Source organism: Trachurus trachurus, assembly GCF_905171665.1.
Source record: "Trachurus trachurus genome assembly, chromosome: 23".
NCBI classification, from domain to species: domain Eukaryota; kingdom Metazoa; phylum Chordata; class Actinopteri; order Carangiformes; family Carangidae; genus Trachurus; species Trachurus trachurus.
The window spans coordinates 7,574,884-7,711,157 of record NC_139912.1 but is presented as its reverse complement, the minus strand read 5'-3'; the positions used below and the strand labels follow the sequence as shown (position 1 = coordinate 7,711,157).

The following is a 136,274-nucleotide window of genomic DNA, read 5'->3' as shown; positions in this document are numbered from 1 at the left end:
AATTCCACCTCATTCAACCTCTTTTCCACAAACTTAGATCCACTGAACTTTTAACTCCGGCGTCGCAGCCAGAATCAACGGGTTGGGATCTTTCTCCCAGACGAAATCTATGTATATTTGATGTTTAACGAGCTCGGGGATGGTTTGCTTGTGGGCATTCCTCTTTAAAAATACAAGCACAGGCGATAAAATTCCTCCAGCGTTGTCGTTTGCCCACCCACAAAAGCCATCCAAACTTTACCCAGGAAATCCTCGTCTGGTTGATGTGCCAGCGCTGCCCAGACTCACAGAGCAGGTTTTCAAGATTCAAGCTCAGTCCAAACACTTGAAATACAAGCGCACGCCTCTCATCTGTGTTTCATTGGCCAAGAATGTTTTACATATAATCAAACAAAGAGACAACAAAACCAGCACTGCTTATATTAGCCGACAGCATAATCAACATAAATTTGATGGTTGGCTTTCTAGCATCGACTTAGAAGAGCTTGAACTTCATTTACATTCTTTTTCAATACTGCGCATGGCTGGCTGCGTTAGGCCGAGAGCAATGTTTGGAGATGGATGGAAAAATGTTCAATCAATACTTATCTGCCAATAAATACCTACTATGGTATGTGGATTAATTGTGCAGTTTAACAGTGCAGATGAACAGTTGGTAACACAGGAAAGCAAAAAGCCTGAGGACAGTTTCTGCTGTGCAATTTGTCTGCTTTAATGAGCTCCTCAGCTGTAGGAAAACAGACCTATCTATCTACCTTCTGCTCGCTGACGTGAGCTAATGCCATAGGATGTGTCATTGTGTCCTGAATGTGGAGATACGGCAAAGTGACCGTAAGTAAAGGACGGACCCACTTGTGGCGGACAGATGTCCAACTCAATCTAAGTGCTGAGACAAAGATGTCCGCCCCACACGGCCCCTGAAGAACACAGGTTCACGCTGACCTAATCAATCAGGGCCATGAATGGGAATTACCTGAGAGTATTCCCGATCCCTCACTCAAGCTAATTAGGACTATTCATCTACTTGGAGATGGAGACGGTCCCATGGTGCTCACAGGGTGGAACTAATTAAACATCTCTGCTCTATACGGCCCCTCACCGTTGCTGCTGCCCTCCTCCTCTTTTACTTAAAGCTTGGGACACTCTCTGGGGGTTGGGCAGCAGAGCAGTTCTTCTGGTCTGCCAGACGTGTACTGGGTTTGATTATTGATCTGGAACTGAAGTCATCCCCCCACACCCCTATTTGAATGTTTAGATGTCTGTAGGGGGGTCACGGTGCAGAGGTAATCAGGAAAATGGGGAGGGACAGGTCACAGACCCCGGTGTAATTGAATTGTTGTGAGGCAGATGAAACGACAAACAAGTTAAAGTGATATAGGGAGGGGGAGGAGGAGGATGGAGGGGCTGTTGTTTCCATACTTCAATTATTTGTCTTTCATCATCATGCAACAGTTGATGCTGAGATTGAAAATTGAGGGGTTGATGGGTGTTTTTTTTTTTAATAAGTGGACATTCTTGTGCCTGGGTGTGTTTGTTTCTCCCAAACTTTTGAAAATCCTCCAAGCACCAAATGATCTGAACCTTTAATTTTGCCCCTTGTTCACATGTGTTTATAATCCTCGTGATGGCCTGATTGTTTGCCGTAATGAACCTCTTCCTTATGACGAAGCGAGGCTGACCTTCGATACAGCAGCAGCAGCAGTCCCCCCCCCCATCCCCCTCCAGATGAGAATGAAGTCATTGCTATATCCTCCTTCTACAATATAATCGTCCTATGCAGTTCCAGCTTGAAGTTCATACGGTATTACAGGTATTACTCTCAGCAAAGTGGGGGATTCGAATCAGGACTAATAAGAAAAGTGGAAAATTTGATTTCCAACAGTTACGCTCAGCAGCTAAAAATGGTGCATTACCTTCACGCTGCAGTACTACCACTCCGGCAGAGGAAACAAGTCAATGTCTGGCTGTAATGGAAAAAATAGTTACCACTCACAGTGATACAGTAGATCCCGCTGCTGGAGTTATCATTTTCCAGGAATATAGCGTGTGACTTTTTGAAAGCACTATAAATTGCCTTTAGGAAAACCTGAGGTTATTCTTTCTTATCTAAACTGATAGTATGTGACTGAACAAGAGATCGGACTTGGCAGCGGTTCAGTTTGCGAGGAGGTTATTTGAAAGCACTGCCTATACTGAAGTTCCAGCAAGCAAAGCAGTGACAATAATTGAAGGCAGCAGTTACTCAGATGACTTGTCACTGTCTTACTGCTAATCCTGAGCATATTGATTAAACTGCCTGAGCCTCAGTCACTGTGTCACTCAGGGTTTGATTGGCCGGGTCTTTAGAGGCCTCCGGACTGAAACGAAGGCTCAAATAAATAACGGGCGCTGAAGCAAAGAGCCACGTTAATAAAGCATGTCAGCCACCTGCATGACTTCATTCGCCTTAGACAGGCACCTCCACTAGTTTATGTTGCCTTCCCGAAATCACTCCTGTTCCCTTAGAAACGAGAAAGGTAAGAAAGGCAGACGAGACAGAAACAAGGTGCATTGATTGTTTCTTTGGTTTTTTCTTAACAAGCTGAAAACAGAATTTCTGCTTCATTAACTCTGCCTACAGCAATGCTGCACTTTCTTGAGGTTGACATATACATGCTAACAATGACAATGGTTCACCATCTCAGTTTAGGCTGTTAGCATGATAATCTTAGCTAATTAGCCCCAGTAGAGTAGAATAAATTAAGATGTTACTGAAAATATCATCTGGTAATGGCGCTGGATGAAAAGTTCTAGCCAATGTTTTACCAAACACCTGCCTACATTCAGTATACACTTTGCACTGTGTAAACCAAAAACCAGATGTCCAAAAGGTCAACCCCAGAAGACGCTAAATGAACAGCAGTGCATTTTCAATTTGTGATCTAACTCTGAGCAAATGCTACGTTTCAGCACTTTCAGCTAATGCGGCGTATGCTGAGTGTGTAAGCAACTGCTCACTGTTAAAAACATCATCCATCAAAATGAGTAACAACAGGGCCAATCGTGGCTCTTTAAAATGAATTAAAGCTGATTGAGTTCTATGCCGTCGATGACAGAACGCTTTCAGACGCTGATTTATCTTATGATTAGTCATGCTCGTCTGTTGACCCCCGACCTCAGGAAGCATATAAAACAGCAAGGAAGTTTACACAAGCCCCAATTTATAAGTGAGGGGTGACATGGGACCAACACACCCTCCCTGTTTCTGCCATCCGGGCACTTTAATCTGATAAATGGGTCTTTGTTTCACATTAATTTATACTTTATGTGGATGTAGCTCTATGTAATACATAGACATGAATTGTATTTATTGATGCTCTCCATAAGAGAAAGTATATGACATTATTAATCCTTAAAGTGGGCTGTATTTATTTTTTCAAGCTGGTAAACTTTACGTCCTTGTCATTCAGAAAAGGAATTTGTTGTTGAAAACATTGCTGACATTAATAAAGAGGAAAAGCAAAAACCCAAATATTATAATACAGTGGAAAACAAGTCCCCGTTTGTGTATCTGGCAACATTTTGTATTTAGATTGAGGCCTTGTTCTGCTTCCAGTGTAAAAGCAGCTGGATGGGATCAGCTTTTATCCAGTAATGACATAGATAACTCGTTGTTAAATTCAACATCTGCTGAATACGAAGCAGTCTTTCAACCATCCTTAAAGCTACAAGGCGAGACTCTGTTAGTTCCCGGATTTGTAGCTGAAAGACGGCATCTTTTGATGTTTCTGTGGAGTTTTTAGTGGAAGAGCGAGAGTGCAGTAGTGTCTTTTTTGGGGGGGAGTGTATTCACAAAGTGGCGGGCCTGTTTAGTGTTCAATAAATAATAAAAACGGAGCTGCTGTGCACCAGGAGTTACAAGGCCAGGCTGTACTGAAACCATGACCTACAAGCAGAGGCATAATTTGAACCCCTTCATGTACTATAAGCTTTCTTTCCACAGGTGAGTGGCTTTGGTTGGCGTCTGTGGGCCAGTTGGAGAAGGTTGAACACCGGGTGAAGGTGAATGGAAAGAAAGCGAGGAGCTCCTCTGGGGCCGAATAATTCGAGGTGGGTATCTGGGAACTGGAGGTTCATGGTTCATGGTGAGTGGTTGCCGGGATTGCAGCTCCATAGAGACGAGTCTTAGGTGTCTCAAAGGGTTTGCAGTCACCTTTCAGTTCCAACACATGGGAACTGACATCATGCATCTGTGTCTAATGCCAGGGTCGGGTAAGGGATACAGCTTGACCCTTGACCCTTGGTGAAATTCAGCCATTCGTCATGCACCGCTGGCTCAGGGGCTCCGGCTCCTGGCACATCTGTTCATAATGCAGGTACTGTGTGGGGGCCGCGGCTTCCGTGAATCCCGACAATCTGCTGATGTATATAATTTGATGGCAGCTGAGCCGCATGTGCTGGCTCTCAGCCTAATGAGGCTCAGTATCTGTGGAGCTCCAGCCACTCGGAGACAGGCGGCGCTCACCTCTGAACTTTGTACAATCCAAAAGGATCTTTGACTAGATGTTTGTAGAGATAGCTGAAAATGCCGATACAGGAAGGAGGGTTACTTTTTACCCCTTCGAGCTCCAGGCGTCCATCTATCCTCACACTTCAAACAATGCCATGATTGTTGCAAAGCGTCCCATTTAGCTGTCCGCTGGTGTTTAAAATGATTGCGAGAAGGAGCCTTTAGGGAAGTTCAGGTGTTTACATTGTCTAAGACGAATGACGTTCGCTCCCTTTACCTCAAACACTCTGCACACGTTACTTTTTGTTTGGATTTCTGTAAAGCCGGACTTCCATCCTCTCAAAGCGCTGCTGAAAGAACAGGAACATATTCCCCAGGCTGTGTTTAGTAGATCGAGAAAATGATTTGTATTGAAAACCTTTATTTCATTGGTCACTAATGAATATTGGCCATTTCTCCATCAGATATTTGGAAGCATGATGAAGACCTTTTGAGGTCGACCCCAATCAGTATTTAACCAATATGTCTCCCTAAATAAAGACTTCTAATCAATTTTACTATACTGATTGGCATGTTAAGGGGGATTACCATTATGCTATTGGCAATATCAATTCAATCAAAGATTAAAATTAGGAAGAAATCTGGGGGTGTAAAGTTAGAAAGAGGGAGCCCACCCAACCTCTGTAGACCACCCCTCATCACTTGAGGCTAACAGTTCAAGGCTATAAACCACACCAACATCTGCAGCAATGTAACTGCATTGTGGGTAATGTATGCAACAGATTTGACAAAGAAGAACACAGCAAGTTTAATTTAGAGGTGCTTTATTACCATGAAAGTGTTAGAAAACAGACATAAAATGCAACCAGCAGGACCAATATGCGTATAGGCTATATTAATCATATATTTGGGGTTTATTGTTTCTGTGTGTGTGTGTATGTGTGTGTGTTCGGCTGCTGTCTTGTTGTGACTCCACAACATCCACATCATTAACAATCGCTGTGTTTTGACTCGACCAGGGAGTTGCAGCAACAGCTTCAATTTTGCATCTTCTCCATTTCTGGGCTCGGTCAGAGAGGTCAACCTGTGATTGACACCAGGTCTGTGATGGACAGGTGACCTCTGACCTGTAATGACGGCTCAATCGGACAACCATGACCATTCGGAATTGACACTGACGTGATCTCCTTTAAGCTGGGAACGCCCACAGAATATATATTAACTATAAACCGCATTGAGCACAGTGGCAAGTATTGAGCGACCTTGTTGCTTTGAGCCGATGCAGAAAAAAAAAAAAAGCCTGACGGACAGCCCCTGTTTACCTGATTGAAATTCTTGTGAGGGAGCTGCAGGGAGATCTGAAGTCACAGCACTGATCCACAATGACAGACAAATTACAGGAATTCAGATGAAGATAAAATCAAATATCAGTCCCACCCCCCTCGAGCAGACTTTTATCTCTGTCTCCATCCTAGACTATCTGCTTAAGTCATGTAAATTATGATGAATGGCGCTGGGCTGGAATGTGCTTGTTACAGAAGGCTTTTTTCTTTCTTTCCCTTTTCATGACTTTCTCCAATTGGTATGTTTAATCTCATCAGTATCAATCACTGATTAGATCTTGCAGCATCAAACTAATCACCGTCGATCTTATCACACGTTTTGATTCACCGACCAAATCAGGCGCACTGCTGATCTGAGAGTTGAACTGGAGGTTAAACCAACATGTTTCTGACATGACGGGGCACAAAATCAACCAAAGGAACTCTTCCTATCAGCTGATTCTGTTCAAAGCATTTTTTATGTGTTAGGTATGTAGTGGCTTATGATAAGATTGACCCATTATTAAGTTTCCAGACACTCTTTGTTGTTGGGTTTTTTTCTACATTTCAAGATGCAGCCATGTTTTAGATCCCAAATTATTAACAGTCATAGGATACTTTGTTACTGCATGTGAAAAAGGAAAAAAAGAGGGACACGGTGACAATTCAGGCAAATGAGGGATGAAATTCAATAAAATGCGGCAGACGGCACTGTAACGAGATGGGAACTGGCATGGCAACTTAATGAGCTGTAGCTGACAGGCCAAAATGGATTTGCCTCCATGATGATGATGATGTTGAACGGGAATGCGAAGCTGGGGTGGGTAGGTGGGTGCATGTGTCTTGGGTGAAGCATAATGTACCATCTTTTCTGCTCGGTCTTGAAGCCTGCCTTTGTCTCGCTGACATGCTCGTCACTGAAATAACTTATTTAGCTGATAGCATCTGCTGAGTGGCCCTGTGTTTATGCTGTGAATGGCACTCTTTCACTATTAGGAGCACGGAGGGATGTCGACACACGTGAAAAATGTGCGTTAAATCATTCTAAAAGATGTGTGAGTTAACATTCGGGGGTAAACAGAAGAATGAGCTTCCTAATTTGAATATAAATTATATTTATTCTCTTCAGTGGAAGTCAGGAGCTGCAGTAGCAATAATAACCCGCTGGAGAGGGTGTGACCAGTCGGCTAACTATTGATAATTGCCAACAATTATCAATTTTTCTACAATTTCATTGCCTTTACCCTTCTTTTTCCTACAGTACTCACTTCTAGTCATGTACCATCATTTCCCCAATCACGTTTTCAGTGTGCAGTAATGCAAGCAAATGTAGGAAGCCACCATAAGAGGGGTTATAATCCAATTGTCTCGCTCGAGTTTGCAGAAAATTGCAAGTCAAAAGTCAGTGATGTTGAAGTGTGCACTCAGGTATGCATGAGGTAAGGTCTATTTGTGAGCAGAAAGACATGTACTTTCTAGCCGTTGTGAAATCAGAAGGAGTGCAGTTTCACTTGTAAGTGCACAGATAGTGGACAAAACTCCTACTAACAGTCTGCTTCATTAGTTTTGTATTGAGCCAACCTTGGCAGAGACATTTCAGAGCTGGAATCCACAAACAGTAGCCAGACTCATCACTGACCTGAAGACATTTCATTTTCCTGATTCTAAAGTTTTTCACAGATTTTGACTTCCTACCATCTGTGCAGAAAATCGTAGAAGGCCTCACTATCTATCGTGACATAAGGTCGTCTCCTCCGATCTGGATTAATCTACATCATCAGCCTGGTCGGACCAGATGTTTTCAAGACCTCCCTTACAACAAAAAGCTGCAGAGTCTTTTCTCATGACGACTTTCACCCTCACGTCCAGCTGCACGACTGCCACAGTAGCTCTCAAACATCAGATACTCATCAACCTGGAATGGTTTCCAACACTTTACGCCTTCCAAATCTCGCATTTTCTCTGGCCGCTACCTCTGTCACCACTGTCTAGTAAAGATACCCCCCCTCCTACATTTCAGTGGCCAACAGCTTTCCCCAGCCTATCATTCTTACAACCTCTCCACCCTCCAGCGAGTCCATTATTCCAGGATCTGCTTCCAGGACTCTCCTCCCAGCAGCTGTCATTCGCCCGAGTCCAACCACTCGTTCCAGCCCTGGAGTCTCTTGAGCCGCTTGTTTCATCATGTTCAGTGCCAAAGTGATCTGCCTATCTACTCCATGAGCCAAACATCCACATACCCAACGCATGGTCTCCCAGCTCTGACTCTGTTTCAGTTTTTAAAAGAATTCCTGATACCCAGACGTGTTTGTTCTCTTAATCATCTGGATATCCATTTAATTATTGCTGCCTAATGAAACATGGGCTTAAACTAACATTATCTTCTTTAATTTGCTTTGAACAGTGATTATTCTCAAAGTCCTGGTACATTACTCACATAAATTTGGATATCACAGCAATGCTTTATGACAGATTGTGAAAGATTCATGTGAGATTATAGTTTTTACCTAATAAAAAAGGTCTGGTCCAGTTTAAAAACGGCACTCAAGATCAAAAAGTTTCCAAAACACACTAAATGTGTCAGCAAACTGCACATGCAGTGATGTTCAGGACACCAAGTTGTGCTTAATGTGATCTGATGACAGACCAACATTAAAAAATGGCATGATATCGCGCCATAATTGCAGGACATAACCGCAATCAATGTGCAATGTGGTTTTTGTGTGTGCAGAAAACATTTCATTTTTCTCTACTTGGAAGCCACTCACGGGGAATCCTAAACCTCGACGCAAGAGGTTGTGTGTAATCTTTTGGAAGTAATCTGCGTGATCTCTGTAGACAGAAAGGAGTGATTTAAAGCATTAAAATATCTGTATCAGGAAATCAGAGGCACGCATGAAGAAATGATCACCACAGAGCATTGCTGTGTCTCCATACAGAACGTCTGATATCTGGAAAATTACTTAGAGAGAAGTAAACAACGCATAAATCCAAATGGAGGCTTGTAAAGCTGCCTCTGAAAAACCTTAACTACTGTGACAGTGGTTGTTCTTTACACTAAGTTTATTCATCAGACTAATAAACCTGTGGACATGGATGACGTACTCACTCTTAAATCTATAGAACTTCAGTGTTACACCATCCTACTGTGGAGCTCAGTGCAGCAGCTACACTAGAAGCAGGAAGTGGGATAAATCATAACCAGATTCCATTAGTTCCCATGTGAAAGTTAATGCCTCAAGGAGAGAACTTTTAATTTGATTTATTATTTCCCCCCCACACCCACACCCACCCAGTAAGATGGAAGTGTGGAGGACAGGAAATGATGTGCAGTGATGGGAGAGGAGACACACATGAGGAAAATGCCAGAGGTGTGGACTTGGACTCGGGACTTGAGACTTGACTTGGACTCGAGTCCCGATTTTGATGACTTAAGACTTGCTTGATCAAATCAAAAAAAGACTTGGACTCGCTTGGGACTTGATGCCAAAGACTTGAGACTCTACTTGGACTTGAGAGCAAAGACTTGAGACTCTACTTGGACTTAACCCTCTTGACTTGAATTCAAGTCAAGTCACATAAAGCAAGCACAAATATTAAAATAATCACATCAATGTCATACTGTAGCAGCCAGTCAGAGACGTTCTATATGGAACCCACTCCTGTTATCAGTCTTGGCTGTATAATTAATGCCAACACACTAAAGCCTACCACACACATAAAGATAATCTGGCTGATTTTGCCCCGATTTTCCCCCTTCAGACCAAAGACAAAAGTCGCCCAATTATCTTAGGCTTTTAAGATTAATTTATGAGATTCTGGTTCTGGATTGTGGTGTTTTAAGATTTAAATTCTCCCGACAATCGGCTCGTAAAACGGTCGGCGCCGACAATCGTAAATATTAAACATGTTCAATATTTACAATTGTCGGCTCCGATAATCGTGACCGTTTGGATCAAAAGTCGGCTTGTGTGTGGGGGAACTCGACAATCCTGAGTCACCGGCTCCGCGGAATGTGATGTGAAATTGAATGTAACCAATAAATAAGCGATCTGACTGCAGAACACGTAGCATAACAAACCAGTGTGGCTAAAGCTCCATGGCTACCAAAGACGGTTTAATAGAGTATCTTTGATGGCTAGCATCAACAGAGAAGCTACGTTAGATCACATTCGATCACGCAAGATTTCTGGCGTGTTACTGTAGGCCTACTTCAATTTTAAATAGCATAATAACAACTTAACAATTGAGGCGTGGTCATGATCTTTATGTATCATTAATTATAATCGATTTGTTTGGGACTCGAAACAAAAATCTTTGGACTTGGTTGGGACTCGAAACAAAATCTTAGGACTTGGTTGGGACTCGAAAAAAAATTTTAGGACTTGGTTGGGACTCGAAACTAAAATCTTAGGACTTGGTTGGGACTCGAAACAAAAATCTTAGGACTTGGACTTGACTTGGGACTTGAGAGCAAAGACTTGAGACTCTACTCGAGACTTGAGAGCAAAGACTTGAGACTCTACTTGGACTTGCAACATAGGGACTTTCTCCCACCTCTGGAAAATGCCAGGATAGTATCAGGTAAAACAGGGACAGATGGAGCGCGCTCCACTCTGGACAGTTTCTAACCGTGGCGCTTGCTTGATTTCCTGGTCAAAAATAGCACAGCTATCGTCTCTTCGTTTCTGTGAGACACTGAGGCATTGTTCAACCAATCAGCTGAGAAGCCCTTCCCTATAAGCTCGACACTCATCTTTAGACGGTGTACCATCTGTTTATCTCTCCCTTTCGCTCCCTATCCTCACAGTGCAGTATGGTGCACCAGTATCTATATTTTATTTGAATGTTTGAATCCTTGGGTGTGATTTTTTTGCACTTGACTGTTAAATATTTTTGTTTGCTTTCTTGTTTTGCTTTGATTTAAATGGGGGCCTTTGTGAACATGTGCTTCACCAGGTGCCGTCAATGTTTGCAGATTGTCCAGATTAGCAGGTGTTTGGACTGTACCAATTGGGGCTGAAGGGAGGGGGATTCCTCTCTTTGTATAGCTTTTCCATGCAGTTCTGGTAAAAGTTTATCTTGGCATGTGGATTTAAAGGAGATATGGCTAACATGCTAGCGTTCCAATGCTAGCCACATGCTAACCTCAGTAGGAAAAGCAGGTGGTTTCATTACAGTCCTTGGAAAATAAAGGGAGGTAGCAATTGTTTGACTGCGCAGGGCTTTTGGTGAGGTCTATTGTAACTCGGGAATCAGATTTTCAGAGTTCCTAGTCAGCTAGGTCGTGATTAACGCCCCCTAAAGTCATAATGCCCAAGCTCACAATCCAAGATGGCTGCAGCATGCATCAACCGTGAGTAAAACCTGAACATTACACTGTTTATTAGCCAAAGTCATGAGTTCTGTGTGGTTGTAGGCCTACTGACAATAATGTGCAACTTAAGACGTGTTGTTATGTTGCTTTCATGCACAAACTATCACGCTGTATTGACTGGTGTAAGCTAACAATGCTAACAACAATAAAAGCTAACAAAAGGGTAGATTTTATGGCTTGTTAATAACTCGTAACTGCAACAATGTGGATGTAAAGTCACTTCCATCTCCAACTCTGACCGAGGTAAATGGAGCATATACCATTTTCATGTGGTGACATGGGAGTGTCCTCTTTGTTGGGTTTTCCCTGGTTATGCATATGTTACTGGAAAATTGAACAAAAATACAAGATGAATCTCTGTTGTTGAAGTTTTTGTTTGTTGGTGCTCCAAGCCTCTGAGAAACTAAGTTCAGATGCTTAGCAACAACATGTGGGTCTAGTTGTGTTTTTAGCTTTGGAAAATCAGTTTGAGAATTAGTCAGTGGATAAATGAGTCACTTTAATAGTTTTCTTTTAACTCACCAGTCCTGGACCTTCTGTTTTGTGAGACTGTGTGCACTGCTTATGTCCTTTTCTTATGGAAATGACCCTCACACACAGAGAGTCACACTCCATCTCACTTTTCAGCACCAGTCAGTCCAGATTACAGAGCAGAGTCGACCTCAGAGTCGCGGACCCCATCACCGTAGTTTCACTAATGTATGGATTCCAGCTGATGCCTTGACACTGTGAAAGAGGTGCAAGGAGATTTCGCTCAAGCTGTTTTGACGCAGAGCGTGACTTTGGCAGAATTCCTCACCTTTTTTTCGCTGGGGTGGCTAAACATCTCGATTAATCTCTCAGAGTGGACCGTTGAAAGTGAAGGGCGCTGCCTATTCCTGTTTAGCATTTATCAGATCTGCCCTTTGGTGCCTGGCAGCTAATTAGCGATCACATTATTCATGTCTGTGCTGTTTTCTTCTTTGTTTTTCCTCACTTATATAAGTGTCGGCCACAAGTACACACTGGCTGCACAGATGGAATGAACATGTGTAAAAGCAGAGCAGCTGCCCTTATGGGAAAATATAATCTGGTTGTATTTCTAGGAGAAATACGTGCTGCACATTGCACCGTTGATTCTGCGGTGCAATCACGCGTCAGACTGGAAAACTACACCGGTTAATTCAGATATCTTGCTGTGTTTCACTTCATTACTGTACACTTGGTCTTTTAGACAGTCCATTAAATTCTATTAGAATAGATCAGCCAACACTGAGGATGGTGAAATTGGAGAAAACGTCTATCCAGCGGTTTTGAAAGAATAAAAAAAGTTGTTTTAAGTTGATTTACTTACTTTTAGATCATAAAACATGTCTTCTTGTAAATAATCAATCAAGAAAATATACAGCTTTCACTTTTTCAATATAATTATTCTCCGCTTTTCTCCTCGGCTCATGCACTGGTATTTAATGGTTCCAGCCAATTTCTGGTATTATTTGTAATGATTCAGTGGTAAAGCAGAATAAATAGCAAACAGATTAACCGGTGATGAAAATAATCATTAGCTGTGTGCGACCAAAGCTTAAAATGACTGTGATCATTTCCTTCGCCAATTTTGGGCAGTCGCACAGAAGAAAATTTTTCCATCCAAAAGCGAAGAAACGTGAAAAAACAGAGGAAAACTTTGGTTATGGTCAACTTTTTCTTGGCAAACGAACGTCCTGAGCTTTCGTGGTCGTTGAGTTTCATGGGAAATAAATGGGCTTACTTTGGATTCTCACAGTCTCCAGGGGGGAAAAGAGCAAAGCCATAAAATACATGTGAGCGGTGACCGAAAAGTAAAATATCACAGCAGTGGTGACAGTATATTAGTATGTTACAGTCCAGTGACTAGACAGTGTCTTGCCAGGTGCGTTTATTTGCATGAGGTATGGCGAGCACCAAGAGAGGAGCCTCCACTGACCTTAACGTGACTGTGACAAATGCATAACATCTGCAGCGCTAACAGGGGGACAGGTTGTGACACTGCTGCTCAAATGTTGTGTGTCCAGACGTGAGATTAATATACATTTTTGGTTTTAACTTGAAAAACACTTGACATCTTCTTCCAGTACCTCACCGTCCAACATCGTCCCCTCTAATCACAGCTCCTTTCAGTCGTTCGTTGTACACCTGTCTGCTGTTTGGTCGGCTCGCCACACTCATTAAGTTAATTTACAGCTAAAGCTTCTGTCATGAGGATAGTAAAGGATACGCCTCGTCTCTATTTTGCGCTCACCCAGCTCTTTCCATTCTTCTTCCTCTCCTACCAATGACAGGGATGCCATCGGGCCCAATGAAAAACCTGCGTCGCTCTAGTGGGCCATCCTGACACTTTAATTGGAGAGGCGTAAATCAGCCTCTATTGTCAGAGAGAGTGGTAATTATTTCCTCCTGTCTGAGCCACCAGTCATCCCCCCTCTTTCCTTCTGTATTTTAGTTTCTCTCTCTGTCAGGCGTTTCACACACTCTCTACTACCCCCCATCCTTTTCTCTCCTGAGGTGTGATTTAACAAGAAGCTTGACTTTTTCCTTTTTCTTTTTTTTGTTTTACCTCAAAGCCAAAGTGCTAAAGTGTAAAATCCTTCACATCCTGGCTCATACCTGCAGTGAACTGACATGTGACACCCAAGCCCAGGAGTAACACAAATGCATCCATTCATGAAAATGCGCACGGAGCATAATTTCTCTCTCTGGAGCTCAGCGCGGAAATAGGAGGTAAATCAAAGGCAACAGGGTAATACGTACTGTAGCATTCATTTATCCAGCCGAGCCAAGTCGACCTAGACTCCTGACTCCTCTGGTTTGGGCTCGTGTTTGAAGCTGCGTACACTGGAAGGAGGGTTTTGCGTTGATGCAGGTTTGGCATGGTTTCTACTGTACGCTCAGCACGGCTTCTTGTGCTGAGCAAGCTTTACCCGACGTGCCCACTGAAAGCAATTGTTTCTCAGAAGGAACGAACATGATATCAGGTTCTTCGGTCAGGTTTGCAAGGAGAGCAGCTTCTCTCACCAAAGCCACAGCTACATCTCTTTGTGGTTGACCAAATCGGATGAAGAATGTCCTGAGTGTTATTACTTTTCTTTACCATCATCCATCCTGATGATGAAATTCATCATTGTGGTGCCAAGACCACTCAGAGAGGAAATCTGACAGTCCTGAATGATGAGGGCCGTTTGCAGAGGAATGCATGCAATGTAAAAGGATAGAGGAACAATGCTCTAAGGATGGCAGTGTTGGTCTGTCGGCCCGTCCAACACAATGATACAGGCTGAAATATCTCAACAGCTTTAGGATTGGATTGTACAGACATTTGTTACATTCATTGTACCCAGAGGATGAACCCCACTCACCTTTTTAAAAATACAGTATGAGGTTAGCATGTCTCAAATGTCTCAATAACATTTGGATGGATTGTCGCAATATTTTGTACAGACATTCATACCCATTTAGGATGAACTGTTAACTGAACTGAAAATGTTAGAGACTTAAGTTTTGTAGTTATTTAGTCGTGGACAAGTTGTGACCTGCACATTCACCACGCTATAAGATAATAACAGAACCTTACAAGACAGAGTTGTTTTAGAGGCAAATGCAGAGACTGCTTGCCGAAACACTGCCCCCAACGGGAATACGCATCAACAGTTTTGCATGAATTTACCTTGAAAACAACTCTGTCTCGTAACGTTCCGTTATTATCTCATAGCGTGGTGAATGTGCAGGTCACAACTTGTTGGATGGAGTTGTTGGATTGTGTATTTGATGAGTTTGATGAGGGAAACCAAGAAATCCCATTAGCCTCCGTAGCGTAGCTCTGAGCAGCTCGCGGCTCAAATAGCTTGCATCGACAATTCAAGGTAAAGAACCTACTGCTATGACTGTAGGGATTATGGCAATGGGTCAATTTGCCAAAATGTTGAACTATCCCTTTAACAGCTCACCACCAAACTTAGTTTTTCATATGCAGTAGACATATGAGCATTTAGCGTAGCATTAAGCTTAGCTTGCTCCAACCATGCTGTTATACGGCAACTAGCATTAGTCTTATTTTTACCGCTTTCCAGCTTTAGACTCAACATGTGATGCTTTAATTACATTAATGCAGCGCCGCTACAGCTAATACAATTACTCACAAGCTAATTCATTGGACTTAATTAGCAGATGAAAGGAGGAAAACAAATGGAAAATATTCGGATTTTATTCACATTATGCATAGAAAGCCATCTATTTTTCCGATCACCCTCTGCTCCCTGAATGTGTTTGACCTTTTCAGGCTTCACCCTCTCTCCCTCTCTCCCTCTCTCCCTGTCTCTCTCTCCCTGTGAGGTACGAGTCCTCCACCTCTCCCGCTTTGAGCCGTACATGTTAAAGTGATCTGTTTGCTGTCTAGTTAACAGAGGGAGGGAGGGAGGACGATCGTGTAAGGGAGGGGTGGAGGAGAAGGGAGACTTGAGTGGAGAGTGTGTAATAGGACACCAGCCCTCTCTGTCTTTTAGCTCTCCTCCCTCTCTCCTCTCCTCTCTCCCTCCCTCCCTCTCTCTCTCTCAGTCAAGCCTTCTCTCTGAGCACTTAGATGGAATAGCTGCGTTTTTTCCTCTTTGGTGTCACTGGAGGAGACTGGAAACAAGGTGTTGGGATTTTTTTTCTCCAGGAGGGAATAAAGAAGACCCAGGTCTGGTTTGGTATACCGGCTTCTCCAAGTGGGACCAGCACTGACGCAAGAGAGGTAAGTCCTGGACCAGGAGCTGATCTGAGTCTATGAGAAGCAGCTAGGGTTTACCTGCTGTGCTGTGCCGGACTGAACTGAGGCAGGATGCAGAGAGGAGGTGGTGGGCTCTGGGACTAACAGGTGCAGAGTCCCACCACTGAGAATTGGCGAGAATAGATGAAGTAAACTGTTCACTTTCTGCTCCCTAGAAATCTTGTGAAATATTACATGAAACTCCTGCGTCCTGCTTTATCTGCCCCGTGTGCTTTGTGCGTAGTTTCTATTTAAATACACTGAATCTGAGTCATGATTTTGTTTCTGCTGAAGCAGATAAAAACTTTAACATCTGTTGTTTTTTCATGGCTTTTGTTCTTGTTAACATTTTTACGTAACTTCTTTTGCTTTAAGCTTGAACCAACCTTTGGCTCTTACTACAGTATAAAACTGCACTTACTTAATAGTGTTAAGAGGATTTGTCCAGCATCACAGGGTTTGAATGGTGCAATCACAAGATTCGCATGATGTTTAATGGCTCTGTCTAAAGTTACTTGAAATACACACTTACTTAGGCATGTGTGTGTGTGTATGAGTGTGTGTGTGTGTAAAGGAACGTGTGGCTGTAACGGAGCCACTGACAACTGAATGACAGGGTGTGGTGTGAACACACACACCGTCCTGTTAGAGCCGGGAGCACAGAACAAGTTGTTTACCGTTTCGGTTTTAATTCTCCTCCTTCTCCAGTCGAGTGAAGGATTAGACCCAGATACTAAATAATTCAATCAATCATAAGTAAATACAAAATTTAAAGACTTTCTCTCTCAATTTCCTGCAGCATGAATGATTGTTTTCATGTGTTTAAAGCATTAACAGGAGCCAAACAATCACAGAAAATGAGAGAGAAAAATGAGGATTTGCTTGAGTTTTCTTTTCTTCTTTTGTCAATATTAGTTTTTAAGCAGGAAAAAGTGAGATGGAAAATTCATTAGGCTGTCAGCCAAGGAATTCGACAATAAACACAATTATCATTACACCCCACTGGAAATATAACTCTCCACTCGCTCGGGCTGACCTCCTTTTGTGGAGAGGCATTTAATTGCTGTCGCAGAGATTCCTGGCAGACTCAGGGCTGGAATTTCTGGACTTTTGAAAAGCTTGACAAAATTAATTGGAATATTTATTATTATTTTGTTCGTGGCTACAAACTGGAAAGCACCTTCTTTTTAATGGGGAGACCGATTAATCCAGACAAAACAGTGTGGTGGTGCCCCATGAGAGAGAGAGAAAGGGAGAAGGAGGGAGTGGTGGTGGTGAGCACAAGCACATTCGTATCTTCAGTGCGGTGATGATCAAACAAATGGAGGTGGAAGTGTGTGAACCTGATCTGATGGGATGTCAGAAGGTGCTCAGAAGGTGACCAACTCCCCCCCCCCCCCCCCCCCCCCACCCTGTCGATGAGTTGAGCAGCTGTGAGAGCAACGTGTCCATGCCAGAGAGCCTCTCCCTGGGAGATCACTCTGAGCACGCAGGGAGGGGACGTTCAACAGTTTAAAAGGGTTGAGTCACTTAAATAATTGAAATAGTTGAATTATTTTATCACACATGGTGGTGTCTCAGCCCCGATGCTGGACAGGAATATCAATATCTTCTTAATCTCATTAAAATCCCCTCTATCTGCTGCTCATGACAGCTAAATTGGAGGAGGATTGTGGTTTAAAGCCAAATGTGATGGTCGATCAATTTCCCTAAAGCTCCACTGTCTTACTTGTTGCCTTTAGAATAAAAAACGCACTGGAACTGAAGAGCATGGAACTAATTTTAATTTTTTTTCTGCTCTCGTTATTGTTGATCGTCCACAGACCTCAGTGTTTTGTACTGGAACCAATTTACCAAAGAAAATATGGACTTGAGGCTTGAGTTTGACTTTACAGCTGTGAGAGTTGACTTAGTAAAACAAAGAAGTCAAGAGACAGTAAAAAAATAAAAATAAAATGACAATAAAGCAACAGGGGGAAGTCTTGCACGGCCCTTGAAGAGGTCAAGAGTTGACCTTCAGGACAGGGCTAACGCCTGCAGACACCCAAGATGAAGGAAGTTCTGGGGGGGCGGATGTGTGTGTGGATGATGCAGCGGGACGAGGGCTGCAGCGATCGTCTGTTCGAACCCCCATGCTGTTTTATGTCTCCTGAGCGTAGCCACAGATCCCTCCATATGTTCTCCTCCTACACCTGAACCAGAAGGGTTTCACCTCCGCTGTATAGGTCCGTCCTCCTTCTCTCCAACCACATCTCAACCTATTTGTACACTACACCCCAAACTGAAATTTTCATAGCAATCACGCAGCTTTCTTATCTGTGGGCCATCAATTTTTCATCGCACATCTATAAGCCATGAGAGCGGGGGATCCATCCTCTTGTAAGAGCAGTGGTTTTTCTTTTTGCATGTAAAGGGGGTCAGTTTTTATATATAATACAGCTAGTGCAAGTGATTTTTGTACTACTCAGGTAAGAGTAACAGTCGGTTTTGGTGGTTAAAACAGCCAAGTCTCTCTCCAGCAGTGGAGTTTTGCATTGCAGGAGTTCCCACTGGCAGTACCGTACCTGCCTCTATCAATAATTGAGCTTCTCTTGTCCTGTTACGGAAAAAGGAACAAGAGGAGGCAAGAGGGGAGCGTTTCTCCGGCAGCTCTTTTGTGCAGATTTAACTCATCCATATTTAAGAGGAGTACATCTGCAAAGATATAGCAAGTGATGGGATTTAACTGACATGTTGTGCTCTCATCTGTATCTTCATTCAGGGCAATTTGGGCTACGCTTTACTTTATAACTCGGTGTCTCTCAACCTGTCAGACTGATGATTTAACTGCAAAGATCAATCAAGTGTGACTCTGTTTCATCAAGTTAAGTTACTATGACTATTGCAATGTGTTTCATCCCGAGGCTGTCAAAGTTAATGCAGTAATAAGATTGATGCAAAATCTTTGTATCGTTTTTTTATTTTTTTGATGTGCAGACTGTGATACTGGTCTGTCTTTTCCGACTCATAGTTTGAATCAGTTGTTAACAGCTCCCACTCAGATGGTGCCTCAATCGATGATAAAAAAAAAGAAAAGAAATGAAACGCTTGAAAAATATCTCTTTACTGAAGATTTTGAACAAATAAAAACTTTGCAATAAATTTGCCATATATCATGATTAACTATGGACACTCGATTAATCACATTTAAAAATTTTCATTTAGTGACAGACCTACAGTAGTTTATACCACTTGTACCATCCAAACCTCTGGAGGTGATGTACTTTTTAGCATCTTTAAGCTATTTGTTTTGACTTTATAACCATTGTCACCATCAGTAGATCATTTTCATTTGTCAATTTCTTCAGTTTTGCAGGTATAAAAACCAACTTCATTCCCATTTGCCCCAGCTGCACTTTCAGTTCAGCCAACTCCTCCTCCAGTTTAACATTTAGCTCGGATAAACTCATACCTTCCCAGCACCAAACGGTAAACAGGCAAAGCTGGCATGCAGCCAGTGAACACAGTGGAGCGTGTAGCTGCTAAAGACTCACATATTTCCTCCAGAAGATGATGGGGAGTAAATGAGAGTTAATCGAAAGGGAGTATTTGTCTTGTATTCACCAGGCGTCAAGAACCATGACTCCAAATGAATGCTAATGTTGCTCTGTATCTGTCAAATATATAAATAAGTAACTGTTAAGTTGTGTCAGCTTTTATAAGGTGGTGATAAGTCATTGGCAGTGTGTTTACTGCCGGTTCCTCTGCCAAAGAGTCAATAAATATTGCTATAAATGGTTATGAAAAGACATTTCATTATGTAGAGGGGCCATGTCATCCAGCCAAAAACTGCTACAGCCAAATTTTGCCCAATTTTTAAGCCAGGCTGTTTTGGAAGTATGGTTTCTTTCAATAAGCCTCTTTGTATTTCACATTAGCCTTAATGGCAGTTTGTTGGCTTTTGAGTTTTACCAATAGAAAAAGGGAAAAAATTAGGGTTTCTCTCACTCACTGATCTTTCTCTCCTACAGACAGTGGTGACTGGTCGTAGTTCCTGAGCGGTGCAGTCATGGGCAGGCCGGAGGGGTTGGCCAGGCCACCTCTGGTGTCAGCTGTGACACTCTTCCTCCTGGCTCTCTGCGTCTTCTCCACCGAGGCCTCCAACCTCATACAGCCGCTGCCAAGAGTCTTCCTCTCCTTCGAAGGTAAGAAGAAATAACAAACACGCTCCCCCTGAAGTGAATGTAAACCATCGACTTGGCCTCCCTCCACATTGTTGTGTTTCACTGCAGATGTAACGATGTTGCTCTGATGCCATGTGTTTAGCGCACTAATGCTAAACAAATGGTTGATAATCAAGGTTACCCGGGGGCTACATCATTATGGAGATGTATACGGCTTACCTCGACTTTACTATGTAATTATGCTGTTTTTTTTGGGGGGGGGGTGTGATTAGTCTTTGACAGTTTGATACCTCAGGACTTTAAGCTCTGTTCTTGGACCATCCTTGCCCGTCCATTGTCCTGCTGTGTGTGTGTGCAAAAAGTCAAAGCTCTGCAGGAGGTGGCACTGCTTGTCGGTACTACCCTGAATCTGTTCCTAGTTAAACTTTAATCACACAACTCTCTTGTGTAGACCTGTGGGTATTGTTGCTGCCTCTGGTTTTGATTCTCTTGTTTTATTTAATTACTTTGACATAGATTATTTTATGAATTTTTGATGTTCCCCTGAAACGTGTGTATTTTAAGGAGGGAGAGCGGGTTGAACATTTGCGTGTGTGTGTGTGTGGCACAAGTATTACTCATATTATGGGGACCTAAATAACAGAGCCGCAATACGAGGACATATTTTTCTTATGGGGACAAAAAGCAAGTTCCTCCTAAATAAGTAAATTTAAAGTTGAAGACCAGTTTTACAGTTTGGTTTAGGTTAAAGTTTGGGTTAGGAAAGAAGAAGTCATGGTTGAGAGTGTGTGTAATGTGGATGAGCTGTCCGATCACTCACGCTACCCTGTGCAGTAACCTTTCTGCAGTGGCTGGATGGTGTGCAAGGGCTGACGGAGACGTTTGATCACCTTTCACTACCTCTCACTGTGGATTAGGCAGCTCCAGAGCAGCTGAGGCTGTCCGTCAGAGGTTTCATTCAGACACTTAGAAAAGTCTTACAGTATGGCTGAAGCAGCTGCACTTTGTTTTATTTTTTTTCTCTTTTATTCTCAGGCTGTGAGAACAGTAAATTTACTTGTGCCACGTATGGTCTCATTCTTTCCTTCTTAGCTTCAATGTCATTTGTCTTCTTTCATTCTTCCTCCTTCTTTGATTATTGTTTCATTTCCAAATATCTTCACCAGCCTCCGGCCGTGGGCCAGTCTGTTTATGCTCTGCTCACTGTGTGAGTTGTTAAATTTGACAGCTCAAGGGAAAAAAATGGCCAAAACTTTACGACTGGACACAAGGAAAAACCCAACACCATCACTATCTTTGGTTTTGACCGCTCCAGTCACATTATTCACTCGCGTCTCTCTCCTCAGTGTTTCCAAATAGCCATCTTAAAAGGTCAAAGGTGGCTGTGCTGAAAATGAGCCAATCCCCTATAATCCTGGAACGCTCCATTCCCTTTCTGAGTGTGGATTAGATTTGATTTGTGTTACTTTCTGTAAGCGTGTACGGCCTCAGGGAGGACCATAAAAGGAGAGTTTGAATGCAAGCCACTAATTCTTTAATAGACTCTGGCCTTTACTCCTAATGAGTGTTTATCTGTATGATGAAGTAAAATGTGCCTGCTCTACAGTGCTGTAATTACCTTACGTGGTATTTAAGTGCATTTATGAGAAAAACATGATGGGTTTAGAAGTAGAAGGATGTTTACTCGAAGCTAAAGAGCCGACTTCAGGTGTGAATTTACATTCCAGCTATGATTTAGCAGTGGATCTTAAAACACCGGGGAGGTTTGAGTAGATGCAACTTTTATTTTTTTGAGTTGGAAATCATTTTTCAACCGAGGAGGATGAGGATCATAACTCCCCCCCCCCTTGGCTGCAGGAGAGAGTTCGGCATGGGTAAGCACCAGATGTAGGGAGACTCTTAGGGCCTAAGGCGGAGGCTCGTTTCTCCTATAAACACTGTTGTTCACCGGGGGAAGAATTCAGGGAGTTTGGGCTGCATCCAAAGCAGCCAGAAAGACGAATGAAGAGTCATAGAAGAAAGCTGGAAGAGTGGCGTCCCAGTGGGGAGGAAAGCGCAGGTGTTTTGGCACCTGCTGGGTGGCCAAAAGGTTAGTCCTTGAGTCTGGATTCCTCTGTTTCCAGATGTGAAAACCTGTTAATTACCACGAGCTGGAACTAACTTATCCAAGAAAATAAACTTGCGAGCGAGACTGTTGTGTTACACATAGATTGGGACGATTCAATATCCTCCACCTTTTCCTCCTTGTGTCACAGCTGAAATCCAATCTGGGGGTAAGGCAGGTTCATGGGACTCCCGGCGTAGCCCCCTGTCCCACGGAGAAGTTGCTGTCTCTGACATTCCTCTCTCGTTTGCTCTGCTTACTCTCGTGTACTCGGGGGCGAACGCAGCCAGGCCACAATTAAAACCGCATAATAAACACTGAAAAATGCAACTAACCCAAATAATAAACTCTCCAGCAGTGCCTTTCTCTTCCGTGCCTCGGATAATAAACACAGGGCCCCGTCTTCACAGCAAAAGTATTTAGGGATACCCAGTGTGATAAAAGATAATGATTCCTCTACATTTATTTTGGCTAGATTCATGGCATGTTTGATGTATTTGCTGCTAAGAACGAGGCTGAAATGTAAAGAGCGTAGAGATTTTAAATGCAATTGTGAAGACAAATGTTTAATTTTTCAGAAATGCACTGTCAGATCAATTTCAAAGGTTTTCTTCTCAGAATTTCTGTATAGTTTAGTTTATTGACCACACAGCTGTGGAAAATGTCTTGAAAGTCTAGAGACTGATGTAGTTGGTATAAAAGATGTGGTTTCATCGTAATTCAATTAAAAGTCAGAAAATTTCATTACAATGAAATCACAGCCCCTCCAAGGCTTGTTTTCAAAATTTAGAAGCACTTTAACCTTTGGCTGCAACTTGACATTTTAGATAATAAATCAAGTTTGAATTAATACTAAGAGTCGGTTTGAGTGCAGGTAACAAAACTCACCGTTGTATGAGTGTCTCATTCAGATGTGCCTCACTTAAGTGACGATCTAACATTATCCAGAAGTGTAAAGTATATTTTTTACTTTACCTAATATGTCAAATGCACAATTCATCCACACATTACTTAATGATTTAGTTTTGTGGTTGCTAGTTTCACAGTTTACGAGCTTCCATGTAGCTGGCATGTTAGCAAAGAGTGCAACAATAGCCAGAGCACATGCAATCACTTCAGCCCTTTGTTTGTTTCTTTTCAACATTTGGACATAAAAGTTTGATTAAAAGTGACTGAACAAGTCCAAATGCATCATTACTATCCCTTCACATCGAGGTATTGGCAAGACCTTTGGCCAAGGTCTTGTGGAGCTGCCTCGTATATTATTAACATTTTAAATCTTTCACTTCTGTTGTTAAATTAAAAACCTGTTTTGTATGAAAATAGAGAGTTTTGGAAAATGAATGAGCTGGTTCTGAGAGACTGATTTGGATCTGCAGCTTAGAAGCATCAATTAAATAGCACTAATAATGAGTTAAGGCTGTGTGTGATGCATTGAGATGACAGACAGGATTAACATAGCGCAGCTGATCATTTTAGACATTGTCAAACAGCTTCCAGATTTTTCAATACTTGTAAACGTGCTCAGACAGCATACTGCATTAACAGAGACAGCCTGAGTAGCTGTTGAGTTAACACTACCGCACCACCTCCTGTGCACACAGTAGCAACCACGCTGCTTTTGTGTGCTGTAAACCGTGTTTTTTCAGAAGATGCAAAGCATATTGAATTAGCTGCACATCGGTTCTGCTACTGTATCTGAGGTTTGGCCCCACTGTTGCCAAAATGCCATTCCCACGATGGTGGGATCAGTGATTCGGCCTCATTTATCCCTCCAGTTAGCAGTTGGGGCAGTGGCTTGTGTTCATGATCAGGATCATTTAACCTCATCAGTGGTCTCACCCTGCACTGGCATACTTCCAGTATCCAATACAGCATTGAGTTGGAAATATATACAGTATGTATGTCAAACCCTGAAAGATGTTTATTTGAAAGTCCTTCACATACTTTCCTGTGGATAATATTGGTTTTTTCATACATGTGTTTGGCTGAGAGACTGAGTGGGACATAGGAGAGATTGATTAAGATGATGTGTGGAGTTTAATGAGCGCTCCCTCACACTGGTACGAGCCACATGGGCTTAGTTGGCAGGAGTTAGGATCAGCTACCAGGCTTCAGAGAGCGGATACACCGAATCCCTCCTCGCTTTTATCATGCCTCATTACTACCTCACTCACCCCCACCATTATTCATATGGGTGCGATACTGTTTATACGCTGTAGGTGGATGTCGGTCTTTTAAGGATGTTTATTCGGCAATGAGTGTGTGTGTATATGTCAGTGAGTCTGAGCAGGAGTGTGTGTGTTTGCTCCTGGTAAGTGCCTCAAGGTGCATTCCTTGAATTGATTGCATTTCAGTTACAAAACTTTCTGCTGAATCATTGCTAAAAACTATGTGCTTTTCCAGCTTTGTGAGCTGCATACAGTTATAAAACGACCTCTATAAGCTGTTTTGCTAAGTAGATACCTCAAACACTTTAATCTCAAGGCAGGCGTGACTAATTTAAGGTTTTGATTAATCTGAAAAACGCACTGCCGAGTTCCCTGAAGAGATCTGCCAAGCTAAGGTAGTCTTAGCCGATATTACATCCACCTCTACTAAGGTAATGTCATTAAATTCAATGAGTGGAAGAAAGAATAAATTGACGCACAAGGTCTTCTTTTCCTTGAGGCTGAACTGCTTTTAATGACTCTCATCACTTCTCTTCTCCTTGAGATGTGTGTTAATGTACGCAGCAATGCAGACAACAGATGTGGATGGGTCGTGGTATGCAGTTGTCTTTTAAGGTCAACACAAGGGCAAAGGGTGAAAGATCAATGTGTCAAGTGGCCAGAAGCAAATGAGGAGGTCTGTGTCTGTGCTTTGAGGTTTAACTCTTGTCTAACTTGAGACGTCTTCCCGCCTCAGTCTCAGATTAGACCTGCGCATTAGCATCTCCACTTGCCGACGGTAAACATAATAAAGCCTGTGAAGTTAAAAAATCAGTGACGCTCTGTGATTATGGGGAATTCTTGGCGAGGCAAAGCATAGGCCTGTCAAAGCTGTCGGCAAAGGCGTGCAGACACGCTACAAATAGATATAGGTTAGCCGTGTGTGCATGCAAGTGTGTCAGTGTGTGTGTTCTTGAGCCTGAATACTGGTGTATACATGGCTGGAAGAGAGGTATTTGTCAGTGTGTGGATGCACTCTCCCCACACTCATGTCCTAAGTTGTCCATCTAATTACCTGAGTTGCAACATGGGCATTTTCTGCAGGAGGGTAAGCAAAAGCGATTGGGCTTCCAGCTTGCACCGCCTTGGGGCTGACAAGAGTGTGAGATGTTTGACAGCTCCTCTGTCAGCCCACCTTTCTCCGTCTGTCTCTGTGTTTAGCCATTCCTGTGTCTGACCTTGCTACCCCTGATGAATGTTTTATTATTCTTCCACAGCAACATGTTGAAAGATAATCAATGGCCATCAATATGGACAAAGAGAGAATCTCTTCAAGGGTAGTCAAGGTCAAATGGAAAATCCTTGAGTCGGAGGTTGGTGTTATCAAAAATCAATAGCTTATTTTTATGAAGCTATTTGTGTGGGTTTGTTTGGACTTGTTCCAAACTGTGCAGCATATCTTGTCATATTAGGATATTGAATTGTGGAAAAATAGAGTCTCAGCTGAGCAGGGCTCAACAATGCGGAGGTAAAACAGGCATTTGTTATCAATAAAACAGACTCATTTTCCATTACTGGAAACATTTCATGACATGAAAGGATTTTCTTCAAGCACTGGGATCAGTAAACAACTTTTTTCCCCGGAGTCTGAAGCCAGCTCCGAAAGTTTCAACAGGTGCATCTCTCATTGTTGCCCTCGCAGTGAATCTTTACCTTCAATCATCGCAGAAGAAACAACCCCACGACCCCAGTGACATCTTGTCACAATATAAATATGCCACAGTTTCAGCCTTGTTAAGCCTTTTTTTCCTCTTTCCTTTGGCCGTCCTCCATGACTAGTAAACACATCAACTCTGAGAAGCCTCTGACCCATATCTCCTGTGAAGCCCCCCCCACTCCCACCCCCGCCCACTCTGAGAGTCGCCACAAGAGCCTCAGTGACAGTAAAATCACAGATTTACTATCTAAGTAGAGCCTCCTGGTGTGAGCAGGTGAGAGGTCGACTTAAAGGCAGCGGGGCTGACGAGTTGGCTCGGTGCGAAAGATCGACTGCCGGTGACATGTGAAGGGGAGGCCAGGTGCTAATTGGGGCATTGGGAACGCAAACTAGCCGGCTGGTGGGGGCGGGCGGGCGGCATGATTGACAGGTTGACATCTCAAGTTTCAGCTCCAGCAGGGAATATTAGACAACACCTTAGCCAGTCAGCCATGCACTGAAACCGGCAGTTGACATTGGTGCTGGATAACATCACTCTGCACAAACACATGCGCATAGCCGAGGGAGCAAATACACTCCAGACACGCATGTCATATTTAGATACGTTGTCTGCTCCTGTAAACCGGCGTGAGAGGAGTCATACATAAGCGCTCCGGCATTCTGTGCCGTCATATGATTCCCATTACTAAAGTCTGGATAAAGATAATTGGCGACAGACAACAATTGAGAAATTAATGAGTCGTGGTTTATATAAAGCCTCCCTTCTCTCCGAGCCAGCCCTGGCATCGGTCCATGACAAGTAGTTGCAGTACAGTAACTTTGCGCATGCTGTTTGCATTTTGAGCGCAGCCCCTCCTGGGAATGTGGAGTATGTTTGTTGGACAGACAATCGGACGACTCTGTCAGCCAGCGTAAGGACATCCTGGGTGGTCTGCTACCCAATGAAACGACACCTTAACTTCCCTAATGCCATATTTTTACGCCACCAGTCATTGCTGTGCACCATTGGGCAGAGACCCCCAGGAGAATGGATGACCGTCCCTTTTCGGTCCAACAGTCATTTTTTATCTGGAGAGGGGCCTGTCAGTTGCCAGGATAAAGTATTTTACTGGCGCAGTATGTATGAGCAGGCCAACGCTGTATTAGGTAAGTGCAGCCATCTAGAACTGAACCAAGAGCTCTAAGCATTGTCCGGACAAAGAGGAATGGTATTTGGCACTGGGTTTGAAGTCAAGCCTTCGCGATGAAACCTACTCCATCTTGTGAGGAGAGATGAATTGCAAGGGGGCGGTATAAGCTCCAGCTTCAATATTTATCAAGACGGGTGATTGGGGTCCTCCCACCAGCTGCCCCTGACAACCGCAGAACAGGTTCTCCTCGAGATGAATAGGAAGCAAGACTCATTAGCATGGAGTTAATTTATTCATGCTGGCCTTTCAGGTAGGAAGCCAGTCGATGAGGGCTGATTTGCATGGGAGACACTAAAGGTTGGTTAGTAATTGGCACTGCCGTCTGACCCTCAAGTGTTAATTAGGTGCTGGAACCGTTTGGCTTGTGTTCAGACAGTGGTGTTACTCAAAAAACCCAACACTCCAGACCCCCAGTCAATTTCGTGAAAGCCGTTCATCCATCCTTCACAAAGGCCAAACTAATGCTCTGACAAAGTAATCCCATATTCTCGCTCCATGCTGATTTTTATCACCTCTTCACGTTTATTGAAAAATCTCTATAGATGAGGATTTTCATGAGCCGACTCCCTCATTTGGCAAACAGTAGGGGGAACTTACAACCTGCAGCTGTGTTTTTCAGTGTTCACCACTTTTTTTTGCCACCACATTCTCCTTCAGACCAAAACCATCATGCAGCATTGTTTCCCTTCATGTTCTGCCACATCTTGCTATCTGTAGATGCCACGGCCGTCAGAGTAATACCAGTTCAGTCAGTTGGCACCGACTCTGAAAACCTCAGATCCAGGCGGTCCAAAACTACAGTCGCTTCTCTCATAAAGATCCTGCATACTTTCCAGCCACTGTGAATCTCTAATTTTTTACAATGCTGCAATGCAACAAACAGCTCCTTGTATGGACATCCAAAACCAGAACCATGGTGGCATTGTTTACGGCTGGAAGAATTGCTGTGAAACTTGGTTATCTGATCATGAAAACAATTTTGGAGGCCAAGTCTGTCAGGAAGTCTGAAAACCTGAGGGAAGCGTCCTTGTGGTTGTTGCCTCTCCTCTACCGCTGCAATCTCCCCTGCGCTTTAATTGCTGCCATACAAACAGGGCCACAATGACAGGTCCCGTCCTGTTAGCTGCATTTCTTTCTATTTCTACTTGGCTTCTCACCACAGTCACACAAGACATGGAGGATGTTCTTTTTTAACTCTGTGGGACTTGGTGGCTTGTTGCCTCACTGGGTTATTACCCCAGCATGCGTGCCTATGAACAATCGATCCCCATCCGGTTTACAGAGTGCTGAATTACCTGCCACAACGATCACAGCTTGTGGTTTCTTCAGTTATCATTTTCCTCAAGGCTTCAAAAACAAAAACAAAAAAAGCAATCTGTTATCTTGAAACCAAGGCTGTGTTTAATTTCTAAACTCCCAAAACGATATTAATCAGATATCCTGACTTTGTGTACAAGTTTTAATGATGAATGTGCATTCATCAGGCCAACAGTTACAGCATCGGACCACCTCTGCAGATAAGATTTAGGGTTGCAGCTGCTGCTTATTTTTATTATTGATTAATCGTTTTATATTGAAGTCCATAAAAGTAGTGGAAAAATAAGAATGCATTTGTTTATGTGCAACCACTAGTTGAATACAAAGCATTCATCTTTAAGCCAACATGACGAATGGAAACGGCCATGTGATATGACTGAAAGCTCCGGAAAGCCACTACTGTGACTTCATGGGGACATTGTTTCTGTCACCAAGTGGTAATTAATTTGCTGGATGTTTAACAAAGACAGGCAGCAAATCATGACATTAAAGAACTCGTAAACAGAGTACAGTATTTTCTTTTTTTACTTGACTTACAGTAAAGGGGCATTTTTTTAATTTTAAAACGGTGCACTGGAGCAAAAGTTGCCCTGTAAAATCTTTAAAAAAAACCTAAGACTTCAAATATTAAATAGAAATGGGTGGCAGGGGTGGGGTCTAACGATATACTCTACTGAGTTGGATGAAGGATCCAGTGTTTTTTGAGTTTATAAAGGTCTAAAAGGGATATTTAGGCCTATGCATCAACCTTTTTGAGGTTTTCCTTCTGTTAAGTCATCTGCCAGAGTCTCCCTTGAAGCAACCAATTATTGAAATGGTTGTAAATTTATTCTATTTGGATCATTAAATCAACTAATCTTTTGAACAAAACTTTGATCTACTTGCTCTTTCCCATTAATTTGCTTTACAGCCCATCTGGCAACATTTGAGGAGAGGTTTTCTGCCAATACGACCCGTCTGCAGCAAAGAAAGCAACCTGCTGTTTAATATTGAATGACTCCTGTCATTTCTTGGCCCAACAAAAGGCTTTTGTGCTGCTTCCGCTTGACCACTTCACACAAATAACCTACATCAAAGAGAAAGACGGAGAGAGAGAAAAGTCTCAGCCCTCCAGTCGCCGTCTTGCCCTTTTGGCCAACCACACTGGCCCATCACATGGATCAGGGTTGATTGTATCACCAATGGTCTGCCATCCAACCAACAGGGCACCATGGGTCAAAGCTCAAAGTCAAAGGCAGGGCACTGGGGACTGCTGTGAGGTCTGCAGGGTGGTGTAAGGCCCACCTGCGCACATACATAATAGAAAACCCACCAACTGTCAGTGCCTCAACCCTTCTTCCACTCTCTCTTTGTGCCTTTCTGCAGTTTCTTTCTGCCTCTCCACCTGCAGTGACGATGGGCAAAACAGATCCTCTGTCCTTACAGGACTGGTTTATTACTCCATTGTCTTCGTTCTACCCATCAGCAGAAACAAAATACATAAATCTCAAACCCACATCCTCAACAAGATGCTCAACAATGCTCGAGTAACGATGTCGGCGCACACTTTTGACACAATGTCGGGAGTGGGGCGATCTCAACAATGAGGAATTCACATAAACTTCTGACTAACGAACCACATGAGGTCCAGAGGGTTTCTTCATCACAGACATGAAAACAAAAAGCAGTTGTGCCTCAGCTTTTGTTTTGTGTTTTTTGTTAACTGTTGTTCGAGTGACATCCAATTTGGAAGATTTACAAGGCTGTGCTGCCAAAAAACTTGACAATATGCCACCGGGGGGATTAATTTGGACTCAACACTGGTAGCGGCCTCACACGACAGAGACCTCATACGAAGGTTATGAGTTGGCGGTGATTCTGTCAAGTTCTGGTCCTGGTGTTTGTATTGAATGACTGAAAAACCTTGACAATTGTTCAGAACAGACCTCACCCCCCCCTTTCTTCCCTCCTTGACAGATCAGGTGCACCATCTGGCAACTTTAACGTCAGTCCACAATGCTGCAGCAGTGCAGTGCATGAGTCATATGTTTGTATGAGATTGAAAGCAGAACACTGAGACAGATACTGGATCCAAAGGTATGTGGTCTCCAGAGGGTTTCGGTTTGTCTCTTGGTGCGTGAGCCATGGTCCATGTGACACACCCCTGCTGTGTCCAGTCTCTGCACCAGGCTTAACCGGCCTTCCACCCTCACGAGGGAACATGAAAGTCTCCTGTTTCCCCCCACTGAGAAAACAATACAAAGTTTACCATAATATTAAACAGTTATTTCACCCGACACCACACCCCTCTGAACAATTTGTTCCCCTTGTGGAATGTTCTGGATGGATGCTAACGGTGGGCTGGTCTACTCATTTATCTATGAGCAAACGAAAAAGTAATTAAATGTCGAATTTAATCCAGGAAACAAAGCCGTTATGATGTGGAGCTGATATCTGAAGAGAAACTGTTTGTTTTGTTTTTTTTATCAAAAAAGATTTTAATCCTTTCCACTAGGCTTATTTTTTATTTTGTCTATAATGTGAAGATTAATTATAGGCTACTATCTTGTAAATAGTATGTCTGATAATATAATCAACACTTTGGCTTGAATTTGCTGAAGTTTGAAACACCAACACTTAGCTCCCTTAATTAACTGAAGTAATAGGCAACTACGTCTAGCTAATAGGCCTATACACTAATCAAGGGAAATGTTCAGTAATGGGATGGTGTTGAAAAAAGTCATAAGTGAAGCTTAAGTTCAGCTTTAACTAAAACGTATGATGATAAATGTAGATTAGCGAACACATTTTTCGAACCATGCTGTATAGCTAAACCCCTTTTTGAATGAAAAGCAACAGCAGTCATGACACTGTGGTTGACAGCTTGTGACCTGTCAGTTAATTAAGTAGTTTATTCCTACTTATTTGTTACGAATTCATGCAAGTTCGTGCCAGATTCCTCCTTTCATACAGTTTGGATTAGCTGATCCCATTCCGACGCGCCTGAAAAAACATTTGTGCAACGATGTTCCTCACACTCTGTTACAAAATGCTTGATTTTCTCCTGTGCTAATGATGACTTGGCTAAGCTTCCTGCAGCTATAAACCCTGTGTGTTTTTCTTTTTTCCCAAGTGGTTAAGTAAATGACGTTAAAATGAGTTGATGGTTGAAAGACAGCACAGCTGAGTCAGCAGTGACTCAGCTAAGCTAAGTGCAGCTAGTAAACCCCGTGTGGCTGCTTTGCATTTTGTAGTTGCCGTTTTCATAGACTAGGCTACATAGCTGAAAAATCTGTGGCTCTTTTGCTGCCCACTGAGGTTTCACTCGACCGCTGAGATTATTTCTGCCTGTTTGAGCTGGTATAATGTTTGACTGTAAAACATAAACTCTTGCTTCGACCATCCACTGTCAACAGCTGTATGTTAAATGAGAGCTGCTGCAAAAGTATCAGCTAGAGGAATGTTTAAATTAGGCTACCCCCCCAAAGTGCAAAGTTGAGGTTCAATTGTGGTCTGAAAGGTTTTCCTGAATCTTCTCCAAGGCCTTATTTTGGGAAGATGTAGCCTATAAAATAGATGTTTTTTAAGCCTTGAATGTTTTTAATTAACTATAAGTGAGTATTTCACCCTTAGTGGCTCTGTGAGTCTGGCAGAGCAAGGCGTGTAACATCTTTAGCCTTCCTCAGCGTTAGGATAATATTGCCTCTGCACTGCTCTCTGTGATATCTGTGATAGCATCTTCTCAGCTTTGAAGCAAGAGTCTGATGCGATCTCTTGCCTTCACTTTTAATTTTGTCTCCGGCCACTCAGGTAAAAACAGAGTCGTGTTTGTGTGCGTGTTCTTCATTAGGTGCCAGATGATGCGCTCACCTCCAAAAGACCCCGTTCTCGCTTCAAGACGTTCGCCAAATAAGGCGATTTACCTAAACATGGCGAACATAGTGGAGAGAGGAGTCGTGGGAAACTCGCCTTCATGCAACTGAAGTGGTTAACTTGTCTTTTATTTAAAGTTAAACACTCCAGGCTTCTTCTTTTTTTTTGAATGTGCCAAACAACAGCTCGTGATCAGAGTGGTGAGGGGTGCCACAGAAAAAAAAAGCCACTTCCCTTCAAGATAAAAGGCCCCGGCCTCAAAAGCGTATGTCACACAATAATGAAAATGTGACTTTAGCCCACGGCATTGAAGCACAGCTCAGGCAACCTGTTTGTTGATTAGGGGAGGGAATACAAAGAAAGCCCAGAGAGGATCAGCGAAGGGGAGGAAATGGAGGGTGTAGATCTACATTGCCCTCCCACACCCCCTGCTCTCAGTGCAGATTGAAAAAGTGATAAATATGCATGAGTTTGGCTTCAACAGTGAGGGCCTTTGATGGTATGGCTGAGAGTTCTCTATCTCTGGAGCAAATAGGCCGAAAATAACTGTCTGAGCATGTTTATTTTGTAGTGTGTGCTGTGTGCACAATGTGTGCTGTTAATGAGTGGAGGAGCCTCTGCGGGGCACAGTATATACAGTATCTCCCAAAGTCTTCTCCGCACTCCCAACTTCTTTCTAATTGACTGGATGAAAGTTGATTGAAAACGGGGAGAGACCTTACCCATCGATCATTGTGAGATCGATTCCAGGAGATGTTCATTTTCTCTGTTCAGACCAGGCTGCTATTTTATCTTCCTAGAAATAACAATGATGATTTTGCCTCAAACCAGTTCCCTGCTCCAGTCCAGTCTAGTTTCATCTCAGACTTGTCTCGGTCTAGCGGTTGTATTGACTCCGACTTAATTCTGTCTCAGCCACAGATTAAGCAAGTTTTTTTCCCCTCAGGTTTACAATTTTGAATTACGTTTATTCAATTTGCAGACACTTTTGTCCAAAGCGACTTACAAATGAGTTAAAGATGAGCAAACAACACAACTCTTAGTCAAATTTATGTCATATTTTTAGAGAAATGGAAACTTCTACCTTAAATCAAAAAGGTTTATCTCCTTAATAATCAAGTTAACAATATGAAAAATGGTGCACAGATACTTTTAGTTTGTGACTCAGACTTGACCCTTGGAGACAGTCTTGGCATGAACTCAAAAACAGGTTTGGCTTGTTCTTGTCTTGGATTTAAGTGGTCCTGACTGCAGAAATACCCTGTGCATGTGTTTCCAATGCACTAGAGAAGGATTAAGGGTATTATTTCAACTTAACTACCCCTCAAAAAATATAGTGCTTCTGCGTATCATACTAAATATGACAATAACTATCTCTGTTCTACCTGTAAGCAGCTGCTGCTTTACAGCCTTGATATATATTTGCAGCATAGGCTCAGTTCCCCCATTACACGAACTGAGGCATGTTTAGAAATCATCCTGGCAAATCCTAAAAGTCGTATCACAGCTGTAGAGAGTTTTCTTTTCAGATCTCTTAGGCTCTAGCCAGGACATAATTTGAAGATCTCTTATTCTGATTCTGAGTGAGATTAATGTTTCCTTGAGAGGAGCTGTTTCTCTTGGGTTTAATTTAGTAGAAACAGGAGGATAACGCCTCATCTCGCCTCTCAGTGTGGACACAAGCTTATTTTTGACTCTGTGTGTGTCTCAGACCTGCAGGCCTCCCTGTCCTTTGAACACTACAGCATATCAGACAAGGCCATGGACTACAGGATCCTGCAGATGGACGAGGACCAGGACAGGATGTATGTGGGCTGCAAAGACCACGTCCTCTCCATGGACATCAACAACATCACCCATGGCACGCTTAAGGTCAGCTCATGTTTGTTTTTTTACTCTACTGCAGCACTGACGCCTTGCATCTGTGGCCACTAACCACAGAATAAAATGTTTGTTGAATTGATTGAATAGTATGTGAGACACATGATAAAACCACTACATTAGACATTATTCTAATCTGTGCTATGATATGCAAATTACCACACATTTGCCATGATCAGAACAATTTTCGGGGTTATTCAAGAGAGCCTTTAAAATGCTCGAGCTGTGTGATGGCTGAATCTGCATGCAGTGGAGGACTTATCTCCGGTGTAATTGACAGGCATGAAATGCATAAACAGATGGAAAAGCATTTAGTTTCCCCTGGGGAGAGCCCACACCACATCCATTTTGTCCAAGTAAATTGCTTGATATATTCATCGAGCTGGACCTTTAAGCACCTCTCTCTTCCCGGTTTGAAAACACACTCATTTTCCACAGCGCCCGTAATCACCGACACTCAAACAGAAACTTTCAGAGCATTGTTGTTCAGTTTCCAAAAAATGTTTCACTGTGATGTCTGTCTGCGTGAGCAGGATATGATCAATCCTCAGCTCATTTTTAAGTTATGTTTACTTCAGTCTCTGTCTGGCTTCCAGGGTTTATTCCGTCACTTTCCAGTTTGAATGCTTTAAATTTTTGTTGTGGTTGTTTCCTTTTCCTCTTTTTTTTTCCACCAGGTATTTTGGCCGGCGTCCACGAGCAAGATAGAGGAATGCCAGATGGCAGGGAAGGACCCTACGGTAAGAAAGCCATTCATGTTGAATCTCTTGGGGCCTTTTCCTTTACAAACCAAACAATAACTAATGATAATTAATTACAAATGGTAATAACCATAACCATGGACTTCATATATAAAGATGAATGTGAACTGAAGGGCATCATGTTTTAAAATATGGGCAAAGAGGAGGGGCATGTATCGAGTGTGCAAAGTGAATGCCGTTTGCTGACTCACCTGTCACTCAAAGTGGCCACACCCCCAATTATGCGCAATGTTAAGTTTCAGTTCAACTTAAACGGATGAGTTTTATGAAAATTTACCCTCACACAGTCGTCGTTAAGGAGGAAAATAACCACAGAGACCAAAACCATTTTTTCGTGCAAGGCTGTAACCATGTTAAAATTAACATTTTAATGGAGGCAAATGGGGATTGACTCATTGTTGGAGTCGACTTCAAGTGGCCATTCAAGGAACTGCAATTTTTGGCACAAGTTGTTTGTTGTCCTCAATGTTTCTGCTTGGTGGTAACCAACCAAACCATAAAATTAGAACATTTTTACAATTACTCATGTTCCATCATGAAGGCTCAATTTTTATTGTAATAATTACAAACTAGCCTCAACTTTGTTTTGTCTTTGTGTACAAGATCCTGTTTTGTTCATGCACCCTTCAAAGCAAAATGATGTAATGTTGTTAAGAAATAACACGTTATGTTATTCCCATTACAAACGAAGAGCTGAATTCATGACAATCCAGCTTCTTACAGCAGTTGCCCTCATTTTTTCCTGGCCATTGTGGTCCAGATCTAGACTAAAGGTTTTTTTGCCGCGGCTGTTCCCAGATTTGTTCCTCCAAGTTGGGTCCACAGGGGAATCATGCACTAAGCACCTCCTGGGATTTCCAGCTCCCATCTGCAGGCCTGTGTCGGGTCCAACCACATGTGCAGCAGGCAGCAGATGTCTGCAGGGTCGGAGTCCTCCTGGCATCCTGGTGCAGTTTGTCAGGGCGAGAGTGAAGCGTGGGCGGCTCGAGGGCCACGGAGCCTCGTAGAAAAAACAAACCCAGAATCAAAGCTTGCAAATGGGACACAGCTCATTGACGCAGAGATTTCATAACCCGGCCTGATTCTGTGCAGCACTTGTTAGCCGCAACAAGATTTAATGAAGACATACAGCTACGCTCAGAAGACTGATTTCTCCTCCGCCTCTGTTCCTCTCTAATTGGCTTGTTCTGAAACTAGCACATGCACAGTTGCCTATAGACGCTGCAGCGCAGAGGGCAGGGGAATAGAAGGAGAGAGGAAATGAGGGCTTTGTTTTTACATACATTGAATGCCTCATTTCTAAAGTTATAGCACAAGTTTAAGTTTAAAAAACGCCGCTCGTTTGTCTTACACCATCTCTCCATTTCTGACAGCAGCTGTGGTAGTCGAGCCAGGGTTTGTACAACACAGAAATAGAGAAGAAGCTGTTTGCTTTCAATGAGTGATTTGTGCTGCTCTGACTGCTGCAGACAGGCTCCCACAAATATTTGGGTGAGCCATCTCAGTGTGGAGCCACTCTCTGTGTCCCCCCCACCCCCCCCACCTTTTCCCTTCTGTCATCCCCCCCTTCTGCCAGATTTGCTTCTAAAACTTTCGGTTTCCGTTTCTGTTATTTCTGTTTTGTTATGTTTTGTTTTAACTCGCTCATTTTTTCCAACTCTTGAGTCGAGTCCTCTCGGTTTCTTTTTCACCCCGTCTAGTTTTTCGTGAGGTTCTTCATTTGAATGAGAGTACCCCCTCGCCCCCCACCCCCCCTGGTGCTTCTGTTATGGTTACCCTCCCCATCTGTATATATTAAGTTCCTCTTCTCCGATAGAATCTGTGGTCAAGCCGAGCTCCAGAGAGTCGCCACACATTGTTTGCGCCAGAGGGTGGCAGCTCAGTTGAAATAGAGACCAGGTTGATTAAGTCTCATTTGCCGCTCGCTCAGAAAGCCACCACTTTAAACTCAGCATGGCCACCGCTTGAACTCGAGGGCACGAGGCCGGGCGCTGTTTATTTGCCACAGTCACGAATGTTGCATGTGTATTTGGGGAAAATAAACCCAGATCCGACTATGTGTATATATGCGCATATATACAGTATGTATATGTAGCCTACATGTGGCTCCGTGGGTCTGACATCAGATACGGGTGCAGACCACGGGCCCTGTGGGTGTGTGAGGGTTGAAGGAAAGGGTGATGAGATGAATCGGTGATAAAAGCGAGGAGACAGCGAGACGAGAGAAGATAAATAACAGAGTTGGGTGTGTGACGGTGAAAATTCAGTTGTTTTTCGTCGATAGCTCTCCGCGGAGCCGCCGCAGCTGCCATTCCTGCAGCCGTGGCCAAGTTCCTGACGGCTCCCTGGATACGTCTTCCTCTCTCCTCCCCACTGCTTTCTCCCCCCGCTTGTCTCCCTATCCTCCTCTCTCTCCGTTAGTTTTCTGCAAGCTCAGGTTTAATTAGCCACCAAGTCTTACACTCCTGCTGCTGCTACTGAGCTGCTGCCGGGTTTGGGGAAGTGGAAGCAGAGATATATAGAGATCAGTGATCCGTCTTACCTCGATATATCACATATACCACTGACCGCCTTTTTCCACTGCTCCTAATACCAGACCAGTGAGCTGTGGGATCATTTGATTGTGACTCTATGCGTCATAACAAGTGAGATAAGTTCGAATTACTCCCTCATATGGAATAAGTTCAGACGGATAAACAGGTCACGGAGTTGGTGTTCTCCTTGGCTCCGCACCAGGAAGTAAGACTGTATCCCTTGTTGTGTCCTTTTTCAGTGCATTGTGTCATCGCTGAAATCAAAGCAACATAAAAACTGTAATTATTTTTTACAGCGCAATAATGTGTCTGCATCAGAGTGGATCACAGCATCTGCTTTTCATATTGTTTTTACTATCATTATTTAAAAGAAAAGGTTAAATGACAGTCAAGTGACATAATGTAACGTCTGCTAAACAGTGGCCACAACTGAAGACTATGAGATAATGTTGGCTAAAATGCTCAAAGTAACACGAGCACATGTCACAATAGAAAACTACACTTGCACTCAGCAAACGTTTATTTATTCAGCTTAGGAACTTCAATATTTCTATTACATATATAAGTGAAATTCTTAAAATGTGTTACTTATTATACAAATATATTTTTAAAGGATATATTTGCGCTACATAGCCAACGTTGGCAGCCATTTACGTATGCTCTTGTGAAGTTAGCATGCTAACGTCTTGTCGTTTTCCGATACCGAGTCACTGTAGCATCCAGCTAGCTCTGAAAAACTACTGCTCCGTCCTCACAGGGTGCGGTATGACTTCTCACACACAATGACGGTTGAAGCTCTGGCCAAGACTCATAAATAAACAACTGTTAGCAATTTAGCAAAATTTACAAACAGCTCCTTCAAAGTCTGGTGCAAAGAAAAGGTCATTGTACAACAATCAACCGCAGGTTTAACATTTTCCATGGAATTCAAGTGACGTTTTTTATTGTTGTGTCTCACCTACTGAACTTTTAAACTTGTCTCCTCTTTGTTTTTCCATGTCTTTTTTCCAGCACGGCTGTGGGAACTTCATCCGGGTGGTGCAGCCGTACAACAGGACCCATCTGTTCATGTGCGGTAGCGGCGCGTACAGTCCCGTCTGTGTTTACGTCAACAGAGGCCGAAGACCAGAGGTGGGCGCATGCATGACGACAGATTCACTCCACTAAAGAAACAAACTTTTGAGGGAATGAGCCTCAGTTTGGGGACGTTGGTTTTTGAAATAGTTTGAATGTTACCACAACGTTGATATGATCTCTAAAAGTGAAAAATAAGAATATTTAGCAGCTCTATTGCTAAATTGTAAGATAAACTATTAAAATAAAGTGTAGGGAATGTGATGATAGATGTCCTAAAGCTAGAAATAATGACGTATCCACAAAAATGTCGGAGGGATTGTTGGTGAAAAATGAAATGTGGTGAAAAAACATGCAGTAAATATAATTTCAATACGCGAGGGGTTCCTAACCTTTCCATGCCAAGGCCCCCTTGAAAACCATTAGCTTCTGGATGAGGGCCCACTTTGCAAAAAAAAAACCTCTTGATAATACTGCAGCAAAAAGCTGCAAAAAAGACAAACACGAAAAAATAAAACTTATTATTTTCATTGAAGCAGAGCAGCTTGATAGCCAGTGCTTTATATCAAGGCCGGTGCTAGTTTAAGATGTGATGAGTGATGCTTGGACTGCAGGCAATGGAAAGATGAAGAAGACAAGTATGAAATACATTCTATATAGCCTATATATTTAGAATAATGCACATACAATTAAAAATCATTGCTGTGTACCATTTTCTACTGGAAGGAGTGCAACATTACTATCAGTAGTGCCACAAATGTGTCCACTAGATGACATGAGTGCATATGAAATTGCTGCAGTGTCAGCAGCACGTCTCATGTTGAATCCATGTACAACATCAGATAGTGATTGTTTCAAGCAATGACATATTCTTTTACTTGTCTGCTAGGATTTTACAACTGTCACCATGATTTTATACGAGCAAAATTTTCATGTAATCGGTTTGACGCCACATGAGAGGAGATACTGAGGATAAGAGGGAGTAAATGGAGCTCTCTCTGTCTCTCTCTGTCTCTCTCTGTGGAGGCATGGAGGGCAGATTTCTGGGCGCTGCGCTCTCATCTCCGGCCACACAGCTCTGGAAGCGAGCGCGGGGAAGCCCTCCAGGAGAAAAGTGCTCACAGAGCGAACAACACTGAGCCACAGACTGCAGACTGCTGCCAAACACTAATAGGCGGAGAGAGAGAGCGCTCCTGACCAGGCTCTCTCTGTTTCTCTCTCTCTGCACACTGCAGAACCTTTTGTCATTTTGTGTATTTTATTGGGGTTTTTTAGTTGTTGTTTGTAAGTCAGAAACTGCTCTGTTTGCAGTTTCGGAGTCCAAACATGCCGCCGTCTGAGGAGAAAGGATCTGTTAAGTACAACAAGCTGCTGTAGTGAGAAGCCGACGTCGACCTTTGCCCTGAGAACGCGCCCCAGACTATTACGGTGTTTTGAAACACGATAGGACGGCTGCAGCAGACAGCAGACAGCTTATTTGCATGTGTCAGTGTTTTTTTTTTAATGTTGTGAGGTCGCGTCTTACTTGTCTAAAGTGCTCCTCGGTCAGATGCACAGCGAAACGTATAATACGTATACCACGATAAAACATCCATCTCATTCAACTCCGATGGTTTTTATTCCATCATTAAACTTTTACAGGCTGTAATTATCCCACTTGTTCTCAGAGAGGCCTCGGTGTTACAAACAGCTGTCACTCGTTGAAAGAGAGATTATTTTAAAGGACCCATGTTTTATGATATATGATCTGAATCATTCTCTGATGTGGAAAAAGCTCCATTAAGGATTTAAAAGCACATTTACGCAGAATCAGGATTGCAAATGCTTCAACAATCCCAATTTGCTCCATTCAAAATGATCAAACATACCCCGTTACAGTGAATTATATAGATTTAATAAGGATTTGATAATAACATGCATTGCCAACATCAAGTCTTTTGTTAAAAATGGACAGTTTCTTTGTATTGTGTGGCAAACGTCGGATGACAGAAGCGACCAGATGGAGTCAATCCACCTCCAGAGCTCTTTTTTTGGCAAACAGCAACATTTTCCTGTGAAAATGCTACGGGGGTTGACATCACTCACACCTCCGGTCCAGCAAGTAGCAACAGCACCACTGGCCAGATGTAAATACGGACGGTAAAGCTGAAAAAGCTTTTAAAAATCTAGACAGGTCGGAGCGTCCAGTCTCTGCTACCAGGAGGTGGGGAGCGGAGGTGAGACTTGGCAGCCTCTCCACCTGAGATGGAGGAATGACGATCCAACACATTAATGGGGAAATTCCTCCTTTCCTTCCACATGGAATGTTTTTTTATAGTCCCAGATGGGCCAGGTTTCTGTGGACCGGGCCAGGACGGGCTTTTTTTTCAGCTTCCTTAAAACCAGTAGGGATAGAAACGTGAGCAGGGCTACCTTAACGGTGCGTTTGGTGCATTTGGTAGTCTCACACATGCCGTTTTATTTTAGCTGAGGTCACCGGAGGGAATAACTTATCTTATAAAACTGTCTTCAAAACCTCTGACTTCCTCTTTTTTTTCTTTCTTTTTTTGTTCTGTGACAGGAACAAGTGTTTCACATCGACTCGAGGTCCGAATCTGGAAAAGGGAGGTGCTCCTTCAACCCTCAAGTGAATACGGTCTCCGTCATGCTCAGTAGGTGCCTCCTCCTGCATGACCTCTGACCCCTGAGAACATACCCATACACAAATATAATATATTATATGTATCGGTCAATATGAAATTAATATTATGAAACCTGAGAGAAATAACTACTGGTCTCATATATTGACGTACAGTTGGTATATCTACCCAATACAATTATGTACATGTGCCTATATTAAAGACATATGTTTAATTTCATTTCATATTTATTCCATTCATGGATTATATGCATACATTACATGATTACATTATGTTAACTTTTCTCTTTTTTTTCTTTATCTACATAACACCATAAATGGAAAGGAGCAGGAAGAAGAAAAACTTATATATAGTTGTAATTACATTAGCTTAGATACAGTACCAAGCATTAACACCAATGCCACACACTATTTCAGAGAATTAAAGACGAAGAAGCATATAATAATAATAACCACAAAAAAAACAGCAATGAACAATTTACGTAAATATACTGTATATCCACCCCAAAGCCTGTCAATATATGGATTTTACAGTAGTTTCCAAAAGTATGAAACCACATTCCCACAATATGAAGATGAGCAAATGTTGTGTATTGTTTAATCAATAAGAAAAACATACGCAATGGAATATTATATCATATTATGTCATATATTATTTAACATATATACTGTTTTACTATACGTGCATTTATAAATCAAATATCAATGACATATATGGTCACATCATCTTCTTAGAAATAAAAAGTGATCATATTAATAGGCATTCTTCCATAGGTATTTTACATATGGTATACATTTTTGTTTTCATATATCCAAAGGATGTATAAATGTGATGTAATATAACTGCCATTTATGCCACATATATCATTTCTGTAAAGGGAAATTTGACTTTTATTGATTCCTTTTGCAGAGACATCACCCAATCTGATTTATTGATTTTGACTGATTCATTCTTTTTGACCAATTTTTGTTACCAGCTGCGAACATTCACATCAGCAGCCGTCTCAGTGTGGTTGTGTGACTTAGGCTACGTAAGACTTATCTGTTGGGTTTTATGACACTAAAACTTCTGGCTGTTGTGTGACGGGAGGTTTTCAGGGTCGTTCACATTATTCAGAGCCAAGTCGAGTCCGATGCATCAAAACTTTTTTCCGGTCGTGATTCCAACTTGGATGTTGACGCGACCGCTGTTCTCAAGACGGGAGCTGCTGAAGGAAACCGAGATGATCCTGCAATAAATATTTAGTCTGATGTGTATTTAATGAAGCACATTACTCAGGAATGGTCCATTTAATCATAAGTGTTCATAGAGTGGAGGAGAAGAGAAGCGACAGATCGACTTGACCTGCAGAGGAAGTACAGTAAATCTTTTATCTCTCAAGGTTAAGCAGTAATACAGCGAGTCTGATATCATACCAGCATGCAGGTGCTGTTTTTGTTATCGCTGTAGCGGTGACTCGACAGTATTTTGCAGTTTGACCCATCAGAGACTCCTGTGCAAGAGTGACTCTGCAATATTTTCTATTTACACTCATCAGATAATCCCATATACTGTAGCTTGTGAGGAGGAGCGATGAGGTGAGAGGTTGTTAGGAAGATTTATTTGTTTTGGTTGATTTTTGATAAAAACCTGTTAAAGAATTAAACAAAACTGAAGAAGAGCAGCAACAGAACCTGTTAATAATGTTAATTATGACAACCGAGGAAGTTATCTCACACTAAAAAGTGAGTTCAACTTTAACACACAGGCTGATATATATCCACCCGTCCTCCTCCCTCCCCCTCCTCCCTCCTCCTCACTTCTCTCTCCTTTGATCTCTGATTGGTCGAGGCGTGCTGGGTGGCTGTTGACACGTCTAAAGACGACGCTGCTGCACCCGCGGCTCTGCTTTCTGACACCTGAGCATTGCCATGTCAGCAGCAGCAGCAGCGGCAGTGGCAGCTTCGCCAGAGGGAGGGAGGGGGGGGGGATAAACCTGAGGGAGGGAGGGAGGGAGGGAGGAGAGTGCTCTGCCAAATGAAGTCGAGGTCAAAGTTTGCAGTGTTTGAGCTGTGATGCAGCACTCCTCGCCTCCGAGGACGGTCGGAGACGGGCTCGGTAAAACCAGAGCTTCAGCTCCATCTGTACGTCTGATCCTCTGCAGAACAACAGACTGAGAACCTGCCGTTAGACCTGCAGCAACTTTTATACTGTTATTTAAACATTATTTATCAGTGATGTGATTAAAAAGACGGTGCAGGACAGGTACACGTCAAATCTACACTGATGCAGCTTAAAAAATGTATCAAAATGCACCGTCTGTAACACTTAATAATAAGTACACACTATTAAGCATTAGTTAAGCATTAATAAATACTGAATTCTTCATTTATAACGCATGCATACTCATTAATATGCAGTTTATAAATACAGTTAGTGCTTATCAATGATGAGTAAAACTTTTTAACTGTGTTTATACTAATGAGGATTCATGTGTTATAAATGATGAACTCAGTATTTAATGCTAAATCGTGTGTACTTATTATAAAGTGTTACCGCTGGTGCATTTTGATACATTTTTAAGCTGCATCAGTGTACATTTGATAGTTTTTTGAAGCTCTGAGACTATTGTTGAGTTTTCTGATCGTGTGTGTGTGTCTGTGTGTGTGTGTGTGTGTGTGTGTGTGTGTGTGTGTGTGTGTGTGTGTGTGTGTGTGTGTGTGTGTGTGTGTGTGTGTGTGTGTGTGTGTGTGTGTGTGTTCCCACAGACCAGGAGCTGTTCTCAGGCATGTACATTGACTTCATGGGGACAGATGCTGCCATCTTCAGGAGCCTGACCAAGAGGAACGCAGTGCGCACGGACCAGCACAACTCTAAATGGCTCAGTGGTGAGTTCACACACACACTCACACACACATGCACACACTTTTGTACATGTATGTGTATCTATTGACTGATTATTCATATATTTACACAAATAACAAGCCTTGGGAGTTTTTCCTCAGTGGATGTGAGGGTCTAAAGGCGGAGGATGTTGTTACGATGCTGTGTAAAACCCTTTGAGTCAAACTGTTTGTTAAAAAGGGACTATACACATAAAATTGCCCTTTAAAAAGTCTCAATATCCTGTCCTCTTCCGTTCAGAGCCGATCTTCATTGACGCCCACCTGATCCCAGACGGCACCGACCCCAACGACTCCAAGCTGTACTTCTTCTTCCGTGAGAGACTGACAGACAATAATGGAAATACTAAAAATATCCACACCATGGTGGCCAGAGTGTGTCCAGTAAGTGCCTCCGTCTGCGGCTAAATAAATCACCACTTGTGTGTCTTTTGTGGGAGTTTTCTCTTTTTTTTTCTTCTGTGAATTCCTACGAGCGGCTCCTTTTCTCCTGCAGAGCGACATCGGCGGGCAGCGGAGCCTGGTCAACAAATGGACCACGTTCCTCAAAGCCCGGATGGTGTGTTCAGTCCTGGAGGAGGACGGCACCGAGACACACTTTGATGAACTGGGTGAGTGAAACATGTATGTTTTATGTGACTGGCCAAGCTCCATTTTAGTTTCACGGTGCGTGAAACGAGTTTAAAACAAACCGTAGAGAGCTTTTCCTTTCTGGAAATCATACTATTTATGTTTCCCCGGTTTCCTGTGATTGCTTCCTCCACAAACAGTCCTTGAAGCTGCCGCTGTTTGGTCTGGATTAGGACCGGGGCTCCCTCGTCAATTCTCATAATTGCCCTATGGTTTCCTCATACAGTATTTGTTCATGAGCATTTTATTCCAGCTCTGAAAAACTGCAAACTTCAGCTCTCGGAGTCAGAGTCGCAGGGCCTTCATGCTTTTTCCATTCAGGGTCACCACATTCAACATCTGTCAGCACGTGTAGTTATTAATCCCTGCATGCATCCCTGCTTTGGCGCTCCTACCTGCAGAGCCGAGGCAATAAAGGAAGAGGAGAGGGGGAATTTAATAAAAGTATTGCACACCTTTCTCTCCACATAATGTGCATTTATCCACGTGTGTTTTTCCCCCTTTTCAGAAAATGTGTTTTTGCTGGAAACCGATCAGCCCAAGGGCCTGTTGGTGTTTGGAGTCTTCACATCCACAAGGTAAGAGCTGGATGGCAACACAGCCAACTGTAACATTCCTGCAGGCCTCTGTGGTGCATGTTAATCACTCACTGTGGGTATCAGCGGGGACGGGTGGGGTGTGTGGGGGGCGATGCACGTCTAAGAGGCCGGTTACATAGAGACGTCATGTGTCATGTTGCAGAGCGGCTTATTCAGATGATGAACTATCACTAACAGCGTCCTGGTGGCTTCTCCATATGGTCCTGGTTTTGATCTTCGTTCCTTATGATCACATGCAGCACTTTAGAGGAGAAACTTTTTTTTTTCCAGAGTATATTGATAAGGAATATGGATCACTCTGCATGTGAGTGAGTAATGTTAGACAGAGGAATATTTGAGAGCAGAGAGTTTTATTATTGCATTTCTCAGATAAATGAAGCCCAACTCTCGTTACTCAGCGTTCAGAGGAAAAGAAAGAGGGAGTGTCCTGGTTCTGTTTCCAGTTTATGCTGAAACACACACACAGATAAGCACTCAGATAAACACACATATGAAGGGGAGCTCATGTTTTGACCATTTAAATGATAGAGATGTTAAATGGAAAGCAAAAAAAACAACATTTCGAGGAAAAGTCAAAGTTTTTATCTTCAACTTCGAAGAAAAACAACAATATAACTACCAGTGTATATAACACACATCAGCTCAGATATAATGATGATTAATATCTGTATTTCCTCTTAATAAATCATCTATTTTCCTTTTTTTTTCATTTCATATACGCATACTACAAACAATGTTGATGCTTATGTTGCTGTGTGTGATCCTGCTGACCCAGTCTGGGGGAAATTAGTTCCTGAGAAAGAGAGAAAAAAACTAAACAAGAAAGAAACAGTTAAAGAAAGTACTGTAGAAAGTTCAAAGGTTCAAGCGAAGCTCTAACAAATATGCAAAAGCCCTGATAAGATTAGCATATGATAGACTGCAGCAACACTTAGAGCTCAGTTTGTTGGAGGGAACACAGACACCTGGAAAAGGTTTGTTATGTTATGTATGTAAATTGTACTTTATGAGACTGTTTTATCTCTCCTACTTAAATTTGAGCTCCTCTCGCTGTCAAAGTCAAAATTAACAAGATATTTCAAAATTATTATTCACTTTTTTTTTTGTTTTACAATATATCATATTGATAATTGGTTGCAACACAATTGCAGCAGTTTAAAGGTCGTCTCTGGGCTAACAGAGACATTAACCTGGACTAACTGTCTATACTCTCATTAACACTGTGCTCTATGTGTTTTGGCCTCCCCCTCCTGCCACCAGGCGTCCTCAGACTTTACAGCCGACTCCCTCATCCACCTGCTCAGTGTCTCCTGCCCCCACTCACCTGAGTTTCCCTCCATCCACTGTTTATTTGTTTTCCCAACCACTTCCACCAGCTCCAGTCAGAGCAGCTGCAGCACCACTGCCTTCAGCTGTGACACTTATTACTATATAATAATAATACAGTACTTCATTTATTTAGTTTTTTTTTTTATACAAAGTGTTTTGCAAGAAAAGTAAAAACCAGATAAAAAGAATGATCCAAAGTGAGCATCATAAAAAGTGTGAACAGCCTCGTAAAAGTGTCTCAGAGCACAAAGATGTGACGGCACTAAAATACATAAAAAAAACATTACACAATACAATATAATTAAAACATGTATCATGATCTAGGAATAAAACAAGACTGGACTTTGGGGTGACCATCAGATCTCCATTCATAGACCTGAACTGTTGGCAGTTGGCAACAAACCTTGTCAATAAATCTGAGATGTAACCGGGGACAGAGACGTTCAAAGGCTGTAAACGTTGGCAATAAAGCTTTAAAAATCAATCTGAAGTCGATCAGGTGAGCCAATGAGGGGGGAAGAAGGCGTGGCTGACGATGATAATGAATGATGTGTGATATAATAATTGAGCCAAGAGTAATAAATAAGTAAATAAAAGCATGTGTAACATTTTTGCACGTGAGTGATTTATAATATAATGATCCTGAGCTGGTAAAAAAAAACAAGCTTGAACCACATGTTCGACGTCGGCCTCTGGATTTTTCCAAGCAGCTAGCTCAGTATAATCTGAGATGTTGTTGTATTGAGGGAGCTGATTGGGGGGGTTTGGGATCAGCTGAAATCCTTCTGGTTAACTCTGGATGACACCACCACTGCAGGCCTTTGAACCGCTCGTTACCTCAGGATCACAGAGCGGCCACAGTCGCGTTTCCCTCCTCAAAGAGACCACAGCCAAACCAAACACTGAGCTCCTTCACTGCTCCGAGCTCACTGTTGTTTCTTCCTCCATCTCCACTTCACACAATATGCTTGTGTCCCCCCTTCTACCACCCTTTTCAACAAAGCCTCTTTTATGTGTTAAGCAGTTGTAGTTTTAAGTGACTGGGCCAAACCACATCAGATAATAGACAGGGGGGAAATAAGAAGCGTCCCCTCCGGAGTGTGGCAGAGTGACGACCATGAGGGTAGAATATTTCAGCTGGGTGAGAGTCGACGTCATGACATGAGAGCAGCAGGTTCTCATTGAAATTATCCGTCTTATTTCCTCAGCTCCGTGTTTAAAGGCTCGGCGGTGTGCGTGTACAACATGGCCGACATCCTCACCGTCTTCAACGGGCCCTTCGCTCACAGAGAGGGGCCCAACTTCCAGTGGGTGGCCTTCCAGGGGCGCATCCCGTACCCACGGCCTGGAACTGTGAGTTCGCTTTTAGGTCATCCGTTCATTCATGTTTTTATTCATTATTATTTCAGTGCATGTCTCTAAAATAGAAAAAACACATAAATATAATATAAGTCTTTGTCTGGGCCCTGTTTTCTTTTTCTTTTTTTACATATTTCAAGTCAAAAAGTATCAAAGTCAACAAATAACATCAAAGCTTGAATAGACCTTCTGCTATAAAAAGACACATGCACACAAAGCAACAAAAGATGTTCATATGCATAAAAATAGAAATATTACCCATTACATTCATATCACTGGTCATATATTTTCTGAAGGGAAAACGTATCTTAGGATGTTTCACAGTGAAGTTATTTTTAAGAAAACAATCTATAAAATCTTTAAGTTTTGTTCTTCATACTGACTGGATAGAGAGGAACAGATTCACAGTTTTAATCCAGTTTATATTTGGTAATATTGGTATATTTGGAAAATTACCAAACATATATTGTTTATTGTTAAACCATTAAACTTTTATTGTATCTAGATAATCTTCTTTATAAGTTAAATAGAAATAATTACATAAAATCTGTACATTTCTGATGGAACTGATAAATGTTATAACAAATAAAACAAAATAAATACATTTTTCCCATCTGCAAAACTTGATAAACTCCAATACATACTTGTGATAGTGATTGGTTTTAATGTTATGACTGATTCAGGTATTTTTTTCACTCAGTCAAGTCATGAAGCAGCAGAAAATAATTTAAATTATTTATCAAGTTTTTAAACAAACAATTTATGATTCAGAATAAACTCCTTAAACAGGATATGCACCAAAAACTGTCACCCATTGTAATGTGGTGTGTGTGTGTACATGTGCTGTATTTCTCTCAGTGATAAGACTTAATGGTGTCTCTCCAGTGCCCCGGTGGTGCGTTCACACCCGACATTAAGACCACGAAGGAGTTCCCGGACGACGTCGTGACCTTCGTACGAAACCATCCCGTCATGTTCAACCCCATCTACCCGGTGGGCAGGAGACCCCTTGTGGTTCGCACCAACGCCGACTACAAATACACATCAGTGGCCGTGGACCAGGTCATGGCTGCCGACGGCAACTACCAGGTCCTCTTCCTGGGCACAGGTATAACGAGTTGACGAAATGTAAATGTTAAAATGTCCTTTTTTTAAACAGATTTGTTTCCTGAAACTTCTAAAATAAGTGAAATGACCTCACTGCATCGATTGTTGGAGAAAGCAACAGATCAATACCAGATCCAATTCTAGGTGATAATAAATATGCATCACAGCAAACTGAAATAGTAAAAGTCCTCTCTTAAGGTAGAGAGGCGCCACCGCACTCTCTGCAATCCTGTAACAAGGCAGCTTAGATATCAGCAAATAAATGTTCAAACAGCAGAAACACAATCCCCCCCCCTCCTCCTCCTCTTCTCTCTCTCTGTCTCTCTGTCTCCTGAGTCTTCTGAGTCGAGGTGTTTCATGAGTAAATGATTGTCATGTGGTGACTCGGTGCCACAGCTGGTTGTCAGATAAACAGATAACAGAGGGAATAGTGCAACAGTGTGGGGTGTGGCAGCTAAATTGAAAACAGAAATGTGACAGCATGACACAGCATGCGGCACAAAGGGGGTGACAAGACCAGGACCTTTTTTTTTTTTTTTTTTTTTTTTTTAAAATAGGACTTTGAACCTTTTTTTTTAAATAAATCAGCATCTTTCACAGTTTATTTTAATAAAAACTCAAACTCCATTTGCAAAAATCGTTTTCTCACGTCAAAGACAAAATGCTTTTAAAGATTGATTGTGGTGCCCCAGAGACATTTCCTGCAGCACAACAGAAATATGTCTGGATTTACCTGTCCGTGCTCATAACGCTGTGGTAAAACAGAGTAATATGTGTGTGCATGGGCATAATTATGCATGCATTTGTGCTTGTGTGTATGTGTGTGTGTGTGTGTGTGTCCACATGTGCATATGTTTGCATTCAGAAAGAAAGCCACTCAGGGACTCTCTCACACAGCTGCTTGTGTTTATCGGGCAGCCTCTCCCGCCTGGATTCTTGAAGAGAAGCCAGTGCTGTCAAACCATATCTGGGCCCCTGAAAACAGCGCTTTTGTCTCCAGGATGCAGGAGACGCCGTTATCGGCCGTTTCCAGGAGCTTTTACTGTCCTCCAGTCTGCTGCTAAGACTCCCCTGGGACAAAACGGCCTTATTGCATGAAGCCCCCTTTTCCGTGGCCCTTGTCGTCCCCTGGTCAAGCTACTGAGCTTTCACTCCCCTAAGAGCTCTTCTGCTGCTGCCACAGTTGATTTTGCTATTGAAACTGGTCACGGCTATCACGGTTAATTTAAAAGCAAACACAGGCGAAGGAAAACAGGCCCTGAGTTTGTTATTTCTTTTCAGCAGCAGTTGTACTCCAGGTCCGCACCTCTTTTGTTAAGTGTGTGTGTGTGTGTGTGTGTGTGTGTATATCTCTTTCACACAGTTGTTAAATGCACGTGTGTGTGGTTACAGCTCGTGACATGTCTGCTTTTCTGCCCCCAGACAAAGGTACAATACAGAAGGTGATAGTCCTGCCAAGCAATCATTCCCTACACGAAGATCTGATCCTGGAGGAGCTGGAAGTGTTTAAGGTCTGCTGTCCGTCTTTCACCCCTTCTTTTTTTCCCTTTCTTTTCACTTTCATCCCTTTTTGTTCCCAAAATCAAAGGCAGGGGGGAGGAGGAGGGCGCGCTTGGCCACAACACAAAAGCCAGGGGCAGGCAGACAAGGGGCAGGGTGGCATTCAGGAGATGGATGTTCTGCAGTGTAGTGCACCGCAGAGTGATGGGAAACACGCTAATATACTGCAAGAGTCTGGTAGTTGGCCCGGGTGAACCTTAGCACATGGTTTTTAATCTAAGCCGAAATTGCTAAAGTTGCGATCGGCCTGTGATCAGATGTAAAGGCCGTGACTCCTTTGAACCTCCACTGCACCTGGAGGAGGAGGAGGACGGCTTGAATCAGGAAAGATTTACACTCAAAATACCAAATACGGTTCTTTAAGGAGCGTAAAAGACATCTGGCGGGAAACAGATCCAAGATGGCTGTCATCCACTGTCATGCCTGGGCTGTTTCTTATTCAAGGAATGTCTGATAAGCTGCGATATGCAAAACATATTCATATATTGTGACTCATTCCTGCCAGTTGTAAGAAGGGAACAATATTTCTTTTTATAGCTAGCAGCTAGCCTAGCTTACTGCAAGCTAAAAGCCACAATGATCCCCTTTTTACACTTGTACAAATCAAAGAAATGAGAAATAACATGTTCATTAGTTAGTTGGCAGATGTCTATCAGCTTGGTCTGAGTTCTTCATATCTACATAAGGAACATGCATTCCTCATCATGTTGGGCCGTCATGTTCAAGATTTCAAGATACCTTTATTATCATCGTACTGGTAAAACAATACAAAATTTTGTTAGGCAACAATCCATAGCAGCCTATCTAAATGAGTGATGGCTTGTTGCGAAGTGCATTAAAAATTACCTCATAATTAATAATTGCTACGGAAGCCTAGAAGGAACACATCAAATTCTTGCTGTCAATGTGTTAAGCTAACCATCTGCTAGTTACCTTCATATGTTTTCATCTAATTTATGTTAAGATGGCTAATACAAGTGTTGTGGCTTGTGGGATGGAGGTCTATTGGTAGAAATGTATAGCCTATTGATGATGTATCTTTATTGTATAATTACTGAATAAGAATCGGGTTTTGGTTATCTTAGAACAAGCTACCATGTTGGACCGCCATGTTTCTACGGAAGCCTATACAGTACAAACCAAACCGTTTTCTAGATGTCTTTATGTTAAGCTAACCATCTGCTAGACACTGGTCCTTTAAAAAAAAAACTGAAGCCTAAAGAAATACTGTAATAGTCAACAATGTCTAAAAGCTCTGATCGTGTGTCTGTGTCTGTTTTATTTTTCAGAACCAAGCCCCTGTTACAAACTTGAGAATATCCTCTAAAAAAGTAAGAATTCCTCTTTGATGACCTGACACATTAACTACACTTTTATTGTTTTAATGTGTTATTCAATGTCTGCGGCTTCTATGTGATGCCAGAAACAGAAACCACCCTTGTGCATGATAACCCTCCCAAAGGCAAGGAAATAATAAGCCATAATTGTTTCGGCGCTCTGCCTCATTTTCCTGTCAGCCGACCACTTATTAAGACAAACAGGGCGGCTGACATTTGAACTGTTTACTTTGCAGCAACAGCTGTACGTCAGCTCCGAGTTCGGGGTCTCGCAGGTCTCGCTGCACCGTTGTCACGCGTACGGCTCGGCCTGCGCCGACTGCTGCCTCGCCAGAGATCCTTACTGCGCCTGGGACGGACTCAGCTGCTCCCGCTTCTATCCCACCGGCAAAAGGTACACAAAGGTTCACAGTTTTAGGGTTCACAAGTGGAGTTTTGTGGCTGCATTGAGTACCTTTAAATTTAATCCACTAAGGACTAATCCCTTTGGCAGTGTAGAAAAAACACAACGCAAGAGCTTTAAAGCCCCAAAGCAAATTTGTCAGTGTTTATAAGTGCTGACAAGTGTAGATTAAGGAGCACATGCGTGGAGGCAGCAATGTGAAACTTTAGTGTGTTAAATAAACATAAGCACAGTGCAGATTTTGCAGTATTGGACCGAATTCTGCCTGTTTTCCCTCATGAATCTAAGGAGCCAAACACAAATTAGTGCTCATCAGTTATACAACAACTATGAAATCACACAATGTACCACACCCAGTCACATATCAAATGTGGGCAGCAGCTGATGCACTGTACAACAACATAACATGTTCAACAAGACTAAAAAAAGAGCAGCTCACCACTTGTGAGGCCAAACCTGACTGAAATCCTTCAGTGGCCACTTCAGCGCTTAAAACCGTCGTCCCTAATTCTGCTCTTATTGTCGGCCTCCCTCCTTCAGTCTAGACATAACACAGACAGGGATGTAAGAGCGACACCTTGGCTCTGAACCGATACCTCTCTGGTGTCCTCGAGGACCCAGCTGTCTGTCTCCTGCCATTTTTTTTTTTTTTAGCCGGACGCAGGTCAAGTTTAGTTTGGTTGCGGAACAAAAGCACAAGCCGCTGTTTTTCCTGTGGAAAACTGTGTCTGAAATGTGTCAGCTGTTTACACGCTCCTTTCCTCCAAGCTGTTATACATGGCTGTGCGGCACACAGTGGAATAACAGTCAGATTTTCCTCATATTGTTTTGACAGCAACTACTGCTCCCCCCCACAGTTTTAATATGAGAGCAGGAAGGCTGTTATGATTTAGTGTTTTTCTGTATTTATATTGCACTTAACACTTGTTTTTGTGTTTTCTCTTTTGTAGGAGAAGCAGAAGGCAGGATATAATGCATGGGAATCCACTCACTCAATGCAGAGGATTCAATCTGAAGGGTAATTAAACCTGCACAGTTAAATTACTGTATATATTGTGAAAGATGCTGCATTTAGAGAATTTTCTTGCACCTTTTTGCAAATCCTTCTATTTCACATGGCTTTTTAGCCTGCTAGAGATATTATTGTTTTATTATGTTATGGCCTTTGCATGCAAACATGCTGTTGACAACCTCACAGAAATTATTTTAGGGCTCTGTCAGCTGACTGGAACTGGACAGGATATCAAAGTTGGCAACAAGCAGGGGACAAAAATCAGTCAGTGTCTATAAAACCAGATATTTCTGGTGGTTACTCAAACAGAACTAAAAATGAGTGCATGAAAAAAAGGAAAAATCCAAATGTGACTGTTGTTACATGACTGAATGTAAAAAAAAACATTGGCATTAGCATTGAAAATATTATAAGATATTTTTGCTTTATTTTGAGTCCTTCTGCCCCTAATTGACAAAAAATTAATACACTTTTCAGTAATTACCCAAGGGATGCATTTGTAAAGTATATTGTTACACATATTTATACATAACACAACTGAATAACAGTGAGATACTTTAAGATATTCTATTTTTATAAGACATTTGATGTAGACATTTGATGACAGTGGTTTAGGCTCTGACAGCTGTTTGTGTCTTGCTGTGTGTGAGTCCAGGAAGCGCACAGCACCCTTCGAGAACTCAGTCAATGCACCGGCAGGGTGCAGTCTAATGAGTGCAGAGGTTCTACTCCCCAGAGTGTTCAATTTCCACGAGCAGTTTACATCTCTAAATTAACTCGAGCTTGGGGAACCAAACATATGGCCATTACCACTAATTAGTCACAACCCTGTCATACGTCCAGCTGAGTGATGGACCATTTAGCTGCAACCGAAAAAAAAAAAAAGACACGGTAAATGAGACGAGACTGAGTTGGTTCGATGCATCTGAAAGGTTGTTTTGTTCGGAGGAGAACTGGGTGGAGTTTGGTTTTTGCGCTGCAGATGTCCCGACTAAGCTCTGTGTCAACATTTCACTCTCGCTGCTGGGACTTGAGACAGATTTGCGTCCATCTGTGGGCTTTGTGTCTGTCAGCAAGTGACGTCTGATGTGCCTCCCACGACTCTGAGTCTGTGTGTGTCTCTGTGTGTGTGTGTGTGTGTGTGTGTGTTGCAGCCTACAGGAACGCTGTGGAGATGACGCAGTACGGTGTGAAAAACAACACCACCTTCCTGGAGTGTCTTCCCAAGTCTCCACAGGCGTCCATTCGCTGGCTCATCCAGAGGGACAATGACAGGAGGAAGGAGGTCAGTTTTGACATTTAGAGAGAGGTCAAAGGACAGCACCAATCACAGCTAAAGACACAATAATTAAATCCTATGAGGATTTCTCTTTTTTTTTCTTTTTTGGATCTACAGGGAGCGTCTCACATCGTTAAATATTTCATCAAACATTAAACATGTCGTAGTAATCAGATGAGCTCACACGCTTGATCGGGATTTGTATCGCCTGAGGAGCGACACGGTGAACATTTATTGGCAGCGCGGCGTCGTAATGAGCGGTGATACAGATCAAACATGATATGTACCTTGACTAATGACTGGATTCTCAGTGGGGAAACATTTTCCAAATATTTGACACCCCCTTAAACGGTGAGAGCACTTTAAAAGGCTGCAAACGATTACATAAGCCCCCCCCTATGATAAAGAAACATCTTTTATAGATTTAGCTCTGGGCTCGGCGGAGCAGGCTGAGAGTAATGGCCGTTTTATAGCCAATTCCTCACGAGAGTAGAAGCCGGCCCTTTTTTAAATAAATCACTGTAGTTTAACGGTGTGTAATCATTTGTCTTTTCTAAACTAAGGCGCAGGCTGATTTAAATGTACTGGTGTAAACAGTGTCACAGTGTTTCTTGAATGAAAGCATCAGATCAGTATGATAAGTTATTTTAATGTATGCAATGAAAATCCGTCTCTTTCTCTGAATGACTGATGACGCAAACAGACACAACTCCAATCCAGAACACAGAGCATGATTCATATCACTTATATAATCACATTTTTCAGATTTTTATTATTTATTTTTATTCAGGAAATCAATGTAAACGAGCACAAGCTCAGTTTGACTGACACTTCAACTCCCTTTGAACTGAGTTGTCAAGTTCTTTTTCAGATTTCAAATGTTGCAGCTGCACATTTTCAGCAGATCGTATCTTATCTTATCTTATCCTATCCAACATATTTTTGGCACATTTGCAGAACGGTATCAGAAATTCTGTTGTTCTATTGCTTCATTCAGTAATCTCTCATTTTTATAATTGTTTTATGTAGATTTTATATTAATTATCTAAATGATTTGTTATTACTTTTATGCTATCACCTTTACAACAGTCGTCCTTGCTCTCAAGGGTCCAACCGGTCAAAAAAAGGTTAAAAGATAAATAAAAGGACTTAAAGGGCATATCAATATTTACCTCATACCATCCATACTCCCAACGTTTATATTCATTTTTGTTCAAGAATCAGAACACAACAGAGACTCTCATAGAGGGACTCTGAGGCGTTTGTTCTCTGACCCGGAAAGGAACAATACGGAAGCCACAGAAATTTTGATTTAATTTAATTGTAAAGCGAATTTTAAAATTTAAATGATGGTCAGAAGGACGTTACTTGTGACCACAGAACAATTTTAAAATTAGTCCGGAGCGATAGATTTTTGAACAAAAACTAATGTAAACGTCCACACGCTGCAGTTGGGAGTATGGATGGTATGAAATGAACTGATCATAGGTGACCTGATATCTGAGGTAAACATAGATTATGACTGGAAATGCCCTTTAACTGGGAAGATGGAAAACTATTCTTCTGAACAGTATTCCTTTGGTTTGTCACAGGTCTGTTTACACCTCATTTTGACATTGAAACTGTAAAAGTAGTAGAACCTCTGGTCCAGGTCTCTACTATGAACCATGTGGATAAGGTTTTGACACGTCTTCACTGTGCCAACCACAGGTGAAGCTGAGCGACCGCGTCCTGTCGACGGAGCACGGCCTCCTGATCCGCTCGGTGCAGCTGTCCGACCAGGGCCTGTACTACTGCCTGACCACCGAGAACGGCTTCAAGCGCACCGTGGCCAAGATCCGCCTGCGCGTGCTGAGCGAGGCCATGGTGAGCATGCTGACGGACAAACAGAAGTCGCCCTGGGCGTGGGCCAGCTCCCTGCACCCGAAGGTCCTTTTGGCGGCCTTCAGCCCCGCCGAAAGCCTGGCCGTACAACAGTACTGCAAAGAGAGGAGGGAGCTCCAGAGCCTGCAGCAGAGGCAGCAGCAGCAGCCGCCGCAGCCTCCCGGGCCGCTCAGGGGCGACCTGGCCAAACTGAAGCCCCTGCTGGATCGCAGGAAGAGCCGCAACCGGCGCAATCACCTCCCGGAGGTGTGACTCAGGGAGCCGGCAGCTACAGACACTGACACACACCCACATACACACACACACACATACACCTTCCTCTAATCCTGAGTCCTACAGAGCAGTTTTTAAAAAAATCCTCTCATCTCAAACTGCAGAGCTGCACTGAGGATGTACAGTAAGAGGAGGAGGTGGGTGTGAGGAGTTCTTGTTTGGCAATATCTCTCTTTTTTCTTCTACTTCTACTTGTTCTTCGTCTTCTTGCATGAGGTACTGTGACCAGGTGGCTGTGACATCCACTAATCCACACGCACAGGCAACCACAAGCCATTCGTCTGTCGTCGCAGTCACAGCTCAAACCCAAGTCCGCTCTGGGCGCCGCTAACAAACTGTGGCCACCGATTGGCTGATATTACCATGTGTCTCATGTTTTAAACGTTGCAGCAGCCTGATGTTGGAGGATTTGTTCTTTGTTTAGCATCAAAGTGATAAATAGAGGGGATTGAAAAGGGACAAAAGGGAGACAGATGCATGTTTGGCAGTGGGTGCTCTCTCCCTTTAAGCTAAGTGTTATAGTAGCATTTTACTCTCCTCACATTAGGATTTTTACTTTTTAACTAACGAAATTATTCTCTCTATTCAGTGAAAACTACAGAGGTCAGTGGGCACATGTTGCGCGTAATAAAACACCACTTTTTGAGGAAAGTCTCAGATACTGTCTATAAGTTATATTACATCATAGTGCTGTAAGGTTTATTAAAAAAGAAAAAAAAACAAGTTCTTTGTTCAAAGACCAAACCTGATCCAGAGCAGACGTTGTTATTCAAACAGATGCACACACCTTACATGATGTGTCCTATATTTATTCCTATTACTCAGACATACATGTACGAGAATGTGCCTCACTGTAATTTTAGCTGCGTTTTGTGTCTGTGTCATAATTTTATTTTTACCCAGCACAAAAGCATGTGTTAAGAGATTTATCAGTAACGAGAGATGTGGTTCGAAGGAAGCGCTCAACCTCTTTTTTTTGGAAAATGAGTTTATTTGCTAAAGAAGATTGACGCCGCTTTTAGCCACTGAACATAACACTTGTTAGCTTAGCTTAGCACAAAGACTGAAAATGGGGGGACAGCTAGCTGGGCTCTATGTGAGGCTTTTAAAAAATCCATCCGACGGCACCTCTGAAGCTCGTAAAACTGAAAACTACAGTAAATCTTGATTTTGAAAACCTGCCAGGCCAGCGCTTTGCCCCATTTTCAATCTTCATGCTAAACCGGTCGCATCCTAATTATACGGTACAGACACACAAGTGGTGTCAATCTTTTCTTCAAGAAAGCAAATGAGCGTATTTCTACTAAAACATCCAATTATTGCTTTAATCCTTTGCCTGGGTTAGATTTGAGAAAACAAACTAGCAGATATATGCACATTGTTTTTAGTTTTTTCCTCCTTCAGGTACAGTAAATAATGGACGGCAGTTTCCCTCTTTTGATCTACGTTTTCTACAGTGGACATACTGTTAATTCAGACGTAGTAACTGTCAGTGATAGTCTGTGATAGACCATTTGACATATGTGAATAGACTTTTTTTTTGGAAGCATAGCTAATGTAGATAGATTGTTTGTTGCTTGTGTACAGAGTATTTTCTCGTGTGTTTGTTTGTTTGTCCTGTTTTTTTTTGTTTTGTTTTTTTAATTTAACGTGCCAAGTTTTTGTGAAAATGTGTTTCCACTGTGTACATAAATCCGACATATTTCACCCACTAACTCCGACTGTATCTGCAAATTGCGGAGACATACAATAGTGTTATTTTCATTCTCAGAAAAGACTTCCTAGTCGTACCTTCCCTCGCGCAGATCTCTGCCCCGCGAATAATAAAACTGTGTGACCAGCATCGTGTCAGCTGCAGCTCAGTGTAATTTCAGTGTTATGAAACATATGTATTTCTATTTATTAATGTCATGATAGCCTGAATAAATCTGTTCAGATGCATCTCTGTTTAAAAACCATATATTCTATTGTCAGACCATGTTTTTAGTAGTGTAATTAATCAATATGTGAACTTCCTGTTTCTGTTATCGGCCACTACATTTTCCCTCTGTCTGCATTATAGATATATGATCATATTCTGACTGTTGAACTTTGCTAAGGAATAGTTTGACAGTTTGGGAAATGCAACTGTTTGGTTTTATCGCCATGAATTAGATGAAAACGGAAACCAGTCTGTTTCTGTCATAGCCCACCTATTGTTTCCCCTGCATTTACAGTCTTTTAGCTACGGTAAGCTAGCAGGCGGCTTGTGGTAGCTCTACATTTATCATACAGGCAAGCGGATGCTATCAACCTCACAGAGCAAGTGAGTTTACTTCGGAAATTGTCAGACTACTCTTATTACAGGCAGGATAATGTATGCGTTTAATATGTGGGAGCTTAGTAGGGGTTGAGGTTTTCAAGCTGAAACTCGCTTCCTAAATTTCAAAGTTCAGTGCACAGTGCCTCCCGACACCCCAAAGTTGCAAATTGCAAAGCCACAGATGGATTTGGTGAGTAAGACTTGTCTGTTTTCATTTCAATGAAACACTCCCTGATATGTGTGAAATATATGATCGGGGGCCATACAGTAAAATCAAAGACACCCAGGAGTCTGCTGAGGGTCATTTAAAACCCGTAAAACCGAAGAGAGGCCTCCTGCTGGGCTGAAATACTGCTTTCTCACCAAACAAACCCAAGCGCCATTCATAACCACAGCATAATCATGCCGCTGCCTATTTTTATTACACTCTTTGATTTATGGGCCACTCAAGGTAAAGAGGAAACTGAATAATTTTGCTTCGCTGTGCACAATGCAGAGGTTTGTTTCAGCAGCAGCCGGACAGTCTCAGCTGTATTTTGGGCTTTTTGGGGTGGAGGGGTGGGGGGGCGGATCAGTTTTGATAGCCTGCATGGTGCAAGGAAAGAACAATCCAATACTCGAGGCAGGACGCCCAGTGAAAGCTCACTCTGTCAGCTTTTTATTCATCTTGAAGACATTGGTTCAGCAAAGAATATGAACATTTGTGCAAGAAATAATTAATGTACATTTCTCTCTCTCTTTTTCTTTTAAGGATGTCAAACTAATTAATTTTTCCTCTGTTTTCGGATGATTAACCTGACAGTTAAAGGATTCTCCTCCTGCTCCGCCTATAGAAATACCTGATTGAGTTGATGTTACAGTGTTAGCACTTTAAATAATACACTCTGCAAAATAATTGAGCTCTGGAGCTTTACAAAATCACAGTTTTCACCCCCCTTGCATTGTATCAAAGGAAGTATGACATTAGAAATAACACTAAAATTATAAAAAAAAAAAGTGCAAGTCTATATCAAAAAGGTTTGATGTCCCAAAGCAGCTGAAATGCACGATGCCCGCAGCGTCCATACAGCAGCAGACACCGATGCATTCACACTAGACCGTAATGGAATCACGCCGCCTCACCACACAGTAAGAGATGAAGCACAGGGCGAAGATGGCCACACCTGTGCCCAGCAGCACCTGCTGTATCGTCTCCAACATCTGGATACGGGAGGTGAGCTCCGCCTTAAACATGTCTGCTGTTTCTTCATCCAGCGTCGCCGTCTGGTTACACAGAGGAGACGGAGAGAGAGAGAGAGGACTGATAAACATGCAAATACGAGCAAACAGACAATGCACTTCTTGACTGCAAGGCTCTATTTTTATCTTACCTCATTCATCCAAACAAGAGGGAATATGGTATAATCCTTGACCTTCTTAAGAACCCTGTGGAAAAGAGTTGATTAGTTGGCATCCAGTGCATTTTTCTGTCTTAAAAAAAAAAAAAAAGTGCATTTGTTTTCTTGTTGGAGGTTAGTCAGATGACACGATAGATGGCATGCTAAATATGGAGCTACAGCCAAAGAAAGGGAAGTTTAGCAGTTTTCTTAGCGGTCCAAAAAATAATTTGCAAAACCAGCTCAACCACAAATTGCAATTGTGAAACATATACAGGCTTTTTTTTGAGATTTAAAGAGCCTGCCTGGTGCATGGTCAGATTTTGTTTCTGTTAAACAGAACCAGGCTAACTGATTCCTCCTGTCCTCAGTCTCTTTGCTAAGCTTCCAGTGTCCTCTGACTCCAGTCAAGAAAGTAAATTTAAGTGTATTTCCCAAAAGGTTTTCTATTTAAAAGCTAAAAGAGAACTTACGTAATGACTTTTGATGGTCCGTACATCATATTCACTTGAATTCTCTTTGCAAACCTCAGGGTGAACCCGGTTGTCTGGGAGGAAAAACACCACAAAAATTCATTAGTGTTGGAGTCGCTGCCCCTTCAAGTCAAAGATCACGCAGATGAACGTCTCCAGTCTCTCACAGGTTCTACGTCAAGGAAGGTTTTATGGTGCTTCTCATCAGGATTGAGACCCAGAACAGACTGTCGCAGGGAAGGACTGCCGTGAAGGAAGTGGGGCAGAGAGATGTAGATAGGTCTTCCTGTTCAGACGACAAGAAAACATTGATTAGTCTCAATGTCACTTTACGGAGCAATTGCCGCTGATAAAACTCTGATGCTGTAAACCAAATGCAAACTGACCTCCTTTACAAGAGCTGATGTCCAGTACTCCTGCCATGGTGCAGTTCTTGGTGGTGACTGGATCTCTGCAGAAACATCTGTTGTTTGGATTGACTGTAGGGGAGGCCATGGTGGATGGCTGGAGGGCGAAGCGGTACACCTTAATCCCTTTGAGATCTAAACTCTCCTCGTAGCCGGCCGACACGGACCTGAGGATAAAACAACACAGGTGATTTCACGAATCTTTGAGGACTTGACCTCCTAGCTCAATGGAGCATCTTAAATCTGACTGACTCAAGTAAGAAGACTGTGGTTTATGATATTGGAAGGCTCTGACCTCTAGTGGTTACTGAGAGGAAAGAAGTCAGACAGTTTGATTAAATCAGATGAAATTACTCCCACAGACTTAAATCCTTTTATCACCTGCAGATGTCTGACGAGAAGAAATATAGAGGCTTTTTCTTGTCTACAAAGGGAGGGAAGGAGGAGGCATCTGAAGAAGAAGAGGAGAGGAAACAAGGTCAGTAAGGTGTGTTTTAAAGAAAAAAACATATATGCAGCTTTTAAGAAGACATTTGTAGCACGAGCTTCACCTGTGCCGTTGATCATGTCACAGTATGTGTCATTCCAGAAAGGTAAACTCCTGTTTGGGAGAAATTCGACAAATTTGTAAAATTACATATTAAAGTTTTTTTAATAAAATTAAAATAAATACATGAACAAACAAACTTATCAAGATATGTGCAGATTTCATTCAACAGCTTGAAATATCACAACACAATGAGATCGTCCCTTCACCTCACCTCTCTCCCATCCACCTGTCAATAATTCCCACTTTGGAGATGTCGTCCTTTCCAGTGAAGACATTATAGGAGCCATCATAGGTGCCATTGTACTAAAGAACAAATGTTCAGTTAATTAAATCATCTCGTTTCTGGGGTGTCACAAAAAATAAAGCTAAAATATGTGTTTACTTACAGTATCAAACAGGCCCACGGTTCCTTTCAACATGGGATCTCTGTAACCCCACAGCAGTTCCTTGACTGTGCGGTACTGGAACAAGGAGGATCTGCTGGCCAATATCATAGTCTGGAGCACTGCATGAAATGGTTTTGGAACCAGCGAATAAGCACCCTGACAGGAAAAAAAACAAAAAAACATTTTGGAACAAGATTAGCAAGTTTATTCATAAGTTGGTGTCAGTTTAAAAAGTGCAACAGTATGGGTCCAGACTGATACACATGCACAACACAAAAAACTGCTGTGCACACAACTGCTGCTGTTGCTTCAGGAGATAAGACAGAAAATAATCCACTTTTATGGCCGGTATACTGCATAATTACAAGTAAGCCTCCTCCTGAAACTGCTTACTCTTTATATTAGAAGAACGTACACATGTTCCCAAAACTGCCATTGTAAATTTATGACGTCTAGATTGTTCATAATTTCCGGCTACACATAATTTCCACTTACTTTTGAATCTACCCTAAAAATCCTGCAGTAAAACTACTGAAGAACCATTTTGCTAATTTTATTTACTTACATGTTCAGGACGGCTAAGATTATGCTAATGATTGTGGCTGACTTGGCAACTCTGTAGTAGCCTGGTAGGCTAGTAGCCAACAGTCTAGTAGCCAAGGGATGTAGAAAACACAAGGCTGAACAACATGTAGAAGACTAAGCAATGATAACCTTTATTACATTGTCTTAAATCCTTGTTACTGACCTAAAGTAGTACAAATTAGCACTTTGCATATTGGCTAAACTTCTAGTGAATAAATCAGCTAACCAATGGCTGCAGACATCTTAGCTATACGCTACACTACATCTCGGGCAACTTATTCTGGCATTTTCAGTTTTGCATGCCATTTGAAAATGCAAAATATAGCAATTTTTCTTTAACATTTTTGGTTTCTTTGTTGCATAGCCTAATCAAGTCTGTAGAATACTAGCTATATCTTTAAAACAGTAGACTACATCACAGAAACTGCAGTTCTTCAATCCCGTTACCATTTTTGTAACCCTTCTGGTTGGGGTACCTAGCACACAGGACCGGTTCCCTTAGGAAGGAGCCAAAGCACTGCGAGCTGGTGATTGGTCTAGCGTCATCGCGCAGCGCAACGGATATCTGAAGCACAACAACACAACCGGGCCGCGAGCCAGTTGCTAGTGTCCTAGCCTGCCCTACAGTAAAAATGCATGGCACATAAAATAAAATGAGGAGTAAAGCAATATAGCGGCAATACGTATTTAAAGCAGAAGTAAGCGATCCGGTCGTTTTGGCTAACTTCTTGTCAGCCGATCGAGTTAGCAGTCCCCGCCCTCGTCCCTATTCACGCGCATCCCTTGGCTGCACACACAGAGAGGACCGCCCCTTTATGCCCTTCTCTCTCCTCATTGGATAAAGGTTGTAGGATACAAGGAAAGTTTTCTCCTCGGCTTACAGCAAAGCTGAGTGACTGACAGACCTGTGTTTCGGACCAAACACTCTATATAAGTGATTGCTGTCGGAAGATATAACTATTTAAGACTTATATTAACAAAAACATTCCACTTACTTCTGCTTTAAGCATCAAAGATGGTTAATCAAACCCACATAGTTTGAAACAACGTTCAAAACACACACAGCCAGTGTCACAACTAAGCATAAAGTCCACTAGCTTAATGCTAACGTATAATGTAAAACACCATAAACGGGCTAACAGAAATGAGCTCCGTCTTCATCCCAGGGGAGAAAACGAGCCAAGTAACGTATCCACACGCTTTTAGAGGTTTATCGCTGGCTGGTTAAATTCTTTTTAGCAGATTAATGTTAGTCTCATTGATGAAATTTAACAACTGTGGCAGACAGTTTGAATGAAAAGTGAGCAGGGCTGCCTCTGGGCTACATACTGAAATCACCAAATTTACGTAAATAAATAAATGTTTTACAATGAACCGATCAGTCTAATACATTTTATTTTGTTAAGTCAACATGGTTATTGTACATGGCAAAGATTATTACCACTTTATGACTTAAAATTGGTCTGTATTTCTATGGGAGTCCTATCGCCACTCTGTTATATCAATCGCTCTGGTCGGCAATAGTCGGGGCGGTGAGGGGGGCCTTTAGTCGACGTAGTGATGCTTCGACACGCACTCCACCCACCCCTGAAGGTCCCCTTTATACAATGGAAAAGCTGACCATATCCGACCCGAACCGTACCCGTACCGATCCGTACTGTGCCGTACCGTACTGACAGTGGAAACAAGGCTTATGTGAAACATACAGGCTGCTGTTTTTCTGCAGTATTTCTTGCAAAATTCAGGCTAGTTTTCAGCTCTGTGTGATAAAAAGGAACAACCTTGTGAGAGAAAATGTCTTTTTAAACGTCTCACAGCTCAAAAACACCTTGTCTAAAGCCGAAAAGTTCTGGAAACATCGCTAAAACCAGTGACAGCAGCCCACCACAGGGCAGCGCAGTGTGAATTGTGTAGGTCACGGAACAGTAGATAACAGTAACTCTTGAACAGCTCGACTGAATCAAGTTGGAAATCACCGTGCCATGGGGTGACATTCACTTACAGCCACAACCAGGTTGAGGGTGGTGACATTGTCTTCCTCTGGTCCCACTGACATGGATGGCTCGAAGATGGCGCCTTGAGGCAGCATGAAGGTGACAGTATCATTTGGGTTGAACGTGATGTTCTCTTTGGGAAGATATCTTGTACTGGATGCGGGAAGAGAAGACATTTTTCTTGTACGTTAAATGTCATCAGATGAAGCACGACGGAGTGAGAGTACATCTCAAAAGTCTGAGGCACACTGTGTTAAAGAAAAGCTAAAAGAAGTAAACAACTTGACCTTACCTGTACGTGTAAGGACCTTTTTCCAAAACCACTGGAATGGCGCCATACTGTAAAACCTCTTGAGGGTTTTTCACGTCAAAAAACCAGAACTGCCTGTACACCTTTGCCCCTGTAGCCACCCAGTTCTCGTGAGCTGTCGTTCCAGGCTCAATGACGGCTTCCTAAACCCCACAGACACAGACAGTCTATTTTTAACATGCCTCAAGACTGTCAGCAGGCCAGCTGCCCTGCTGATACATGAACTAGGTGGATGCTCTGTTTTTTTTTTACAGAAAAACAAAAATGTCTCAATCGCTAATTTTCTCTCTTCAGTTTCTAAAAATGAATCACAGCTGATCTTCTTTTGATGGATGAAAGCAGGACTTGGCTTTCAGCACAGATTCCTGTTTACCAGATGAAGCAGCTCTCAAAAAGCGCACGCCGCTTTTGCCTTCCCGTTTCTCCTGATTCACCTTGATCTCTGCGTACACACTCACACACACACACACACATACACTCTGTCACTCCCCATATCCTCCGACCCCGGGTGAAATTGGAGCACCATACCTTCTTCACTGTCCCCTCAATGACGCTGTTCCCCACTGGGATCAGAACACCTCCCAGGATGGCTACCGCCGCCCCAATCACAGCTCCGGCTAACAGCCCACACCTTCTGTTGCAGCAGCCCATGGTTATGTGCGCTCCTATCCGTCCGACTGTGAGTCTGCCTGGCAGCCTGGCAGCCTGTTCTCCTTCTGTCTCTGTGGTTGTGGCGTGTGCGAGTCTGTGCAGCTTCTATGTGCTTGTGCCCTGGCAGCAGCAGCAGCAGCAGCAGCAGTAGTAGCAGCACAGGCAGGCTGAACCATCAGAGGAGCTGACAGTGCAGCAGAGGCCAGGTAAAGGCACAGACACTTCTGTTAGTAGCTGAGGGACCTCCTCTAATTGAGATTATATAATCAAAAGGAAGGTTTAAGGTTCAGCTGAGTGACACGCTCGTTCAGATATCAGTGAGCACTATCTGGCCAGGTGATAACGGCTCAACAAAGCTGAGGCGAAGAGTTGAGAGGGGGGAGAAAGTGCACAAAATAAAGTTGAGTTCAGATAGAAAGAGCCCTGACGTTTTTATTTTTAGCCTCCCATTGATTTTGTCTCATTTTATAATTACTAACAGCAGCAGGATGAAGCCAACTGGACGGTCCTGGATCCTCATTCAAGAGGATTTGTCAGACTCTCTGGTTTCCCAGTGACCTGGATGACAAGAAACCTTTGCAGACATTTTATCTTTTCTTGTCCTGTTCCTTATCTGCCCTCCTATCTATTCATCTCTTGTCCTTTCTATAATTTAATCCTCTGCCTTGGTGCACACAACGTAAGCGTAGAAAGAGAAGAGGAGAAACCCATAAATGATTGAATATTCTTATTGCACAGAGCCAGACTTTATCTGTTTTTGTGCTTGTGCACTTTAATGGGGGAGATTAAAACAAGCTGCTCTTTATCACCCCCAGTGATATGACCTCGGGCTTATCTTGATTGATTATTGTGATGTATGCCATTTCCTTGTCCATGGGGGTTTGAAAGTTAATCAGCAATAATAAAATATTGTAACGCCATGGGCAGGTGTTTTTTCTTTTTACGTAACTCTGTTTTATGAACCTGGTATATCACTTTAATTTGGCTTAACCCTTTACACGTGCCTTTGCGCTTGAAAAGAAGTCAAAGGTGCAGTTCATCTAAATCCTACAATTCCCATAATGGAACAGAAAGCAGAATTTCCTTAGATCTTCTTTTCCTATGTTTCAGAGTAAACATCTCCCATATTGTCTGTCTTAAAGGTCTCAACCCCAGACCATAATAACCCTGATGACATCACTATGACATAGGTATAAAGCTCCTCCAATATATAAACCCCACACCAACTTCCCCTTATTTCTACAGCAGGTGCCTCATTGATGTCCCTTTAAAATGACAGCATTGTGTAAAGCCATAAACTGCTGTACGGTTGAACATAATGTATCTTCAGCCTGTGTGTATTTACCCTGCAGCACTGTGATGTTACATATTATAACCACTGGAGGGCAGTGCCACCTTTCCCTCTCCACGTTCACTACATAGAGCTTATACCAGTGGTTCCCAACCTTTTTTGGCATGTGACCCCATTTTGACATCACAAATTACTGGCGACCCCACAATCACGATGTGCCAGCTCAGATATTTTTATATGCTGTATTTTGTTTGAACTCGATTTATATTCGAAAAAGTGAAAGTATAGAATACAGTTGTTTAAGATTGTGTGTGGTGTTTTTAGTCAAATTTTTTAAAAGAATAATAATTAATTAAATATATATATATATATCTTTATCAGAAAGTTTGTTTGTTTTTTAATCAATTACAACACAATTCAGGCGACCCCATTTGAATTTCAGGCGACCACATGCGGGGTCCCGACCCCAAGGTTGAAAAACACTGGCTTATACAATGTGGAGTCTCTCTGCCAACATTTGTCTGTCTATTAAAACAAACATCCTTGTCATTCTCACCTGAGTGACCTTGTTGTTTATCTTACAAAAACAATTTGAACACCTGAAGAGGATCTTCGTTTGTGTTGGCACGTGCAAGCCACAAAGACTTTCTGTTTCTCTTTCAGCTGCTTAAACCTCTTTATTGGAAGACATGTTATTGATAGTGATTTTTAAGTCGTATTTATCTTTTTTAAAAACCCACTTATTACTTTTTTTAATCCAACAAAAACTTACTACACTTTCAACAAGGGTCTTGTCAGATAAATGCTCACTTGACTTCATTTGTGTAAAATAAATAGATATGAAGATACTGTATGAATCTGGTAATTTACTTCTGCAACTTTTTGAGCAACATTAGATAAAACTCCTGCAGTGTCCTACTCTGGGTGTCTCTGTAAAAAGAAATTACAGATTCTTTGGAGTTACAATCAACTATTTTGTTTTGCCAATGACTAACTTAAAGGTCCCATATTATACTCTTTTTAATCAACTTCACACAGCTGTCAGACGTCCAACTACACTGTATTCGAAATGTATTGCCCCAAACTGATCCGTGGTCCTGAATGGCAGCTGTCTAAAAGTCGCTCAAACGAGCTCTACTGAGAACAAGCTGTTTCTGTGCCTGCACCTTTAAATGTTAATGAGCTCCGTCTGTCACAGCCTTGCCTGCCCCTCTCAGCCAATCAGAGGCCTAGTACGGCGGGTCTTGGCGGGGCCATAGTAGGAAAAATTCTGCCTCAAGGACAGGATGTGGTTAACGGTAGCATGGGCTAATGTTTATGGGTGGATGTATCACTATGGCTAGAGCGATTGATAACAGAGTGGCGACAGCTGTTGACGTTGCCGCCAGTGCGGTCTCGTGGTTCATGTAGCTCCCAATAGTCCCAAACTAGGCTTTAAACAACGTTCAAAACACACACAGCCATCACAACTAAGCATAAAGTCCGCTGGCTTAATGCTAACGTATAATGTAAAATCTCATAGACGGGTTAACAGAAATTAGCATCAGCTGTCCTGTTTTAATTCTGGCTGAAGCACTATTTACACATCACAGTTTTAATATTTTTTCATGCGAGAAAGTCAGTTTAATCCAGAGTCTGGTCAGTTTGCTCCGATGTTTGTTTGGAAGAAGTGCAGAGTCTGTGCGAGCCCCGACCGGGGACCAGGGCAGCGGCTGTCACTACTGACCTGATTGGCTGGGACAGACATCTGTCCTCCTCCCGGAGGAGAAAACGAGCCAAGTAACGTATCCGCATGCTTTTAGAGGTTTACCGCTGGCTGGTTAAATTCTTTTTAGGAGATTAATGTTGGTCTCATTGATGAAATTTAACAACTGGGGAGAAAGGTGATGATAATTAGTCTAGTACGAAGAGGGGGGTATCATGCACCCCCCGGAAATATACTTCTAACCAGTGTTTCTAGATTGGAAAAAATGTGTAGAAAATGATGAGCTATGTTAAAAAGTTGTCAGAATGTCCCATGTATCATTTTTATGCAAATTAGTGCCGCCATTATCGAAAAAACCTAATTTCACTATATCTCAGCCAATACTGCAGATATCTGAACAAATAAGGTGTCTAGACCCATGTTTTGGGGGTCAGAGATCACAATAAAACTATTCATAAAGTGATCACATGTTGGTGGCATGCTAGTAAGCAAACCTAACCCTTTTACCAATTACAAGACGCCAATATTGGAGATACCAAATAAGGTGTCTAGACAGAGGTTGTTGTGTGTTTAACCAAGGTTTATTTGGATCAAACATCATAATAGAACTCTATTTGATGTGACCACTCTTCTCTTTCCCATGCCAGAAGAATCCCCGATTTCACGTATTCAGTCAACTCAGTGACTGCTAGAGTGTCAAGCCTGAGATGCTGAGGCAGTTGGAGCAATTCACCTGTCTGATGTCTGGACAGAGTTGTGAGTCTTCAGTGGATGTTGTCCGTGCCAAGTTGCTACGCAACATGGTGGGGGAGGACAAGAAACTCACTTGCAAGTCTAAGGTTGACCTGGCTGGCCTTCCTCCATGCCACTCTGCTCTGAAGCCACATGCCTGACGTGTGAACTACTGTGTCGCCTTGTACTAGCCAGCTGATGAACCTATTCTGGAAAAACCAAAACCCTATGATGAGGGGCAGGGATGGTTGAAGACTGATGAAGGAGTGTTGAAACCGGTGTGGTCCTGTGGTCCTATCCTACCAACTTCACTGGTTGATCCCCATGACACTGGAGAGCATGAACAGGAAGAGGAGGAGAAAGAGGAAGGAGAGGATGAGTTGTGAGTTGTGAGCACTGAACTCTGATGATTTCAGTGAAAACGATGATGAGTGATGCCTAGTGGAGAACCATTTACTTGACTGTTTATCTGGCATGGGAAAGAGAAGAGTGGTCACATCAACAAGAGTTCTATTGTGATGTTTGATCCAAATAAACCTTGGTTAAACACACAACAACCTCTGTCTAGACACCTTATTTGGTATCTCCAATATTGGCGTCTTGTAATTGGTAAAAGGGTTAGGTTTGCTTACTAGCATGCCACCAACATGTGATCACTTTATGAATAGTTTTATTGTGATCTCTGACCCCCAAAACATGGGTCTAGACACCTTATTTGTTCAGATATCTGCAGTATTGGCTGAGATATAGTGAAATTAGGTTTTTTCGATAATGGCGGCACTAATTTGCATAAAAATGATACATGGGACATTCTGACAACTTTTTAACATAGCTCATCATTTTCTACACATTTTTTCCAATCTAGAAACACTGGTTAGAAGTATATTTCCGGGGGGTGCATGATACCCCCCTCTTCGTACTAGACTAAATTCTAGGGGCCCAGCACCCAGTAGGGCCCACAAAAAACCCAATAAATCTAATCTCTGTACTGATTTATTCTGCATAAGACAACTAATGACTCATAGTAATGCTGCATTAGCATCAAAACACAGTAGGCTAAATAAAAACGTAGTCTTAGAAAAAAAAGTGGAAAAGTCTGGGGTAGGGGCCCACTTTAGTATTCTTTCAGGGGGCCCAGAATTCCTAGCAACGGCCCTGACTGTGGCAGTGGCATTAGTTTGTTTGAATAAAAAGTGAGGAGGAGCTGGGCTATGTAGGCCTACTGAAATCACCACATTTACGTAAATAAATAAATGTTTTACAATGAACCGATCAGTCTACAATAAATTTTATTTTGTTAAGTAACATGGTTACTGTACATGGCAAAAAACATTACCACTTAATGACTAAAAATTGGTCGGTATTTCATCAACTTAGCTCAGGAGTTTCCTGCTGTGCACTGCAGCCATACTAGGAACAGGGCAGATGTGTAACAGACGTGGTGGGAGTGTTCTCGCGCAGAGGGGCCGGCCTAACTCCTGTCCTTACGTCACCACAGGAGCTGAGTCTGAACAGCCTGTTTTAGCACCGTTTTACCAGTGGGTGGGCTGCAGAGTCGATGCAGGAATCGTCTGCTTTCCTCATTGTAGGAGTGGGTAGGCTCAGGGAGGACCAGTTTATATATGAGGAGACCAGAAAAAACGTGTTTTTCATAATATGGGATCTTTAATGTTTAAAAACATGAATCCTGATTGACACATAAGATTGGACACAGTCCAGTTTAAACAAGTTACATTTGGAAAATTATACCCCTGTGCCTCAGAGAAGTGTGTTTTTAACAAAGCAGATTTCATAAATCATCTGATATAATCAGCATCTACATAAAAGACAGTTCAATTTTTCATGGTTTATTTATTCAACTTTGTAAATTAAATTATGCCTATACGAATAACCAATAAGTACATATACACTAACTGTATAATGTAGCCTACACATAAACAGATAGATTGATAGTTGTATATGGTTTGGTTTAAGCACAATTATAACCCTCATAATTTATGAACATAATAAGAGATTTACACACTCATAAATCTTTTGGAAAGATGGCCGCTGTTGCTTTCAGACATGTCTGTGGTATTTTCTGTGTTTAGAAAAAATTGACATAACCTTTTTTGCCTAAGGGATACACTATCCGTCTCTTGTTATCTCCTTAAACATGTCTGCTGTTTCTTCATCCAGCGTCGCTGTCTGGTTACACAGAGGAGACGGAGAGAGAGAGGACTGATTAACATGCAAATACGAGCAAACAGACAATGCACTTCTTGACTGCAAGGCTCTATTTTTATCTTACCTCATTCATCCAAACAAGAGGGAATATGGTATAATCCTTGACCTTCTTAAGAACCCTGTGGAAAAGAGTTGATCAGTTGGCATCCAGTGCATGTTTCTGTCTTAAAAAATAAAATAAAAAGTGCATTTGTTTTCTTGCTGGAGGTTAGTCAGATGACACGATAGATGGCATGCTAAATATGGAGCTACAGCCAAAGAAAGGGAAGTTTAGCAGTTTTCTTAGCGGTCCAAAAAATAATTTGCAAAACCAGCTCAACCACAAATTGCAATTGTGAAACATATACAGGCTTTTTTTTTTTCTCCCCATCATGTTAAAGAGGCTGGTGGTCAGATTTTGTTTCTGTTAAACAGAACCAGGCTAACTGATTCCTCCTGTCCTCAGTCTCTTTGCTAAGCTACCAGTGTCCTCTGACTCCAGTCAAGAAAGCAAATTTAAGTGTATTTCCCAAAAGGTTTTCTATTTAAAAGCTAAAAGAGAACTTACGTAATGACTTTTGATGGTCCGTACATCATATTCACTTGAATTCTCTTTGCAAACCTCAGGGTGGACCCGGTCGTCTGAGAGGAAAAACACCACAAAAATTCATTAGTGTTGGAGTCACTGCCCCTTCAAGTCAAAGATCACGCAGATGAACGTCTCCAGTGTCTTACAGGTTCTACGTCAAGGAAGGTTTTATGGTGCTTCTCATCAGGATTGAGACCCAGAACAGACTGTCGCAGGGAAGGACTGCCGTGAAGGAAGTGGGGCAGAGAGATGTAGATAGGTTTTCCTGTTCAGACGACAAGAAAACATTGATAAGTCTCAATGTCACTTTACAGAGCAATTGCTGCTGATAAAACTCTGATGCTGTAAACCAAATGCAAACTGACCTCCTTGACAAGAGCTGATGTCCAGTACTCCTGCCATGGTGCAGTCCTTGGTGGTGACTGGATCTCTGCAGAAACATCTGTTGTTTGGATTGACTGTAGGGGAGGCCATGGTGGATGGCTGGAGGGCGAAGCGGTACACCTCAATCCCTTTGAGATCTAAACTCTCCTCGTAGCCGGCCGACACGGACCTGAGGATAAAACAACACGGGTGATTTCACGAATCTTTGAGGACTTGACCTCCTAGCTCAATGGAGCATCTTAAATCTGACTGACTCAAGTAAGAAGACTGTGGTTTATGGTATTGGAAGGCTCTGACCTCTAGTGGTTACTGAGAGGAAATAAGTCAGACAGTTTGATTAAATCAGATGAAATTACTCCCACAGACTTAAATCCTTTTATCACCTGCAGATGTCTGACGAGAAGAAATATAGAGGCTTTTTCTTGTCTACAAAGGGAGGGAAGGAGGAGGCATCTGAAGAAGAAGAGGAGAGGAAACAAGGTCAGTAAGGTGTGTTGTAGAACCCGATAATGTAATAAATCTCCAATAATGTAATTAAAAATTTCACTTGAGTGGATTGAAAATGTAATAAAACCTGATAATGTAATAACTTCCCAATAATGTAATACACTCTTAACCAATAATGTAATAAAGTATTACATTAACAGGGGGTTATTACATTATCAGGTTAGTCTTCATTTCAAAGGACCTGATAATGTAACAATACTCCAATAATGTAATAATTTAACAGGAGATCACCCATTACTTGGTTTCAAGTGGTGTGTTCAAGGTTATATTTCTGTGTAAGCAACACAAGCTCCAGAGCATGAATGAATGTTTTTGTTTTTTTGTTTTATGATTTTTTTTTCGTTTAGAAAAAAACTGTTTTCGTGGAGAAAAAAACAGTAACAGTATAAGCAGACATTTAAAGTATAATAAGTATAAAAAAGTAAATACGTTTCAAATCCACACATGTGAAGAGAAAGCAGTTTAAACACAGCGCCCCCCAAGGTCAAAGGTCACACTTTTTTGTGGTATCCCCAGGATGATGTCATGAATCTATGGACCATGTTTTGCAGCCATGCTGTCGTATTTGGTTGGCCGTCACAGCCAAGCTGTTTTTAAATTTTAGAAGAATCTGTTTGACACATTTGTTCAGCTTGGTCTGAAGATCATACGCAAAGTTTCATTAAGATTGGACAGAATATGTGTCCGCCGAGAGGTCAAAGGTCACCAGATGTTTTGGGTGTCCCCAGGATGATGTCATGAGTCTATGTACCAAGTTCGGTTGTTAAATCGTTGCTGAGAAATGGGCTTACTTCCTGTTTGGCGACCTCAATGTCAAGTTTGATTGGCTGTCACGGCTAAGCGCCTTTGAATTTGAAGAAGAATGCTTAAGGCATTTGTGTGTCATGATCTGAATATCACCTGGGCGAAGTTTCAAGAAGATTAGACAAAATTTGTGACAAGAGAGGCCTTTTAAAGGTTTTTGATCAAATCAAAGATGGCGGAAATCCAATATGGCGGAAAAAGGCTCCAGTTATACATCGTTTGTGAAAACGGATGAACGGGTCAACGTTAACCATTCATGCATGTCCAACTTTGACCTGTTGGTGGCACTCTGGAGCTTGTGGCATGCTTACACAGAAATATAACCTTGAACACACCACTTGAAACCAAATAATGGATCACCCATTACTTGGTTGGAAATGAAGACTAACCTGATAATATAATAACCTCCCGTTAATGTAATACTTTATTACATTATTGGTTAAGAGTGTATTAGATTATTGGGAAATGCACTTTATTACATTATTGGGAAGTTGTTACATTATCAGGTTTTATTACATTTTCAATCCACTCAAGTGAAATTTTTTATTACATTATTGGGGTTATTACATTATCCGGGATTTATTACATTATCGGGTTCTACATGTGTTTTAAGTGGCGTTCGAAAAAAAAACATATGCAGCTTTTAAGAAGACATTTGTAGCACGAGCTTCACCTGTGCCGTTGATCATGTTGCAGTATTTGTCATTCCAGAAAGGTAAACTCCTGTTTGGGAGAAATTCGACAAATTTGTAAAATTACATATTAAAGTTTTTTTTAAATAAAATTAAAATAAATACATGAACAAACAAACTTATCAAGATATGTGCAGATTTCATTCAACAGCTTGAAATATCACAACACAATGAGATCGTCCCTTCACCTCACCTCTCTCCCATCCACCTGTCAATAATTCCCACTTTGGAGATGTCGTCCTTTCCGGTGAAGACATTATAGGGGCCATCATAGGTGCCATTGTACTAAAGAACAAATGTTCAGTTAATTAAATCATCTCGTTTCTGGGGTGTTACAAAAAATAAAGCTAAAATATGTGTTTACTTACAGTATCAAACAGGCCCACGGTTCCTTTCAACATGGGATCTCTGTAACCCCACAGCAGTTCCTTGACTGTGCGGTACTGGAACAAGGAGGATTTGCTGTTCCATATCAGTAAATTGAGCAATTTATGATCTAACAGCGAATAACCACCCTGACAGGAAAAAAAACAAAAACATTTTGGAACAAGATCAGCAAGTTATAATTTATTCATGAGTGTTGGTGTCAGTTTAAAAAGTGCAACAGTATGGGTCCAGACTGATACACATGCACAACACAAAAAACACTACTGTGCACACAACTGCTGCTGTTGCTTCAGGAGATAAGACAGAAAATAATCCACTTTTATGGCCAGTATACTGTATAATTACAAGTAAGCCTCCTCCTGAAACTGCTTACTCTTTATATTAGAAGATAAACGTACACATGTTCCCAAAACTGCCATTGTAAATTTATGACGTCTAGATTGTTTATAATTTACGGCTACACATAATTTCCACTTACTTTTGACTCTACCCTAAAAATCTTGCAGTAAAACTACTGAAGAGTATTCTTGTGTATACCTAAACCATATTGCTAATTTTATTTACTTACATGTTCAGGACGGCTAAGATTATGCTAATGGTTGTGGCTGACTTTGCAACTCTGTAGTAGCCTGCAGTAGCCAAATACAGTCTAGTAGCCAAGGGATGTAGAAAACACAAGGCTGAACAACATGTAGAAGACTAAAACTTTTATTACATTGCATTGCCTTAAATCCTTGTTACTGACCTAAAGTAGCACAAATTAACACTTTGCATATTAGCTAACTTCTAGCGAATGAATCAGCTAACCAATGGCTGCTTTTACATTAAGAACTGTTATTTTGTCCATGTAAATACAGAATTTAGCATGGTGTATTTGCTTATTCAGCTATGCTCATTAGCTTTGGTGTAAGATCTAGTTCATTATTTCTGACTACACATAATTTCCACTTACTTTTGAATCTACCCTAAAAATCCTGCAGTAAAACTACTGAAGAACCATTTTGCTAATTTTATTTAGGCTACTTACATGTTCAGGACAGCTAAGATTATGCTAGCCTAATGATTGTGGCTGACTTTGCAACTCTGTAGCAGCCTGGTAGGCTAGTAGCCAAATACAGTCTAGTAGCCAAGGGATGTAGAAAACACAAGGCTGAACAACATGTAGAAGACTAAGCAATGATAACTTTTATTACATTACATTGTCTTAAATACTGACCTAAAGTAGTACAAATTAGCACTTTGCATATTAGCTAACTTCTAGCAAATGAATCAGCTAACCAACGGCTGTCTTTACATTGGAAAACTGTTATTTTGTCAACATAAATACAGAATTTAGCATGGTTTGCTTACACTACATCTCGGGCAACTTTCTGGCATTTTCATTTTTGCATGCCACTGTGTGTAGCCGATGTCATATCTGGCCCTCTGCGTTGTGTTTCTCATGGCCTGCCCTAGGTGGGGTTCGATCCCACGACCTCCCGCACCGGAGACGACGATGCTAACCTCTTTGCCAAGAGGTTGACAACCACTTGGCGGGTTGGTTAGCACGTTTTTTATGGGTGGAGTGAGTGCACATCCGCTACACTCACCCCCGCTGAACTCACTCCACCCAGGGCATCCGGGTCACGGCACCACTGTAGCCGATGTCATATCTGGCCCTCTACGTTGTGTTTCTCACGGCCTGCCCTAGGTGGGGTTCGATCCCACGACCTCCCGCACCGGAGGTGACGATGCTAACCTCTTCGCCAAGAGGTTGACAACCACTTGGCGGGTTGGTTAGCACGTCTTTTATAGGTGGAGTGAGTGCACATCCGCTACATGTGCAAGAATTTGAAAAGGCTAGTTTTCAGCTCTGTGTGATAAAAAGGAACAGCCTTGTGAGAGAAAATGTCTTTTCAAATGTCTCACAGCTCAAAAACACCATGTCAAAAGCCGAAAAGTTCTGGAAATATCGCTAAAACCAGTGGCATCAGACCAAAGCAGCCCCCCACCACAGGGCAGCGCAGTGTGAATTGTGTAGGTCATGGAACAGTAGGTAACAGTAACTCTTTAACAGCTGGACTGAATCAAGTTGGAAATCACCGTGCCATGGGGTGACACTCAACTTACAGCCACAGCCAGGTTGAGGGTGGTGACACTGTCTTCCTCTGGTCCCACTGACATGGACGGCTCGAAGATGGCGCCTTGAGGCAGCATGAAGGTGACAGTATTATTTGGGTTGAACATGATGTCCTCTTTGGGAAGATATCTTGTCCTGGATGTGGGAAGAGAAGACAGCACGACGGAGTGAGAGTACATCTCAAAAGTCTGAGGCACACTGTGTTAAAGCAAAGCTAAAAGAAGTAAACAACTTGACCTTACCTGTACGTGTAAGGACCTTTTTCCGAAACCACTGGAGTGGCGCCATTCTTTACAACCTCTTGAGGGTTTTTCACGTCAAAAAACCAGAACTGCCTGTACACCTTTGCCCCTGTAGCCACCCAGTTCTCGCGAGCTGTCGTTCCAGGCTCAATGACGGCTCCCTAAACCCCACAGACACAGACAGTCTATTTTTAACATGCCTCAAGACTGTCAGCAGGCCAGCTGCCCTGCTGATACATGAACTAGGTGGATGTTATTTTTTCCAGAAAAACAAAAAAAAATGTCTCAATCACAAATTTTCTCTCTTCAGTTTCTAAAAATGAATCACAGCTGATCTTCTTTTGATGGATGAAAGCAGGAATTCCTGTTTGACAGATGAAGCAGCTCTCAAAAAGCGCACGCCGCTTTTGCCTTCCCGTTTCTCCTGATTCACCTTGATCTCTGAATACACACACACTCACACACACACACATACACTATGTCACTCCCCATATCCTCCGACCCCGGGTGAAATTGGAGCACCATACCTTCTTCACTGTCCCCTCAATGACGCCTCCCAGGATGGCTACAGCAATCACAGCTCCGGCTAACAGCCCACACCTTCTGTTGCAGTAGCCCATGGTTATGTGCGCTCCTCTCCGTCCGACTGTGAGTCTGCCTGGCAGCCTGTTCTCCTTCTGTCTCTGTGGTTGTGGCGTGTGCGAGTCTGTGCAGCTTCTATGTGCTTGTGCCCTGGCAGCAGCAGCAGCAGCAGCAGTAGCAGCAGCAGAAGCCAGGTAAAGGTACAGACACTTCTGTCAGTAGCCGAGGGACCTCCTCTAATTGAGATTATATAATCAAAAGGAAGGTTTAAGGTTCAGCTAGTCCTTCAGATATTAGTGAGCACTATCTGGCCAGGTGATAACGGCTCAACAAAGCTGAGGATGAAGCCAACTGGACGGTCCTGAATCCTCATTCAAGAGGATTTGTCAGACTCTCTGGTTTTCCAGTGACCTGGATGACAAGAAACCTTTGCAGACATTTTATCTTTTCTTGCCCTGTTCCTTATCTGCCCTCCTATCTATTCATCTCTTGTCCTTTCTATAATTTACTGTAATCCTCTGCCTTGGTGCACACAACGTAAGCGTAGAAAGAGAAGAGGAGAAACCCATAAATGATTAAATATATTCTTATTGCACAGAGCCAGACTTCATCTGTTTTTGTGCTTGTGCACTTTAATGGGTGATATTAAAACAAGCTGCTCTTTATCACCCCCAGTGATATGACCTTGGGCTTATCTTCATTGATTATTGTGATGTATGCGATTTCCTTGTCCATGAGGGTTTGAAAGTTAATCAGCAATAATAAAATATTGTAACGCCATGGGCAGGTATTTTTTCTTTTACGTAACTCTGTTTTATGAACCTGGTATATCACTTTAATTTGGCTTAACCCTTTACACGTGTCTTTGCACTTGAAAAGAGGTTAAAGGTGCAGTCCATCTAATTCCTACAATTCCCATAATGGAACAGAAAGCAGAATTTCCTTAGATCTTCTTTTCCTATGTTTCAGAGTAAACATCTCCCATATTGTCTGTCTCAAAGGTCTCAACCCCAGTCCATAATAACCCTGATGACATAACATAGGTATAAAGCTCCTCCAATATATAAACCCCACACCAATTTTCCCTTATTTCTACATTAGGTGCACCATTAAATGACAGCATTGTGTAAAGCCATAAACTGCTGTAAGGTTGAACATAGATAGCCGGTAGACCTCGGCTCAATCCAGGGGGCGGGATGAAGGCTGTCTTTCAAACTGCCTCTGCACGCAATAGGGTAGCGCTACGACTAATCAGAGCAAAGAGCAGGATGACGTTAGCCTGACAAGCCAATTAAAATGTATGTCGTCATCGCGTTAAGCCCGCCCAACGACTCTCTAAACAGATAGAGCGCTGTGATTGGTGAACACAAACGGTGTTCGAGACTCAAAAAGTTCCTATGGCTCGTTTCTAGACCCACCTGCGGAGCAAATATATTTGCTGCCGCTAGGGTGCGTCTAGATTTCTAGGCTAACATAAATGTATCTTCAGCCTGTGTGTATTTACCCTGCAGCACTGTGATGTTACATATTATATAACCACTGGAGGGCAGTACCAGCTTTCCCTCTCCACGTTCACTACAGAGAGCTTATACAGTGTGGAGTCTCTCTGCCAACATTTGTCTGTCTATTAAAACAAACATCCTTGTCATTCTCACCTGAGTGACCTTGTTGTTTATCTTATAATAACAACTTGAACACCTGAAGAGGATCTTCGTTTGTGTTGGCACGTGCAAGCCACAAAGACTTTCTGTTTCTCTTTCAGCTGCTTAAACCTCTTTATTGGAAGACATGCTATTGATAGTGATTTTTAAGTCTTATTTATCTTTTTTTTTAAACCTACTTAATCCTTTTTTTTTTAATCCAGCAAAAACTAGGCTACATGAAGATGCTGTATGAATCTGATCATTTACTTCTGCAACTTTTTGAGCAAGATAAAACTCCTGCAGTGTCCTACTCTGGGTGTCTCCGTAAAACATTTTTACAGATTCTTTGGAGATATAATCAACTATTTTGTTTTGCCAATGACTAACTTAATGTTTAAAAAAATGAATCCTTTATGGACATTAAAGTCCGGTTTCAACAAGTTACATTTAGAAAATTATACCCCTTTGCCTCAGTGAAGTGTGTTTTTAACAAAGCAGATTTCGTAAATCATCTGATATAATCAGCATCTACACAAAAGACAGTGCAGTTTTTCATGGTTTATCTATTCATACAACTTTGTAAATTCAATTATGCCTATACGAATAACCAATAAGTACATATACACTGACTAACTGTATAATGTAGCCTACACATGAACAGATAGATTGATAGTTGTATATGGTCTGGTTGAAGCACAATTATAACCCTCATAATTTATGAACATAATAAGAGATTTACACACTCATAAATCTTTTGGAAAGATGGCCGCTGTGCTTTTGGGCATGTCTGTGGTATTTTCTGTGTTTAGAAAAAATTGACATAACCTTTTTTGCCTAAGGGATAAGGGATACACTGTCCGTCTCTTGTTATCTCAAGCCTGGAGAGGGCCTGGATTACAAAAAAAAGGGAAACCTCGAGCCAGCCCAGGACGAGAATGGAAAGGTCAACACCACAAATTTGCATGTGCTCCCATAAAGCCGCATTTGAAATGAAAATTGCATGGAAAGGCATACTGTTTAGTACACCATAGGGATTTGTTTGGAGAGAACACCCACAGCCTTTAGACTGGCTATTGACTTTGAAGACACACACTTGACTTTGGCTGACAGGCTTAATTATTTAAACTACAAACAATGGGCGCATAGGCTACAGCTGAATGAGCTGGTCACACGGCTGACTCAGTACAGGCTGCGCCTCCATGGGAACCACACATGTTAGAAATATAGTTTTATTTTAACTCATGTAATTTAGAAAAATATTAATTCTACTATCAATTTATATGTGTACTAATACTGTGAATTGATTGCCTGCCATGTATTTTTTCTTACACGTTTAATATGTTTATTTAAACCACAGTTATTGCCACTCACAAGGTAGATTAATGTTATATGAATGAACATGTTAACAAGCTATAATGTAAAGATTATGAGCTGCTGCCTGGATGGCAGTGAGTAAAGTTTTGTGTGTGCACGATTGAAAGGTGTTCCGCTGGCAATCAGCTTCCGGTTTTAGTGTCAACCTTCAAAATAAAGGCGTCAGAATTGCAAATTGAACGGTTTAGTCACACACACAAAGCACAGTAACAGTTGAATGTATTGAGGAATATACCCAAGTATTTCTGCACTTCAGCAGTAAAATGACATTTCTGATTAATCATAAACCACCAGGCTTCGACTTCACAGGTGAATTTAAAGGTAAAGCTCACTTTGAGACAGCAAATAAAGCCAGAATTCTGATACTCATATGGTGGCAATAATCTATGCACAAGATTCAAGAACACTTTAGTGTCATTTCAGTAACGTAGGCTATATACACCACGAGATGAGGATCATGATGCCACATAAGAAATGAAAAGCAATCATTAAATAGTGCCAACAGCATCAAAAAGAGAAATATTCAAACAATAAAAAAGTGAGTAAAAAGTGTAGTGATTACCACAGACAATATTGAAGACAGTGGGGGCATTGGTCTTTTTATTTTATTTTATTCTTTTTTTTTTTTTAGTTTCTGCCTGTGGAAGTGACACCTTTATTGTGAAGGGTCGGACCGGAAGTGTGGTTGTCGTGGTGACCGTTAGCAGAACACAGCCTCAGCATTCGACTCGTAACTGCTCGTTCACTACTAGCAGTCGCCGCCGCAACGAATGGAGGCGAACGGGTGGGAGAGACATCACCGAGGACTTGCTTCGTTATCAAAAATAGCTGCCTTTCGGATGTAACGAGGATTTTTTCCCCTTCTGTTTCTTTCAAACCTGACGGTATTTTATCGGGCTGAAGAAACGCCACACTTTGTTTCTGTATTGTAGCGGAAAAAAGTCGAATCGTTTCCCCCTTTTTCCTCCTGACGAGATCGATAGCCTGTCATTTAAAAAAAGGGCGTGTGTGCGGAGGGAAGGGAGTTTTTTTTAACCATTTAATGTAGGTTATATATGATATTGTAGATATTTCTTTTCTTTTTTCTTTCTTTTCTTTTTTTTTTTTTTTTACTACCACCACACCATCTGGAGGAAGGACACAGTCGAAGAAGATGGGATGCACGTTGAGCACAGAGGACAAGGCGGCGGTGGAGCGCAGCAAAATGATCGACAGGAATCTGCGGGACGACGGGGAGAAGGCAGCCCGGGAGGTCAAGCTGCTGCTGCTCGGTAAGAAGAACAAGCAGAAGATGGTGGTGGTGGTTTGTGGTGGTGGCGGTGGCGACTTGTTCGTGCTCGGTGGACGAACGAATGAACGAACGAGCGAGCGACACGGGAGGGGTTCGGTCGAGCTAGGGTGGGGTGGAGTGGAGTAGTGGGGCATAAATAAATAAAAGGGCATATTACACTCACATACATACACACGCACACACACCCCGCATACGCTACGAAACCCCACGTTAATGTTGAATCATTTATTTATTTAATTAGTTTTTAGTTAGTTAGTTAATGGCCAATGTGAGGGTGTCGTCAAATGTGGAGTGTGTGTGCATGTGTATGTGAGTTTCAATTCCGCATCGCTAGCATAAACTCCCCTCCTTGCTACTATAACCGTCAACTGTCAACTCGAAATGCCACAGCGTTAGCCTATTTCACACACACAAAAAAAAAAAAAAAAAATCACTCTACCTCCACGTTTTTTTCTAACCAGCGTTTGTTTTATTTGAATGTCTTAATCCTTTTTTATTCAAGTGTTGTGGTGAGAATTTACATACATGGCAAGTTTTCTGTCTCTTTTCAGCCTGCTGCTGGCTTTAGATCCATTCAGCCATCTCTGTGGAGCATTTGTATTGACTAAATCCTTTCAACAATGGCACATTTCCTCTCGTCTGGTGCTGTGCTGTGCTGTGCTGTGCAATGCAGTGCAAAATAGGCCCATGGCTCATTAGGGGCCCAGACAGGCCTGGCTTCAAAACTTTGTTGAGCTCAGTCGTTTATTTTGGATATTTAAAGGTCTTTGTTGTTTTTGTGTGAAGTTCAAAGTGAAGCCATTTTTTTCTCCTCACCCTCCTGCTGTAGTATTACCTACAGTTTCCTGTGTTTGATAGCCAGTTCGTTGCCTTGTGTTACTCACATCTGAAGTTCAACAATAACACATACACGAGATGTCAGAGGAGGGACACGCTTGTTGCGCAAGAAATGCAGGAAATTACGATAATGAAGTGGTAGAAGTGAAGCCTGATTTAGTTAAAAGCCACTTAGACATGGGCAGAAAATAGCATTAATAGTTTGAACTGACTTGCCAGTTGCCACATAACAGAGCAGTATGCTGATGTGGAGATAGTTGCCTCGTGCACCTCTCATTACTCCCGACATTGGCTAATGTTCAATGACCTTTGTGCACTAACAGTGTTTTCAAATCCTCTTAATTTTTGAGTTTTACCTCCAAATCCATTAAACAAGGGCTTATATTTTGATAAATTGATATAAACCCATGTTAAATCTACCTTAAGGTTGTATTATGAATGGAAAGCACAGTTTTTTAAATTTCATTATTGGGATTTCTTGCACTCATTACCATTCCCATACTTTCCCAGCTTGCTCTGACAACCCTGTATGCACAATTACATGATTTGCTTGCCTTTCGAGGCCAGCCATGTGTAACCGAATGGCATTACTTACATGTGGAGAAACACTGTTATCCTTGTAAATAGAGAACATAGGTGAAAAACTTTTCCATCAAGCCCCGAGGAGGTCGCCTTTGGGAAATGTTGACATGCACACACATGGTATGTGGGTTACCAGGACACAAAGTCTGAAACCTGTATCAATAGCAGGCAAACACCTGACAGAAGGCACAGAATAAGAGCTGTGAGCTGCTTTTGTGGCCACATTTGTAAGCCGGAGCAAGATAAACAAGATTTCTCCACCGTTTATTTGCGCAACTCGGCTGCACACATTTTGCTACCGCTCTCGTTCTTGTGCGTGTCCAACAAAATGACAAGAATCGATACATTTTCCAGGTCACAGAAATAACGTTTTTGCGAGTTAAGTCTGGACAAGAATGTGCATACTTTCTTGTTACAGGTAAACTAGATTCCTCAGGTGCTCTGAGGGCCAGATGGGGCTTGGTGTTTTAAGTAGCGAGCAAGTTGGGTCAAGTTTCTGCTATGCTGCTGCTGCTGCTGTAGGGCGGGATATGAGTTTTCATCAGCTGTGCTCTGAAACAGTTCAGTGTTACTTCAACTCTCCCTGTTTTTGCTTAGAAAAGGACACTTTCTGTCCTGATATTTGTTGCCACCAGGTCGTGTGGCCCCCACGCGTCTCTCCCTGCCATTTGTGTTGGACACATTCACCATGGTAGCCAGGTGACACACACACACATGGCCTCTTCAGGTTACAGCCTGAAGTGACACATGCCAGGAGAAAGGAAGAGAAGGGCCTGTAAGATGAGAGCGCTGCTAATGACTGAAGCATTAAAAATGAAAATGCTCCACTGCAGAGGAGGCAGGAGGCCGGAGCGAGGAGTTTTGGAAGTTGTTTACCCTGCGGATAAACAGCCACTGTAAAGATACTGTTTCAGAGTTGTTGATTCCCGAGCACTTTGGTGAGTGTACTTTTCTCTAAACACACCGTGTCAACAAAGATAAAGAGTCAACAAAGCATGTGGCATCATGGTAGTACAAAGCTGGCAGGGCTGCAGAGATACAGAGAAAACTAATCTCTCGCTGCATCTCGTAGATTTGACGCCACACAAAAATATGTAGATATTTTGAGTGTGATTTGGCGAGAGGAACGTTCATGTGGTGACCACCTGGTTTTTTAGAGCCGTCTTGTCCTAAAATGTTAATTACAGGCTTCCTTGCACTTCCTGAAATAGCTCAGCTGACGTAAATAAAATAAAAAAGAAATGAAAAAAACTAATTTGCATCCGAAATGATTTGAATCTTCATGCGTCCGTGCGCAAGCTGTCAAGTTCAAACCTGGTGGCAGGCTCAGGTGTCCTTTGTAGAAGACAGAGGGAATGTGATCTCAACAATTCCCATTTAGCTCCCATTTTATCTCCTGCCACCCAATTATCCGGACTATTCATATCTACACGCTAAAATAGATTACAATCTCCTCAGCCTAATTACTCTTTCTATAGCTGCTGCTGTGTAACTGTGGAAAGCAGAGGGACTGTGGGAACTGTTCTTTCTTTTAATGTTTCCCATATTTTTTAGAAGAAATTATGTAACCAGCTTGAGTGTGTGTTGCCCATCTTGGAATCTAGGGGACGAGAAGAGAGGAGAGGAGAGGGGGGTCACAATAAACACAATCAATTCAAATGTTCACCAATCTTGAATATTTCAGTCTGTTGCCACGGCGTGTGGGAAACAATCTTTTAGCTATTGATCCGCTTGTTGCCAGATCAATCCCTGTGATTTAACGTGGTCATTCCCCCCCCCAGTGGGTAGCTCCGCTGAGAGGATGTTGGAGTCCTTCATGAGTGACTCAGACTTAAATCCCCCTAGAGGGAGAGAGACAGAGAGAGAGAAAAAAAGAGGAATTGGATAGTAGGTGAGAGGAACGATAAATCATAAAGAAAAACTGAGTGTAGGAGAGCGAATGTAAAGGGAGAAGAGGGATGTATGTGACTGAAAGAGAGTGGAGAAGGAGAGAGATGAGGATGAATTGCATCGGCTTCATGCTGCTAATGTAGCGTCACTAATGTGGTTAGCACATTGTGCCAAACTTCATAAGCCTTAGCCTCAGTCCTTGGACCGCTCACCCAAAAAAAAAGTGGACGTTTAAGGGGGCAGCGGTGGCAAGCAAAACCTCACCGGCTAATTTATCTTCATGCCATCAAAGCTGGAACGAGCTGCGATGAAAATGAGACTTTTTTCCTCAACTTTAATTCTCATTAGTATGCAAGGACATAGGACTAATCCTCCAGGAGAACTTTACAGATCTGGAGCCATTTGTCTCCATCCTGCCTTTGTTGGAGGAGGGAGAGCATTTCTCGTCCTCCTCGCTGACTTCGACTTCGTACTCGGAGGTCGATGATCTATCCAGAGGGAGTTCCGAGAAGAAAGATGTGTTTGCGGTCGTCAGATAGAAAAATCCTCTGTTCTCTGAAAAGAGAGAGAGAAAAAAATCCTGTCCATTTGCGCTGCAACGGTTCGCTCGGATTTTCCTAAAATAGTTTGAACCGCAAGAAACAGAAACCAGCTGCTCCAGTGGTTTGGACTGTGTAGCTGTTTTGGGGTGGGCGTATCAAAGCTGCGGGTGTGTAACATGACTCTGCATGAGGAGCGATAGGTCAGGCCTGTGTAACCCTAAGTCTTTCTGTATGTGTGTGTCTGTGTGTGTGAGAGAGAAAGAGAAAGAGAGAGCAATAGATAGAGAGAGAGAGAGTGTCAAAATTAGGGCACTTCTTTGTTTTGTGTTCTGCAGACATACAGGCTGTGACAGGAGCCACACCTTAGTGATGTCATCGGTGTGAAGAGGCCAGAGCCAAGTCACTTACATAAACACATAGCCCTCATCTCCTTGATTTATATTGAAGAGATGGGTGTTGGATTTATGATATCTGTCCAATTTTAACCAGAGGAATGCTCAGAATTGGCGGGTTGGCTGTTTTCTTTCTCCTCTGTGAACTGGTGCGACTTCAGAGCCGTGAAGAGCGGTGGCAAAAACAGACGCCTCTGACACAATTTGCTTCCACTTTTTCGCAATTAAAGTATGTCAACTGTCATGATTCATTATGTATCTGTGTTTATCCAGGCTTCGTGGTTTCTCAATAGTTCATACAGAACTCTGAATCATCTGATTTTCTTTGGAAATTTGGAAGATTTTGAATATTGGAAAGCAAACAACAGCTTTTTCCTTTTTTTTCCTTCTGATTGGTATAAACAAGGCTGCAATTATCAGCTGATCTACCCACCACAATAAGATAGTTATGGCCGACTGACAGCGAAAAGCCAAAAAGAATCAGTTTACAACCGTTTTACAACAGGAAAATCTGAACATACCTGGCATATCTGTGGCATAAATAACAAGTATTGAAAGAAAAGTTGGCAATTCACTCTCTGTCAATAGTATTTTCCGCTCAGAGGTCCCTATTTAAAAAGCAGATGTAATTTTTTTTTCTTCAAACCCCCACAGAAACCACAGGGAAGTCAGATTGCAAGCAGTTAGCTAAAAGTTTCCTTTATAAGGAGGTTACTCTGAATGCAGGATGAGCTCATCGCCCCGAGCGGATTCTCATGCGTCGCACACACGGAGAGGAACTGCGCCGGTATGTGAAGCGTCTGAGCTGAGGCATCGTCAAAATGGCTGTTGGATCAGACCGAGGGCTGCAACTGTGCCAGCTCAGTAGCCGACCGTGCCCAGTCAAGCAGCGTATCTGCCGTGTGTGTGTGTGTGTATGTGTGTGTCTCCCACAGGGATTCGCACAGCAGAGTGTTTGGCCTCCGAGCACAGGGAGCTGCCACCGTGCCATCACCCCCTCCTCCCCTCTGGGGCGCCATAGCACCCGAGTGGTGACACGTAATTAAAATAATGTGTCCTCAGGTGAATCTCATCCAATTATACTGAAGGTGAAGTGCCAGGGCCGTACTATCAGCATGCAGCCGAAGTTTGTAGGAATGCAGAGAAATAGTTTGCAGTAGGATGCATATGTATTTATTTATTTATTTATTCATTTTGTGTTCAAACTTTTTTAAATAAAGCTCAGGAGGAGCTGGAACTCGCAGGCGTAACAAACGACAAGCTGCATGTGTCAAAAATGCGGTGTTGTCGTATCTTGTCTTTCTTTTTCGCAACGTCAGAGAAAGTGGAACTAGATTAAGCGGATGATTTATTATGCAAGAGCCGACCATCTCGTCTCCGCTGACAGCGTCACGAGGTAACACATAGTGTTGGGTTTCATTATATGATTTCCACTTCCTCTTATTCTGTTTCTAGAGTTAGAAGGGAGGGGGGGGGTGTTTACTCTGGGAATAGTCGCTCTCAAGTGGTTTGGAAAAATCTTCCCTAGTGGCAGAGGAGCGTTACGTCAGCGGCAGCCGGCCAATAACGGAGTCCGGCCCGCTGTAATATGAGGACACTGAGTGCACATTAGTAGATGTGATGTAGTTTATGGTAATGTCCATTAGAGCAGAGATAATGAATGCGGTCGTCACAGATGGCTTTGATTGGAAAGAGAAAAATGTTTAATAAAAGGGCATTTCCAAGTGACTGGTTATGAGGGCATCAAGTACAGTAGAGGGAGAGAGAGAGGAAAAAGCACCAGATGCATAATGCATAACGGTCTCGGTGGAAGCCAACATGTCACACACACACACACATATAACCACAAAGCCTCCTCAGGTGACTGTGGCCTCACTCTAGAGATGTCCTGGATATAACGAGAGCAGTTGCCATGGCGCTGTGACGTTTGAACGATCGGCAAAGCAAAAAGCCGTGCCGACAGTCTGATTCCCATTATGCCCCTTGTGTGATTGAGGTTGAAACAGTCGCCAGCGCCGCGTGTGCCGCCCACCCTCCTCCCTAGGCGACACCATGTTTTTTTTCTTTTTGACACTTCAGCAGCTCCGCCAAATACATAAAGCCAAGAGCACGCGTCGCACGCTGAGACGCCATGCAGTGAAATCTTTGTGATGAAATTTCAAACACACACACGCTCTTGCCTATACAATGTCAAGATTCATTTACAGCAAAGCGGAGCGAGTCATCTGACCTGGGCTCGCTGGCTTTTTCGACTAATCAGTATGTTACGCTGGAATTGCGTGGAACTGAGGCCCAAGCGGAGGTTTTTTAAAGACTCCTTTTAACTTCAGCACACACATAACACACTCTTGTTTCTCAGTTCTCTTTTTTGGTGAGGCGGGTTTTCTGAGGTTTCACTTTCATGGTTCCCCATCATGCCTTTGGACCACATTAGATCATTCATTGTATGAAAACGTTTTTGTTTTTTTTAATTAGAGGGAAAGGGAAGTGGGTTGGTTTGTATAATAGCTGACTTTAACTCCTAGGTATATTTACAATCTAATGAACCTCTTTCCTTTCTGTCTTTTTCAGGTGCTGGAGAATCAGGGAAAAGTACAATCGTCAAGCAGATGAAGTGAGTGTCGCATCTAATCGTTCCACACGATGAACCATAAAAAAAAACTTGTTTTCTTCCTGCAGTGTATCAACAACGACTTCTCTCATCAGATATGCATAATGGCAGCGTGCTTGATATCATTTTCAAAAAGTGTTCATTTTCCACAACACAACACAGTGTCAAACACCAATCATGCTTTTACGGCATCTTTCTCTCTCTGTGATATTACGCTCCGCAACTCACGCTACAAACAGGTACCATCCGTAATGAATCATGAAGACAAGCCAGCAGAATGCATTAGGATCGACTCCGACACACTCATCAATCAGCAGACATAGACACGCCAGAGGGGCGGCATTTTTTACATTTTTAAGCAGCTGCTGTGCTGTGATATTGCTCTTTTTCTCTTTCTATCGGCTCCTCACATGTGAAGGATTTACCGCACACTGCTCCTATAGACGTGTTATTTTCCTCACCACTGTGAAATCTATCTAATGCAAGGCAATTATTTACTTTAGAGTACTGGTCCATACACTTTCTTTGCTTCCTAACACTGAAAAAATACAGATGTTGAAAGAGTCAATATTTTTCTTAAAGGGATAGTTCAACATTTTGGCAAATTGGCCCATTGCCATAATCCCTATAGTTTTAGGAGTAGGTTCGTTACCTTTATTTGTCGGTGCAAGCTATTTTTAGAACGGCGGAGCAGAGCCGCGAGCTGCTCAGAGCAACACTATGGAGGCTAATGGGATTTCTTGGTTTCCCTCATCAAACTCATCAAATACACAATCCAACAACTCCGTCTCGTAAGGTTCCGTTATTATTTCATAGCGTGGTGAATGCGCAGGTCACAACTTGTCCACCAGAGCGTTTTGGAGTTGTTGGATTGTGTATTTGATGAGTTTGATGAGAGAAACCAAGAAATCTCATTAGCCTCCGTAGCGTAGCTCTGAGCAGCTCGCGGCTCTGCTCCACCGTTCTAAAAAAATAGCTTGCACTGACAATTAAAGTAAATGAAACTACTCCTAAAACTATAGGGATTATGGCAATCGGCCAATTTGCCAAATGTTGAACTATCCCTTTAATGTCAACAAATCCAGTGAAAAGACCCCAGCCCTCAATAAACTGACGCTTCTAATGATGGATCGAAATGTCAACAAATTTGCAATATGGTGATGAGTATGATGAGTGCAACATCCACACTGCTGGAGCGACAGTTTTTCCTGATTGATGTGAAATGTTTGGGTGCTGCAGAAATGCCCCCCTGGCCTATGAATCATATTTATATATATATTTTTTAAATTCATCATCATTGAGCCCTGTTCTAATAAAACACAGCTGACATTGACTGATTCATTCACTTAGGTTGAAACTGAAACAAAAACAAGCAATTTCAGAAATGCCACCCTGGGCTTTATGAACTTGTGACAGGCTTTTTATTTTTGCACCACATTAATACAGAAAAATAATAGAGAAGTTTAATGAATAATGAAAACAATTGTTATTTTCAGCTATAAAGCTCTGCCTCCGTAGTTAAAGACGGTATAAAAACACAACCGTGGCCACTTAAATTTTTATTTGGAGTCAGTCCACTGTTATAAATATTCTCAAGCACATCCAATCAGCAGTGGTCCAAACAAATGCACTAATTACTGCTGTTTAAGGAGCAAAATAAAAGCATTTATTCATGAGCCCTAGTACAGGGGGAACAAAGCTTGAAGAGAAGGGAAGTCAGGAAGTACAGAGAAAGGTGGATGAACAGTTTGTTGGCTCTGTGCTTTTTGCAGGATTTTATAAACATAGAACAGTATACGTTTATTTGTCTCTAAGTTTTTCAAGGTCAAATATATGCTGGCACCCAATAATAATTTTTATATTGTGTACATTCAGCTGGTGTTTTTATCCAGAGTAACTGACATGGTGAGAAAATCCTCTCTTCCCCGGGTGGCCATAATTTAAGCAGACAGAACTGAGAAGCATAGAGATCAGGGCCAGCAATATGTCTGCAGACGTAACAATGAGCATGTCAGGTCAGAGTGTTACAAGAAAGATCAAATAAGAGCAGAGGAGAAAAATAAGCTGTAAGAAAGATATTTCTAATAAAGCCGAAGAAGAAGAGGCAGAGAGATGAGAATTTAATGGGAGAAGATGAGTTTTCTGTCTCTGACGTTCGCAGTTGGAACAATACTGTCAGCGTTGCTTTGTCGATGGAACGAGCAGAGTTTTTGCGATGCATGAAAACGGCTCTGCTGCAGTGCTGACCAGCTTTTTGTTCCCCCCCCTTGTCCACAGGATCATCCACGAGGCGGGCTATTCAGAAGAGGAATGTAAGCAGTACAAGGCTGTGGTCTACAGCAACACTATCCAGTCCATCATCGCCATCATCAGAGCCATGGGGCGCCTCAAGATTGACTTTGGCGATGCTGCAAGAGCTGTGAGTTGAGAGGGAGAGCGAGGGGGAGAAATGTCATTTATTTGGTTCTGAGTGGAAACCTGAAGTGAATCTGTGCCGAGTAGCGACACTGAATAATCAGGAAACGTTGAGGTTTGAATGACGTTATAATGTCAGAGGTCAGCTCAGGTCATTCTTGTAATTAGAGGTGTGTTTTCTACCTTTTATCGATCACTTATTGATCCGGTACTTTAATGGAACTCTTATTGGTACTTTTTATTATTCCATTAGAGGAAAAAAAATACAAATTACGAACAGAATTAACATCATATGTGCTTTAATTAACAATGTGTGATAGGTCTTTTATGTTACATTAACAAATAGAAAATCCATATGAACATTAAATAATATCTTCATTGACATAAATAAAGAAATCAATAGCACTGATAGTCGAGGGGAATGAGTTACACAGTGAGGACAAACCATATGCTTCAATACAAAGATGGACAATTATCGGGAGCAGCCATGTAGAAATGTGCATCTGTGTGCCTGCAAACACAACGGAAGCAATAAAAGGGCAATCTGGAGGAAAAGATAGAAAAGACAACATCACATAAAGCAAGTCTATAAAAACATGTTAACTCTCAAGTACCGAGAGCTGAACCAATGATATTGAAGCTTCTTGATATTCTGGGGTTTGAAAATTTGGCCCTGTGGCCGATTTGATATCATGTCTCAGAACCCATCCCTAATTCTAATAGTTTAGCCTTTATTTTGACCATGTTAGGTAGTATAAAAGAAACGACAACAAAAAACACACAGAAAAAACAAATAGTAATAGAAAACTTATAATTAATTAATAAATTATATTCATCAACAGTCTTAACATGCTCGAAGAAGTAAAAAACGTATATGATCCTACCAATGTGACCTGATCTCGTTGCAGTCATATATACAGTACAGATGATGTGACAATATTTATTCTTTCTGTACAGCCAACATCCTCGCCTCACTGTAACTGTTATTTCCACTTGGAAGCAGATTGATGTTAATTATATTAGCGGTGTAATGACTTGATTGATTAATCATTTCGCCACCACCCTGAATCTCTCTCCCAGGACGACGCGCGGCAGCTGTTCGTGCTGGCGGGCTCGGCGGAGGAAGGCTTCATGACAGCAGAGCTGGCCGGTGTCATTAAGCGGCTGTGGAAGGACGGAGGTGTTCAAGCCTGCTTCAGCCGCTCCCGCGAATATCAGCTCAACGACTCAGCGGCATAGTGAGTCACACAAACACACACACACACACACACACTCACATAAACAACCAAGGTAACAGTTGCAGCCTTCGCCAAAACCCTGAGTCACCCGCTGAAAAGACCCATTGGCCCCTTCACACTCTAATTCATGTCAACCACTTTTAAGGACAAAGTTTTTCACCTCAGAGGAGCAGAAAACCCAAATTACTGCCATTCCACCGCAAACACACAGGCACCTGATGCCAGAAATAGCCAAACACATGTTGTCCCAGCCCTTCAGCCATGCTGCAGGGAGCAGAGAGCTACCGTACCGTGCGTCCGTCTGGACTTTTAGACTGTCAATATTTGCCCTCTCCTCGGGCAACCCCCGAAGAGCAGCGGCTGGAAAGACTATTTAATCTTTGACCTTCCACCTCAGCACAGAAGCATTCGCCACATGCTTAAAAAGTAAAAAAAAAAGAAAGAAAATCACACAAACACTCAGAAATTTCTCTCCCAGCAGATAAAACATCCCACTGTTTCCGAATATGGTATATATTGTGCAAGAGCCCTTGGCCCTGGATCAAATGATATCATCACAAGGCAGCTCCGAGTGTTGTCGGGGAGAAAAGCCGCTCGCCTCGTGTGTTTTCGCTGCCGAGGAACAAACATGAGCGGTGACGACACAGGCCGAGGGAACTGCAGTTGTTGGCCATTTTCTAATTGGTTCCTCTAATCCTGCTGTCCAGCTTCTCATGAATAGGAAACGCCATTGTTAAATCCAACATGTTTCACTTGACTTAATGTCTCGGAGGACAAACAAAAGGCCTTGTTTGCATGGAAGGGAGATTACTGTTGCGTGTGTGCGTTTGTGTGTGTGTCTGCTAGAAACAAGAGGTCACTAATCTTTCTCCTTTGAAATTTAGCAGCAGTGACCTTGAGGTAGTGTGTAGGTTTATTTGTGGTGTGATGGGCATAACATATTGATTAAGCAGAGAGATCAATGTTTAGGGTCTTGAAAGTCAGATGGGAGTTCTTTTGTTGATTGACATGTCACAGTAATTTTTAGTTTCTGTTTCATTTGTTGTGAAATGTCCTGTCCTGTTTTTTCAATGGTGGATGAATCTATTGTTTATTTTTGGTTTGTTTGATGTTTGACCAACAGTCGAAAGCCAAAGATAATAAGTCAAGTGTCACTGAAGATGAAGAAAATTAGCAAAAACATGTCACCTGATGAATATTAGACATTTTTGCTTAAAAAAATATATCAGTGATTAAGCAGTCATCAAAACAGTTGCTGATTTCTATCATTGGATTAATTATTCAGCCTAAATTTCTTATTTATGCACCGGTTTGATGCATGAGAATGCGATATTAAGAGCATAGCCAAAATTGAATGATACTTGGATAAAATCCAGTCCAGTCAATTGCAGTTGGTTCCTTTTATCTAGGCCATTAAAACACTGTCTGAGCAGGTCCATCAAGCACTCCTAGTTTCTATTGATAGATGCCAACTAATGTTACAAATAGCTCACAGTAACAAACTTTAACTTTGCTGAAGGTTTCATTAAAGAAGAATAAAATAAAAATGTAACAACAGATCTGTTAGTAAGGGGGGGAAAGAACAAATTCCATGGTGTTCCTATTCAGGACCATGAGAACAGTGGAGCCTCCCTATCCCAGCAGGTATTTGGCAAAATGTGGAACAGCACCCTCGACAGATGGCTTGTCCATTACAGGACTAACACGTTCACACTTGTATGTAGGACGGTTCCAACTCAGCTGCATATCAGACCCAGGGAGGAACCCAGAGGGAATCCACCAAACGGAGAGAGAGAGAGAGAGAAAACAATGCACATTCTCCACTGAAACCACATGGAGCTCACATTTAAAGCCCCCGGATCTTGTTTGCTGTTCGGCAACAACAACAGCTCCAACCCAGAAGCCATGGTGCCGTCATGTCTAAATTTAACACAGACGAGTTTTCTGTCTTATCTCTTAAAGTTGGCGTGTCCAGATTTTCTGAGCTCAATTTTTTACTGCAACTGAAAATAACTCAAATTTCACAACGTGCAGTCATCTGAGCCCAACTCGCCTGTCTCCTAGGAAAATGTGCCGTTTCACCCAGAAAATTTGAATCATGACTTGTTTCCAAGCGGAGTTATCTTTAAGAATGCGTTGGGAGTTGTTTGCTACACACTGGACCTTGATACTTCTTACACAGTTTCTCCCACTCCCTCCTCCTGCCCTCTCTCTCACTCACTCACTCCCTCTGTCTGTCCTCTCTCTGCTCTTTCTTTTTGTTTTCCATCCTTAACATCCTTCTCTTTTGTGCCCTTCCCTCAGCTACTTGAACGACTTGGACAGGATATCCCAGGCCACCTACATCCCAACGCAGCAGGATGTCCTGAGGACCCGAGTCAAGACCACAGGCATTGTGGAGACGCACTTCACATTCAAGGACCTGCACTTCAAGTGAGGATTTCTTCACTGTAACAACCCAACAACTGGCTGCAGCTCAAAGCGTTTTAACATGATGGCTTAATTAGGTTTCCTTCCTGTCTCTGACTCATTCGCTCCCATAGAAATTCCCTTTTGTGCACATACAGCTGTAAGTTGTGACACAGTGTGTGAGGGTGTTGCGCGGCGCATCAATGGTGACTCAGTTATGGCCCTCTGTTGACAAAAAAAAAAAAAAAAGCACAGACAGGAAGTGGGGGCAGTCGGTTTGATGATGTCACAACAGCAGAAGTTCAGTAGCCGATGCACAACACACAAGGAAGAAATCCCCATAGATAGACACACAAAAAAGCCTTTGTTTGTGTTTCTAGTTTCATTCACATTTCATTTCACATTTATGCAGTATATTGATATGAAGTGAGTCAGTCAAGTTAATTAACACAATTTACATTAGTTTACAGGCTTTTAAATTATATATAATATCCCTCCTCCTTTAAATCCACAATATTTCCAGGTGCCACTTGTATACTTTTCTTTCTAAGCAGAGGAACATGAGCTAAATGCAGCTTTTGTTCTCTCTCTTTAACCATACGACAGCCTACCCCACATATTTTTCTGATCATTTCACACGGCGCCTCCCGAGAATCTGATTTGAAAACACTGTTGCTCTTTGAATGAGCTCGTTTTCTGAGAATGGAAGAGATGCATGAAAATCAGAACGGGCTGACATTAAACATCTCAATACAGGCAGTTAAAATAACCCACAGTCAGTCCAGTGGAAATAGGAAATGCAGCGCAAAAGCCAGAAGCCTGTTCCTCTTCAGAATCATCTTTTCCCTCAGCTGTGACACAGTCATTGTGTGAACAGTTCTCTAGAAACATTTGCTGAACAGACGTTTCCCTTTTTATCATTTACTAGTATAAACAGCCACAGCATCTCCTCCACACACTAACAGTGTTGTACTGTATTGTAGATCTGAAAGCGGATGGACACACTAACGGTTTTGTTTCTGCCTTTTCCCTCCCAGAATGTTTGACGTTGGTGGTCAGAGATCTGAGAGGAAGAAGTGGATCCATTGCTTCGAGGGCGTGACCGCCATCATCTTCTGCGTGGCCCTCAGCGACTACGACCTGGTGCTGGCCGAGGACGAGGAGATGGTGAGTGGTGCGGCCACTGAGTCATGGAGCAAACATAATGCTGTAGCAGGCAGTCTGTGTTCACGCACAGCGGGGGAAACAGTGTTTACCGGGGAATCGTGATGGGTCACAGGAGTAGAAATAAAGAATGGAGAATGGTTTCCGTTCAAGCTTTTTTTTCTCATGTTTACGGATCAGCGATCACACAACTCGCTATTTCCAGTGTGTGAAAGCACAATGAACCGACGTCATCTCCCCTTTTTACTCTTACCCCCCCCACAGAACCGAATGCATGAGAGCATGAAGCTGTTCGACAGCATCTGCAACAACAAGTGGTTCACAGACACCTCCATCATCCTCTTCCTCAACAAGAAGGACCTGTTTGAGGAAAAGATCAAGAAGAGTCCTCTCACCATCTGCTACCCAGAATATGCAGGTGAGCATTTTTGGGAAACGATTTGACAGCGACAGCACAAATTCCCCCCAGGATAAACCCAAGACAGGGCTTGGTATGAAGTTTGACGCAATACGAAATGACTAATACAATAATGATATTTGAAATTACAATCTTTGTCATCGTCCTGTGGTTACCAGGAAACAGCAGCGATTCCCAGTAACTCACTAGTCACAGTTTGGTTTGTGAGCTTTATAGATGCTGGTGGGCAGATTTTGGTGACTGTTTTGCGGTATGTATGCTAAGCTAAGCAGCTGCTGTTGATACCATATAAGTATATTTCCTGAAATTGTCTAAACTTCCTTTGACCATTCAGTCTTGATAGGCTATTATTCTCTTTATTCAATTGTAAATAAAGTATTAAAGGGGACATATTATGGAATCACTTTTTGAAGGCTCTTTAACATATATTTGGGTTTTTCTTGCCTTCCGGCCCCAAAAATGTGAGAATTGACAAAAAATCTGTAATTTTCAGGCTCCTTAGGTTGAAATCAACGTGGTTTTACGAGCTGTTCCCTCAGTTGTCTTCCAGTGATGCAACTAGTTTTCAAATTTGCATAATACCACCACTACCTGGTACCAGTAGAAGAGACGGGGTGAGCAGTGGCTCATTTGCATTTAAAGGGACAGGCACTAAAACCAGCCGTTCCGAACAGGGCTGTTTTGAGCGGATAAAAAGAGCTGTGATGTTTGATCTTTGGGGTATTTTGACCTAAGCATGTCACAGACATGTCTATAAGACACCTGGGAACTATTTTAATTTGTGGAAAGGGGGCATGATATGTCTCCTTTAAAAAAAAACTAACAAATCATTCCTAGGACAATGCATGTTCAGTTGGATGTCCAGTTAGCAGGATGGAGCTCAGCCTCTGAATGAGACTCGGCTGCTTGACTTCCTGCTCTGTGTCTGTTCCAGGCTCCAACACGTACGAGGAAGCAGCCGCCTATATCCAGTGTCAGTTCGAGGACCTGAACAAGAGAAAGGACACCAAGGAGATCTACACCCACTTCACCTGCGCCACAGACACCAAGAATGTGCAGTTTGTCTTCGATGCCGTCACCGACGTCATCATCAAGAACAACCTGAAAGACTGTGGCCTCTTCTGAGGATAATGACCACAACGCTTTTTTCTCGGTAAGGAGCCGTTACCTCCATCGACTCCACTCATCCCTCTGCAATCTTCCTCACAGCCAGAGTTCAACCGAGGCTCACTCTCTCCCTTTTGAGTGAATCACCTGCTCATACATGTGTGTATCGGTGTGTGTGTGGCTCTTTGTCACGCATGAAGACACATGTCAGGATTATGAATGAATGTGTATTCACTGTGGCATCAGGATGCAGTGGGAGTTGCTGAGGAAACCATGTGGGAGCCCGGTGTAAATGTCTTTCCCCATGCAATTTAGCTCTTCTCCGAGGAAAGCGTTTAACAAATTAGCTTCAAATGATTTGTTTTCAGAGCTTTATGAAGGAGCGTAGCTGGAGTTGACCACAAAGATGCAGCGTAATGAAATCCATAATTTAATCACTGAAATCACTGAAATGAGTGACTTCCTTTATGAGAGGCTTGGACAGTTTCCTTCATGTTTCTCTTCTCTCTCTCTCATTGTAGGCAGTGGAGCCAGCTTATTGTGCATCTTCGGTGGGGAACATGAGAAGAGTCGGGAGGATCAGTCATGGACCAGTGCTGTACTATATGCCACTTTTAACAGCTTTATTTATGTTTTTGTCTTGGAACATTTTGAACTAGCGTTACGACATTTGTGTAGGATGTTTGTATCATTGTAAAAGCGTCACAGCAAACTTTCGCACATTTTTTTTTTTTAATTTCCTGTTTTTTTTTCTGGTTTTGTTTTTAATTATCGAGGAGAAGGAGGAGGAGATCATGTTTTTTGCTGTTCCTTCTGCCGCTGTCTCTGGAAAAGGAAACTTTGCTATTGGTGGAAATGCTTCTTTTCTTCCTTCCCTACAACCAAAAAAAAAAGGGAAGAAAAGAGGTACAACTCTGAGTCCAGTTTGTTGGTACTTGTGCCTTCGCATGCCTTTTACTGCGGTCGTAGTCCTAATGCTTGTTCTGTTGCCTGCTGAATTGTTCTAAACATAAAGAGGTAAACTGTTTTCATATGTTAGTGTCCCTGCTATCTTCTATGTGCACACCACTGAGCTATCAGGAGGAGGAGGAGGATTTCCCTCTGGTCTAAAGGTACATGGGTCTCCATGGTGACCAACATGTAGCCTCCACAGTCCCCCACCCCCCACCCCCACCCCACCTACCCGCCATGACAATGGAAGGCCACCCTGGCCGATCACACAGTACAATACTGAGATGTATATTGTTACATTTACCCCACAAATCTGGGGTTCGGGTTTTTAAACAGTGTATAAATATCCATTCTTCCCAACCATCCAGAAAATGGTTTGTCAAGGCACTGAGCTTATAATACGCTCACGTGTAAAAAGTACAAAGACCAGAGTAGGCACATTTTACTGTATATTTTAATGTATTTGGTGTTAAGGAGAGAAAAAACTGAACCACAGAAAAGAGATGGTTGTAAAGGTGAGGATGACGTCTGAAAGGTTTTGAGTTTCAGACGCCATTCTTGGATCCTCTCCAGTGATGAGTTGGGAGTAGAGGGTGCTGCTGCTTGAGGATCCATGAAAACTTTCATTCAGGTGACGGATACAAAGAGGGTCAAGGGACGCCTGGTCTGTGATTGGTAGATCAGTACGACTTTGCCAAGAGGAGTTGATGATGATGATGATGATGATGATGATGATAAATGTGATCCTGGATTCTGTTCATATAAAGAAACTGCCACAACTGTCAATGTATGTGTACGTTCTCCGCGGACGGAGAATCTTTGTAGACTCATCTCCCTTATTTTGCTAATAAAAACCATTTACAAAACACACGGCGTTGAAAGCGTTTCCTCTTACATATGCTTAAAGATTAGTCCTTGTATTCTTACAAGATGCTTTTATCCAGAAATAGGCCACACGCGCCTACTTTGATGCTTTTGTATTGGTGTGGTCAGGCTGTGCTCCACTCATCATCGGCCATTCATACCCTCATGAATGGCAAGCTTGCGGCACAGACAGTGTACTGTACATGCTGCACGCTTTTCACATGAACTGAAATACTTAGAGCGAATCCCACAGCGGCAAATAAAGACATTATTGTCAGTTCCTATGTGGCCTTGGCAGCTCTGTCACCTGCAGTATTACTCCATGCAGGGTCTTGTTAGGGTGAAAATTGATCATGACCGAACATTTTCACCTCAGCGAAAAGGTCACCTCGTGTATATGTGATATGGAAACCACTTTTCAATTTGCTCATGATGGCGATTATGTAAGAGTGCTAACAAGGCCGCCTACACACTGTGACCAGTGTGTATCTCTGACTTTGTGCCACCCGAACACAATTTGCATTGTAAATGTGCTGTGACATAACCCCAAAAATACCATCACTGGCAAACAGGCTTGTTTAGACTACGGTTTTTTCCATTTATTTACAGTGCAGCTGTGTAAGGCCAACGGCCAAACAACAGGCCTACTACTACTACACATTTTTCCTTAGTTTTGGTCTCCACCAACCCCATGTGGCTATGCAACCAGAACAATAAAGTTGTAGGCCACAGAAAACCAAAACAATACATGAAAAGACTAGTGAGCTGTGTACAGTCAATTATGTAACTTAGCCTAACTTTTTCTCCACATATGCAATCTTGAAGTAGGTCGTTTGAATTGCTTTGAAAACAAATGTAGACATTAGCTGGGAAATGTGAGGTAGCTAATGTCATCCAACCTCATGTTAAAATGTAGAAATATGATATAAAGAGGATAACTGGAAGGTAACAAAGATCCTCTTTTATTCAGCCAAAAAAAATCTTCATTTCTGTTCAACAATGATCAAAGTACAACAGTAGGTATACAAACAATCAGACTTTTACAGATCTCAAAACACAAATGAGACAAGTTTAATAGGTGAAAATGAATCATAACAACTAATGAAAGGTCATTATAAATAAATAATATAATTAAATACATAAATAAATAGAATAAAGAGAAGCTTTATCAAGTGGCAGACCAAAATTGACGGGCTGATGAGCATTCTTATTATTATCTACACTCAGTAACTAGGACCGACGTTGACGTAATTTAACGTCTTTCCTTCCCGCGGTCACGCGCCATTTTGCAGGAAGTCGTTTCAATCCAGGAGGAGGAGGAGGAGAGGCTAACAAGCTAGCTGCTTTCATTGATCCTCCCGGTGGAATTAAAACGTTATTCACGACAGAAGGACATGAATCGTCAGCTCTGCACAGCGACCAACGGTATTTCCACTTTTCAAGGTAAGAAAACAAACAAACAGACAAAAAGGCAGATGCTAATTAAGATTCTTACCGTTTAGCACGTGGCTAGCAGCCACAACAAGTTATGCTAACTTTTAAGTTCTGAGCAACTGGGTTTTATTTCTCATGAATTAACTTGCCTAACAAACTTTAATTTAAGAAATGAAACATTCTTTTACAATACAATACAATACAATACAATAAATATTTATCATACACTCTGACTCACTGTATAAAAAGTCTAATGTGTAACTTAGGCTATGAAATATATACATCAGGTATAAGAACACAATTAAAACACAGTTAAACAAATAAAATAAATAAATATAGAGTAAAAAATAAAACCCAAAACACAGTTGAGAGCAGGTCAATGTAGTGCGTTACTTAGTTGAGTTGGTGGGTGAAAAGCTCCCTTAGTCAATGGGACTCTAACTTTATAGTAGGGATGTCAAACTCATTTTAGTTCATGGGCCAGTGGGTTGGTGGCTTTTGGGGTTGTCCTACTATTTTGCTTGCCCCTTCTTTTCCTGTCCTGTCATAAGGGAAACCCTTTTTTTTAATTGCCGTTTTAAGGGATTTGGTGGCACAGACACTTTGCATGTGTGGGTTGTTGCTGCATCCACGTGAACGCTGCTGATTTGCATGTGTGCTGGCACTCTCCTCTTGTGCATCAGCGTTAAGTTAACCCTGGCTTCCCCATGTTTGAGCTTGTGTGTGTGTGTGTGTGTGTGTGTGTGTGTGTGTTTATGTGTGTGACAGCTTGACAGTTGAAGGAGGAACAGGTCTGGGGAAGATAAATGAGAGAGAGAAGAGTAGGCTGAGTTTAGCCTGGGTTTATTATATGTGATGCTGCTGCTTGGGCTTTGGCTCCCATGGGTGCTGCCAATTGGAGAAGCTGAAGTGTGTGTGTCTATGTATGTATGTATGTGTGTGTGTGTGTGTGTGTGGGTGGTGCATATGCTGTATTTATAGCACCTTTAAAGATGAGAGAGGCAGAAGAAGACAGAGTGAACAAGGGGGCGGCCATGATATATCAGTGTAAAAGCAACACCGGTGACACTGTTGAGGTTTCTCTCAGCAATAAACAGAGGGTGGGAAATGTTTGAAGTGTGTGTGAGAGACAGAAAGAGGAGGGGGAGGAGGAAGAGGAGGAGGAGGAGGGTGTAAATAGATGGAACAATAGAGGCATTATTGTTCCATCGCCGTGTTTACTGTCTGCTCTCTCTGTCCCCGGTCACTTTCTCCGGGGGCAGTGGTTGGCAACAGAGATAAGACGGGGCTTATCGTCTCTTCTGCTGCCATGTTGGACAGGATGCATCGTACGTAACACCAAACTAGACTCACTTTTAGTCCGCGCCGCACACATTCTTCCACACACAGTGTAGTGTAGTAGACGTCATGTGTCTGCAGACTCTGGCGACGGCCTGGCATGCATGTGGATTATTTATAGTTGACTCTTTTTTATCGCATAACTCTTCTATCTGCCAAGCGACTGCTATTTTCTGCAGATTCAACTCTGAAGTGAAGTGGCCTCTCACCCCTGTCAGTGAGAGGCCGCCATTGTTTACAGTCAGCCTTCCAGAGATATTTAAAGGGTCACTTCACAAAAAATTCTTTCACACACCCTTTTTTTTTTAGATTGTTTTTATTTTATTTCTGCACCATGATAAATTTTCCCCCATCCCACATGGGATCACAAGACATCTATGGAAAGTCGTTAACACATGGGATTGTTTGTTGACAAAGAGCTATGGTTCCTACTATACACTAAATTTTTTTATTAGATACTGAGGGAGACAAAGGCTCCCATTTTTTCTTTTTATTATCCACATGCTGCAGGCTCACTGTAAAATATTTTTAATTTTTACGCCTCCGCACCAGAGGCGTTATTTGTTTTTGGGGTCGTCCCTCTGTCTGCCCATTCTGGTGAACGTGATAGCTCAGTATCACCCTGAGGGGAATTTCTTAGAAGAGCTGTATTAAGAGCTCAGCTAAGCAAGTGTAAGCCTTGATGTTGTTTGCATACAACAGATTAAGTGGCTTTATTTTCCCCTTTGTGTGACAGTCAGGATGCCGGGTGAAGCCTGTCAGCTGAGAGGCTGGAGTGACATGGTTTGCATCCCCTAGATATTTGCAATCAGGCTGTTGGATCTGTACTGTCGAGATCTAGTTAATGCTGTCACACTCGATTACACCGCGTCGCTCATGGTTGAACATCATCAACCGTGGCGGCGATGTGGTAGATTGTATGATCCAGGATCAGCCACCAGTAGATTTTTCTCTTTCGCTGCAATATGATTATTGTTTATTATTTTACTGTAGCCAAGTATCCAGGTTTTTAAAACTCTTTGTATCCTTGTTTTAAACTCATTTTATTCTCGTCATTTTGTGTTTAAAGGGATAGTTCAACATTTTGGCAAATTGGCCCACAGCCATAATCCCTATGGTTTTAGCAGTAGGTTCGTTACCTTTAATTGTCGGTGAGAGCTATTTTTAGAACAGCGGAGCAGAGCCACGAGCTGCTCAGAGCTACACTACAGAGGCTAATGGGAGAGACAGAGTTGTTTTTAGAGGTAAATGCAGAGACTGTTTGCTGAAAAACTGTCCCTGAAGGCAACGTGCATCAGTGGTTTTGCAGGTTTTGCACGAATTTACCTCGAAAACAACTCTGTTTGGTAACGTTCAGTTATTATCTCATAGCGTGGTGAATGTGCAGGTCACAACTTGTCCACGAGAGCGTTTTGGAGTTGTTGGATTGTGTATTTGATGAGGGAAACCAAGAAATCCCATTAGCCTCTGTAGCGTAGCTCTGAGCAGCTCATGGCTCTGCTCCGCCATTCTAAAAATAGCTTTCACCGACAATTAAAGGTAATGAACCTACTGCTATGACTATAGGGATTATGGCAATGGGCCAATTTGCCTGAACTTTACCTTTAAGGAAATCTGTGTGTTTATTGGCAGGACAAATCTACCTACAAATAACGACTAAATTAACCTGAACCTGAACCAGTCCTACACCTTTACTCTGGTTTCTCCGTCCACTTGTAATGCAGTGAAGTGAAGCCACAGAGCAAAAATCCACACATGGGTCTGTCGTGTTGTGGTGTTTAATCAAGATCTCCACTTGATATAAAAAGATCATAATTAAAATTGTAGTTATTTCTTGTTCCTTTATTGAATTGACACATTAAAAACGATCTTAATTTCCTCTTTCATCTTGGGAGTGTGTGTGAACATCACCGCAGCTGCAGCGAGACATTAAAAACATGGTTGTATCCGCTCTGTGTAATTACCAATCAGAAATCTGTTTGAAGTTGTGCATGGATGTTATGTATTTATGTGTGTGTGTGTGTGTTATGTGTGTTATGCGATGACATAACATAACAGAGACGGACGTTTTCGAAAAAGCAACTTCAGCCGTCGTCATTAACCCAATTAGCTTTTTTTTTTTTTTTTTAATTTGTGTGTCTGTGTGTGTGAAAGTGTGACAGATTGTGTGTGCGTGGGTGTTGGGTGGGTGGATGGTTTGATCTGTTTACACCCATGTGCCACATATAGGGGATGTGTGTGTGTGTTATGTGCAGGATGCTGTGTGTGTGTGTGTGTGTGTGTGTGTGTGTGTGTGTGTGTGCCTGCTGTCCGTGCTCCTGCTCGTCACCTCGTCTTCTTGGTCCATGTTCATTCAGTCTGCAGATTCCAGCTCTTCCCCCGTGATGTCATTGATTCCACGCTCCATGGCAACAGTGAGCGAAGGAGGCGAGGGATGGAGGGGGGGGATATAGGAGAAAAAATGGAGAGATATTCCTTCATCGTGAGAGGATGAAGTTGTTATAAATAGCTCCTGATGTTCCTAGGTGTCTGGCTGGGTGGGTGGGTGGGTGGTTGGGTCTCGGGCAGTGACGGCGGCGGCGGACGTGCACGACAGGGTTGAGGTGTTTCGCTCGCCGAGAACATTGTGTCATTGTCAAGTGGCAATTTGAGGGCAGCCGGAGTGACGTCAGTCCTCCGTGGCCTTTAGGAGGAACTTTTTGTCAGAAATAGATAGGCATGTGTGTGTCATTTCAAGGCTTTTCTTTATCAGCGTGGTCGGTCGGTCGGTCGGTGGAGCAGAACGCAGCCGCCGCCAGTTGAGTGAGAGCGGTTATAAAAATGTCTTGACAGCTGCTGTGGAGTGGACACCCTTATTTGCTCCCTTCGTTAAAGGGATAGTTCAACATTTTTGAAAATTGGCCCATCGCCATGATCCCCCTAGTAATAGCAGTAGGTTCGTTACCTTTAATTGTTGGTCCAAGCTGCTTTTAGATCGGGGGAGAAGAATACCGAGCGGCGCAGCTACACTACGGAGGCTAATGGAATTTCTTGGTTTTGCTCATCAAACTCAGCAAATACACAACCAAAAAACTCAAAAACGCTGTGGTGGACAAGTTGTGACCTGCACATTTACCACGCTATGAGATAATAGCGGAAAGTTAAGAGAAGTGAAGCAAATACTCGGAACTACTTTCTTCAGTGAACCACTGGTCGGAGGGACACAGTGTGCGCACCTCAGCCAGTGCCGTAGTATACGGACGTATCTGCAGTAAACAGGCGCTTTTGAAATCACTCCGCCGAGCAGCCGTCTAGAGTGTAAAGTCCGACTTTGCCTCTAAAACAACTCCATCTCGCAACTTTCCGCTATTATCTCATAGCGTGGTGAATGTGCAGGTCACAACTTGTCCACCACAGCGTTTTTGAGTTTTTTGGTTGTGTATTTGCTGAGTTTGATGAGCAAAACCAAGAAATTCCATTAGCCTCCGTAGTGTAGCTGCGCCGCTCGGTATTCTTCTCCCCCGATCTAAAAGCAGCTTGGACCAACAATTAAAGGTAACGAACCTACTGCTATTACTAGGGGGATCATGGCGATGGGCCAATTTTCAAAAATGTTGAACTATCCCTTTAAATAACTTTATTTTCCTTGTCTGTCCTCAATCATTTCCCCCAGTCTGCGTCCATGTGATTAGTTTTAATTCTCCCCAGCTCTCTTGATTTGTTCTGCTTCATCCACGGTTCCTCTGATCCTGCAGCTGCCTTTTCTCGCATTCGGCGCGGAGTCTCTCTCGAATCGCTGCTGTCTGCGCTCCGCTCATTTGACGTGTGAAGTTGAACGACGTGCATTGTATTGTCGAGCAGACCAGAATGGACGAGCTTGTTGCAACTTAACAGGTTGTTGTTATGCGTTTGATACGCATGTAAGCATCTCTGTTTAACCCCCACGCAGAGATAAGAAGGGCGCTGTGGCGACTGATACTGTAGGTCACAGAGGTGTGTTCAGCCACAATCAGGTCATGGTGCATGTCATGTAGTCTGAGTGGCTGATTCAGCCTCTGTGAGGTAGAAAATACACAAACTTAGGCTCAAAATCTGTACAATAGAAAAGTCTCCACACATGCTCCATGCTTTAGTATGATGATCAACATATTACGGTCATTTAGGTTAAGAAAACAACATGGTTTAGTAAATAAAACTACCTGTTGCACCTCTTCATAACTTACATGGTGTAGCTGTAGCATTCCCTGGTGGTGCCCACGCTCCTACCAACCTTGCAAAATGCAGTAGGGTTGCACGGTATACCGGTACTAGATTGGTACCGGGGTACTAACGCATTTAAAACGGTACCATACTGCGCTTAGATGGGACAGGTACTTTCATTCTGCGCCGCCAGCAGCGGTGACGTCGCCGCGTGAAGTCGCCGCATTGTAATTTGAGCCGCGAGGAGCGAGAGAGCGAGTCACAAACGAAGCAAGGTGCTTTTTATCATTACCGTTACAGCGCCACCTGTCCATGTGCCTGTGTTTGTGTGTGTGTCTGTGTGTGTGTGCGCCGCGCGCGCGAGAGAGACGGCCGCCACAGCCTCGTTAATAAGTTTTGTTTTTACCGCGGATCACCACTGGCTGCATGCTCTCTCTGTCTCTCTCTCTCTCTCTCTCTCTCTCTCTCTCTCTCTGTGAGTGAGTGAGCACGGCGAAGCAGCGCTACGCAGAGATGAATTAACGGAACGATATTGCGTTGATGGGGGTGGGGGGAACAGAATCTATTTGGTCTACGTATGGGAAACAATAGGTGTATGTTTGAGTAACATGAACATTTGTGTTTCATTCTATAAACTACTGATGACAATTTCTCCCAAAAATTACAACTGGTCAAAATAACAAAAAAAGATGCAGTGTTTTCAGACCTCAAATAATGCAAAGAAAGCAAGTTGATGTTCATTTTTAAACAGACATTTTTTAATTTAGGAAGAGTTCAGATTAATATAGATGGAATGTTAATCCTGCAGCAGCAGTAACTGTTTACTGATTTCCTGTTTTATGGTCCAAAATTTTTCTATTAAAATAAAGCCAATAATGACATTTTTTGTGTTCTCTTTTTATGTGGAAAAGTACCGAAAAGTATCGAAAAGTATCGAAAAACATGTTGGTACCGATACCGGTACCAAAATGTTGGTATCGTGACAACACTAAAATGCAGAGACATGTTTCCATCCTTAGAAATCAATGAATAAAAACAAAAAAATGTACAATTTTTCTCACAAATTTTCACATATTTTTCCGGCAAATTTGCACGATTTTCTCTCTAAAAAATTCAAGCTCATGCAAGCATTTGTATCTTAAAATCTCAAAGATGTTGTCAAAGAATATGATTTTTTTTCTTTCTTGTGAATTCAGATTTTAAACGCTATTGTTCTCCTGCCTGTTAGTCCAAGTGGAAGAAGAACAACAACGTCACATAGTCTGCACAAATAGTCTGCATTTAGTTTACTATCAGAGAAAATCAATTTTAACGCTTTTGTCCCTTGACATTTATGCAAATGAACCCACAAGCACTTGATTTATGCAACATGGTCAGAGAGGTCGTAGTAAGGCGTTTAGCCAAAACGTTTCAGGAGAACTGACCCATGTGCTGTAGGTTTTCAGTGTTTTTACACCTGAGGCCAGCCCAGACATAATAAATCCATGTTGAGTAACCAGTAAAGTGTGGCTGTGAGCCTCTCTCTCTCTCTCTCTGCCTTCCTCCAGTCTTGAACAATAGTCCAGTGAGAACGGCCCTGCAGCCTTTGATGACGGTGTTTGGGATTTACCAATGTATTTCACCCTCTTAACATTCCTGAGTGCCCGCGGCTCCAGTCACATGAGCTCTTTAACCAAAACTGTGGACAGCGCCCAGCAATGTGTTGAAGAACAGACGCCTCTACAGTACACCAATCCCCATATCATGTTACCCATCCAAAAATAACTCCCATCAGATGCATCACTCAGACTGGATTTGAATAACCTAGAACACTTTCACACATCTGCCGTGACTGGTTTCACTTCTGTCTCTCTCATGAATAGTGATGTGATGGAGAGTGGGTTGACGAAGCTGCGAGGGGAAGAAGTGTTTAAAACTTTGGGTGTTGTGATGAAAAATGAAACGAGCAAAGTGCTGTAAGAAACATTTATTTTAGTCGGAGCTTGACAGTTCATTCAACAGTCGCTACAGACGTTGATAAAACAGTTTACACTCAAGGTCAGTTGTTCTCGCTTGTTCTGTAGCGTTTGACCGTATCAAACAAGACTTCATGATAAAGTTTCCTGAGCTGCAGGTGTTCGACTCCTCCATTATTCTGAGCTCTTTATATTTATAAAGACTTGGGAGTATTGAGAGGACAGTGGAAAGTTTAGACAGATGATTGGTCAGAAGCCAACATCTCAAGGCAGTGAGGAGGATACATCCTGTCAGGCTCAGAGATACTCACTCGTGTCTGGACCACAGTGGTTTGGACCATTCAGCACTGCAGCAGACTGCAGTTTGTTGTTGTGTTATTTCCTCTTTGGTGCTTTGATTTAGATTTATTTTGCACATTTAAAAATACACAAAAAGGAACAATTTGATAATTTACAGTGCTGATGGAGGTGAAAACTCAAAGAGCTTATTAGATGTCTCCACCTATAGTTAAAGCAGAAGTAAGCGATCCGGTCATTTTGGCTAATGCTGCGTTCCAGGTAGGCTTTTGAAACCGTAAATTACAGCTTCAAGTCACAACTTACGACTTTGTAGCGTTTCAGGCAACCCACTCGTGTTTTTCCGACCTGTTTTACCTGTGAAAGTCACTATAACGGCCACTCGTAACTTCCGACCCGTGAACTCGTACCAGATTGAACTGGTATGACTTCACAGGTCGGAAAAACACGAGTTACAAGTTTCCTTGAACGCACCATAACAGTCCTCGTCCCTACGTCACCACATTCACGGCATCCCTTGGCTGCACACACACACAGCCCTGCATGCCGTTCTCTCTCCTCATTGGATAAAAACTGTAGGATACGATAAATGTTTTCTCCTCGGCTCAGAGCAGAGCAGAGTGACTGACAGACCTGTGTTTCAGACCAAACACTCTATATAAGTGATTGCTGTCGGAAGATATAACTATTTAAGACTTATATTAACACAAATATATCACTTACTTCTGCTTTACAATGAAATATAATGTCATACAAAAAAGAAAACAGAACATACAAATGAACAATCCAGAAATACAGTATACAAATGATAATAATAGAGACAAATGATCATAGGGAAATTACACAAAGAGATAAACGATCTGCATAACAATAAAAAGAACAAAATGAATACACAAAAAAAATAGTTTTAAGGAGTCATATGACAGACAGATGGTTCACCAGGTGTGCCAGGTGTTTTTTTTTTTTTTTTTTTTTTTTTTTGAAAGCGACTGCCCTCTTCCAAACAGTTTCCAAGAAGAAATCCTTCCCAATGATTCTGCGTAACAAACCATCTGGTGCGTCTGCTTAGCTTCTCAAGCCCCAGAAAAAGCAGCTGAGTGGACCTTGAGAGGTTCAGAGATGGACCTTGGGGAATGTGCAACAACTAAAAAAACAAAAAAGAAAAATTAAAAGCACGTTGACGGGAAGTGGGAGGCAGAAACAGGAGGAGGATATTGTTGTAAGTTTTGTTTTTGGTCATTGCTCTCGTTCTTCTGGAGGCGACCCCCCCACCCCCCACCCTCCTGCATGCTCAGTGAAACTCAGCCGGTCCGTGGGCTGCAGCCTTCTGCTGCTCTCGCTGTGAATGAATCACTCTCCTTATTCATAAGATCATGGCACCAGATTATTGTTTTGTCCCACTCACCGCCATTATAGCAATTTCACTTCCATTTGTGCTCACATGTCATGTCATTCCAGCGTCGTCTTCTCTGAACATCAGCTGACCTCAGCAGCACCTGCTCCGAGTCGGCGCACAGTGTGTTTTTTTTCTTTTTTCTTTCAGATTGATGCACTCTGAAGCATTAATGTTTCTGCGTATAGTAAATATGCTAATGGCTCTGCTGCTCTCAGCTGAATACACGTTGTCATCAGTATTCATCAGCTGATGAAGTGAAGCATAAAGAGATGTAGTTGTTAATGGAACAAGGGTGGGGGGGTGGGGGCTCGCAGGGTTCAGACCGGCGCTCATCTATATTTAATCCTGTAAATGGTCATTTAGAGGCACTTCCACTGGAATCTGATGCCTAATAACAAAAGGAGGCAAAGCACATAATCAATAGGAGCCGTAATTATCAGCCTCTCTCTCTCTCTGTCTCTCTCTCTCCGTCTGTATCCTTCCTCTGTTCCCACATGTTTGATGCCAGAAAACTGGTGTAAATTATTTATCAGTCTGTGATTGCTCGCCCGCATGTCCACACACCCATCACCCCACACACACACACACACACACAGCACACAACACACACACACAAATGCCCGCCTCATCTTTGTATCCGGAAATTGCTGTCAGGGTGGCTGAGCTGAAGCAGGCTGTGATCTAGCAGTGGGAAAGGGAGGAGGAAGAGGAGTAGGAGGAGGAGGAGCTGACTGTCAACAGTAAACAGTGTAGGAGAGGATACACCACAGCCAGCGTCCACTTAATGGCTTTATGTGGTGTCGCTGCACATTAGCAGGAGGCCGCACTGCAACATTATCCAATTTAACCGGCCGTGTAATCGACATTTCTAATCTCACTTTGGCTAATAGGACAGAAGTTTGCCGGCATTGTGAGGCCGTTTTATGTGTTTGCAATGAAAAAAAAAACCTTTTTAGGTCAAATTTCTGCTTCATTTAATCCAAATCAATTATTTTTTTTCCTTGACACTCATGAGAAAGTGATACAATTTTAATTATCTTGATAAAAAGTGAGACTTTTACAGATGTTAGAGTTTCTTAAAAGGAGGAATATAGAAGAATATGCTGATTAGAGGTGTTAAAATACTTTTATATCAGATATTGTGTCACAAATACAGCACGTACTCTCCCTTCCTGCAGCACAGTCAGCCTGGCTTCCTTCCTAATGGCTCCCTCTAGAGAAATATCTCCATCACTACATGTGTCAGCGAATACGTCTTCACACACAACCGTGGCTCTCAATCAGTGCAAAATTTCCCGAGCTGTAATAACATAACTGTGGCAGCATCGCATGAGGGGGTTCGGCTCTGATTGGATTAAGACCGTTGTCACTTCCTGCGTCTCCAGTTGCTGGAAGATGCAGCTGATGTCACAGCGCCTTAACGCTGACACAGCTCCACCTGATGTGTCCCCACATGAGTCAGCCCCCCACCTCCAGCTCTCTGATAATCTCATCTGTGACTAAGCAGCGTGGAGGAGATGATGCATGGCCATAGGGGGGCTGTATATCTGTGTGTAGGTGTGTATGTGTGCTGAGTTTGTAGCAAATGAATATACATTTTATGTACAGTAGATAGATACTCTGATTCTAATACTAAAAGAAATGTGTTTAGAATGAAACATCTTCTATATAACATTCATTATAGTAATTATAATGTGCTAATAGGCTACATCCTGCCCCGTAACCCGTAATCTCTTGTTTATGACAGATAAGACTACACAAATATACACGTCGTAACATCATATGATATATAACGTTATGTAGTGCTTTATTGATTGGTTTCTCGCTGGCTTCGTTGTAAACAAATGCACATGGCCGGGAGGAGGGTTAGCAAGACAGCGGAAAAGGGACTGGACTTACATAGTTTCCCTTTTCATATATCAAATGACTTATAAATGCTTTTTTTATGTTCTGAAATTGTGATATTTTGCATATTGAGAATACCAGTATCCTCTGTCTGCCACACATATAAAAATATTCTGTACTGTTATAGCATCAGTATTTATATGAATTTTCACAACATGTATAAAAAGGAATTGATCATTCATAGTGAAATGGCTACGCTACGGATTCTGGTTTTAAAAATTATAATTCTCTTCTTATTAAACACACACATTTTCATTAAATGTTCATAAAAGCAGCAATCTAAAAGTTCAGAGCAGTAAAAAGAAATACGTGGAAGTAGATGGCGTCAGCAAAAGTGTGAAGTTGTAAAATCTTTACTGTGCACCCGTGTGATTGGACGGGACCAGTCAGCTGGTAAATGAGTGTGAATGAAGCAGCTGAAGTCGGTGTTAAACTAATGCAGGTCTCTGTGCAGCATTTAAAAAAATATATTTTTGTGTTATTTATTTGCAGGAGAGAGGGATTTTGTGTTTTATTAATTAGTCCGTCTTCATCAGCCAGACAGGATCACAGCGCTCCCTCTCCTGCCTCTGTCACATTTTACTGCCCCGGCTGTAAATTGTCGCTGTCGCCTGCAGCAGCAGCAGCAGCAGCAGCAGCAGCAGCAGCAGCAGCAGCAGCAGCAGCAGCAGCAGCAGCAGCAGCAGCAGCTCCTCACTCACACCGTTTCATATGCAGAGAGGGTTATTGATCACATTTTAAAATGCAGCCGTACCCACAGAGGAGACGCTCGGTAATCAAACACCAGGCAGCAGAAAAACAAGCTAATGATAAACTAACCAATGAAAAGAGAAAGCGGCAAGTGTCACAGGCCCAAATTTACAATAAGTCGTTTGAAGGATGTTTAATAAAAGTGGAAATGGTTCTTCTGGTATAAACAGTCTGAGGTGACGGCTGTTTGGCTGTGAGAAGTCATTAAACCTCGTAGGTAGCTTCACCTGCCGTGAATAACTTTGTTGTTTTTATTGCCTTTGAAAAGAGGCCAAATTATTCAGAACAACCTCCCATTTTTTATTTTTAGTTATCCTAAATATATTTGAGCAGAGGTATAGGCATGAGCACAAATTAATCTGCAAACATCTGCCAGGCACAAAAAGAGAGAGAAGGAAGGATGACGGCTTCAAAGCGGCAGCAGCTCCCCGCGGGCTCTGCAGCCGACAATTAACCTGCTGCTGCCGCGCTTTGTCTCATGTAGGAGGGAGGAAATCCAACAGTTAGGGAGCGTGACTCAATGCATCAAAATCGGGAGTGAAAGTAAAGCGTGTTTAACAGCTTTCCTGGTAAATCTGTACGACCGTCACCGAGTGTGTTCGTCGTACGCGCCGGAGCAGTTTTACAGTGAGTCTGTGAAATTACAGGCAACAGTGAAGTGTTTATGGTGGAGAAGAGATGATTACTGCGCTTTTATCACCTCCACTGAGTTATATAGGCTCCACTTCATCTCCATCTTCTTTTACCGTCATCATCCCTAATGACCAATATACAGAACTGTATATCCACTGAAATATCTCTACCACCATTGGTCGGTGTACCAATGCAATCTTGTACATTTAGTTAGTGAGTTTTCCTTTTTGTTGGCTTAAAGGGATAGTTCAACATTTTGGCAAATTGGCCCATTGCCATAATCCCTATAGTTTTAGGAGTAGGTTTGTTACCTTTAATTGTCGGTGCAAGCTATTTTTAGAACGGCAGAGCAGAGCCGTGAGCTGCTCAGTGCTACGCTACGGAGGCTAATGCGATTTCTTGGTTTCCCTCATCAAACTCATCAAATACACAATCCAACAACTCCAAAACGCTCTGGTGGACAAGTTGTGACCTGCACATTCACCACGCTATGAGACAGAGACAGAGTTGTTTTAGAGGTACCTCGAGGAACCTACTCTTAAAACTAAAGGGATTATGGCAATGGGCCAATCTGCCAAAATATTGAACTATTCCTTTAAAGTGTCAAATGAAGTTGACATTTGCAGTTTTTGTTGTTTTTTTATTGTAAAGCCTCGTCTTAGATAACTTCCGTTCTGCTTCCTGTGAATAATCAGACAGTAACTCCATACATGTGGGAGAGAGGAAAAGAAAGAAAAAACAACTAAATTTGACAAAACATTAATTAAACCATAGGTTAAAAGGTAATTAAAATGTAATATAATGCATATAAGATTAAGAAAACATGTGGAATGTGCAATTTTGTGTGGATAACATGCTTGAAATTTGAGACAATCACCCCACTTGAGCACAATTAACAGGTCCAAAGATTTATTGATCCAACACTTTGGTATACAAAGAATTATCTGCAAAACTGAGGACTGAGTCACATAGACACATGGTCAGATTATCGATCGGCTGTACAGTTTATCCATCAGACAGGTTTCCTATCACAGTGCTGATGTACAACCACAGAAACACCAGTTACCTCCACACAGAAATATGTGTGTTCATGTTTGAACCAGGACGTTCTCGCTGCGAGGCAACATTAGTGAATGTTGTGGGATGTTAACAATGAGCTGACATTTTATTCCCATCTGGCTGCATAAAAGAGGTGATTTCTGTCTAAAACTCACAGCTTCTGTATCAAAGCCTTATACCTACACTACACCTGTGTATATTTCAGTCCTCCTGTCTCGTTGTTCGTTCCATTTCTTGCACCTTTGCACCTGAAACTCTTTGCTTATTTTCACATTTTCCATTCCTGCTCCTCTGCTGCCCCTCAGTCCGTCATGTTATGTTGTTTCACGTCTCTGCGGCGTGAAGCACCTTTTCGGCTTTGTTTTGAAAAGCTTTTCTATAAATAAGGCCCATTATCGTTACTATCACGGCGGCGGCGACACACGGGTAATTTTTAGAGTTCACGAAGGTTGGCCCCTAATCATGTGTTGTTGTGAAGCGCTGATGGCTATTTAAAGAACTCCTGCACCGGCATAACCCAGCTCTCAGTGTGATGACGATAAAGACCCCGTGTTGCTGTGGAAACAGCACATCAACCAAGGACACGCGTGGTTGGCATCCATCAGATGATTCGTCTCTGTGTGTGTCTGTATTTGTGTGTCTCTAGGTTGTGTGTCTGTGTGTGTGTGTGTTCAGGAGCCCACCCCACCTGCTTCAACCCCGAAAAAACAAAAACAACAACCCAGGCCCCAGCCAATCGTGTTTTTCGAGGAAAGAGGTAGAGAGGAGGAACAGATGTCTCCTTTTGTCTTTTGATGTTCCACCGTTCAGCTCCTGTTTGCCAGATCCCTGGAAATATTTTGGATAAACTTCAGCAGAGGATTCCCCCCCTGTCTAAAAATAAAACAGCGAGCAACGGTGCGATGCTCTGTGTGTGAGTGTGTGAGTATGCGAGTATGTTGTCCCACCAAGTCAGGATTCACAAATCAATATGTCATCCGTGGCTTTCATCCTCAGCAGGGAGCTGTGTCTCCCTGCCACACAGAAGAGAGGGAATAGATTTGTAAGAAAGAGACGGAGAGGAAGCAGCTGATTGAATAAGTGATGAGTGTAAAAATGAAAAAAAGAAAATAGTTTGTCTGACTTCCTGCTGTCCATCTCCCTGTCTGTCTGTCTGCTTCGATTTTCACCTTGGGGTGTGTTTGTATCACCTCCACCCCGTCCCTGTGCTCTGATTGTGCCTCCAAACAACATCCCACTGTTTATCCAGAGAGAGAGAGAGGAAGGGGGTTGGTTGGGGGGGTGGGGATGAGCGGGGAAGATCATGTCCGCCGTCACACATCCATCCACACTGCCTCCCTGTCTGAACCCGTCGTCCTTGGGCTCGTGTCAGAAAGGGAAAACTCATTGGAAGTCGCATCACGGGGGCTGCCCACAGGCGATGGCTGTGTGTGGAGCAGGGGGTGAGGGAGGAAGAGGGGGGAGGAGGGAGGAGAGGGGGTAGTCGTTGGTGATCTGGATCTTATATAGTGTGTTATATATGTTTCAGTGAGCTGGGTTGGGCACATGTGAAATGATGCCGCATGCGTTGCGTTGTGTTGCGTTCCCCATTTTTCCGGACACACTCCAGTTATTAGAAAGAAGTGTAAGTGGATTAAACCTGCGCATCGTTGAGTCGTGACACAGCTGTGAATTTTTTTTTTATATATATATACTTTCAGTCCGGCGTCTGATTGGTCGATCATCAGCTCCGCCGCTGTAGCAGGACTTGAGATCAATAAGAGAAACTAACTGAGGCGTGAGGTGAGGAGAAGCCTCTGAATCGATATGACAGGCCCTCCGCTGTGTGTGTGTGTGTAACACATTCAGTATGCACTCTGTGTATGTGTTTGTGTTTGTAAACTTTGTTGATACAGTAGAAGTTGACTCATGACTCGATGCTGTGAGGTTTTTCCCCACAGATCAAACCTGCAGCTCGGCCACGTCACCTTGAACACGAGTGTTGACGTCTCTCTGGTTGTTGACCTGAACTCCTCATTACTGGTTCCTCTGTGCGTTCAAGTTGAGTTCATGAAGGTTTGTGAGTCTGTGAAGTGATGTTTACAAAGTTTGAGGTTGTAAAATACATACATTCAAGTTAAATTCAAGTTTTGGAAAAGAAAGAAAAAGAAAGTCTGCACAAACTCAGTCAAAATCAGTGTTCAGGGACACAGTGAAATAAGTCCAGGGATCCAGACTGAAACTAAACTGAGGCATTTTACCCCTAAAATTTGAGACAGTGCGAGTAAATTTTTCATCTACTTGTGCATGTGCAACCAGTTAATGTTTTTTTTTTCCTTTTTTTTAAACACTGGTGATACGTGGAAGAGGCCACGACTCAAAGAATCTGGACTCTGTCATTACATGTACATGTTGCAGACGAACGTGTGTGAGGATCATGAATGAAAAGGAAATGTGAATATTTGCTTTGCAAGTCCATTTACAGTGTGCATCCCTAAATGTTCTGCTTGCGCTCTTAAAATTTTAAGTTAGGGGCCGTTGTGCAGTGCTCCTAGTAAAAAAAAAAGGTAGTCTGGAGCCCTGTAAGGTGTTATTGTGAAACTCAGCGCTCAAAATTCCCACGCTGTGTGTGACAGTGAAGTTACAACTCCACAAAAGCACTTTTTTCAGTTTCTTTTGTATGATCGCAGCATTTGTATTATTTATTCCAAAGTCAGGCACAGATTTAAGCGCATCCTGCAGGTTTGATCAACAGGTTTATTTACAAATGCACAGTTCAGTTTGGGATTCTTCATAATCTGGTCTCTCCCTTATTTGAGCCTGTAGTCGTCTTTTCCTCCAGCAGATGGCAGCATGGCTTCTCCGTTCTCCTCTCCGGCTGATGGAGATATTTTCCTGCTGTATCACAGAACATGTCACTGCCTCACCTGAAACTTCCTATCAGCTCGTGGATCATTAATCTTTAGGAGCTTCTTCTTCGTCTTCTTCTTTTAGCCGAGCAGCAGAGATTGAATTCAGACGGCCCTGCAGATAACCGATTCACAATGTGGCATTAATTCAATATAATCCTTTATTATGACTTTTCACTGCAGTTGTATAATGATTACTGAGTACGAGTATTATCATTTCACGAAGTGCTGGAGGGAGGACGACACTCATTGTGACTGTACATACATTTGCCACATTATGAGGATTTTTTTTTTATTAATGAGTTTGCAAAGACAAACATCAGGAATAATACATAAAATATAAAAGATTCAGGAGTTAAATTAAAGGGATACTTCACCCAAAATCAGTAATTCACCAATTTTCTACTCACCGTCATGCCAAGGAAGAGTTTGGAGAACTTTCGGAGTTATCAAAACGCTTTTGGCAACAGATTTTCATATAATGGCGGCGGATAGAGCTCACTTTTGAATGGTCCAAAACACACACTATGAAACATCCAGATACCTCCATACTGCTCATCCGTACTGACCCAAGTGTCCTGAAGCCGCCACATGAAAAATTAGTTTGGAAGAAATTAATTTGATCTCTGTTTTTAGCCTCGTTGTAGCAGTAGCTCCTAGTGGCGAGATTTGCTGCGAGTCGTTTGTTTGTTCGTTGTAAACCATTGGATGTATGATGTAAACACAGAAGAACATCTCGCAGCAAATCTCGTGCAGCCACTGGGAGCTACTACTACAACAAGGCTAAAAACACATATCACATTAATTTTTTCTGAACAACTTTTTCATGTTGCAGCTTCAGGTCACTTGGGTCAGTACGGACGAGCAGTATGGAGGTATTTGGATGTTTCATAGTATGTTTTTTGGACGATTCAAAACTGAACTCTATCCGCCGCCATTATATGAAACCCCGTTGCCAGCCGGACCCCCCCTGGAACTCCAAAAGTGTTTTGATGACTCTGACTCTCTCCAAATCTTCTTCCTTGGCATGACGGTGAGTAGAAAATTGGTGAATTATTGATTTTGGGTGAAGTATCCCTTTAACAAGTTTTTACAAAACACAGCTTGAACTAGATACAACGACCATGATCTAAATATTTAATTATTTTTCCAATATGCTTTCGATTAATAGTGAATGATATATTTTATTGGTACACCATGTCTTAGAGTGCATATGGAGGTTTTCTACTTATATGAAAGTCAGGAATAAGCACTTGAGATGCAACAGGCTTTATATAAAGGGCATGTAATACCATGATATTGTGATATTGATTCCCAGCGTATCATCTCATTATAATGTTGTTAATGCAGCGATGTGAATCCTGAGTTCGCTCCGGTCCTCAGAGGTCACAGCTTAGAGAGGAGGAGGTTAAACTCTTGTCTGACCAGCAGTGTGTGTTGACTTGGCTGCCAGCCGGCGCTCGTCCACACTGTTTTTCATGCTTCAGTGGAGCATGAGCAGAACACACACTCTCCTCATTGGAGGAGCTGGCGTACGCACACACACACTCAGACTCTCACCACTGCACAGTGAGACCAGTTTGTTGCTCCTTGCACTCGGTGCACGTTGTTGTTTGGGCAGTGCTTCGTTCCATAATCCACCTCGGGCTGTAATGACTTTGTGATAAGCAGGAGTAGCTTGTGTTAACAATAGGGATTGCTCTGTGGAAGCAATTTAGACACTGCAGCAAGCAAGCAGCTCTCCAGGCCCATCTGTGCCAACTAATGTGTTGGTTGCCAGTTTGAATCCAAAGACTGAGCGATTAGGAATGAGGAATCATTCTCATCCACAGGTGGAAGGGTTTGTAACCTCTAAATTGTTCCCCGGGGTCTCATTAGTGGACCCATAATAGACATCAGTCTGTGAAGTGCAGCTCCGGTTGAAAGGAACAGGTGTATAACAATGTTCTGGAAACAGGAGGGCACTTACAGTAGATATTTGTCATTCGTTTTGACTCATCAACGAGCAGCACCGACAATGTGCGTCAGAATCCATCCTCGTTCTCTGACTCACAACTTAATCAAGATTTAACACTCACAGTTTCCATATTATCAGTGAACAGAGCAGAGTCCAAACCAAAGTGCAAAATTTATAAGTGAAATATGTTTTTTTTTTTTTTACCTATGAAATGATGATTTAGAAACAAATATGATGTGATTATACTGTAAGAAGCAACATGTGGGTGTTGCACATCTGCTGAGTGACAGTGGTTTTATGTAGAAGTAGTGCAGCTGGGATGTATTGAAAGGGATAGTTCAACATTTTGGCAAATTGGCCCATTGCCATAATCCCTATAGTTTTAGGAGTAGGTTCGTTACCTTTAATTGTCGGTGCAAGCAGTTTTTAGAACGGCAGAGCAGAGCCACGAGCTGCTCAGAGCTACGCTATGGAGGCTAATGGGTTTTCTTGGTTTCCCTCATCAAACTCATCAAATACACAATCCAACAACTCCAAAATTCTCTGGTGGACAAATTATGACCTGCACATTCACCACGCTATGAGATAATAACAGAACGTTATGAGACAGAGTTGTTTTAGAGGTAAATGCAGAGACTGCTTGCTGAAAAACTGCCCCCAACAAGAACGTGCATCAGCGGTTTTGCATGAATAGTACAGTACAAAAACTGCACCCAAACAGGATGCACTTTTTTTTATTCAAGAGTCTTACACTTCATACAGATTTCATTATCTTTGATTTCTATTGTAAGTAAGTGTCCAGAAATCTGTTTGAAAAGGACACTTGCCATGTTTTTAAGTTTTCTTTAGTATCACAGTGATCCACTGATGAATATATGGATGGATGGATGAACATATGCAACAGGAACTGATAATAACTAATTTATTATACTTTTAATGAGGCTAAATGTAAACAAATGTTGGCTAAACCCAAAGCCACCAAATTATAGGACGTGTAGATCCAATAGCTACAAATCTGACTCAACTGTGTCAGTGTTGATGTTCGCCTGCTGTAAATATAATTAAAGATGACTGTATTAAAAGCATCACCACTCCGGTGAAAGTAAAATATGTTTGAAAAGCACCTCTAAAAACCCAAGGCTGCTCTGCTCACCTCCTGCTCCCTGCTATGAAAAGACAGCCTCCTGTAATCTTCCAGTGTAAGAATGAGCTCAGCGTGGCAGCGAGACTGACGGGTGATCACGATAAGGATCAGTAATGGGCTTCACACAAGGACAAAGAGTTTTTCAAAAGCGGAGGTGAGCAGGTTGCCAGATAGTGGAAAATGAATATAGCGGCGTCGGAGTGCTAACTTTCACCCCTCGCTGTGTCTCTCTCTCTCTCCTGATGATCATCTTTTTATCTCTCCCTATTGGTCCAGACTGCTCCGGAGTCAGATGGAGTCGCGGCTCTGATACTGATGCCTTATATGACTCGCAGTAATCTCAGTGGATTATAGCATCATGAGTCACTGAGATGAGCTGTCAGCTTCGGCTGCAGAGGCAGCAACAGTGTCAGATACACACGAAAAAAATACAGTTTCAGATGGAGACGGATACAAACACAAGCCTCTGTGTGATTTATGACAATGATGCATTTGTTCTTGTCAAACTGTAAAATGTCTTCACACCTGTTGGATATAGTGCATATGTTGATGAGGGATGCTTTTGTAAAGCTACAGTCTTATGTCTTTTGGACAAACTTACACAAAATCGTATATACAATAACTGATAAACTCAATATTTAGTTGTCTTTTAGCTCTGTTAAATGCAGTTAAATGCTCCATCAGCTAATTAATGGCCAACTTTGGTCCATTATGGATCATGTGCAACTTCACAAACCAAAACGATGAGCTAAATGATGCAGCTACTATCAGGCGCATCAGCGGTTTTGCATGAATTTACCTCAAAAACAACTCTGTCTTGTACCGTTCTGTTATTATCTCATAGCGTGGTGAACGTGCAGGTCACAACTTGTCCACCAGAACTTTTTGGAGTTGTTGGATTGTGTATTTGATGAGTTTGATGAGGGAAACCAAGAAATCCCATTAGCCTCTGTAGCGTAGCTCTGAGCAGCTCACCACACTGCTCCACCGTTCTAAAAATAGCTTGCACCGACAATTAAAGGTAACGAACCTACTGCTATGAACTATCTCTTTAAAACTAACATTGTGATCCTACCTGGGACTGTTGAGGCCAATATTTTGGAGGAAGAACTAACTCTTCCTACGTAGATTATATAGTTATCAGCCTGATGAGCAACTGTTTGTCTCTCAATATATGTCTCTTCTTCACGTACATGGCCTTGGAACATGAACCGTTTCTCATCACAGCAAATTAGTGGCATATAAACATAATTTCTAGGAGACAGCGTTGTTCATTTCTTTGTGACACATGGTTTTATTGTGTTGTTTGTATTGAATAAAGCGGCATCACTCATGCCCTGAGTCATAGCATCGAGTGTTATTTCCAGCTTTTGTCTGATCCATCACAGGAAAATGAAATAAAACTGTGTCAGGAAGACACTAATAAACAGAAAATCTATATAATCACTCAGGTTAGCCGGCTCTTTAATGAATTTTAAATCTCTTTTTATAACTCACTTTTACACAAAGGCATTTTAACATTCTAGACAACAAGAGGTGCATCTATTTTATATTATTTCTTATTTTGACTGGCTTTTATATTGTTTTTTGTTTGTTTTTATATACCATGATGGGCCACAGGATTTTACATTTACTTTTATTTTATTTTCCGTTAGATGGGCCGTTATTTGTTACCGTTTTCCCCTTGTTTTATGCATCTTAAATTAATTTTATCTTGTTAACTTTAAGAAAGGTGCTATAAATAAAGTATATTCTTCATTATTGCTGATATTCTCTATTATCAAACAATTATACCGCCATTAGAAACACAGTCTTTCGGTTACATAAACAAGAACTTTATGAATACATGTATATACTGTATATGTCGGTAAGTATATGTCATGCTCTACTCTATGAGAATAAGAGAGAATAACCCAGATCTTCACACGCTGACAGACGACTACAGCACTGACCCAGCTGGTTTGTTGTTTTTGCCAAATATCTTGATTGGTCGCATCTTAAAATGTGAACATAAAATAAGATCTTATCTAAATTCACCAGCGTTTTCTCTTTCTAAGAATATGTCGTACTTTCAGCGTCCTCCTCTCCTCCTCCTCCGCCACTTGATGAATACTCAATAAGTTTAAAAACAGAACAGAATAAAAGCAGACGTGACAAATGAGTCATTTGCATCTGAGTGCAACGGCAGGAGTTTTTATTTAGGTTAATGAATGAAGAAGAAAATTGCGCCTCGGATTCTTCTGATGACGGAAATAAAAAAGGATTCGTGTCAGCTCGGTCATCAGCGTGTGTAAAATTATGCAGATTTTGCAGAGAGATGATGGCGAGGGTGCGGGGGTTGGGAGGTTGGGAGGTGAGGGGGAGGGGGGGCAAACCCAATCACCATACAACATCAAACAGTATCACAAAGACTGTGGAAGACAAGATTGGCTCAGAGCAATAATTTTCCCGTTTTACAGCCGGTCTGACAACCTGGACGATGATGAGGGAAGATTTAATTTGAAGTGATCTTGAAGCTCCGTCCTTCAACTCAAAGGCCTGAAAACTTAACTTAAAGAGTTAATTTGGATGCTGGAGGGATCTCACTCAGCCCAATAGAGATAATAACACAGTGTGCCAATCGAGGATCATTGCAGACATCAAAACATTGTTATCCTCCACAGATTTAAAGAAGGTCATTGACGCTTTTCATCTCATCTTTGAACCACTCTGACTCTCGCAGCTTTCTAAGATGTTCTCACATCTCCACTTCATTAAAGATTCAGCAGTCAAAGGGTTTTAATTGCTGCCATTTATCCTCAAGTTTTATTATCTTCTACGCAGCAGACCAGACCAGGTGGAGTAAAAGTTTTAGAGCGTATGTATTGAAGGCTCAGGTAGAGTTTCACAGCTTCATGTTGGGCCCTAGTGAGTGTTTGTAAAGCCACGGTTGTTAGATGACGACTCTAAAACTTTTTTCAAGATGTTATGTTTGGGTTTTTCAAAATTAAATCCATATATATATTTTTTTACCTCCCCAAAAAACTCTCCTGGTTCCATGTGTGAAATGATGAAGCTGAAGCTTTGTAGCTGTAGATAAAGCGTATCAGTGCGTTTCCCGTGAAACCCAGCCCGTTGCTACGGAAGCTGCGGCGTAATGCAGCGGCCCCCCGGCGGAGGCTGCCAGTCCTCCCTGTGATGGTCTGGTTTTGTCACATTAATTATAATTTGGAAGCAGAAGAGCGGCTGGGATGGAAACTCACACCAGACGCTGCCAAGGAAGTTTTTTTTTTTTTTTTTTTAACTCTGACTTTCTCTCTCCAATTCTCATATCAGCTTTTTTAGCTTTGATCTTTATCTTCAAGACGATTTAGGGTCGGAGCTTCAAAAGCTTTTTGTGTGTTGTGTTTGTTTTATTTGTCTTAATTGCAGCTTTTCCCCTGTAACGACATGTTCAGATGTACGCCGTTTGTTTTTTCTGCTCAGATCCCCCAGAACATTTAGTTTTCAGTTTTGATTTTAATGTTCGACTTTTCATAACAGAGAGCATATCACATTTCTCTTTGACTCGTTGTAGGTGTAATTAGAGACATTAACAGCATGTCAAGTGACTATATATTGATCAGCCACAGCGTAACATTTCAACGTTTCTATGGCACCTGTCAAGAGGTGGGATATTTTAGGAAGCAGGTGAACAGTCAGGAAGCAGGAAAGTGGGCGGTGGTGTGCTGTTGTACTTACATTTACCACGATGTACTGTATTTACAGGTAAAGGACTTGAAGCGACGGCTACATCGCTGTGCAATAAGGTAGGTTATATGTGTGTGTGTGTTTACAAGACTAGTTTGCCACACGGCACACGCTGTCATATGTTAAAGAGGAGCTATGCAGGAGTTTTACCTACTATGCTACATTTTTATCTTAATTAAACAGCTTCGGAGTAATTGTGATGGTAAAATAAATGACTTGTAACCTGTTACAGGGAGAATGGAGGCTCTCTGCCTTCCACCTAGCGCCTCTTGGCCAAAAAATCAACCTTGCAAGATCAGCGCCTCCGACCCGGTGTCCCAGCTCTCGTCTCGGCGGCATCACAACACAAAGGTGCCCTGAAACCCGTAATCTCTTGTTTATGACAGATAAGACTACACAAATATACACATCATAATGCGTATATGATGTATGACCATATATCCATCGCTCTATGGATTGATTTCTTGCAGGCTTTGTTAAAAACAAATGCACATGGCCAAGAGGAGGGTTAGCAAAACAGTGGACTTGCATAGCTCCCCTTTAAAGAATTAGTATGTAGTATAAAAACCATAGCGCTGTCCGCGGTGCTGAAGCGACCTATTCGTACAGACTCCTTGTTTAATATCAAATGGTCCTGTAAAGTAAATGTCTTATCTTTTGAATATTTAAGCGATGTATTGCAGAAATACATCGATCAAAGAGACCCCTGTTCCCTGAAGCAGTGATGTAGCCGTTGTTGGAGTTAAATGTTGATTGGTGATTTCCTCTTTCCACTCTCTCTCAGCAGGACAGTGCCGACTCCCGACCACACTTCACTTAACTTCCCCAGATATCAATCAAGTCAAGCATCTGCTGAATGTGCTGAATATCAAGTCCTGCGGTGCCATCGTACACGACGCCTTCAGTACAGTAAGTCCAATATTCATTCCTGTTTATCTTCGCTTTAGTAGTTTCTGGAGCTCAAAACAAACCACGATGCCTCCTCAGAGGCTCCAGTGGATTCATCTGAGCGTCTTTACTGGAGAGAGCGGCTCCATCTGACTGAAACAACGAACCTAAAGACACAAAAAAAAAAGCTCCATAACCGTAGAACCGGGTGGCGATTCTCCTCATTTGACCCAGAAAAACCCAGAAGGCCACAGATGTTTAGACCGTTATGAACACTCGCTCACGTTCGACGATAAACGCCTCAGCGGAAGATTAATTAGCGAGCTCCTGTGTTATCAGCCGACACAGAGACCGGAAGTGCTGACAGTCAACGGGAGAGGGATCTGTCATCCTCTCTCCTCCTGTGTGGCTCAGGGAGATGCATAATCATCTGCACACACACACACACACACATGCAGAGGACAGTTCTTTTGAGTTAGCCATATCTCATCTCCACTTCACCTTGTGTGTACTCAGGTTTCCTCTACAGAAAAAAGAAAAAAAAAACGTCTCTCGCCTCTTTTTCTCTCGCAAAACGAATCCTCAGCCGGTCTTTTATGGAGCCCCTGCACAACCTGTCCATCTTTGAAATATGGCGAGATTGAGACGGGAAGTCAGCGGATGTATTTCATTTTGTTTTTGTTCTTTTATCCCTGTGAGATATGGAGGGGAAAAAAGGAGCAAAAGAGAAAGAATGACAAAAGAGCAGATAAAAGAGGCACTGGGTACAGTGTGTTTTTATTCCAGTCCATTGCCACACACACACACACACACACACACACACACACACACACACACACACACACACACACACACACACACACACACACACACACACACACACACACACACACACAGACACACACATACATAGACTCAAAGACATGCACTCATTCATATGCACTTTCACGTTATTTCATGACTCATCTTTTATGCATGATCCCTGTTGCCGCATTTGCCGTCGCTCTGCACTTGAGACGAGAGCAGCGCGGCACTCGGTGAGGACGGATGTTGTTGAAGTTGTTGTTCGTTTTGACACAACAATCAGAGCAGCGGTTGACCTTTTACTGGCTGGTTACGGGCTGGTGAGAGAGAGGGGGGTTGGTGGGGGTTTACAGGAAATATTACAGGTGCTGTTGTTTCTCAGTCAGACGTGATGCAGGAGTGGATCAAAACAGACAGAAAATAAACTGAAGCAGCCACATGTCAGAGCATCCACTTTACACAGTGAACTCTAACATGACAGGTTGAATCAAGTTCACATCATGACATCACGCTCGCCATACCAACAGCCAGATGTAGCTGTGAGGTATAAGCTAACTAAGCTAACTGACAGAACTAAAATGTGCTTGCTCGGTCAGATCATAAGACAAATTGTGAAACTAGGGGTGGCGGAAAAATCGATTCAGCTTCGCATCGCAATATATATTATGTGGTGATATTGATTTTAAATATTGATTTTTGTAAATGTAATTTAATGCAAGATACTAAAATACTTCTTATGATTAGCTTGGTCATTCTGTCTCCTTTACAATCAAATTTTGCAACAAGAAAAATTAATTCAGCTAAATTTGCAGGTTCAAAAAGGGGGTTAAAAAAATCACAGTGTATCATAATATCTCATCGCATTACTCAGAATATCACAAAATGTGTAAAATGGCATTAATATCATTGTATGGTAATACTGTATCATGATTCAACAACCAAATTGTTTAGCCAGATTGTCTAACCAGTTTAAGGTGATACACTATGTTTACTATTTTCTCTCTTACAAATAAGTACAGCTAACCAGGAAGTTTGTTTATACAGTAATGTCTTAAATCATTTAACTGCTTATAGCTGTTCTCCCATCAGGCTTCTTGTTGCTCAGGAAGTAGTAAATATTTTACAGGAATAATGACCAAAACACTGAATTATTATTTAAAAGCACTAATTATTTAGTAGAACAGAGAAAAAAACATACCCAAAAATCCAGAAGGAGACATGTTCAAAAGCACCAACGGATCTAAAGCCTGTTTAAATGATTTCTCCTGACATTGATACACCCCGAGAAAGTTACCACTGTTTACTGTTTCACAGCAGAGGAGGAGCCGGATTGTCCAAAGTACATCAGCTATGTCACGACTACAAACAATCCAGAAACGCTCCTGCTGCTCAAGTCTAATCCTGTATCGCTCACTGTGATACAAAGGAGAGAGGGGTAAAAAAAAAAAAAAAAACAGAAAGAAAGAAATGTAAAGAGGTGAGAGAAAACAAGCACCATGGGAAGGAGGGAGGGAAGGAGGGATGGGGGAGGTGGAGGAGGGGTCAAACGAGGCATGAATAACGGAGGTGGGAGTTAGTTGAAATACTCGGGGAGGCAATGTAGCTCCATCCAAGTGAGAAGCAGGTGAGAAAACCCGACAACGTTTCCTTTATAATAAATTACCGCTCACACACTGTTTCTGCTCTACATCCCTCTGCAACCAGAGTGACTCCCCCCATCACCCTCCCTCCCACCCACCCACCCTCACCCACCCACCCAAACCACCACCACCACCCTGTTAGCCTTGAAACTCCTGGTACCTGATGCTTGACTAGAGCAGCAAAGTGCATTTCTCTGCTTCGGGAGCTACATCAGCGACAAGCAGGACATTTAATGTGTGTGATGAAAAGAGAAAAACAGTTGTGTGTCTGTTCAGTAGAGCATCATCGACCTTGTCAGGGCTCTGCGGTGTCATGACCCTGCCCCCTACAGGGAAATATGACACACTACAATGTACCAGAGGATTGTCAACACTCATGTACGGTTTTTACTTCAATGTGCTCTCACTGTTTGTTTGTTGAATATAAGTTGATAGGGCTTCGGCGATTCGGGCTTGAAAACATTCAGACAAACTTTTCTAGCATCCCAGAGCTTCTCATCTAAACTTATCACTGGATAATAATTTATCAGAGGAAATCCCCAAAGAAACATATGCAATCAAATATGTAAAGAAAAACATAAACGGACTCATATCTGCTCTGAAAGATCCAAATTAAGACTAAAACTGGATTTCAGGGTTTATTTTTTGCAAGGAAATACAGTTTGTCACAGAAAACTTTAAAAAACTTGAATTACTTTTGAGTGAACACTGTAGACCATGACTTTGCTAGAGGGAAAAATAGTCATATATACAATATATATATATATATATATATATATATATATATATATATATATATATATATATATATATATATATATATATATATATATATATATATATATATATATATATATATATATAAATATATGTGCTATGGGCTGACCAGTGTTCTTCCAGAGGAAAGATGAACAGCTGATCTTGCATCAAATTTTTACATTATATGTTCTGTTTACATTGAAACAGAGGCAGCAGCACCTCACTGTGTGGAAACACCTCAAAGCATAAAACTAGAAATACTCTATATTTTTTGTTTTTTTTTGTCTTCAACTCTCCTTTCAGTCCATCTCTCCATACTTTCTGACTCCCACCAGTCTGTGGGTTTTAGCCCCGAGCCCTATTGTCTCTGTGTGAAACTCTGAAACAGTGTGTAGCCGGCTGTTTCTCCAACAGGAGTAAATACTTATGGATTAATACACATTTTGAGCTCTGAGTATTTGCAGCAGCAGCAGGAGAGGAACATTTTAATCACAGAGAAGGGGTTTTTAGATAGTATTTGGATAAAATGAAGGTCTAAGGCAAACAGGAACAAGCTGTATCAGGATGGTACTTGTCTGTAAAGCCGGTTCGTTGTTGGTTTTAGTCTTAAATTGGAAGATATTACCAGTCTCTAGGCCTAAAATGAACAAATTCAACACTGCATATATAAAGCAGGAAATGGGATGCCTTAACTAGAGTAAATTTAATCATGATATTGCTCCAATTCATGCATGCTATCAGATTTTTTATTATTATTATTATTATTATTATTATCTCATAGTAATTCATGGCTCCTTTAGCATCGTGGCGTCACATTTGCACTTTTCATACTTACAAAGAAGCTCTGACTCAGGATGTAAGAGATTGTGAGGCTGTGGTGAGACACTTTTTTTTTATTGAGGAGTTTAAAACATCAAGATCCAGCTGTAACGCGTGTTTACAATAATGACACATTGCCAAGGAGAATTTTTAGACTCGAGTGCAACTTCACAGTACATCGTAATCATCTCTTTGATCTGTGCCTAATATGCCTACTTAACCCCCTACCTACAGGCGGAGTGAGAAATGTAAAGAGGCGTTCCTGCACGGCAAACTTGTCTCCCTCAGCCTCAATACTTAATTTCATCCCCTTATTACCGCACTAAGCAGGGACATCAGAGCCCATCTCGAACGGAGTCTTTGAAAGCTTGTTTTGGCTACGGTCCTAGTTATGAATCTCTCATTGGTATTCCTGCACAACAGTCTGAAGTAAAAAAAAAAAAAAAAAAACGTAAAAGCTATTCCCACAAAAAGCCCGACTCTGTCCCACAGCACTCACAGCAAACAGCAAGGGAGCTCATCTCTATTAGCCACAGCCACAATTCCTTCATTTAGTTTTTATTCAGTTTTAAATCAGTTTGGGCATATGAGGTGTCCCCCAGGGCGCGATTGTTGGACCCCACCAATTTCCTGTCGGTGCAGTGCATTGTCTCCGCCGATTTGTGTTTGTCGAGCTCTTAATGTTGTCACAGTCTGTTTTTAATCACGAGTTGTGTTTGTCCAGACCCGATTCAATTATTCATCATGTTTGCACAACAAGCTGCTCTGCTGCAGTGACACTGTTGATGCGATTTTTAAAAACTCCCAGAAACAAAGAACTAGTATCGCTGCCGTCTATCGAGAGTTTCGGAGGGGTGCGCTGGGAGTTGTAGTATCTCCATTTGTCAATGACAGGAGCAGAACTCGCAAAAATTAGATCAATAGAGCAGATTTTAGAAGCCGGAGTTGACTCCCCGGAGGAAAGAGGGAGGGAGATGCAGACCAAAGGAAAGATAGCGATGATGGGTAGGTTGTGGGGGAGCAGCTGGAACATATACAGTACATGAGCCGGTGTCCTGTATCGCACCCTGAGAGATGAGAAAGTAAAATTTGATCTCGCTGCTTCTATTCCATCTCCCGACTTCACATGAGATGTTATTCGCTTGCTTTTCCATCTCCTGACAGCTTTTTCTCTGCAAGTAGGTCACTTCAAAAAATAAGGCTGTAATGAGAGAAATGCAGTTTTATCGCTGCTTGCCACACGTCTCCTCCTTAAATGACAAAATGACAGCGAGAGTGCCAGGAGGACATATCTGTGCACTCGCACCAGCCTGCATGCATGTGTTTGTGTTGTGTGTATGTGCACGCCGCAGCCAGTGGTGCGTCACAAACCCCCCCTGAAGGGTTTTCAGCCTCCATCTTTCTTCCTCCCGGTGGATCCAAATTGTCATAATTCTAGTTGTTATTTGATAAAAGATGCAATTCTGTGCCGCGCACAGTCAGACAAAGACATTTTCATAATGATATATTCAGCCAAGTAATAATAAGGCCCACCAGGGCGGGGGGAGCGGGGATAAGGGGGGCTACTAATGCTCATAATCCATCCGAAATCCCTCTCATCTGTTTCCTGCATGGGGAGAACATGCACCCTCTACTTACTGTGCACTAAATTACTTTTCTGTACTCTCTGCAGCTACACAATTAGCGCTGCGGTCCCAGTTTTATATAGCGATACAGTTAAGGACAGATTAGTTTCAGGTTCTATTTTATGTAGACGTTTGATTGTATCCACTTAGTTGAAATGACCCCACCGCATCAAAGAACCACCGCCCTTTTCCCCACAATGGTATTACACAGCATGGCCCTTTAGAAGAATAAAGTGCCATCATACTTATTTTCCTTCAAAGGTCAGACGCACTGCTGCCATTTTGGGCGCACTTGAGGTGTTTTTTCAGAAGCATGAATTAACCCAGACACAGGAAGAGGACCAGTTAATGGGCGGATGCCATGAACCTGTATCTGAACTGCTTTTATTTTATTAATAAAAAAAACTTAAAGATATCCCCAATAAGTTTGCTTTTGGTTATAAAAGAGTCTCATATTAATGTGGAAGAATTTACATTAAAGTGTCAATTTTCAATAAATGTATCGTTTTGTCTTTATAGTTATTTTGATGTTATTATTTAGTGGTCGACTCGCCCAGCATTTCCTGGTTTCCCGGACGCTGCCTGGCGGGTCATGGGAATAACGCTGCCGAATTGTTAGTTGGCATCATTTATGGTTGGAACTACGACGTCTTGCGCCAGTCCAAGAATTTCATCGTGTGCGCGGAGGCTCATGGGAAATGTAGTGTGAAAACACTTCTGCTTTCTGAGGAGCTATTTGTTAATGTGGCTATTACTATGTTACCAGTAACAGCTGTTTACCTGACAGTCAAAAAGAAACACTGCAAACACGTCTCATCTATCATGTCTTTTTTTTCTACTGAAATTAGCTTGCTAACAGCTAGCCCTGTCGTTTTCCGATAGCGAGTCACTGCAGTCTCCAGTCTGACCTCTTGTCTTGCGAGTGCAACAGTGGTGGAAGTTCTTGTCAAGCAGCAACAAGGGTGTAGGTTTCTTCTCAAAATTGGTAGGGACACAATGTAGCACAAACAAGTTCACTCAAATATTGATAGGGACGATTCTGTAATCCCAGAATTATCGTTGGGACCACGTCTCCACTGTCCATATACGCAAACATACAGCCTTGAAATATATTAGTGGACAGGATTGCTGAGTTAAGATTGAAAGACAAACACAAAAAGTATACAAAAAAGCATTCCATCATTATCAACAAAGGTGTTTGACCAGTCATATTGATAAGGACAATAAAAGATAAGAGTTTCTCATATCAGTCTTGTAGAGTGGCTCTATTATATGCCAGTCTGTTTGAGTAATGCCACAAAACCGGGCCTCCATTATAATACAAGCTCTAACCTTGCTTGAACATGATTGTCTTTGTAATCCATTCAGCAGGTAGTGAAGATTTTTATCTTGTCAAACGACCTCACAGCACAAATAAACGTGGGATTTAGTGGTCAACAAACATCCAGAATTAAACCATGAAGGGTAATTACCTTGTATATAACCAATGTGACATGCACTCTGAGATATTTTCTGATTCAGTGAGACTCATGCTGATCACACATAAAAACCGTGAAGAGTATAAAATGTTTAGAATTTTCTGTTGCAGCCAACAGGAACGATGAGAGCTGACGGTGCAGGGACAGTAAAGCTCCAGCTGCTCTGGTGTCGACCTACGTTTTTACATTTTCTGCAGCTCAACGAAGTCACATGTTGAACTGAATTAAGTCCGACTTGCTGAGCTCAGTCTGACTTCGACATGATGTGATGAGTGTGATCATCGCGTTGGATACACTGCTGTGTGGGTGTCACGCCTGCTGCTCACTGGTCACCGAGTGTGTGCTCGTGTGTGTTGGGCTTTTGCTGCCTCGCCGTGCTGACAGGCATCAGTTTCAGCTCGGCTGTCAGACTATGAGGCTTTTCATGTCTTTTTGAGGCGGCTGGGGGCAGGATGGGGGGAGATTGGGATGAGGGGAGGGGAGGGGAGGGAGAGGAGGGGAGTAGCGGGGAGTTGGTGTCTCCACAACTGTGTGACGTCTGACAGAATTAGCCATGGAGCTTTGAGGGGACCATCAGTGCTGGTGCGGAAAGCAATCTGTCAGCACGGGGTATTAGGAGAGGGCATTTCCCCCATAACTGAGGCTGCTGGTTCTCTGTTATAGAGACTGACTCACTGCAAATAAAGGGGGAGGAGAAGGAGACAGAGACAGAGAGATTTTTTATATCTCTATGAAGCAGATATAAACACAAATAAAAGGATGACTTTTTTTATATATATTTCACCAAAACAATGCGTCTGTCAGTACAATGAATTTCAATTTCTACTCCCCTTATTCATCTGAAATGAATTTTGACATAACTGACAACTCAACATCTGTGTTTGGTCGCCTTCCCGACTGCGTTTCGCCCACAGTCGAGGTAAAACCTCCGGTGCCCTGCGTCGCTCTGATAAGAGGCGGCGTTGTTCGCTGGATCGCCGCCATTTAGGCTGTAATTCTTCTCTTTATTCCGCGGAACAATTCAGTTCTTGTGTCACTAAATGGTTGGACCTCGCTTTGAGATAAAGCACAAAGACCCCCCAGAGGTGTCATATCGGAGCTCCTGGAATTAGACCGGGTCGTTATGAGCCGGATCAGAGCGTAATCAGTGTTGTGGCGCCCGTCGGAGCCAAGAATACGAGCTGGCGGCGGCTGTCGGGCCAGCACAGGTGAATAGAGGCTGAATGCAAAGTGAATGGAGGCAGCTCTTGTTCCTCCGCTGTTTAAAACATAAAGAATAACTGATATTAAATCATGGTTAGTATTTAAATATAGAGTTATTTCATGTCAAATGAATAGAAGCCTCCTGGCTGACTCTCTTGGATCGGCTTTGTACGCTTGTGTAAATAATGTCGTTGTACCCAACAGTTGTTACACTAATTGTTTTGCTTGTATCTTCTTTACTGTGTGAGATATGGCGACATCCGGAGCAGCCCGTCCCAGGTTTGACCCCTGACCTGTTGGACCATTTGTTGCACGTCATTCCTCTACACTCTCTCCTCCAACATTTCCCTCCATTGTGACTTTCTCAAACCTTTTTCTGATGAAAACAACGTCCTGCTGCAGCCAGAAATGAGACTGAGTAGTCGTATTGAATCAGAAAAACGAACATCTACATTCGCTTGTGGGGTTTGTAATCAGCTTGATTTGAGCCTTTCTCACTATTTTACACCTTCAAACTGTCTGGGTTTGAATTAGAAACGACGTCCTCCCACTGGTTGATCCACTAGAGAAAAAATATTTTTGCATTATGTTCATTCATTTTAAGTTTGTTCCACAAAACACTTCATTTTCATTTTCCAAGTATTTATTGTTGTACAGTAAAATGTTGAGCCTCCAATATGCATTTGTAATAAAGCTCAGTTCTAATCATATTTGAGGTGTTATTGCAATAGAAATTGTAGTTATGTAAACATGAGGAATATCGACTGATCAATCTTTCCAGTCAGCTCTCCAACTACCTTTTATCAGATGTTATCACCCAGGTGTTAACCAATCAAATAACACGTACCTACTGGGACAGAGATTAAGCTCAAATCTGGGGGCAGATTTTGTTATGCAGTTTATTTCTTGCATCAGCAGGGGCTTTACTTTAAGTAAACTTTTAAAGGGATACTTCACCCAAAATCAATAATTCACCAATTTTCTACTCACTGTCATGCCAAGGAAGGGTTTGGAGAACTTTCGGAGTCATCAAAACGCTTTAGGAGTTCATACTATAATGGCGACGGATTCTGCTCACTTTTGAATCGTCCAAAACACACACTATGAAACATCCAGATACCTCCATACTGCTCGTCTGTACTGACCCAAGTGTCCTGAAGCCGCCACATGAAAAAGTTGTTCAGGAAAAAATGAATTTGATCTCTGTTTTTAGCCTTGTTGTAGCAGTAGCTCCCCGCCAGCCGGACCCCCCCTGGAACTCCAAATGCATTTTGAAGACTTTGAAAGTTCTCCAAACCCTTCCTTGGCATGACGGTGAGTAGAAAATTGGTGAATTGTCGATTTTGGGTGAAGTATCCCTTTAAGGTGTAGTAGCGAGAGGAGTAGAAATGGCAGCACAGGTGAGATCAGATCGCATGACATTCTGTTCTGTGTTTGGAAAAAAAAAGCAACACTTAAAACACACGCATTAGATAGAACGAACAACATCTGCACAGAAATAAGCAAAATGAGCTGCGCCTCTCATCGTCTGCTGATCCAGATGTGAGCACAGTAAACAGCACAGGTTGCCAGAGCCGCTCACGAAGCCACATTAACCAGACAGATGAGGCGAGGTGAGGCACAACAGGAGCAGTCACCGTTCAAAACACCTTTAAGAGAGATCTTCTTCTCGGCCACGTCCCGACTCTCCTCCTCCTCTCGGACAACGGGGGCGAAACTGGGTGAAAAACAGACAGAAAGTGACAGGGAAGCAGGTGCGCGTCACCTTCACCTGTCGCCCTGAATGACGCCATCTCCTCTGCGAGCTCATTGGTAAACATAAAGTGTGTGTCGGCCGCCAGATGGAGAGCACGGGAGGCTATCTGCTCTCTCCCTCACTCACGTATCGGCTCGCCTGGATAAGAGAGGAAGCTGACAGTCGGCACCGGAGCCCATTTTGGGATGCTGATGGCACTGAAGTAATGAAGGCCCTAGTAGGAACCTTATTGGCCCTGTCCTCACTTCACCCAACGTCTTCACCCTCCAAACCCTCACCCCTGATCCCTGCTGCCATCTCCCACTCACTGGTGTCACAGGAAATCATCTAAATCCTGCTGCAAGGGCATGCATTGTTTGTCTCTTAACAGTTCCCCAGTGTCCGCGACGTCTTTGTTTTCCCTCCCTCCTACCTTGTGCAGAGAGAGAAAAGTTTCTCCTGTTGTATGTCCTCGTCTCTGAGCAGAATTTCAATTGGACTGACACTCAAGGCTCGGGCAAGACAAGGCTATAACTCATCCTGTCTGAATGCTGATGGCAGAGTTTAGCCTTGAATGAAAACACCGGTGTTCAACTCTATCCAGCGTCGGAGTTATCTGCTGTGCTTTTATCAACCCTCCGTCCCGGGTCATATGCAAATTTAATGATACTTTTA

The 136,274-nt window shown here is 42.3% G+C and overlaps 4 protein-coding genes across 4 annotated transcripts; 2 read left to right on the top strand and 2 right to left on the bottom strand.

Annotated features, from left to right (window-relative positions):
* The first annotated feature begins 15,723 nt into the window (after positions 1-15,723).
* Positions 15,724-58,941, top strand: sema3c (sema domain, immunoglobulin domain (Ig), short basic domain, secreted, (semaphorin) 3C). The gene is made up of 18 exons (XM_083999989.1): positions 15,724-15,932; positions 19,958-20,131; positions 34,152-34,312; positions 34,999-35,061; positions 38,628-38,747; positions 41,251-41,341; positions 44,077-44,196; positions 44,453-44,595; positions 44,708-44,822; positions 45,350-45,419; positions 47,978-48,122; positions 49,014-49,236; positions 50,658-50,746; positions 52,085-52,126; positions 52,369-52,526; positions 53,486-53,553; positions 54,702-54,832; positions 56,537-58,941. Exons 2-18 carry the CDS (start codon positions 19,996-19,998, stop codon positions 56,960-56,962), a joined length of 2,301 nt encoding a protein of 766 aa, XP_083856115.1. The 5' UTR covers positions 15,724-15,932; positions 19,958-19,995; the 3' UTR covers positions 56,963-58,941.
* A 1,436-nt stretch (positions 58,942-60,377) lies between these two features.
* On the bottom strand, positions 60,378-84,090 carry LOC311006525 (platelet glycoprotein 4-like; the record flags this gene model as incomplete). Its single annotated transcript, XM_083999372.1, has 13 exons — positions 83,997-84,090; positions 78,202-78,492; positions 77,675-77,835; positions 77,423-77,567; positions 62,478-62,633; positions 62,303-62,394; positions 62,093-62,142; positions 61,923-61,992; positions 61,521-61,708; positions 61,302-61,420; positions 61,135-61,208; positions 60,656-60,710; positions 60,378-60,548 (listed from the first exon to the last, which is right to left on the bottom strand). Exons 2-13 carry the CDS (start codon positions 78,292-78,294, stop codon positions 60,378-60,380), a joined length of 1,374 nt encoding a protein of 457 aa, XP_083855498.1. The 5' UTR covers positions 78,295-78,492; positions 83,997-84,090.
* LOC311006458 (platelet glycoprotein 4-like) lies at positions 71,478-75,732 on the bottom strand (the record flags this gene model as incomplete). The annotated part of the gene is made up of 10 exons (XM_083999303.1): positions 71,478-71,932; positions 72,036-72,090; positions 72,519-72,592; positions 72,686-72,804; positions 72,905-73,092; positions 73,307-73,376; positions 74,908-74,957; positions 75,120-75,211; positions 75,295-75,441; positions 75,712-75,732. The coding sequence occupies 10 exons, from the start codon at positions 75,730-75,732 to the stop codon at positions 71,873-71,875; spliced, it is 876 nt and encodes a 291-aa protein (XP_083855429.1). The 3' UTR covers positions 71,478-71,872.
* gnai1 (guanine nucleotide binding protein (G protein), alpha inhibiting activity polypeptide 1) lies at positions 81,916-99,980 on the top strand. The gene is made up of 9 exons (XM_083999605.1): positions 81,916-82,544; positions 89,379-89,421; positions 91,696-91,837; positions 92,914-93,071; positions 95,376-95,504; positions 96,518-96,647; positions 96,909-97,062; positions 97,997-98,215; positions 98,691-99,980. The coding sequence occupies exons 1-8, from the start codon at positions 82,427-82,429 to the stop codon at positions 98,185-98,187; spliced, it is 1,065 nt and encodes a 354-aa protein (XP_083855731.1). The 5' UTR covers positions 81,916-82,426; the 3' UTR covers positions 98,188-98,215; positions 98,691-99,980.
* The last annotated feature ends 36,294 nt before the right edge of the window (positions 99,981-136,274 follow it).

Coding starts and splice junctions, on each gene's coding strand:
- sema3c (XM_083999989.1), top strand. CDS start 19,996: ATGGGCAGGCCGGAGGGGTTGGCCAGGCCACCTCTGGTGTCAGCTGTG. Junction 20,132..34,151: donor AGTCTTCCTCTCCTTCGAAG/GTAAGAAGAAAT, acceptor TGTGTGTCTCAG/ACCTGCAGGCCTCCCTGTCC. Junction 50,747..52,084: donor AGGAGCTGGAAGTGTTTAAG/GTCTGCTGTCCG, acceptor TTTATTTTTCAG/AACCAAGCCCCTGTTACAAA.
- gnai1 (XM_083999605.1), top strand. CDS start 82,427: ATGGGATGCACGTTGAGCACAGAGGACAAGGCGGCGGTGGAGCGCAGC. Junction 93,072..95,375: donor CTCAACGACTCAGCGGCATA/GTGAGTCACACA, acceptor CCCTTCCCTCAG/CTACTTGAACGACTTGGACA. Junction 96,648..96,908: donor TGGCCGAGGACGAGGAGATG/GTGAGTGGTGCG, acceptor CCCCCCCCACAG/AACCGAATGCATGAGAGCAT.